The sequence below is a fragment of the Euprymna scolopes genome, chromosome 35 (genome assembly GCF_053919585.1).
Source record: "Euprymna scolopes isolate OS-2025 chromosome 35, ASM5391958v1, whole genome shotgun sequence".
NCBI classification, from domain to species: domain Eukaryota; kingdom Metazoa; phylum Mollusca; class Cephalopoda; order Sepiida; family Sepiolidae; genus Euprymna; species Euprymna scolopes.
Window position 1 is genome coordinate 71,212,484 of NC_136516.1, and position 144,179 is coordinate 71,356,662.

Sequence of the window (144,179 nt, forward strand, 5' to 3'; positions counted from 1 at the left end):
ACCCAAAAAATCAGGTAATTATCTAATCAATATAAAATTTTCACCGATTAATAATTAAAGAATGCACTTTATATGGGTGCAACGTTTTTTTTCATATTCGTTGTATAAATATATTTTTGGGGACTTCATGCATCCTCTCCTCATTTGTCCATTATTTAACTCTTTAAAGTCCAAGCGATCTACTAAGCACACACTCATTTTGTGGTAGGAGGGTGAACGAGTGTAGAAAAATAAAAAACAAAAAAAATTTCACAGGGTGCCTTTGATATTGAAATTAGAATGTTTAATTTTTTTCTATCTTTTGAAGTTGGAAATTCATTGCATATGTTATCAATAATTCAGAGGAGGATAATTTTTTTTTTTTTTTTTATTGTTTTTTTTACGAATAAAATAGGCATACTTTTAAATTTTTTTAAATTAAAAATGTTATTTTAGAAGGTGTAAACTTTTCATGTACCAGTACATAAAGAATGCTTTAAAGAATCGATGATAAAAAAAAAACAAAAAAAAACAGGGTGTGAAAATTATAAGTGCTTATTGTATCTACGTATTAGTTTTTTCAAGATACGGTAGCCCATTATGGTTTATTTACAAAACATTGTCATCTCCCTTTTTTGAAAATTAACTATATAACTATAAAGACATGGATTTCCGCAGATGATGGTTGAGACATTCCAACAAGTTGCATCCCCCCCCCAGAAGGCTACCAAAAACGGCCCTTTTAAATGTGGCTCAACAAAGGAAAAATGACTTAATCATGAAATTAAAAACTGACTAAAAGTGATATTAAAACTGAGAAATATAATGCTAAAAATTTATGTTTGATGTAAAAATAGAAAAAACAGTTTTTATTTACTTTTTTTTTTTTTTTTTTTTTTTTTTACACAGGAATCACAACATTATCAAGGCCAAGAGGCCACTCAATGATAAGGGTTAAAGAGTGTACAGTAGAAATTGGACAATATAGTAATCATTAGTAATGAAAATTCGGTAAATTTGATAACATATGGAACGGCTCATCAAGAACTTATTTACGTTAGACTTGAACACAACCATACTGTAGTCAGCTGGAAAGCAGGAAAACGGAAGACAATTCCACAGGCGTGCAGTTCTAAGAAAGAAACTTTGTTCATGGAATCTACGTTTAGGTTTAGGCACAGATAAAGAGTGGGGGGGGGATTATTGATAGTGTTTTCAGCTAGACGAGTGTTTCTTATGAAAGTTTGGCGAGGAGCAGGGGAACAGACTGAAGCTCAGTCGAACACTTTCCATGAAAGTAACGATACATCAGAGACAAACTTGCAACATCTCTTCTGTGAGATAGAGGTTCTATTAAAAGCTATAGAAAAGTATTATATTCTTCTGCTTTTAACAAAATAAACTTCAGAGTTTTATCTTTCTGGTAAAACCAAAAGTTGTTAAGAAATAACATTTTAATAAGCTTTAGAAAAAGCAGTTTTTGATCGATTGGCGGTCACTATTTACAGAAAACTTATGTTATTTTTTTTTTTTTCCTCTTCATTTCATTGGTGGTATTAACACGAGGGAGCAACAACTTGTAGAGAAAGGTACACATGCAATATTGTTGGTAGTTGCCATAAAGTTTCAATATACCATAGTCGTTACATGTCAACACTCAGGACCCACACGTTGTATGCAGACAGTCTCAAGGAAACAAAGACAAGGAATGAATTTGACTCACTTTCCTTTTTTTAATTAAAACATTTATTTTTAAGTACTTCAAGGCTATACTTCTTGTCTCTTGCTCAAAAGTCTTCTTGTACTCGAGTGTGTTTAACAAAACTCATCAATGTTGAACATGTGATACTCTGTCTTTGTCCAGCCATGTTTAAGGCACATAATTCCTTGCTGCTCGCAAGCCACATGCGTAACTGCTTCTGTTGCTGCCACATGCACGTCCGCGCTTTGTTACATATGCGTTGTGTTGTTAGATAGCGGGGTATCAAATTATCAATGAATAATGTATCGGACTGAAACGAAGACGTGGACATACCGACATGTTATTTTGAAGGGATAACAAATACTTGTACATGGGTGGGAGCGTTTCAAAGAACGAAAGGAGACAATGTTCCATTGAGGAAGAGTTAGACAAATGTTCTTTGGGGAAGAAGAAAAGGAGTGTATATGATCACAACAGTCTATATAATATATATCTATATAGATATTATATCTATATACATATAATATCTAATATAATATACATAGACAAAGTCTGTAAACATTTAAGAGTTAGAGAAACACTTAACATGACAGTAACAACTAGAACAAATTCACATTACCATTTCTTTGAAAGATGACACCACTCAAAGTTATATTTTAAATAACATTTATTCACACACCGTCAACATTTTGGAAATTACATTTTGACTTCACCTGCTTCCACAGTATCTTCTCCCAGACTTCAACTGCCCTTCTCGACTGACTTCCCCTTCTAATTAACGTCAGTTTATATATTAAACCCATTTCTTTGTGATCATGTCATTTGCATGTCCACAAAATGTCCTATCAGCTGACATCTGTATCACATATCTAGGTATTATTATTAATGCACATTCCTTTTCTGAAAATATTTGTTTTTATTCCTTCTTGTTATTGTTTATAGAATCTAGTCAAGTTAAATTCCTAAAACGTCATTTAACCATATTTGTTCTGGAATTCATTTTTCTCGAGAACAAATCTAATTCAACCTACACAATCTCAGATAATTTGGCAATACCCTGAGAGTGCTAATATGCAACAGTATGATTAGTGTGAATTTGTAATAGAAACTTTGTCACATCTTTGAAAACATTTCACAAATCTAATTTGAAAATTTAGAAAATCTGAATGCTATAGAATTTTTTTTTTTTTTTTTTTTTCTTTTTTTAAATGATGCTTTTTTGTCTGAAACTTGTTGGTAAAACAATTTGTTCATAGATTAATGCCCTCCTTTCATTGTGTTGGTGTTGACGAATCTGCGACTCATGTTTACAATTAAGTTATGAAATGTTTCTTATTTAAAATGCTTTAAATAATTATAAATAGTAAACTTTATGAAGCGTTAGCAAAGCCTGCGAGTTCGTATATAAAAGCAACAATAATCAAGCGTTTTCTTTAGACTTGCTAGAATTTATTGCCGTTTCTGCATTTGTGTTTCAAGCGAATTGATTTTGACAACCTACAACCAAACGGAATTAATAATTTCATGCGTTTAAAACTGACGGCTACATTTTATCCTATTCGTCTCATCACATGTTAAGTTTAACCACTTTTTTCTTCACTCGACTCCTCAGTATCATATTTGGTTAACGTGCCAACATGCATTAGAGACGGTTTATAGAAATTGCCATCCAAACGAACCTATCTCTAGCCAGATGTTTATTTATCCCTTTTTCTCACTTCTGCCCATGTTTTCCTTGCTCTCCCCTCCTGTGAACTGGACCTGCTACCCCAACTGTCTATCTTATTTTTTCTATTAATGAAATCTCTTATTCTTATTTTTTCTATCAATGAAATCTCTTATTCTGCACACATCTACATATCACTCTTCGGTACTTGTGCATTTAACGAACCAGATGTAACTCAGCATTTGCTCGGCTTTGTCCGGCGCATGACGTCAACAGCTCGGGTTTTGCTGCTGTCTGACAAAACATGGTCATCAGCCAATCAAAACGCTGCACGCTTAGTTTCAAGATGAGAATTTTGATATGGGCATTCGAGATGGCGGCAACTAGGAATCTCCAGCGCGAATGTGGGTTGCGGTCACGCCACACAATTGTGGACTGGAAAAATTTCCTGCGAGATATGTTGGGATTACTTTCTCAGGAATCCCCGGCAGATAGGAGGCCCAGGCCATACGGTCGAAATCGACGAGTCTGTCTTCTTCAACTGCCGGAAACACGTCGGCAGACGTCTAACATCAGTTTGGGTCTTCGATAGATACGCCGACCTCGACGAAAAGGAGGGTTTTTTTTGGTTAACGTACCAAATAGGAATGCCGAAACCCTCCTTCCGCTAATAAGAAAATACATTCTGCCGGGGACCACGGTCATGTCACACTGTTGGAGGGCTTACAGCAAAGTGGGAGAAGAGGGGTATCACTATTTAACGGTGAACCACCACAGCCTAAATTTTGTAGATCCCGTAACACAGGCAACAACGAATCATGTGGAGGAGCGAATGTGGAATGAAGCAAAGCAGCGCAATAAACGAGAATGCAGAATCAACAAGGAGACCTGAGAAAATATGTTCCTAGCAAAAAAAAAAAAAAAAAAAAAGTTTTGTTCCTTTCCTTTTTCTTATGATTTTTTTCTTTTGTACATAAATAGTTGAAAAAACAAAAAAAAAACAAAAAAAACAATTACTAACTTATTTGTTTAAAAAAACAAATTGATCCGACAAATATCATTTTTGTTGGTTATTTTACGTTGAAAAGAAAAAAAAACGTTTCATTAAGAAAAAATAATCACTAACTATTATTTGTTTACAAAAAATGTTTTATACGTATTTATTTTGCAAAAAGAAAACAATTTCAAACAATAATACTTATAATAATAAAAAGAACATAAATGAACGGTAGGTTTTGCTTTTTATTTTTAGATGTTTCTACATTTACAATTTCATTTTACAGTTATTTTGCAGCATTGTTTTTATTTTATCGGCAACTCAGTTTTATCTGGCTGTTGACGTCATGCGCCAGACAAAGCTAAGCAAATGCTGAGTTACGTCTGGTTCGTTAAAGTACCCACTCTTCTAATTTCATGCAAGAATAAAATTTCATTCGATTCAATCCTTCTGGAAAATACTTTGTCTGGGTCTTTTTTTCAAATGGCTGACATCTTTATAAAAAAAAAAAACAAAATCAGGATGTAACTATTTGTTGATACAGAGTTATTTCCCTTTGAAAACTAAAAAAAATAAAGTAAAAACAAATTCGAAGTAAATATGGTGATTGCCCAGAATTCCCCCATATCAAAAAATATAGAAGAAAAATCTGATTTTTGGAATAGGATCATATTCCAAAAATTACGTAAATTCATCAAATAGTTTTATTTTATGAAAAATAAAATTTTAAGCGATTAATTGGAAATCATAGTAATTACAAGGCTGATCTTAAGTTTGAATTATTGCGGAGTTATCTGCCCTTGTTTATTCAAAATGGTGATGCCAGACAATCTCTTTTGGCTTTCTCATAAAATTTGATTTTCTTAGTTAAAAATAAAACTACTTGATCAATTCATGTGATTTTTGGAATCTGACATTTTGTTTCTTCACGGTATGTACATACAGATGTTTTTAAAATATTTTTGTTTTTTTTAATATAAAAGGTGATTCTGGAGTAGAACCGTAAATACATTACTAGGTCATAGCAAATAAGCACAATCAGTTAATAAATTAATAAAATAAACAAACAATGAATAAAAATTTCTACAACTCTTATTTATTCATACAAATAACATTTGGAAACAAAAACAAAAAGAAAATAAAAATAAACATGGAGGAAAGAGCTCTTCAGTGTTTGGGAAACATTTTCAGCCATCAGTTTTGGATGTGACCACTTTACCAAAATCAGAATCTTGTTTTTTCTTTTTTTTTTTTTTACTGTTTTTTTTTTGTTTTTCTTTTTAAATCTAAATAAGAGAAATATTTGCATTGAAAAGTTAGCATGTTTTAATTAACCTGCACATGAATATCGACGTGTATACTTATGCAAATATACATCATCTCAGATGTGTGCGTGCCAGTTTGGAATGAAGGCTGCCTTGTATCTCAAGCCCAATCGTGCCAACAAGCAATGGAGGGAGGAGAATGATGGAAGGAAAGCCCGAACGGAAAAACAGAGATGTGATTGGATATGTTTGAATATAGAATGAAACAGTCTCAAAAGTAGACATATCATATTTAACAGGAACACATACACGCACACATTTTTATATTTGTCATAAAATTACATGCAAAATAGACAAAATCACAAAACCATGCCGTAAACTAATATTTCAATCCTTGATTTGAGTTGAAGTTCCATCATAAGCTTCATATCTTGTGCTGAAACTTCTAATCTAATGAAAGAATGAGATATTAAATTATGATATAGTGTTTTTTTTTAATGAGTTTTTAACATGAATTTATCTTATTTTGTGGTTTGTCTTTTTTTCATAACACACACATACACATATATATATATATAGGGTGAAAAAAAACAAGTGTTTTCAGACTTCAACTGTTATCAGCATTGTCTGGATAATAATGGTCATCAATTTGAACATTTGCAAACATGATTCTTCAATTCCATTTGTCTTCAGTATTTGAAGCTATTCTGCTTTTATTTATCTTCATTTGAAGTGCAAGTACATGTGTACGTTTTTTTTTTTTTTTTTTTTTAGACACCCTGTATATATATATATATATTGCAAACATTATTACAAATAACAATTCTTCAGCTTAATTGTATCTTTCATATTTTTGAATATTTCTTTTAAGATCAAAGATATAATTAAGCAGAGGAATTATTGTTAACAATGTTTGCTTAAATAAAATACTGGCTAAATACACATTATATATAATTTCAATTTAAACTATACATCAGTTTGATCTTTTCTTGATACCTTTGGTATGGAAGGTCATACTAAGGTATAGCTTGAATTGAAAAAAAAAAAAAAAATATGCTCCATGCACACGTAATTGAGCAATCTGGTTATTTTTCTTAAATAAGGCTAAATTACACATATACACACACATTATATATATATATATATATATATATATATATATATATATATATATATATATATATATATATATAGTAACAGTGTATACAACTGGCAGCTTTAAAAGCAAACAAGTAATAGCCTTATTATAGATGCCTGCTTTTGTAGTCAATTGGTTTAAAGCTCATGCTGTCTATGAGGCTAGTCCTTTTATGGACTCCAATTTTTTGCTGACGTTTATTTTGTGTGATTATTCAGCCAGTGGATCGTATACACAATTAATACAAATACGTTAACATTTTTTCATCTTTAACTGGTAGAAGATATTTATACTTTTAAAATGTTTCATTAAATACAAATTTATATTTTTGAGATGAGGTTTGATTAGTATTTTTTTAACTGTTTGGCCTACTGTTCTCACCTTGAGTTTGATTCTCACAATGTTTTGGTCAATGTAACCTATATACTCAGATATATCTTGTTGAACTAGAATTTGCACAGAATTTCAAACAGAACCCTTTATTTAATCCATGGGGGTAGCATGCTCTCATTCTATCAGCCATGACTGAGTAGATGTCCTAAGTAATTTGCACTTGTATTTTTGAGTGTCACCTGATTGAACCTTTAATCTCCAGTGCAGGTGACGCTCAAAAATACAATTACAAATTATTTAGGACATTTATCCAGTCATGAGCTACAGAATGAGAGCCTGCTACTCCCGTGGATTAAATAAAGGATTCCGTTGGAAATTCTGTGCAGATTTCCGAGTTCAATAAGATCCACCTGAAGGTCAGAGGTTACATCGATCAAAATATGAAGATGATTCAAGATGAGAACAATAATGCAAATAATCCAAACAACACTGTCAATTTTTAATCTGTGTGCATGTGTGTGTTAGTTTTTCAGGTTAAGTGTTCAGGTTGGCTATTACAAAATAATATCCTTATTGATGTTTAATAGAACAGAAGATCGTGATATCCAATTTGGAGTGAGAAAATGAAGAGAGAAAATTTACAATGCATTCTGGTTGTTGTATACAAACTCTAGAAAAAAAAAAGGCAAAGGTAAGAGAAAGAAAGAAAGGAAGGAAAGAAAGATAAAGTGATCCAGTTCATGAAATGGCTTTAAATACCAACACTGGTTTGTCTTCTGAGCTTAACCCATTGGCATGTGGGGAAATAGCCAGCGCTACCTCTGAAGCACCAGCTAAGATTTTTGAGGAGGGGTGGGGCCGATTTTATATATGTCATATTAAAACCGGCCTCATTTCAACTTCTTTCCCTTTTTAAGTCCTTTCTTAACTTTTGGTTTATCCTTGATACGACCTTGTTTTCTTTTGGTCTAAGGAAAGAAAAAGAAACAAAAAAATTAATGCAATAAATTATCATGCAAACATTAAACAATTACTCATTAATAATATTAAGTTATTAATATGCTTGTAACTTTTTATAATTTAAAAAATTTTTTTTATTACATTTTCATCTGCATGTCAGTACAGTTGGAGAAGCAGGGACCCGGAAGGGAATTCCAAAGTCTAGCTGTCCTGGGGAAGAAACTACTGGAGTAGAAGGCTCTCTTACATCTAGGGATCTCTACTGTGTAGGGGTGGGATTTAGCTGCTTGTCGGGGTATTTACGTCGAGGGGGCACAAGTGCTTGCAGTTCGTCAGAGCATTCACTGTTAAAGTACTTGTAGAACAGGCAGAGGGATGCAACGTTTCGTCGATGGGACAGAGGCTGAAGTTTAGATGACAGTTCAGGACCTATCAGATTGGCGACTCTTTTGAATCTTATCTAGGAACGAGAGACTAGTGGCAGATGCACCAGCCCAAATATGACAACAATACTCCATACATAGGCGAATGGTGGCCTTATAAAGGTACAGGATACTTTCGGGTGTTAGTAGCTTTCTAGCACAGTAGAGAGAAGCTACCTTCTTCGCAGCAGTCCTGGCAATACTCTCAATGTAATTGTTCCAACTCATGTTTAGGCCGAGGAGTTTAAAAGATGTACTTTCAGATAAAGAGTCATTGGCCACTGTTATTGGGGGTAGAGAAGGTTTCTTGTAATTATTGAAGGAAACCAGTTTAGTCTTGACAGTATTGAATGTGACCATCCATTTATGTCCCCATTACACTACAGATCGGAGGTCATCCTCTAGTGTTTCTGCCATTTCTTTAGATATGTGTTCATTTGTTTTCCTGTCGTGTCTGTTATAGAGCATGCTGTCGTCAGCATATATATATATATATATATATATATCTCCATATCACAAACAATTTTGTCAGGGAGGTAATTTATGAATATTAGGAATAACAGAGGTCCAAGGATAGACCCCTGAGGCACTCCCGCATTTATATCATATTGTTTAGATATACGACCGTCGAAGACAACCTGGATTTTTCTCTAATCTAAGGATTTAATTATGTTATGTATTCTTCCAGTGATACCATATGATCTGATTTTCCTGAGAAGACCTTCATGTCATACCCTGTCAAAAGCCTTAGATATATCTAGAGCTACCGCTCTACCCTCCGCCGCTTTGCCCAGTGACTGGTATATATGTTCTGAGATTACAGTTAGGATGTCTGCTGTGGAACTTCATTTGTATATAAATTATAACTAGAAGTAATCGACTATAAAACATTTTGGATAAGCACGGATTTCAAGTGGGTTCTAATAAGAGTGATTTTAAAAACCAAAACACTTTATGCAATTCTGAAATTTTGCGACGAGATGTGAATGCTTGTGTTATTTTGATTAATCAAACAATTATTCTCATCTTGGGTGTCATTAGCACAACATTTCGATAGCTGTACTCTGCGACCTTCTTCGAGTGTTGAATACGTTTCCTTTTCTCTACTAAGGAAAAGAGGGATTAGTTCTGCATAGCAAAAATTTGAACCGTGGGTTTTGAGGATGGGTCCGTAGATCATAAAAAAAGTTCAATCTTCAAGGGTCACCAAGGTATTTTGTTAAGGTTTTCTTAGGACTCAATTTTTCAGGATATCTATGCTAATCTATATATCTATAAAAGTGAACGTGTGTGTACATTTTGCTTCGCAATAACTTAATTTTCAGTCTACAGACTCGAAATTTTGATATACAGGGTACTGAGATTTGGGAAAATCTATGTGATCGGTTTTGGGCCAGAAAATTGGCTGTTAAGTGGTCAAAGTTCAACGATTTGATCTTTGAGAACTTTACCAAACTCCTCCGACAATTTTGGGTCTAAACATTTGAAATTTTAGATATAGGTTCCCTGGACATGGATCTAACTTAATAACTCGATTTGAGCCCAACAATAAATTTTAAGGGGTCATAATAGGGGTCAAAGTTAAAATTTTTTTTGCTCAGCATACACCTCCAAACACCAGGGCAACGCCGGGCACCCATGCTAGTTGTTAATATTAGTGAAAAACCATGGTTTCAATTGTTGCAATGCAAAACAACCCTCTTTTCCTTAGAAGAGAAAAGGAAACATGTATTCAACACCCGAAGAAGGTTGCAGGATACAGTGACCAAAACTAATAACACCCAAGAGAATAATTGTGCGATTAATTAAAATAATCTGAAACAAAACACTTCATGTTCTCAAAATACAATTTTGTTTGGAAATGAATATCTTTTCACACGCATTAATAAATAATAACAAGCAGCGCGTGCATGATCCACCTCTGGTGCTGCATGTGAGATGACACCACAAAAAAATGGTGAAGAAATGATGAATGTGAGTTAATGGTAAAGCAAGTGTATATGTTCAGGCATGCAAAGAATTTTTCCAGGGTCAGTGATACTGAATTTATATGAAAAACAATTGCCTTCACATTTTCACCAAGTTTCAGAAAAATCTAATGGATCGGGCCAAAATTATGGAGTGTCATTTTTGCAATTTTGGGGCATTTGTGATCCCCATTTTTAGCTCCTGGGAATGCTGAATCCCAATGAAAATGGACAAACGATGCAGTTTCACGCCTTAAGACATGTATATTTGAATTCAGCACCATTGAAAACCACTATAGAGACATACATATCAAGTTTTTTTAGTAATATGAAAAAACAGCTCTGAAAAGGCATGTTTTTTTTAGCCCTGAAACCTCCAGAGTTTTGCCAGGGTCACCCATACTGAATTTATATTAAGAACAATGGTCTCCACATTTTGGCCAAGTTTCAGGAAAATCTAATGATGGATCAAATGCTATGGGGTAAAAAGTGTCATTTTGGCTATTTTGGGGCATTTTTGACCTCATTGAGCCACTGGATACACTGTAAATGGAAATCGGTGCAGTTTCACGCCTTAGAACATGTATATTAGAGTTGACCACCATGAAAAACCACTAGTCAGGCATATCAAATTTTTGGTTGAGAAATATGAAAAAAGAGCCACTAAAAGGGGCGTTTTTAGCACTATAAGTTCCCGGGGACGCAAATCAGAATTTTGCCAGGGTCACTCATACTGGATTTATATGAGGAGCAATGGACTCCATATTTTGTCCAAGTTCCAGAAAAATCTGATGGATGGATCAATGGATGTTATGGGGCAGAACGTATCATTTTTGGCCATTTTTTACCTCTTTTAAAGCCCGTGGAGACGCAACGGGAATTTTTGCAAAAAAAAAAAAAAAAAAAAAAAAAATTTTTTACTGTGCACATCTATTTAATGAAATAGAATTTATGGCAAAATTTCAGGAAAAACTAATGGACAGTTATCTGGCAATCGTCTAGACTAACAGACACACAGAAGCCACTAAAAACATAGGTCCCTCTCTGATAAATCGGGGGACCAAGATACACAATATATTTTAAAAATTTGGAGCAAATGAAGTAATACAAATGTCAACATTATTAAACGGTCATTTTCATAACATTTTTTTTTTAAATCCTCCATTCCTTTGAAAGTTCATTACCACTCCACTATGAATTTAGAAAGCTGGAGAGACATTAATGTCAATCTTTTTCAGGGTATGAAATAAACTGTCTGATTCCTTTTGTTGTTATTATAAAAATAAGACTTCAATATGACAAATATTAAAAGTAAATTAAATTTTTTTTTACTCTTTATGTGTAAAAATTATAATTGTATGCTTTCTCTTTTTGTAGCAGCCATTTTAATTAACCTATCTGAAAAAATAAATAAAAAATATTCCAGCCAAATTAAAATTAATTTATTATCTCCATACATAATATTTTGATTGCAGAAATTCCCCTCTGGACCAAAGTACCGTAGGCTTGCAACAACAGATGCCACATACAAATTTATTATGTCTAGACTATTAGCCACTATCTTAGAATAATATTTTAGACACATTTAGTTGTTATAATAAAATCCTACATTTCACAATCGCAACCATCTTTAGGGGAAGTAGTTCCTATTTTTCTCTCTAAATATCAAGTGTTCCTATGCTATCCCCAGTCATCACCGTGAGGAATTCTACACTTTTAACATATATAGGGTTTCACTCTTCGTAAGTGGATCATAAATTCAGACATTACATAATCTTTCCTTTTTCAATTCAAAAATAATAAAGTCTCCCTAGACTAATTCCGCCCAATCTGATTGGCTGAACTGTGATCATTCCTATATTCCAGATTAACAGTATTCGCATGCTAAACGAATGCTAATGTACCATTCAAATATGGCGTTGCAATGATACCTACTCAGTAAATTGCTGCATTCATTTTCTTACATTTTTGCATTCCCCCCTCTCTCTCCCTATATCTCTTTGTGTATTTTCTTCCCAACTCTCTCACTTTTTACATTTCTTTTTATACTGAAGAAAAAAAAATTTCACAGTGATGCCGAAGAAAAAACAACAAACATTTATTTCATCTCTCTTGCTCTGTACATTTGTTCCAGTAATTATACTTTTTTCCAAACATAGTTACTTTTTTTTTTATATATACTGTGCAATCTATTATGATTGTCGTTGAATTAAAAATAAATGTTTCGGCAATATCATCAACTGGATTTTTGACATTGCGCACACATTAACGTTTTTTATGGGTAGTAGGTAAATTTGTACATTAGGCCTATTTCCACAATTTTCTTAAGAATGATGACTTTTAAAGGACTATGCTGACTAAGAAAATCTCATTCAAATTTTGCGGAGACAAGTACTTATAGAAATATAAAGACCTGTATTATGCACTATAATTCACTGGCTGTCAGGTTTGTATGCACGTGCGATAAACAAATCTACTTCTCTCCTACCGACACTGCCACCTCCCAATTTTTTTTTAGCATTTACGGGTGGGTATGCTGCCAATGGTTGAATTTGGGGGAATTATTTTTTCACCCCCCCCCCCATCCATTTATATATATAAAAACTTTCACAAGAAACGCTCATCTAGCTGAAAACTATCAATAATTTCCCCACTCTTTATCTGTGCGTAAACCTAATCGTAGATTCCATGAACAAAGTTTCTTTCTTAAAACTGCATGCCTGTGGGACTGTCTTCTGTTTGCCTGCTTTCCAGCTGACTACATTGTGGTTGTCTTCAAGTCCAACGTAAACAAGTTCCTGATGAGCCGTTTCAATTAAGTTAACAAATTTACTGAATTTCCATTTAATAATGATTACTATATTGTCCAATTGACTACTGTACACTCTTTAACCCTTATCCTCGAGTAGCCTCTGGGCCTTGATAAGTGATGCCTATGATAAAAAAAAAAAAAAAAAAAATTTAGGTAAGGGGGTCAAAGTTCAACGATTTGACCTTTGAGAACTCTACCAAACTCCTCCACCAATTTTGGGTCTAAACACTTGACATTTGAGATATAAATTCCTTGGACATGGATTTAACTTAACTTGATTTGAGCCCAAAACAATAAATGTTAAGATGTCATAATAGGGGTCAAAGTTTAAAAAAATTGACCGCTTTTTTTTTTTTTTTTTGCTCAACATACACCTTCAAACCCCTGGGCAACACTGGGCTGAAATGCTAGTATATATATATATATATATATATATATATATATATATATATATATAAGAGAATAATAGTCTACTTGAAACAGGAGAATGAAAAGATTAATATCCCAAATATTGTCTTCAATTTTTTTTTGTTTTTGTTTATTCTTCATACTCTTTCATCACTGCTATTAATTAACAAGTATTTTTTTTTTTTTACTCTTGTTCACCCCCTAACAATGCATATAGCCACTTGGATGTAAGGGCTACTATTTGGGACCACGCCCAGGAAAGATTAACAAGATGTTGATTTATGCTACATTTAAACTTCTGCATATCAGTACAATAAAGGAAGCAGGAAGGAATTCCAAAGTCTAGATATTTGAGGGAAGAAACATACATATGATCTAATATATATATATATATATATATATATATATATATATATACACACATACTAGAAGGTTGTCTAGCGTTGCCTGGTCATAAAATATGCTTAAATATGATATTTTAATGTATGCAATTCTCTATTCTATTTGTACCCAACATAGGAATAGTGCCCTCCTCCGGTGCGACCCAGTCATTAAATATGTTGAAAATATTTTAATTCATGCAGATTTCATTTTATAATTATTATTATAGAGCTAATCCTCCAATGATTATTATATTGTACCCAATGTATAGTAGTAATTTCAAAAGTTAAAAAAATGACTTGGAAAAAAACAAAGAAAAGATTTAATGCACTTACTGTCTTTGATATGTGTCTCTTCATAGTTTTCTTGATTGGTCGTCTAGCTTTAAGTTTTTGACGATTGTCAAGATCTTTTACTTTATAGATTCTCACTAACCAATGCTCTGTTGTATAAGCCTCTTCAAGGTGAGTCAAATCAAAATCCTTATTGCCTATCTCGACGCCTCGGGTGCGGTCATACCCAGGGGGATTTCGAAAATCAAGCTGTCAAAAATAAATAAAAATAAAGCATAAAAAATTTATCCATTAAAAACATCAATTTTTCTTTTTAATCGTTACAATTACATTATATAATTACATTATATCAAAGAAAATATAGTGAGAAATTTTGAAGAAAATGTAAAAATAATAAAAGGTTAGAAAGTTTATATGTACAAAAATATATTTTCAGGAAATTTTATTAAGTTTAAAACAAATTTTCCTTTGGATGTGCCAGATGACAAATACACCCAGCAATAGGTAAAAACTAGTAGGACCCATGGAAATTCTGTGGGGGATAAAAAATAAGCTTTAATTTTTTTTTTTATTAGGATGGATTTATTGCTGGTAACATGAGGCATCCTATTTGTTAAGGAATGTGACCAAGCTGAAATATTTTACATATAGGTAGCTGCACTATAGGGTTGCAGTATATACAAGAATGTAATTCAGAAACAGTTGTATTATAAGCAAAACACTATATACAAGAAAATATATTAAAGATCATGTGATCACAATATAAAAACACTAACACTAAAAAGTAAAGTTTTGAACTTTTTAAAGTTTTCAAATTTTACCATTTCATTTTTGGAAGAAATCAAAAGTGATGTTTAAAAATAAAAGAATCTAAGAATGATTCAGAATGATTAACTTCATACCAAATGGAACCAATTTTTTAATTTTGACGCAGACAATTCTAGAGACAACAGACAGATGAATAAAAAATGATTGAGTCAAAATTGTAATTTTTTTTTGTAAATAAAAATGAAAGAAAAAAAAAGTTCAAAAAGAGTTATCATTTTTTTTCTTTTAAAAGGCAATTGCTATATATATATATATATATATACACACACACACACACACACACACACACACCAATCTGCAGCTTTTCTAACATTAATGATTTAACCTTAAGCAAAATAAAAGCTTTCTGCCCATTTAAAATAATTAAGAGTTGGTCAAAAATTAGAAATTCTTAAAATATGTTAGCTTCATAAATTATCACATGTATGTAAATGTTCTGAACTGTTTGTCTACCAACAATGCACAGTTAGTCTAAAACGAATTTAGCAATCCCTACAATCAAATATGAGCAAAAATATTAGTTAAAAGATTTTTAAATCTTAAGCTTTTGAACAAGAATTACTTTTATCATAAATCATTAATAAAATTCATTTTTTTTCTTTTTTTTTTTTTGCAATCGAATGATATTTGATATAAATAAATTGCAGTTCATGCCCAACTTGTCCACTAAGTTTTAACCATGAATGTCCAACAGTCTTTTATAATCATTCAATATCTGCGGATATCATTGGACAAAAGCCTCCAGATTTTTACCTATGGGGTTATGTCAAAGATGATATTTACCAAAACAATCCCAGACTATTCCTGAATAAAAGAGGATCATCACAGTCAAACCTTAGGGCAGTAGAGAGAGAAAGAGAGGAGTGTATCAAATGTGTTGATAGTTTTGTGTGTATGCAAATAAGCTAGTTGTTGAACAGCGATAAAAAGATTGTTGGGCATCTATAACTGAAACTTGGTGCACAAGTCAGGCATAGATTGAATTTTATTTGTACCAAATATGGTTGGATTGCAGAAAGGATTGAATTTTGTTAACATTTCCATGAGTGAAAAATTTTGTAGCCACTGTGTATCTTTAAAATATTGACAGAAAGTTCTTAAAAATGCCTTTGAAAAACAAATTTCAAACTAAAATAGGTTTCCTTCTATGTGTACTGTGTTTCAATTTGTTCATTTCTATTTGTCTTATTAAAGAAAGAAAGAAAAAAACTTACCTGTAGTTGTCCAAATCTGTAATAAGATAGCTTATACATTAAACAATTGAGCAGAGTGGAGGAGCCAGCTGCATCCACCCGGTATTCCCCTTGAGGAGTGAAATAATCAGATTCCTGGAAGAAAAGAAAGGAAAAAACTTGTATAATATATTATTTAGATAAATAATTAAAATTAATTTTTGATGTACATACTCTTTGAAGTTTTTTAGCAGAATTATTCTCACATACCCTTCCTTGACCAGGGTGTTCACCTCTACCCATCCATATCATTCAATTTTCTTAATCTTTGTTTATATATCTATCCTACTCTATCTCTCCACCTATGTATGCATGTTTGTATGTCTGCCTAAAACTTTTGACAGAGACAACGGATTTTCATGAGATCAGTATCGTTTTGAAGCTCAACCCTTCGGACGACAAATATCGAAAAATTGGCTAAAAACATTAATTCCTTCACCCTCAACTGGACACTTTTCTACAAGGAGTGGGGGGGGGGCTCGCTTTTTTCATTGATATTTTCGAAAGTCATCCCCTCTTTTCGATTGACTAGCCTTAATTTAAACCTTCACCACAGTTTAGCAATGGATGCAACGACAAAGACGTAACGCTTTGTTTCACATTCTTTTCGTCCTTCGCGGTTCTTTTCCTCTTTCGCCTACTACCACTTTTTTTTTTTTTTTTTTTTTTGCTCAACACACACCTTCAAACACCCGGGCAATGCTGGGCACCCAGGCTAGTCCTAAATATAACACAAAACTGCATCCAGCAGTGAGGCTCCAATTTGGGGACGGTGGAGTTATCTCAGTTACCTTGACTCTCAGGTCCACTTTTTCCCAGAATGAAAGTACCTATCAGGACCCCAACTGTGGGTTAAATGCAAAATCAGGTTTGATTCGTTGTTTTGCTTTACAGCATTTTTAGGTTATTTTATGCCTAATCCAATCACTTTGGTAAAACGTTTCAACTTCTTTATATCTCCAAATATTTATTCATGGTGTTTGGTTCGATTTTTTTTTGTAAGAAAATTGTTTTTGTAAAAAGAAAGGAAAAAAAGAAACAATAAAATGAATGTTTGATGTATTTTTGGTGAGGAATCCAGTACCTTCAGACAACCTAATCTGGTAGCACTAGATACCCTAGCAGTTACCATTATTCCCAGGTCATAGTGATAATACCTAAGGGGAAACTTCACATTTCTCAATGCTCAAATGGTGCCTCACTGCTAGATGTCTTAAGTCAAACCCAGAACTTAAAAATCAGGGTATAATTAGGTGCATTGTCTCACAAAAATCAACTTTTTTCATAACAAATACTACATCATTCGTTCAAGATGTGGTGCATGTTAGAAAGGAAGCTGGATCAACCAAAATATTGTTGGTAAATGTTACAAGTACAAGGATCAATCTTTGCAAATCCATTGTTTAAAAAAATCTGCAAACGGTTTAATTATCACCATCATCAGTTTAATATCCATTTTACATGCAGGAATGTGTTAGACATGTTTTAGAAACCGACTTCTATACTAATTTATCTCTGAATAGGTATTTATTTATCCCTCTTTCTCTCAAAACCATCCTTATCACTTCCTCCCACATTTTCCTTGGTCTCTCCATGAGAAAATGACCATGCTACCTCAATTGTTCTAAATCTACAAAATCAGAAACTCATCAATTCTTTGAAAGTGGGCATACCATCAAAGTCTCCTGTTTGGCATACATCTATCTATACCAACCAAATTAAGCCTGTTTTTTAAGATTCACATTACACATCCATCATATTCTCATTCTCTCCATGCAACACATGCCTTCAACGTTCATTGACCCGGTTTTACTTCCATACATCATCACACTGTGTACACATATGCCTGATAAACTCTTCCCTTGGTTGACAGTGATACTACTCTACTGGTTAGTAATGACAAAAGTTCCCTGAACATACTCTGGCAATCACACCAACATCTAGCCTTCTTTGTACCCCAATGATATTACCAAGGCATTTGAACACCCTCAATAGCTTCATCATTCAATATACTTTCTTCACATCTGTTTACATGTCATCAAATTCTTAATATACACACCTTTCATTGTTCCAGAGATAAGCACTAAATTGTTAGCAGAATCATTCATAAAAAAAAAAAAATTCTGAAGATTTTTCTCATCTTTTTTGTGCATTTCTATCTTTATGATGAAAGCATCACCAAATCATTCAATCGAAATGTAAAAAGATTTTTTATGAATAAAAAGAATCTCTAAATTTGTTCCCTTAATATACTTTTCAAATCATTATTTTAACTTTTGAGAAATTCTTAAAAAACGCTGTTTGGCACTATTTCAAACCATCTTATTTCTGTATAAAACTACTTTTATTTTATTTATTTATTTTTTTTTTTTACACAAAAATGAAGACCATCTGTGATTTTCAAGACAATTTCACCATTTTCAAGATGGTGGACATGTCTTGTTTAAACTTAATGACATCAGATTTATTACTGATCCATTATAAAATTTTTAGGATTTTTTTAAAAATAGAAATTTCAAATCACTAAAATAGGGAAGCTACTTTTGATTAGGAGGACAAAAACCATAAATTATAAGATGCTACAACTGGATTTTATTAATCTGTCTGCTACATCAGAAAGATTAGACACAAGGTCAGGTGAGTGGGATTTGAAAAACCATTGTACTGGCTGACCAAAAAAATACCTGGGTAGCTCTGTTGTCATTCCCCAGAATGGATGCTTCAGGTGATTAGCAATAAACTAACTCCTTCTCAAAGGGCAAGAAAACAAAGCCTGGAAGAATGGAACTCTTAGAACTGCATCAGACTACATTTTAGACCTATCAAGAACAAGGCAACACCAGCATGGCATGCTTAAGACTGCCAGTTTGATTTTAGTATGAAAGGAGAGAGTAGTTAGATACATATGTTACAAACGTGTGTGTATACCATAGGCTGCTGACATTACGTAACATCCGACAGTTTCATTCAATCTTTTTACAATTATAACCATTGAAAAAAGTAAAAATTATATAGAAGATAGTTTCTATCAGTTACAAGTCCATAATCTTTTGAGATTATTTTATTTATTTTTTATTTTTATTTTACACAGAGGGACTCAAGAAAAAATCTCATGATCGTTTCAAATACAATACTTGGTATTTCGAAATGGTTATCCACTAATCAGGCTCAAAGTTGCTTAATTTTGATTTAACAAAAACCAGTATGCCAATGTGATTGCCATACTAAACTTTTTAGCCATTAAAAAGGGCAAAATTATAGCCTGTTAACTTAGAATAGATGCCCGGGTTAACATGAAGTTCGGTTTGTACACACCTGCTATACTAAGGATATAGAGCACTTTCATCAACACTTCCACAACATTTTCAAAAATAAAAGAACAGGATCACCCTAAAAAGTATGCGACAACCTCCCCACTAGGTATTTCATCAGAAGGGATATGAAGAGAAGCAGTTTTTGTTGCCCATGCACTGGACCCCCCCCCTCCAAAAAAAAAAATAAATAAATAAATAAATAAAGGGATCAAAAACAACATTTCTTTCAATCAAAAAAAAGAAATGAGTGCCCATGCGGCCGCAAACAAAAAAATAATAAAATTAGTAGGCAGGCTCAAACCTGAAACAGGAAAGGGAAAAAAGTTACTGGCAAATACTTTGCCTACAAGACCATGATTGCTTAAGACATGACGTTGAAAATAAGGTTTATAAATATAGTTTTAGTGAATTATGTGTATGTGATTTGTGAAAACAGACCCTCCCCTCTTCCAAAAAATGGTCCAGTTAGTCACCACATAATCTTTTTTTCTAATTTTCACATATTATGCATCCGAGGGATTGCTCTTTCAGATGGTACCAGTTTCGACCTAGTCTGATGCGGCTGACAAAAATTTGTAATAGACATACAAACACACATCTTTCTTTTTCGTCAAATTAATGGTTGAATATGGTTAAATTTATGCACATTTTGCATTAAATGCTGATCACTATTAATCCTTAACTGTGCATCAAACCGAAACCATAAAACTTAATTTGTTGCACCTTATCATAAAAGCCCATACAAAATTTAGCCAGATTAGCCCAACAATTTCAGAGAAACAATGTAATGGACAGCAGACAAGCAGACTAAAAGAAATATAACAAGCTGTGTGTGCATGGTCCACCTCTAGTGCTGCATGTGAGATGATGCCACAAAAAATAGTGAAGAAATGATGAATGCGAGAAGTGTGAAGCACTAACGTTGCCTTCACATTTTTGCCAAGTTTCAGAAAAATCTAATAGATGTGGCAAAAGTTATGGGGTAAAAAGTGTCATTTATTGCAATTTGGGAGCATTTGTGACCCCTTTTGAGCTTCCGGGAATGCCAAATCCCAGTGAAAATGGACAAACGGTGCAGTTTCAGGTCTTAAGACATATTTAAATTTAGCACCATGGAAAACCACTATATAGACATACATATCAAGTTTTTGAGTAATATGAAAAAAGAGCTCCAAAAAGGCATGTTGTTTTTTTTAGCCCTAAAAGTCCCAGAGGGATGCAAACCAGAATTTTGCCAGGTTCACCCATACTGAATTTATATTAAGAATAATGGCCTCCACATTTTGGCCAAGTTTCAAGAAAATCTAATGGATGGATCAAACGCTATGGGTCAAAAAATAATTTTTGGCCATTTTGGAGCATTTTCGGCCTCTTTTGAGCCCCTGGGGATGCCAGTTCCCAGTGTAACTGGATAACGGTGCAGTTTCAGGCCTTAAAACATGTATATTTGAGTTGACCACCGTGAAAAACCACTGTATAGTCAGACATATCAAGTTTTTGAGAAATATGAAAAAAAAAAAAAAAAAAGCCACAGAAAGGGGCATTTTTAATACTGAAAGTCTCCGGGGATGTGAACCAGCATTTTGCCAGGGTTACCCATACTGGGCTCCACATTTTGGCTAAGTTTCAGAAAAAGCTAATGGATGGATCAAAAGTTATGGGGAAAACGTGTCATTTTTGGCTTCTTTTGAGCCTCTGGGGGATGCAACGGAAATTTTTTTACAGTGCACATCTATTTAATGAAATACAATTTGTGGTAAAATTTCAGGAAAAACTTATGGACGATTATCTGGCAATCGTCTGGACTAACGGATACACGGAAGCCACTGAAATCATAGGTTCCTCTCTGATAAATCGGGGGCACCAATATAAACTATACAACAATAAAGTGTTTTAAAATAATGCCAAATAGGATTTATGTTTTTTAGAATATTCTAAACTTGAGAATCATGATTAAACAAATTAAAACTTGCTTTTTGGTGATTATCGGCTAAATTAATTGAATAAATCAAATTGAAAAGTTGTTTAAAAATAAAAATAAGTAGGGGGACAGGAATTAAAAAACAAAAGCAAAAAAAAAAAAAACAAAGAAAAAAAAAAAAAAAACAATTTTTACCCGAATATCTTTTGGATGTTCACCTTCAGCAATTCGTACCATCCATAAAAACTTGTTAATATCGTCACCAGAATAGCCAATCACGCCACCAAAAATGACCAATACATAATTAACATCAAGTGACCGCATGATGTCATATGCAGCACTCTCATTAGAGGACATTGCCTTACCAACCTGGGAAACAAAAAAAATTTATTTCAGTAATTTCAAATATCAAACTCACTCTTTCTCGGTTGAAAATTTTTTCACTATCAAAAGTTTAATTATCATAAATAAAGGCTGTACATAAAGTGTATGCTATATATACAAAAATTTTGTTAGAAAATAGAATTAAAAAAAAAAAAAAAAAAGCTCATTTTTTTTAATTTACAATATTTCATGCATTTTCTGAACTTACCAAAGCTATATGACTATTATTCCACGTATTGTTATCCACTAACGTTGTCCGATTCCCCATCCCTGCTATCTGATATCCATAATCCCACCATGACATCACACGAGCTTTATCGTGAGTATTCTGACGCAGCCAAAAGTAAGCTTCTCTGAAATCATCCAAGATTGTACGACTCCTAAAAGTGAACAAAGAAAAAAAAGAAATTGATTAAGTACACATACGGTTTTCTGTAGGTAATATTTCTTAAAAACAAACAGAACACAACTTTTAGTTCTTTAAAAAAAAAAAAAAAAAAAAAAAAATGACAAAGGGAGAGAAAAAAAATAAAAAGATGAGACAAAAAGATCCAGTAACAATGCTACACTTTCATTCCTGAAAAAAAAAAAAAAAAAAAAAAATTTGTACATATTTTGGTTATTCTCAGATCTTTCTTCAAAGATTGTTGGGTGCCTTTCATATCGAAGTTCCAAATTATAAAGTTTAGAATATGTACATGTTTATATATTTTATGTACTAAATTTATTATTAAACTAATTAACTAATCATTATGAATTTTGGAACATAGCTTCTAGGTGTGAGGCATCCTGATGTAAGCTATATTTAGTTTTATGCAAAGGGAGTAAAATGGAGGAAGTTCTTTGAACATTCAGATATGTCATTTTTGTGAAATTTTAAATATTAGACATAAATCTTAAGTCATATTCCTATGTGTTTGTGTTTATTTACAATTTGATTAATATATACAAAAAGATTGATTTCACAAATTAATTTACATACTGAAAACAAACTTTCACTTTTATTCCTATTAAAATTTCTATATATACCATTTATTCAAAGGAAATCCACATTGAAGAAGTTACGTAATTTACATAAAGAAAATCTATTGTAATAATACAATAATTACATAATTAAAGAAATTAGATTTGAATAATTATGTTATTAATGATTTCAGTAATAGAATTGTATCAATTGTTCTATTTAGGAATATTATTTGAAGTTGATTTTGTTTTTATTTTTAGTTATTTTATTAAAGCCAACATAAATAAAGCTTACTTCTGTTTCAAAACAGAAGTAAACTTTATCTAAAAGATTTATGAATGCATTTCAAACTTAATTTGGTAGAATGTGGCTCACAGTTGTTCACAGAGAGGCACATGTAAAAAGGAACACAGAAGCGTGTGTGTGTATATTAGGTTGACAAGAAAAGTTCTTGCAGTCTTTAACTTAAATTCAAATGAACATATCTCGGCTCAAACAAAAATTTATTGATCGAAATAAGCACCATCAAAATCAACACACTTTTGCCAACGCAAAGCAAGTGTATTTATACCAATAACATAAAAAAATCTGGCTTTCTGGTGGATACAAAGCCGCTGAAGGCGTTTTTGATATCATTTGGCTTTTTGAAGCATTTTACACACAAAGTCATTGAAATGCTTGAAAAATGGTAGTTGGTAGGTGAGAGGTCTGGAGAGTTTGGCGGATGAAGCAGAGTTTCGTAGCCCAATTCGTTCAACTCTTGCGGGGGCAATTTAGCAACATGTGATTGAGCATTATCGTGGAGGAGAATTGGACCTTTTCTGTTGACTCATGCTGGGTGTTGTTGTCCAAGTTTCTGATACTTTTCATCCATTTATTTATTTCATTTTCACCTCAAACAAGACAGTGCCCCTTTGATGTAGGGGGCTACTATTGGGAATATAAGTTGCAAGAATACTATGTAGGGAGTTGAGCAGCAACATGTTTATTCACATTACATTTTAACTTCTGCATGTCAGTACAGTTAGGAAAACAGGAACCCGGAAGAGAGTTCCAGAGTTTAGCAGTTCTGGGGAAGAAACTATTAGAGTAGAAGGCTTTCTTACATCTAGGGATCTCTACTGTGTAGGGGTGGGATTTTGGTGATTGTCGGGTTTGTTGGGGGTATTTACGTCGAGAGGGTACAAGAGCTTGTAGTTTGTTGTGGCATCCACCATTAAAATACTTGTAGAACAGGCAGAAGGATGCAACATTTCATCAGTGGGACAGATGGTGAAACTTGGATGACAGTTCATGACCTATCAGGTTAGCAACTCTTAAATACTGTTCAGCCCAAATGTGACAACAATACACCATACATGGGTGAATGGTGGTCTTGTAGAGGTACAGAGTACTTTCAGGCATAAGTAACTTTCTAGCACTGTAGAGAGAACCCACCTTCCTAGCAGCAGCCCTGGCAATGCTCTCGATGTATCTGTTCAAACTTATGTTCCCTGTGAACATTAAACAAAGGAGTTTGAAAGAAGTATTTTCAGGTAATGTATCTTTAGCCATAGCTATTGGTGGTTGAGAAGGTTTCTTGTAATTATTGAAGGAAACAAGCTTAGTCTTGGCAGCATTGAATGTGACCATCCATTTTTTGTCCCCATTCTACAACAGATTGGAGGTCTTCCTCTAGTGTTTCTGCCATTTCCTTAGATAGGTGTTGATTTGTTTTCCCCTCATGCCTGTTATAGAGCATAGTGCCATCAGCAAATATACCCATGTTAAGTATTTGTCCAGTGATATTGTACAATCCGATTTTCCTGAGAAGACCATGCCATACCCTGTCAAAAGCCTTAGATATATCACCAGAATTATTGTAAATTGATATCACAGAAGCAGTTTCCCAGCAGTCAGGAAAGCAAGATTTAAGGCATTTGTCTTAAAGTTTGAAGAGGACTGGAGCAATCTCAATGGAGCATTTTTTTTTTTTAAGGTAAGCCAGGATGAGATAGGGTCTACATGCTTTTAAGGTGTCTAAGTTTTTTATGATATCATGCACTTGAGAAAGGGTAATTTTCAAATCACCAAGTGTGGCTTCTGTCCGCAAAAGAAAGTCAGGAAGCGAGTGGCTTGCTGGGTTCAATGTGGAGTTTGAGGCAAACTGACTGGCAAGCATGTTAGCCTTCTCGGTTGCTGTGCACACCTCATGATTGTTAGATAGTGGGGAGAACTGCTGATTGCTCATTATTCAAAAAATGAATCGATGAGACTGGTTGCAGACCATCGAACGGTTAGTGTTACCATCTTTTGGTACAACTCTGGCTTAGAGAAATGTTGTGAAGCTTCATTGGCATCTAACCACCAAGTTGAGTGTCGCCGGTTGTTATAAAAAACTCACTTTTCATCGCAAGTCACAACCCGGTCGAGATGAATTGGCTTTGACTAAGGCTCTCCATTGATCGTTGTCAACATCCTATGGTTGACCACTATGCTCATCATCTTCAAGACTTGTCACCGCTATGAAATTTCTTAAACCACCATTGTGCTGTGCGTTCAATAGTGATTCCTGGCCCAAATGCTTTGTTGATATCGCAAGCCGTTTCAACAGCTTTTCAGTCAAAAGTAACTTATTGGTTATGGAAACATTGTATATATTATTTTTTTTATTTTAGTTTGTTGATTTTCTGCTAAATCCCCAAAATTATCAAACTTTTAAAATTATATTGCAAAGAAAAAGAAAAAAGTTGCATAGTTAAAAAAAAAAAAAAAATGGGGATGGGAGGGGGGCACAATAATTAAAGTAAAGATTCCCTGGCAATGCCAGGTAGGTTATCCAGTTAATAAATATTCCTCAAATTTCAGTTTTTTAATATTTTAAAGGGATTTTATAGGCCATAATATAGATACAGCCTTTCATTTGAAGGTTAAGCCTAAAATTCAAGTCATTTTCTGGAATCAAAAATATGTAACAACCTTGGCTCAAAATTGGAATAAGGATTCTAGACATAAGGTTTAAAAATCATATCTTGATAATACTCTATGAGAGGACATACAAGTGGTGCAAAACTGTTTAGGGAATTTATTTTACTTATTATGTGGAACAAGTATATTTAATGAAACTGGCTTACCCATCATGATTGTAGGATGCCAAAACTATACTGGGGCTTGAATAGGCACTACTTGTCACCCACGTACAATGGACGGCAAACAAAACCAACATCATCACGACGGCAATATTAATCGTACTCTTAATATTTGTGCCTAAACCTTGTTCTTTCGGTTTATCATTGACCTTTTTTGGTTTGCCAACCTGAAATGAAAATAGATAAAATTATTGGCAACAGTTTATAAGCAGATCAATCTGTGGAACATATTAACACTGGACTGTTTACCTTCAGGCTACAACAGCCATTTTCACATCCAATGTCATCTTGTTGTAAATTATCCTACAAGTAATCCAATGTCAACAAATACTTGTCATAAGTAATCACTCATTCATCTTCTAATATTCTTCAGAATTAAACTGACAATACATCAACAGTATTAATACTTATCAAGTGACAAGTAGCAGCTCATTAGTAAAGAAAGAAAAGACATTTCAATTAGTCATGTGATCTGTTTATATGGAGCAGTTAAATTCAAGGTTTGTCAACATTTCTGCTTTATTAGCCACCATCCTGGTTAGTACTGAGGCTAACCTGAACATGTTTTCATCCTCATTATCATCAAATAAATTGCAGAAACATTCAAAATCAACATAATTACCCATCATCTTAACGAGTAATTGGAAAAAGACAAACTCATCATACACCTAAATTATAATTTAGGCATATGAAAAGTTATTTCCGTTATGCAAAAATCTTCACTATTAGAAAATACTTTTTTTCACTTAAACTTGGAATATTTTTTGACACATCCAATTTCACCTCAATATTAAAAAATCATAATTGCACAAAAACATACACATACCTGTTTAAATAAAAAAAATAAAAAAGTTGTACACAAAAAATTACTGAAATTCATTCATTTGGTTTTTAAAAATAAAATTTCATCTGTAAACGATTTTTAGCTAGTATTATGACTGTGAATTATGTCTCTTAGCTGTTGATAAGCAGAAAATGGTTGACAAACCATTTTGCCATTAAATTTTTTTTTTTTAAATACTTGAATTTGCATAATTTTTGGCATACCGTCTTTTTAAAACCTAACATATAAGTACATAATAAAAAAATTCGTGTTATTCTATTTTTTTTTTTTTTTTTTTTTTTTTTTACAAGAAGTTTAATATTTTAAAGTAAAACTGGACAAGTACCTACTTATTTTTATTTTTTTGCCTCTCTGGCTTAGAGCTGATTGCAATGAGTAACAAAGCATCATAGCACACAAACTTCATGAACGCTTCACTATCAACTGATGCATAACTCGACAAGGAATAATACTCGTCTACACAATAAGTTTTCATAACACAGAATTAGAATCTTATTTAATACTAATCGGGATACATGACACTCTAATTTCCATAAGTAAATTATATTACAAAAAATATGAAGCAATCTGCATAATATTGTAATTAGAAACATTTAAATTTATTTCAGAACTAAATCAAAATAATCATGCTTCAGTAAGGTTTTTCCAAATACAGTGTAATAACATGCTAACTGATTGAACCACCAAATCAATTCTATCTTTCTCTCGAATGTTGGTTAAAACAACAATAGTGACATTATTTTTGTCTTAACCCGGTTCATTTTTTTTTTTTCATTGACCCTGTCAACTAAAAGCAATGAAAGAAAGCAAATCCGTCATTTTCACTGGTGAAGATAGAAAAATTATCGGTCTTGTCTAAATTAGTATCCAGTGATTTGGATTAGAACTTTCAACTGTGGAGTAAAGAAATCCCCCCCCCCCCTCTGTTTCTGAAATTTGGAGATGAGGATTGCTAATTTGTATTATTTGGATAAAAAAAAAAAAAAAAAAAAAAAATACATATGTAATAATAAGTACTAAAATTGTACATCTAAAAACAATAGGTTCAAGTCTCCCAAAATTCATACTAGAATAGTCCAGTGGCGTAATGGATGAAGTACTAGATAAAATTCAGTTGTAAGTGACATTCTTCTGGAGGTTGAAGGTTCAATCGCTACTGCGAGCAGTACGTAGAATACAATCGGAAATTATTTAAGGCTTCTACCTGGTCACAGTTGAAACAAAAGGATGCCACTCCAGTGAATTAAATAATGGATTCCGTTTGAAATTCTGTGCAGATTACAGAGTTCAGCAGGATATACCTGAAGATGGTTGAAGGTTAGTGGCCAAAACATCGATGAATAACACTCAAAATGATAATGGTAGTCCAAATAATTTAAATTCTCCATCTTCCTTTATTTATGACTAATAAAAAATTTAAAAAATATAAGCCAGGATAAAATATAAAAATTGTTGAAATAGAAAATTAAATTTGTTTTTAACAAACTATTATGACGAACAAACTTTTTATGTAGCTGGTAAAAAAGTTATTGATCACAAAGGTAAAGGGGGGGTATTTCATATCTAAGCAGATTCAAATTCTATAGTTTTATTATAAAGACAAAAGAAAAAAGGCAAGGAGAAAAAGAAAATAGAAAAAAAGAGTAAAAAAAACAAAAGTTTTGAAGATAAAGTTAAAATGGCTTACTTTATCATAAAGTCGGTCGTTTTTAGTTTCTTGAGCATCATCTTTTTGCTTGGATTTGGGATTGTCATCTTTGGAATATACTTCAAATGTCTTGGAGAATGCAATGGCTGCCAGCACACAAACGATTGGAGTAAGAGTGAGCATCAGACGGACCATCACACCAGCAAAATAACTGGCACTGATAGCATAGAGCACCGCTGGGGGGGAAAAAAAAAAATTCTTATATTATCTCATATTAGCAACACCTGAAAACATTTAAATAGCTTAAAATATGTCATTAATTGCATATATAGAAAAAGCTTGATTAGAATCTTTTAAAATTTTTAAATCCAATTAAAATAAGTTATGACTATTTTTGTGCCTTACACATTTAGATATTTTTCCCTCTTTAAGACCCTATGCATTTTTTCACATTTTTTACACTACATTTTCAGTAAAAATGCTGCATCTTTGTTAAAACAAGATTAAGCAATGAAATATAAGTATTTTTGTGCAAGAAATCAGATTATGCCACTGAAAATCTCAAGAAATTAAGTTTTTAAATCTACAGTAAATGCACATAAATATGCTGCAATTCCTTAAAAATGCCATGCATCCATTAAAGGAAAAGTTAGATAACAAAGTTGAATTGTAATGCATTTTATGTACAAGAAACCAAAATCTAAATCTACGACTATTTAAAAATGACTATATTGCAATATTTCTTTGGTATTATTTTAGATTAATGCCGTCTGTTACCTATCTCCCACCCCATCTGACCATCTCTCCAAAATATGATTCTATCTTTTTAGGCAATTACATGTGAACACCCTGAAAAACTTTAATGAAAGATTAACATTTTTTTTTTTTTCTAGAATTTAAGGTAAAATGATTCATTTTAGGCCGTGCAAGTAAACAAAAATTTTTTTTTAAACATTTTCTGTTGTTCAAAGCAAAACACTTTAATATTAAACAAATGTTCATCGTTAAAAACTAATGCAACAGATAAAAATGCACACAAGTTATACATTTTCTTGTCTTTTCAACAATATAAATATTTTTTAAAAGTTGACTAGAAATATGCGAGAAATTGCAAGTTGGACAAAGTTCATTATGCCAGACTGGTTGGGATTACTTTAATATTCTGATAACCGAATAGCTCTAATTAAACTAACTAAACATATAAAAACATTTTTTATATTCATACTTTCAATTTAAAAAAAAAAAAAAAAAAACCTTCAACAAAGAAAACATCGTGTTTACAATCATGCTATTGCTGCTGCTAATATTATGAAACAGTTTTGCAATGAAAGTAAAAAGAAAATTTTTTTTCCGAATATCATGATTTTAAATTGCTAGCTATCACAAGAGAAAACAGTATACAATTATACTTTCAATGGATAAAAATAGTAAAAAGATTGTTTTATTTACTAGTGGGTGTCCGAAGAAATTTTTTTCAAAATTTTCAATAGTCATGTTGAAGTCTTTTAACAAAAAAAGTATTTTGGACATCCCAAACTATTAAAAGTGACATCTCTTCTGGTTAGTTTCCAAATTTCATGAGAAAATTCTTAATACAAATACTGTATGAGCATTTACAAATTGGGGAAGGGGGGGAGGGGCAGAGGAAGCGTGTCTTTATCAAACCTTACAGAAAACACTGTCTTATGATGGTCACACTTTTATGAATTTATTTGCTTAAAACTCTAAAAATATGTTATTTATTAATTCATTTGAAACTATATTAATTTCCAGACAAAACAGTGGTATTTTGAGGACTTAAAAGTCCTTTTGTTTTTAAAATATGACGATTTTAGTAGAATTTCCTTGCAATCGGTGATTATCCAAACTGTTTTATCAGTTCATGTGTACTGCTATTTATATAATAGACAAAATTGTGAACATCGTGCATGTATCTATTTCTTGTATCCAATTAACTTTGATAATTGAACAATTATTTTTTTAAGAAACATTTATTGAAATCAAAAAATGCAATAGCGTGAAATAAAACAATTGTAAAATCACTCAATTTTATTAATTTTTTTAAACTTTGAAAATATCTTAATTGTATAAACAATAAAACTTTGACCTTTTTCCTCATGAAAATTATTTTTATGCTATAAGTTATGAATTTATTTCTCAGAAATATTACAATTTCTTCAGAGAAAACATTAAAATAAATACAAACGCACAGTTTTGAATTTCTCATAAAATATTCAATATCTGTATGAATCTGTTTTTGTCTGAAATTTTGCTCACACCTATAATAGTAGATTGGTATTTATGGTGCAAGGAAAAAAAAAAAAAAAGAATTAAGACTTACCAAAGACTCTTTCATCATTCACATTACGTATACAAAACCAAACACCAGCTGGAAAAGCGCAAACCAAAATGTGAAGGTCAAAGAAAAAAGAAACCCAAGTTGTAGGTTGATGTTCGGAGACAGAGGCAATTATAGGAATGTGGATTTTTGCATAACCAGTGTCCCATAAGGAATAGAAGCGGCCACTCCAGGGAGCAATGAAGCCTGAAAGAAAAAAACAAAACAAACAAAAAAAAAAACATTAAAAACGAAATTAACTTAGACTATTCTTACACTATACTAAGTTTAAATTTGAAGATCTTAAAAAACCAAGAAATTCTGTAAAATTTTTTATTAAATGAAAAATAATTTTTTTTAAATTGTTTTTATAAGACTTTTGGTGGCATCTATAACCCTAACCCCTCTCTTGTCCGTCACATCCGTCGCTAACCTGGTTCACGGGAGCATACTTGTGATGTACTTCTGGCTGTGTTCATCGCTCCCAGCCCGCAGGACCACAGATGCAACCCAGCAGGGTTACATTCTTACTTGTCTAGTGGTGAACCCCTCAAGCGTGACCAGACTCTCACCAGTCACTGGAAAATATATCTGCTGCCCAGGGCACGCAAAATATGCATGACCCTAAGTCCATGTGGCAACATTGTCGATTTTGGTTGTCACTCTAGCTTCGTGCTGGATCCAGTCAATCTCTTTCATCATCTGGTGTCAGGGCATACCTGAAATAAACTGCATCTTTATTCAGGCCAGCAATCGAGAAACAAAGAAAAACTCTGGTTCATTTTTGTATAAATCAAACAAAATAATTATTTATAAATCATTTTACACTTGTTTAAAGTCGAGTTCTTTGATCCGAGCTTCATGATGCAGGTTGTATAACTTAAGTTCGTCTAGTTAATTTCCCAGCTAAGAACAAGGGCTTTTCAACTTAGCTCTTGTGAGGGTTTTACAAAACCCTCATAAAAAAAGTTTAAAATTTTTAGAAACATCAAATAATGTTGTATAAATTTTTTATTAAATGAAAATATTTTTTCCTGAAACTTACAGTGGTATCCACTCCAATCATAGAACTATAATTAGAGTAGATGCCACTGTAAGTCTCAGAAAAAAAAAAAAATATACAGCATTACTTGGTTTTCTAAAAATTTCTAATTTAACCTTACAAAAAAACTTGTTCACTGTACTAAGTTTTGGACTAATCATATTTGGTTTAAGTTTTTTAATTACATGCTACATGTGTTATAACTAGGGCTATGACAATAGAATATTCTTTTCATTATTTCGACTCAAGTATATATCCGTTAATATCTTATAAGTTTTTAGATAGAGTTATGTGGTTCTTAGTTGATTAACTGTGTCGGATATATACTCTAGAGTCAAAACAATGCTAAGAATATTCTCTTGTGATAGCCCTAGTGATAACCCACTTCTGACCAGGTCTTTATCCCTGTTTCTCTCAAATCCATCCTTATCATTTCCTTTTGTTTTCCCTTGTCTTCCATTCCAAACTGACTTTGTGAACTCAATATTATTATACTGATGAGTAATTCAAATGGAATCAAGCTCAGATTAAAATCAGGACTGAAAAGTTATGAGAGTAAGAGGTAGAACGATTTTCATTCATTTAGGAGTGAGAGTTAATGAAAATTTGGTTCTTACCCAAAATTTCCCCTACATTAAAAACAAAATTAAAACAATCTGTATGATGTATGTAATCATGACAAAACGAGCATAGTGTATTCTAAAAAGCACAAATTCATCAAGTAGTTTTATTTTTATAAAGAAAATCAAATTTTATGACTAACCATCTTTTTTCTTTTGAAAACAATCTAAAAAACAAAGGAAGATAATTCAAACTTGCAAGATATGTTGTAATGCTTACAGATTCCCATTAATCGCTTAAAAATGATTTTCTTTATTAAAATAAAATCACTTTATCAATTTACGTGATTTTTTGGAACATAACTTCATTTTTCATGGGTACATACATCATACAGACTTTTTTTAAATTTTTGTTTTTAATATAAGGGGAATTCTGGACAATAACAAAAATGAAAAAAAAAAGAAAAAACTTGGGTTCCTAAATTGATACATAAAAAATGACCCAAAATAAAAAAAAGTTCAAAGACTTGATAAATGTATTCATGTTTAAAATTGAAATGTCATAAATAATATATAGTACAGGGTGACTAAAAAAAAAACGGGCCCCAACCCTAATTAGTTTCTTAGTGTTTTGTCTGAATGAAATGAAAGTTTGGTCATAACTAGGTTATTATATTCAAAACATCTCAGGGTCTTTGGCCTTTTTTCTCTGTTGACTGTAAAATGCTCAGAAAAACAATTGTATGTCCTGTTTTTTTTTTTGGGGGGGGGATCACCCTATAAATAAGTCACAGATAAAGATTTGACTGAAATATCTTTTAAAAACAACAGCCATGATTGGATTTGAACCCAAGAAAGGAGATTAAGGAGAGTAATAAGAGTAACATTTTGCAAACAGACCATTTTCTTAACAAGGTAATTAGAAAAAAAGAAATAAAGGAGTAAAATGATAAGCCTTCCTCACCTGCCCATGTTAACCCAACAACAGTACAAAAAACAATCCCAGCTGCACCGACAATAGAAATGATGAAAAAATAACGGAACTCTGCTTTAGTGAGGTGAGATTGAATATAACGCAAAGCAGCGTAGGCGTTGAGCAAGGCAAACACACCTGAAAGAAGAGAAGAGTAGAATAAATTCACAAGTTCTCACAATAGTTTCATGACACTTTAAATTAAATTTAACTCTTAACATGGTATTAAAAAAGAAAAACAGAAAAATGAAAGTATAAAGGCAATACTGGTTAATATATAAAGCAAGCTTTTTCTTTAATACTAATGTTACCATTTACCAAAGCTAAAAGCCACCCGAGGACAAGGGTTAAGGAGATTACTAGTTGGATGATGAATACTATAAAAAGTTGATTATAAAAAAAAACAAAAATGGAAATAACGAATGGAATGGCTAAACTTTTATTACTAAGTATGGTATGACAAATATTTGTGGACGTGAAACTTTAAGGTGTCCATGTTGTAATGTACAGAGAAACAGTTCAGTGGTGATGTGTTTCACGGATGGGGAGTTCTTAGAAACTGCTCATGTAAATTCAGTTGGGTTTTAAATAAAACAGGAAGCAAAGTTTGTTGCAGTGATAGTAAAAATAGTTACTTGATGTGAATGTTTTAGGGGGGGGGGGATGGATTGGATCTCAATTGAGTATTTTTCATGAAAATAATGTTATCAGATGTTAAGAAAATTATTTTAAACAAGAATAGCTTAAACTTTAGCACTTACGTTTTTGAAAATTTTGTAAGAAAAAGGAACTCTTAGCCAAGTAAAATCATTACACATATTTAAAGCAATTGTGCACACACTATATATATCTATAAAAGTGAAAGTGTCTGTCTGTCTGTGTACATTTCTCTATGCAATAACTGTAAATTTTCAGTCTACAGACTCAAAATTTGATATACAGGGTACTGACATTTGGGAAAATCTTTGTAATCCGTTTTTGGCCAGAAATTTGGCTGTTAAGGGGTGAAAGTTCAATGATTTAACCCTTGAGAACTCTACCAAACTTCTCTGCCAATTTTGGGTATAAACAATTGAAATTTTAGATATAGGTTCCTTGGACATGGATCTAACTGAATAACTTGATTTGAGCCCAAAACAATGAATGTTAAGGGGGTCATAATAGGGATCAAAGTTTTAAAAAATTTTACTTCTGCGGTCTCTACCAAATTACTCAGACAATTTCTGGTCTAAACATTTGAAATTTTACATAAAGGGTATTCAGAGATAGAGCAAGCTTTTTAATCGGTTAGGGTCGAAAATTTGAGCTACCAATATATAAATGTATGTATGTATGTTTGCATGTCTGCCTAAAACTTTCGACAGAGGCAACAAATTTTCACAAGATCAGAATCGTTTTGAAGCTCGACCCTTCAGACGACAAATACCGAAAAATTGGCTAAATAATTTCTTCACCTTCAACTGGGCACTTTTCTACAGGGAGGTGTCGCTTTTTTCGCCAATATTTTCGAAAGTTATCTCCTCTTTTTGATTGTCTAGCCTTAATTTTAAACTAGCAATACACATGAAAAAATTGAAATAGCTTGAAATATTTCAATATTGGTATGCATAGAAAGAGCTAAGAAAGAATCTTTTTAAATTTTTAAAATCTGATTAAAATTAAGGAAGTTATGGCTATTTTTGTGCCTCACACGTTTGGATATTTTTCCCTCTTTAAGACCATATGCGTTTCGTCACATTTTTTACACTACCTTTGCAGTAAAAATGTCATATCTTTGTTAAAACACAAAACTAAGAAATGAAATTTACCATATAAGTGTATTTTTGTACAAGGAATCAGAATATGCAACTGAAAATCTCCCAAAGTTTATGGTTTCCAAATAATCTGCAGTAAATGTGCATAAATATGCTGCAATTCCTTAAAAATGCCATGTATCCATAAACAGAAAAGAAGTTGGAGAACTCAAAGTTGAATTGTAATGTGCTTTATGTACAAAAAACTTAAATCTAAACATAAGACCATTTAAAAATGAATATATTGCAATATTTCTTTGGTATTATTGTAGATTAACACCTTCTGTTTAACCCCACTCAACTCCTTCTGACCACCCCTCCAAAATGTGATTCTACCTTTTTAGGAAATTATGTATAAAATGCCATGAAAAACTTTAATGAAAGATAAACAAATTATTTTAGAATTGAATGTAAAATAATTTCCTAATATAGGTCATTCTAGCATTTTAGGGCAGTTAACTGTTTTTTTTTTTTTTTTTTTTTTTTTTAAGATGATTATGTGTAGTTTTAAGAAGGGTTTCTATGCAATGAGAATATGGGGAGGGTTGCCATTCGGACTTTGAATTAATTGTAGGGGCTAAGGAAAATTATGTGTGAACATACTGAAAACTTGACAGAGACAAAGCTAACAAAAACAATATTAGAGGGGGGGGGAGCGGTTAGTTTCACAAAAATTTAATGTAAAATAATTCACCATTTCCTGGCCATTCTAGCATTTTAGGACAGTTAACCAATTTATTTTTATGTGTATTTTTCTTTAAGTAAGGATCTATTTTTGTTTGTTTATTTTAGATGCTTGTATGTGGCTTACAAAGGTATTTTATTTGGGGGGGGGCTTGCCACTCGAACTTAGTGTTATTGTTAGGGTTAAAGAGTGTTTTAGGAATACGAACCGTTACTTCATTTTTGTTTTGTTGTCCTAACTGCAAAATGCCGTTTCCATTTCAAATAAATATTTTACAGAAAGATATATATATATATATATATATATATATATATATATATACATATATATACATACATATATATGTGTGTGTGTATTCGACAGGTAAATAAGTCAGAAAATGTTATATTTAGTTTTAATTTAATAAGAAACTGCGTTGCGAAATTTCAAAGAAAATTCCATAAATTTGTTGATTTCTATTTTCGAGGTTGAAGGTGTTAATTCCATAGGCCGTTTATACTACGCTGGAGCAGGTTGTAAAAATATCTTTCGCTTAATAAGTAGAAAAAAAAAATAACGAAATAAAAAGCTTCCTAATGGTAGTTTGATGTGTTTTCTTTTAAAATTTCAAGAATATTGATATAGATTTTGAGGGTTTGTATTACTATACACATAGATTCGAAAAAGTTGTCAAAAAACAAATATATAACAAATAAATGTTATCAAAAGCAAGTTACTTTTCTACATAACTGGATAATTTTTTAGTGTTTTTATTTAATGTAACATGTTTATTCAGCTTGAAAACTGTGTTTACCGATGTTTTGGAAAATTTAAAATGGCGCCTGACTCTTGAAACGGTAAGTTTGTGGAAAAGAGTTAAAAATAAAAAAGTAGACAAAATACTGCTAGAAACTCGCTCAATATATGTTGCCGTGACATGTGACATAGGCTGACATAAATTCTGATAGTTTTTAACAGTATTTTGTATAGTTTTTTTTATTTTTAACTCCTTTTCTCAAACTTACCGTGTCAAAGAGAGTCGGGCCGGGCGCCATTTTCAATTTTCCAATACATCGGTAAACACTGTAGGTTTTTTGAGCTGAATAAACATGTTACATTAAATAAAAACACTAGAAAATTATCCAGTTAGGTAGAAAAGTAACTTATCTTTCCTTTGATAACATTTATTTGTTATATGTTTGTTTTTAACAATTTTTTCAAATCTATGTATAAACGAGATTTTGATACTTATTTTGATTTTGAAAAAAAAACATTTGTGGCTGTTCGCAGTAAAACATTGTTTTAATTCGCTGTTCAAAACTAATTTAAAGAATAAAAGTGCATGCAATCTACAAAAGTTTATTTTGTTTTTTTAACCATGTTTTTAAATTTGACGAGAAATGTGAGAAATTGCAACAGATTCAATGAATGTCCGCGTATTCAATCACCGCGAGCGGATATTTTGTCAACACGGTTTTTTAACAAATAAGAAATAATATTTTTATTATGTTTGAAACAACTTTAATAGTTTATTTTGGAAGTATATTCCATAAATAAAATAAAAAACCCACTTTAAAAACAGAAATTACGATTTTTTTATATTTTATTCGCAGTTTTGTCTTAGGGGTGTCAAATTTGCAATGGCGATTTTCCCAAAGATTCTGACACTGCTACCGATTCATAATGCCGAATTGGTTGGGATTGTTATTATACATTCTGAAAACCGAATAGTTCTAAACTAATGTTATTCTGATAACAAAATAGCTCTAATTAAACATATAAGAACATTTATATTCATATTTTCATGTTTTTCTTAATTCGTTCTTGAATAAAAATTAAAGAACGCGTGTTGTTTATACACTGTGCTGTGCTATGGCTGATTCTACAGGCTGGAGCTGCTGCTGCTTCTAGTAATACTAACTTCATTTGACCAAATTCGAGAAATAGAAACAATTTTTTTTTCGGGTAGGTCCTTTTAAATTATCAATTACCGCGGTCCTACTCAACATAAAATAATACTTTTAATTGATAAAGATAGTAAAAAGATTGATTTACTTACTACTGGGTGTCCGAAGAATTTTTTTTTCAAAATGTTCGATACTAGTCATATTAAAGTCTTATTTTTAACACAACAAAAAAAGAAATGGTCAAAAATATTTCGGAAACTTGACAGTTTTAAGATTAACACCTCTACTGATTGGTTCCCAAATTTCATGACGAAATTCTTTATACAATCACGGTACGGACCTTTAGAAAACAGGGGGGGGGGGGGTCATTACAAAACCTTACCGAAAACGCCATTTTATGACGTTCACATTTTTATCACTTTATTTGCTTAAAACTCTTAAAATATATAATGTACATTCATATTTATTAATTCATTTGAAAGTATATTCATTTCCGAACAAAACAGTAATTTGAAGTGCTTTGGTTTAAAAAATATGGCTATTTTAGTAGAACTACCTTGAAATCTGATTATCCAAAGCATTTTTTCGTCCGTGTGTATTACTATTTAAACCTACGTCACTTATGGTTTAGCAGTGGTCGTAACAGCAAAGATGTCGTTTTTTTTTCACATTTTTCTCCTTCGCAATACGGGTTCGAGCCAGCTTGCCTACTACCGCTTTTTTTTTTTTTTTTTTTTTTTTTTACTCAACACACACCAAACACCCGGGCAATACCGGGCTGAAATGCTACTATATATATATATATATATATATATACACACACAGATTCATAAAAGTTAACATAAGTGGCAAAATTTTATTTCATTTATTTATATTTTACTTTGCAAATTATATTGAAGGAATATATTTATTTCTAATACAGCTGTTTCATAAAATTTATGGTTACCACTGAAAAAAAAAAAAAATGGGTAGTAGGGATGAGGCAGAGATCCAACTGATATAGAATAAAATGGAGTAGGAGGAGGGTTTCAGATTAGATTTTTGAGTCAAGAAAAGGACTGATTAAAAATGTGACACTAACCTGCTGCAGCCATATGCTCACTTGTGCGAATGGGTTGGAAACCAACAAATGGAATTTGCATGGATAACAATAAACCCACTATGTAGAATGTACTGTAAGCTGAAAAAGGAGAAAATAGTAAAAAAAAAAATTATGGATAGGTTTTATTTTTAGTCGACTAAAATTTAAGGAAAAAGATATTTTATGCAAAATTTAAGAATTTTTTCCAAACTGGTTAGATTACTTTAGAAATTCAGAAATATATTTTAGATAAAAAAAATTTTGTAAAGTAATAACTGTTTTAGCAAAACAGTACCTATTCAAAACAAATTAAATGCAAGTTACTGCTTTACTAATATGGCAGGGGTGGATGATTAATTCCAATCATGCTTATATTAGCAATACCACACCACTTTTTTCTTTACCTCAAATAAACTCAAATCAAGCATTATCAAAAAGAGCATAAAAAACAAAAGAAATTAGTTTTTTTTTTAAATCGGTCCATTAGAACTGGAGTTATGACCATCAAAAATGCGTGGTTAACTGGACATTTTGTCTTAAGTCAGTCCTATTCAAATGCATACAAGTTTGTGACTGAAAATGGTAGGAAATTAGCACAATTTACAGACTAACCCATCTTTAAAAAAGCTGTATTTTCAGATCTTGAAAATTTGAACATATAATACTATGAAGGTTCAGATGGCTGTATTTACGACCATTTCACTTGGTAACTTGAATACTAATTAGCATATTTCAGTTTCATTTTAACAGCTTTAAGTAGAAACATAAAAACAGCTAAGAAAAACGGTAAGTACAGGTTTATCATCATATGAAGTATTATTCTGATGGACATTATCATTTGTCATTATAACATGAAAAATCCAAGACAGCAACCAGGAAATCCAAGATGGCCACCACAATTCAAAGAAATTAACAAAATATGACTTGTTACATATCAAATTAAAGGAAATTTTGTACAGATTAGAATTACGTTTTCAAGTACATTATACTAATTAGCATAATTAAGTTTCATTAACAACTTTAAATCGAAACATAACAGCTAAAAAATTACATTATCACATTTTTATTTTCTGAATATTGTGAAAACTAGTAAATTTTTTCATATTTTTTTTAATTGAACTACATGACATTTTTTTTTACAATTTTTGTATAAAAAAAAATACTAGGTAAAATAAATAAGATTTTTATGATTCACAATTTATATTTTTTTGCATCCTCATCTTATAATTACTTTTACTGTACTTTGTCCTCAGCATAATCTCGCTACCCCAATAATTGAAAATAATTCATCAAAAATTTATTTACAACATATGGAGGTTTTAAATATGCAAAAAATTACATAATGGCTACATACCAATATAGATTCTTCGAGAATAGCGCCTCATGAGCAATAAAACAAAAACGTGAAGAGGAATTAAGTTGATAATGAAGACATAGCCACCCCAGGCAGAAACCTAAAATAAATAAATAGAAAAAGAGGCAATATATATATATAAATATATATAATATATACATATGTGCGTGTGTGTGCATATCAGCAGGGATAAGAAATTGAAAAATTTTCTCTTTGTACACATACTTAGTCATGTTACTTTTGGGACCCCTTTTCTATCTTTTTGGACATGGTTTAATATCATAGAAAGTCATCTGCTGCTTGACGGATCTAGTTTTAGGGTTGTTTTTGGAACAACTACGAGCAAAAATCGAACGCCATTTTTTTTCTGATGCACTTAGTCCATGGAAACCCAAAGAGTATGAATATTACATTATATTTTTAGCCATAACCAACTTGAAATCATAGAAAATTTGATAATTAAGAATTTTAAGTACATCCCTGGTATATATGATGTTTTACCCAAATACAGATGGGAATATGACTGATTCTATACTGTTTTAATGCTAGGCAACTTGTCCTGAGGACATTGCTACCAAAATGTGGTCCTCCCAAACCTTAAATCTTTCTGCATGGCTGGTGGAGCTGTTTAGTCAAATAATTGCAGAAAGAATCCCAGTTGATGTCAGAGTTTAAATCTATAAGAATAAAGTCCCACTGAACGCAGCAACTACAAACCAATTTGACTTATTTTGAACGCAATGAAAATTTGTTAGATCATTGGACACAGAATAAAGGAGAATGTTATGAGGATACAAAATTTGAGTTCATTAAGTACAACACAACAGATGACAAACATGGTCCTTGACAGAAAAGAATGCCAAGGTTGATATCGCTGCATCTTGCCTTCCTTGATCTGGAAAAGTCCTTTAACTGCATGCCACATGTAATCTGATACATGCTGTAAGACCATAATATTTCCGCAAAATTATTTTGCCGAGTCAGACTACAACTCATCAAGGAGTCTGATGTGACCTGCCGCTGATATGTCTAAGAACTTCATCATCATGGTTGGAGTACACCAAGACTTGGCCCTTTCTGTGCTGCTCTGCATTCTTGTCATGTACAGCATCAAAGACCTGCACTAGCCCATGCCCTAGACACTCTTGTATGCAGATGATGTTCAGCTTGCCTCAAAGAGAAAATGCCATTTATAACATAAGTCCTGGAAAGATAAACTGGCGCAGTTAGATTTACGGCTGATCATCAGGAAGACTGAATATTTAATCATCGATAAACACAGACATGGTATCATCCAAGTCGACAGGCATGATCTTAAAATATCTGTTCGACAGTTAACAATGATAACATTCTCAAAGTTGTTGTGTGCATCACTGCGATGTGGCTCAACACCACCTCTGGTATTCTCTGTAACCACAAGATCAATGACCATCTACTGTCGAAGATATATTTTATATAACTTGGAGTGTTTACCAAGAACAAGGCAGAGCAAACATCTGCTATAATGGAAACTAAAATGCTCTGTTGGATGTCTTGAATTCTACTGCTGGATCACATCTGGAATGTTGATATTCAAAAGCAAAAGCACATCGATTGAGGGAATAGTGGCTCAGATGGTTTGGACACACATTAAGAGCCAACAAGGACGTTGTTGTAACACTTGCCTTGTTGGGAAGTGACCAAAACGAAGCCTGATAAAGAGTTGGGCAAACACCCTGCAGAAAGATGCCTGTAAATCCATCCTTCACCCAAGCCTGTGATCATGTCAAGTGAAGACAGTGTTGTGTCGATGACGCAGTTAACGAGATACTGGCTGGAATCAACTTGTGTTAAAGTGCAGAGAGGTTGAAAGGTTAAGACTGACAGGCTTCAAGCTTGTTGACTTCGATTCAGACGCATTGTACCTGCATGCTGGCAGGGGTCACGAGGCAGGCCAGTGCACTTAGAATGCAAATCGGTTAAAGGGATGTTACCACCCCATACATACACCTTAAAATAAATAGACAACGCACATGCATTTCGAGTCAGTTAATTGCAGTTAGTCAGAACGAGAGAATCTTGATTTAAGATGAGGGGGAAAAAAAAAGAAGAGATGGGAATCGATTCAACAATGCAGAGGCTTCCCAGGGAATGCAGAAAATCCAAAATAAAGACTTTCTCCAAACAATATCAAGTTGTGTTTTTGAAAGCATACATGAATTGTTACGAGGGGGCACCGACCAAAGAAGAAAAAGGTACACATCTTAAAATATCCATCCATATAACACACACACACATGACTAGGGCTATGATATAAAAACATATAAGATATCAACAGATATACACATGAGAGTCAAAACAATAAAAAGAATATGCTGTTGTCCTAGCCCTACTCATGGCTGTATACACAGTTTCTGAATTTATCTTAAAAGAATTTATAATAGAGCTCTTTAATCTAGTTAGGAATTTATTTTTTTTTTTTTTTACAAAAGATGACGTTTTAAAATATTTAGATGAAAAAAATCCTCATTCCTTCCTTTCACACATACATGCTAGGAATGTCATGATGTTCCTATTTATTTTCCTCCCCACGAGGAAAGAGTTAGACACAAAGTCAGTTTTTAATGTGGGGAAAATCTAGCTCCCAAAAAGGGGCACTCTGGATAGGAAAAAAAATAAAAATTGTCTCAGTTGTGATCTTGGCTTAAAGGCCAAGAAAAATAAATGTTATGCAGAAATATTTATATATATATATATATATATATATATACTAGCATGGGTGCCCAGCATTGCCCGGGTGTTTGGAGGTGTATGCTGAGGAAAAAACAAAACAAAAAAAAACAAAAAAAAAACGGTCAATTTTTTTTTTTTTTTAACTTTTTGACCCCTATTATGACCCCTTAAAATTTATTGTTTTGGGTTCAAATCAAGTTATTAAGTTAGATCCATGTCCAAGGGACCTATATCTAAAATTTCAAGTGTTTAGACCAAAATTGTCGGAGGAGTTTGGTAGAGTTCTCAAGGTCAAATAATTGAATTTTGACCCCTTAACAGCCAAATTTCTGGCAGAAACCCAATCACATAGATTTTCCCAAATGTCAGTACCCTGTATATCAAATTTCGAGTGTAGACTAAAAATTGACAGAGTTATTGCAAAGGAAAATGTACACAGACAGACAGACATGTTCACTTTTATAGATATATAGATATAACAAAGGTCTATATTCCAAATTTCAAGATGTTGACCATTTTAATGTTTACTTTTTAAGTTGAAATGCACAATTCTTGACAGCATCGTTTCGTAGTGCATAGCATTATATATGCTCTGTAGTTACACCAAGCTTCATAAATTAAAAGACTGGTATAGATAAAAGGTGAAATATAATTAAATAACAATATTTCTCCATAAACATACATATGTATATATGATGAGGATAATGGAAATAGTATTCCGACGAGATAGGGAGATAAAAAAGAAACGAACCAAGTTATGTGTTCATCAATGTTTCGTCTTTATTGTAAGACTTCTTCTGGATGAATGATTGTTTGGTTTTACAGAAATGCAATCTTTAAGGTCATTTCATGCTGAAAACTGTTTTAAGTTTTTCCAATGGAATTGATGTATAGATATTAGAGAAGTTAGAGTGATTTTCGTTATAACATTTATGTTTTTTTTTTCAAGAAAATAAAATACCAGTACAAAATTTGAAAACATTTTTGTTGTAATGAAATGTATGACCGTTTTATTTCAGAATGAAAAAAGTCATTGAACAAGATTTTCAATGAACATAAGAGATATAAGAAATAGCAATTCTCTGAATGCATTATTCTCTCATTCATTGCAGCATAATCATACTTTTGACTTCAAACAAGCAAAAATAGTTCAATTTATTTTAAATAAACCACGAGTTTTCTTGAATCAATGCTTATCGCAAATTCAAGCACAATTAAACAACGTGGAGGTTTCTATAATTTATCACCGTTAACTCCTATTAACAGAACATAATTTAATTTTAGACACAGGTTAGCTTTCTCACACCATAGAAAACACCATCTATAATACATATAATCAGTCAATAAATTACATAACAAAAATACACTCATTTCATTTCAGTTACACATCAATATTTAAATTATAATGGACACATTTATTCCAAAAAGAATATAAATTGCATCATATCTTTTTAGATATATTAACGGCTACATGACGTTAAAAAAAAAAAAAAACTGACTTTCTTTCATAACGCTATATCTTTTTTTAATTTCCACAACATTTTTTCGTTCTGAAATACAACAAAGTCATACATTTCATTACAACAAAAATATATTTTCAAATATTGTACTGGTATTTTAGTTTCTTAATTTTAATTATCTAGAAGTTTAACAATGAAGACAAAATGTTGAACACATAACTTGGTTTGTTCCTTTTTTATCTCCATTATATATATATATATATATATATATATATATACACACACACAAAGTGAAATTGTCTCTGCGTGCACATTACCCTACTAAACTACTGTTGATTTTCAGTCTACAGACTCGAAATTTGACATAATGGATATAGAGATTTGGGAAAATCTTTTTAATAGGTTTTCAGCCATAAATTTGGCTGTCAAGAGGTCAAAGTTCAACGATTTGACCATTGAAAACTCTACTAAACTCCACCAATTTTGGGTCTAAACACTTCAAATTTTAGATGTAGGTTACTTGGACATGGTTCTAACTTTTTAATTTGATTTGACCCTAAAACAAATGTTATGGGGATCAAAATTAGAGTCAAAGTTTTAAAAAATTTGATCTTTGCGGTCTCTACCAAATTACTCAGCCAATTTTAGGTCTAAACATTAGAAATTTTACATAAAGTGTATTCAGACATGCAGAAAGCTTTTTAATCAGTTTTTGAGCAAAAATTTGGCTGCGAAGAGGTCAAAGTTGAAAGCATTGACCTTTGCAGACTCTACCGAACTCCTCCACTAATTTTGGGTCTAAGCACTTGAAATTTTAGATGTAGGTAACCTGGACACGAGTCAAACTTTTTAATATATATACACACACACACATAAAGTTATGAACAGTACATAGGGCCCAAGCAAAGTCGGGCTGAACTGCTAGTATATATATATATATGTGAGAATACTTATTTTTTTATTAAGTGAGTGCTTAACATACATTAATATACCTGATGCAGACCTAAGTTTAGAGAAATTGATATAACCAAACGTTCTTACCATGTAAAAGTAAGAAAGTGCTGTACAGACACCCCAGAAAACGGTTCCAGTCTTCACAGCTTTTATCTGAAAAGAAAAAAAAAACATCTTTCATATTTATCCAATAAAAAAAAATGTAATTTTGAACATACAACTTTAAGTGTCATTAATAATAAGCCAAAATTACACAGCTTTAAAGTGAAAATATTCAAAACGTTATTTCTTTAAATAAAGATGAAGTAAAATCGAAACCTTTATTAACTTGTGTTAGTATTCATTCTAGTTAGGTTGAGCCAGCTTCTTGAAATAAATTCAGTCGAATGAGAGCTAACACAATACAGCAGTCCATTGCCAAGATTAAAACTAGTGACGGCTGGTCTTGATTCCACTAATGAATACAAAAGATATGTGTATCTTTAATCTGTTCTGTATTCAATTTCATCATTCTAGTCATATTTTGAGGTGATCACCACATTGGTTCTTGCAGCCCCAAAACAAGTTTGTCAGTATCCAATAACAAATTACATTGCTTTGCCTTCCAACTTGGCATTAAAGTACAAAAAAAAAAAAAAAAAACACACACACACACACACACACACACACACTGCTAACAATAGGATTCCTTCTGCTTGCAAAGCAGCCAATCCTCTTATCCTCTTTGAGAACTTCTAGAAAAGGTTGACCTCTTTAAATACTTCAAATCTATCATCACTGCAACAAACCAGGGGGAGGGGGATATATATGGCTGCAGTGGAAATGCCTGTCTTGCTTTTTGAACCTAGAATCACAATTTTGGTTCACAGTTGCAGACCTTTATAGACCAAGTCTTTAATTATGGTTTGTGCTGCATTCAGAGTTTGCCAGCAGCAGTTAGATAGTCCACGCATAGTGTTGAACCTCTCGCCTTCAGCAAACTCTTCTAGGCAGACATCTTCGCTCAGAGACAAACGTGTAACATTTTTCTATTAAAGTTTCTATCTACCTCTCTATTCGTCTCACCCCTCTTCTCAGTCCTTGTTAGCTAGACACACACACACATTCTTTTTAGGATAGATTCCACAAGAAACGAGTCAGCATTTTCCTCCCAAATTAGTACATAAAACAGACAAAAATGGTTGCAAATCTTGTCTTTCTCTCTCACTTCAAGTCCCTTAGTCTTTCTCTTTCAGGGGAGAGAGTATCAATCACTCATCTCTTGATATTGTGATACTTATGACAACGTGGCAAGTATTTCATATTTTGACAAGGCTGTCACCAGACTTCTTCAACTAGTTCTTAACTACAACTAAATAACCTTTACACTAAGAGGAAATTGAATATCATATATATTTACCCAGTTCCGATAATTTTAAGGTTTTCATCAGTACAAAAAAGGAAAAAAAAGAAAAAAAAAAAAAGAAAAAAAACTTAATTCAGAGAGGAATATTACAAAATTAGGTTCCAAATGTTTTTAGATAAAGAGTAATAATTGCATCATTTAGAATTCTATTCTTATATTAGTTGTTACAACAAATTTACAGGCTGATGGGATAACAATCTATGCAGATGCAATAAAAGTTCTACAGATTCCCGAGTTCAACAAGAAAGTTCCCAAATTCAAAAGATTCACCTGAAGGTCAGATTACATCCACAAAAACCATGTGAATGTAAGAACCAAGTTGAGAATATTAGTCAAAGTAAGCCATCTAATACAATTTACAAAACTTAGCAAAATTGTTGCAAGTCAGTGTGTAAAAAAATAAAAAAATAAATAAACACTTATAAAAATGAAAGAGGTATGTAGATTCAAGAGGAAGAAAGGGGTTTCTCTTAGTTTACCAAGTTTAAAAAAAAAAGACTGTTCTGGAAGTTGTTGAATAAGAAAGAAAAAACGTCTAGCAGCAAAAAGAAAGAAAAAACGTCTAGCAGCAAAAAGAAAGAAAAAACGTCTAGCAGCAAAAAGAAAGAAAAAACGTCTAGCAGCAAAAAGAAAGAAAAAACGTCTAGCAGCAAAAAGAAAGAAAAAACGTCTAGCAGCAAAAAGAAAGAAAAAACGTCTAGCAGCAAAAAGAAAGAAAAAACGTCTAGCAGCAAAAAGAAAGAAAAAACGTCTAGCAGCAAAAAGAAAGAAAAAACGTCTAGCAGCAAAAAGAAAGAAAAAACGTCTAGCAGCAAAAAGAAAGAAAAAACGTCTAGCAGCAAAAAGAAAGAAAAAACGTCTAGCAGCAAAAAGAAAGAAAAAACGTCTAGCAGCAAAAAGAAAGAAAAAACGTCTAGCAGCAAAAAGAAAGAAAAAACGTCTAGCAGCAAAAAGAAAGAAAAAACGTCTAGCAGCAAAAAGAAAGAAAAAACGTCTAGCAGCAAAAAGAAAGAAAAAACGTCTAGCAGCAAAAAGAAAGAAAAAACGTCTAGCAGCAAAAAGAAAGAAAAAACGTCTAGCAGCAAAAAGAAAGAAAAAACGTCTAGCAGCAAAAAGAAAGAAAAAACGTCTAGCAGCAAAAAGAAAGAAAAAACGTCTAGCAGCAAAAAGAAAGAAAAAACGTCTAGCAGCAAAAAGAAAGAAAAAACGTCTAGCAGCAAAAAGAAAGAAAAAACGTCTAGCAGCAAAAAGAAAGAAAAAACGTCTAGCAGCAAAAAGAAAGAAAAAACGTCTAGCAGCAAAAAGAAAGAAAAAACGTCTAGCAGCAAAAAGAAAGAAAAAACGTCTAGCAGCAAAAAGAAAGAAAAAACGTCTAGCAGCAAAAAGAAAGAAAAAACGTCTAGCAGCAAAAAGAAAGAAAAAACGTCTAGCAGCAAAAAGAAAGAAAAAACGTCTAGCAGCAAAAAGAAAGAAAAAACGTCTAGCAGCAAAAAGAAAGAAAAAACGTCTAGCAGCAAAAAGAAAGAAAAAACGTCTAGCAGCAAAAAGAAAGAAAAAACGTCTAGCAGCAAAAAGAAAGAAAAAACGTCTAGCAGCAAAAAGAAAGAAAAAACGTCTAGCAGCAAAAAGAAAGAAAAAACGTCTAGCAGCAAAAAGAAAGAAAAAACGTCTAGCAGCAAAAAGAAAGAAAAAACGTCTAGCAGCAAAAAGAAAGAAAAAACGTCTAGCAGCAAAAAGAAAGAAAAAACGTCTAGCAGCAAAAAGAAAGAAAAAACGTCTAGCAGCAAAAAGAAAGAAAAAACGTCTAGCAGCAAAAAGAAAGAAAAAACGTCTAGCAGCAAAAAGAAAGAAAAAACGTCTAGCAGCAAAAAGAAAGAAAAAACGTCTAGCAGCAAAAAGAAAGAAAAAACGTCTAGCAGCAAAAAGAAAGAAAAAACGTCTAGCAGCAAAAAGAAAGAAAAAACGTCTAGCAGCAAAAAGAAAGAAAAAACGTCTAGCAGCAAAAAGAAAGAAAAAACGTCTAGCAGCAAAAAGAAAGAAAAAACGTCTAGCAGCAAAAAGAAAGAAAAAACGTCTAGCAGCAAAAAGAAAGAAAAAACGTCTAGCAGCAAAAAGAAAGAAAAAACGTCTAGCAGCAAAAAGAAAGAAAAAACGTCTAGCAGCAAAAAGAAAGAAAAAACGTCTAGCAGCAAAAAGAAAGAAAAAACGTCTAGCAGCAAAAAGAAAGAAAAAACGTCTAGCAGCAAAAAGAAAGAAAAAACGTCTAGCAGCAAAAAGAAAGAAAAAACGTCTAGCAGCAAAAAGAAAGAAAAAACGTCTAGCAGCAAAAAGAAAGAAAAAACGTCTAGCAGCAAAAAGAAAGAAAAAACGTCTAGCAGCAAAAAGAAAGAAAAAACGTCTAGCAGCAAAAAGAAAGAAAAAACGTCTAGCAGCAAAAAGAAAGAAAAAACGTCTAGCAGCAAAAAGAAAGAAAAAACGTCTAGCAGCAAAAAGAAAGAAAAAACGTCTAGCAGCAAAAAGAAAGAAAAAACGTCTAGCAGCAAAAAGAAAGAAAAAACGTCTAGCAGCAAAAAGAAAGAAAAAACGTCTAGCAGCAAAAAGAAAGAAAAAACGTCTAGCAGCAAAAAGAAAGAAAAAACGTCTAGCAGCAAAAAGAAAGAAAAAACGTCTAGCAGCAAAAAGAAAGAAAAAACGTCTAGCAGCAAAAAGAAAGAAAAAACGTCTAGCAGCAAAAAGAAAGAAAAAACGTCTAGCAGCAAAAAGAAAGAAAAAACGTCTAGCAGCAAAAAGAAAGAAAAAACGTCTAGCAGCAAAAAGAAAGAAAAAACGTCTAGCAGCAAAAAGAAAGAAAAAACGTCTAGCAGCAAAAAGAAAGAAAAAACGTCTAGCAGCAAAAAGAAAGAAAAAACGTCTAGCAGCAAAAAGAAAGAAAAAACGTCTAGCAGCAAAAAGAAAGAAAAAACGTCTAGCAGCAAAAAGAAAGAAAAAACGTCTAGCAGCAAAAAGAAAGAAAAAACGTCTAGCAGCAAAAAGAAAGAAAAAACGTCTAGCAGCAAAAAGAAAGAAAAAACGTCTAGCAGCAAAAAGAAAGAAAAAACGTCTAGCAGCAAAAAGAAAGAAAAAACGTCTAGCAGCAAAAAGAAAGAAAAAACGTCTAGCAGCAAAAAGAAAGAAAAAACGTCTAGCAGCAAAAAGAAAGAAAAAACGTCTAGCAGCAAAAAGAAAGAAAAAACGTCTAGCAGCAAAAAGAAAGAAAAAACGTCTAGCAGCAAAAAGAAAGAAAAAACGTCTAGCAGCAAAAAGAAAGAAAAAACGTCTAGCAGCAAAAAGAAAGAAAAAACGTCTAGCAGCAAAAAGAAAGAAAAAACGTCTAGCAGCAAAAAGAAAGAAAAAACGTCTAGCAGCAAAAAGAAAGAAAAAACGTCTAGCAGCAAAAAGAAAGAAAAAACGTCTAGCAGCAAAAAGAAAGAAAAAACGTCTAGCAGCAAAAAGAAAAAAAATTTCTTACCCATGTGTAATAAGTGAACATCAAAGCAAATATAGCAATTCCTTCGTTGTCGTAACTTCCAGCAACTGATCTGCTTATATAACCAGGAACTAAGGAAAATAATTGGATTTTATTAGAACTCAAAAAACACAAAAATTAAGCAATCAAATTCATTATGTACAGATTTACTAATTTACCAAAATTTCTACAAAATTTTTTGAATTCTATAAATATAATTAAATATTTAAACATTTTTAAGTGTCAACATTTCTTAAGTAATGCATAATTATGCATATAAAAAAATAATGCATAATCATGCATATAAAAAAATAATGCATAATTATGCATATAAAAAAATAATGCATAATTATGCATATAAAAAAATAATGCATAATTATGCATATAAAAAAATAATGCATAATTATGCATATAAAAAAATAATGCATAATTATGCATATAAAAAAATAATGCATAATTATGCATATAAAAAAATAATGCATAATTATGCATATAAAAAAATAATGCATAATTATGCATATAAAAAAATAATGCATAATTATGCATATAAAAAAATAATGCATAATTATGCATATAAAAAAATAATGCATAATTATGCATATAAAAAATGCATAATTATGCATATAAAAAATGCATAATTATGCATATAAAAAATGCATAATTATGCATATAAAAAAATGCATAATTATGCATATAAAAAATGCATAATTATGCATATAAAAAATGCATAATTATGCATATAAAAAATGCATAATTATGCATATAAAAAAATAATGCATAATTATGCATATAAAAAAATAATGCATAATTATGCATATAAAAAAATAATGCATAATTATGCATATTAAAAAATGCATAATTATGCATATAAAAAAATAATGCATAATTATGCATATAAAAAAATAATGCATAATTATGCATATAAAAAGCAGAGATGTTTGTGTGTCCGTCTATACATCAACAGTCAATGATTAATCTCAAAGCAAAACAAATGGGATATTTTGATTCAGCAGATTACTACTGATGTTTAAGTGATTAAGTTTGTTTACTATTTATATTAATCAATGTTAATAAAATTAGACAACTTCACATGTGTCTGCATTCGTGTCGGCTTATTTTTGTTAGTTTTTTTTTCTTCTTTTTAAACTAGGCTATTTACTTTTAATTTTTAAACAGAATTTTTACAATTATTACATTGTTCTGCCTTTAAATCAACTGAACAAAATTGTTACAAACCAATAATTTAAAAATACTTTACACAAAAGGTCAATTTACTCAAACAATTTCAATGTTTTTGAATCACTGAATAAAAAGAAATCCTAAAATTTGAAGTTTCTTATTTTTATTCAATTTTAAACCTCCATAACTACTTGTTACTAACGTAGAACTATATGAAAATTGTGTGTGTGTATATATATATCTAAAAAAAGTCTAGCAACATATTAGTGTGTGTGTGTGTGTATATATATATATACAAGTGAGGTAGACAGTCACCCTATCGTGTCCGCTACTATGCCTTTTCTTTCTGGATGAGGTTTTAAGGAAAACTGCAAGGCAGCAGTAGGATTTAAAGTCAGAGTTCCCATCTCTTAGCCTTTTGTTGTGATAAAGCCCACAAGGCAGTGGTGTTTGATTTTGAGGTTAGTTCTCCTAGTCTTTGCCCAACCAAGGAGACCCACAAGACAGTGGGTAGAGGTTGGTAGTGCGCCAGGGTGTGTCCACACATCGGTGGGCCATAACATACTACCTCTAGGGTCCCCTACTACTCCTCCTCCAAGTTTAGTCTGAGGCCACAAGTCTTTGCGGGTTCACTCCACTGGACATGAGCATTGGCGGTTCAGAGGGTGTCTATCTGATGCGCAACAGATACACCTAAACTGCGCAAGCAAGTTAGGAGCCAAGGTGGAAAGTCCTATGGCGATGGAGTGAGGATAACAGTGGCAGGTGTGAGAGCTGGGAGCCACTAGTCCAACCTCTGCGCATAGGCGGTCATGTGTGATAGTCACAGGTGTACAAAGTGGACGACGATACACTGAGGCAGCTGCATGGATGACCAACCAGCCCTGTTCAGAGACAGCATTGCTTGCCCTGGAAGGGGACGCCTCTATAAAAGGCTAGGTAAACAAAGCTCATCCAAAGACCATCTGACTGTCACCCCACGGGCAGTGGATCTCCAATCCAGCGGTAACAACAGAAGAAATAACACTCAAGACTTCAACATCGTTACATGGAACGTCAGAACCATGCTTAGGTGACACATAGAAGAACACCACTGGAGCTCGAAAATACAAATATCGACATAGCTGGATTGCAGGAGACGAGACTCAGCAGGGAGGGCCAACTGAGAGAAGCAGGAAGAACCTATTCCTGGAAGGGCTGTCCTGTAGATCAACCTAAAAGAGCTGGAGTCGTCTTTTTTTTTTTTTTTTTTATCAAAAATAACCTAGCCAGTAGAATCACAGAGAGCCCCAGCGAAGTCTCTGAAAGAATAGTAACACTGCGAATCACCACATCCCATCATCAATGCCTACGCACCGACAATGACCTACCCAGATGAGGAAAAGGAGGCCTTTTACTCTCAGCTGAGAGACATCATAGTAAATGTCCCTGCAGCGGATAAGCTAGTTCTCCTCAGTGACTTCAATGCCAGAGTGGGCCATGACTACAATACATAGAGACCAGTTCTTGGAAAGTTTGCACAGAGAAATCCCAATTCAAATGGAGAACTGCTGCTCTGTTTGTGCACAGAGTTTGAATTAGTAATTATGAACACTTACTTCCAACATTCGAATAACCATTACTACTCCTGGGAACATCCCAGGTCAAAGAGACGCCATCTCCTAGACTATGTTATCACAAGGAAGGAAGGACCTCAAAGATGCCAAGAACACAAGAGGTATGTGAGGACCAGATTGCCAAACAGACCACTACCTAATCAAGACTACCTTCAAGTTCTCCATAAAACCTGCATACAGCAGGGCGACAACAAAGCGCAAGAAAAGGTTAGACACATCAAAGCTCAGAGTTAGAAAATGACAAGATAGACTACAATGTGCAATCAACTCCGCATTGGAAGAAATCACTGACGATTCTGATTCACCAGAACAAATGTGGGACTTGCTAAGCAGGCCTGCATTCTTCACTGCGGCAGAGGTACTTGGCTACACAAAAAATGGAATGCGGACTGGTTCAATAGGAATGACCAAGAAATTAGAGATGCAATAAATGAAAGAAACCGAGCATTAAAATAAAAGCTAAGCAACCCAACTAGAGGAAACCAGAAGAAGCTGGAACAAGTGAGGGCAGAAACAAGTGAGGGCTGAAACAAGTGAGGGCAGAAGTCCAGAAAAAACTAAGAGAAATGGAAAACACCTGGTGGCTGAAAAAAGGCTGAAGATACGCAAAAGCAAGCGGCGGAAAACAATTCTGCAGGTTTTTTCGGATCACTGAAGGAAGTGCATGGCCCTAGCGCCCAGTTGACTAACCCCTCTTATCAGAAGATGGAAATACTATACTGACCCAATCAAAACAGATAATTCAAAGTACTTCGGCACCCTACTGAATGTAGAATCCAATACGGATGAGGAGATCTTAAGCCACATAATAGTCTTCCTCCAACAGTTGGATCTGAATGGCACACCAACTCTTGGGGAAGTAAGAGAAGCAATTGATAAAACTAAAATTAACACATCTCCAGGAATTGATGGCATACCAACAGAAGTATACAAGTTCAGCGGAGAACAACTCATAAGAAAACTTCAACTAATAGCAAAATGCTGGCAACAAGAATTCAAAGATGTCATGATCATCCCAATCTACAAAAACAAAGGTGACCACAAAGACTGCATCAATTACCGAGGTATATCCTTGCTGACCATTGCTGGGAAAATAATGGCTAAAGTGGTGCAAGCTCGGCTAGCCAGACTGGTGGAAAGGGTCCTAACCGAATCACAGTGCAGATTCAGGCGTGAAAGATCTACAATAGATATGATCTTCGGCTTACGGCAGATTCAAGAAAAAGCCACTGAACAGTACCGGGAGCTCTACATAGTCTTTGTAGACTTCTGTAAAGCATTTGATACAGTTGACCGAAAAATGCTGTGGAAGGTCCTTAAAGCGTTTGGATGCCCCAATCACTTTGTGGAAATTATCAAACAATTTCACGAAGGAACAAAAGGGAGAGTCGTAGCAGAGAACCTAGAAAGCGAACTCTTGCCAGTAAACCACAGCACCAAACAAGGGTGCGTACTAGCCCCAACACTGTTCACCCTATTTCTGACAACCATCTTAATGCTGCTTCATCAAAGCACCGAAGAAGGTGTCTTCATCAAGACACATTCTGATGGGAAACTGTTCAACCTTGCAAGACTTAAGGCCAAGACCAAGACAAGGAAGGAGCTGATAACAGAACTACTATTCGCAGATAACACTGCTGATAGCTCACAATCAAGCTCAGATGCAAAGGATAGTTGATACCTTCTCTCAAACAGCCGGGGAGATAGGCCTACAAATCAACATAGGGAAGACAGAAGTGATGTATCAGCCCTCACCAGATAACGACCCGCAAGAGCCTATAACAACAATCAATGGCTAGGTGGTAAAAGTTGTTGAAAACTTCAAATATCTTGGAAGCACTAAGCACTGATAACCGTGCTGACAAAGAAATAAGCTACCGAATCCAAAGCACATGTACCTCCTTTGGCAAGCTAGAAAAGAGGCTCTGGATAAGGGCCGGTATCCGGCTAGACACGAAGTGCAGTCTACAAAACCATCGTCCTGCCAGACCTGCTGTACTTAGAGACCTACACTCTGTACAGAGAACACATAAGGAGATTGGAAACCGTCCAACAGAGACACCTGAGAAGGATCATGAAGATCAAATGGAGTGACTACATACCAAACATGGATGTTCCCAGGAGAGCAAACCTAGATAGCATGGAAGCTACTCTTGCTACGATGCAACCACAAGGGACCGCGCACATTTCCAGAATGGAAGATAACTGAATTCCAAAGATGATCTTCTATGGAGAACTGGAAAATGGAACCCGCAAGGTAGGTCAGAAGCTTCGCTACAAAGATGCAACAAAGCGGCACCTGAAGGCAATGAACATCAATGTCGAGAGTTGGGAGGAACAAGCCAAAGAAAGGAGTGGTTGGCTGAACAGTCTCCACAAAGGAAAGAAAGAAACAGAGAGAAAGATTGGAGAAGCCTTAGAGCTGAGACACTATAGACGGCACAACCCTGACACCCACATATGTAGTGCCTGTGACCGGGTGTTTCACACAGAAAGAGGACTACGCCAACACCGAAGAATTAAGCACTGAGGCCCCGACTAGTCAATGTCAAGACTGACGGACTGCATGATAATGATTATGATATATACACACAGAGAGTAGAACCCTGGGATACGGCTTTAAAAATTTATAACAAAACAGTACAGTATAGAATACACGTATATTATAAATAACACCATAACGCAGGGCAAATACTGTAACCAGGGGCCAGAAAAACATTGTATTTCACATCGTAACCTGAAAAACCCATATCCCGGGGTTCTACTGTGTGTGATTTGAATAAAGCAGAAAAAAGTATTGAAATCTGGAGATTATATATATTTTCGTGTTACCTAAAAAGATTCATGTTACCAAAAAGTGGCTTGAAATCAAAAATCCTTAAATGTTCTCTAACATCTAAAAAAGTATCTTAACCATGTTATAGAAATGTGAATGCCAGAGAGACCGTGTGATTAACTGATACCCAAATTTGAGACTTTTTTTTTTTTTTTACTATCAAATCAAAAATTTTTGCATCCCTACTCCCGCCCCAAATGAATGTTGTTTTGATTAGCTTTATTAATTTAAAATAAAGGCTTTTAATGTTTCAGAAAATTCAGATTTTAGTCTAATTAAAAACTCAAATGTATAACAAAACTATTCTGAACATTTTTAATTTTCTAAATTTCCAAAATTGCACATTTCTTCAAATGCCTCTAAAATTTGTTTGGAGATTCCAATCGAGCTGAAATTTTTCAAAAATTGTTCAACTCATAAATCGAAAGAAGTAGGCAGTCGTAAGGAAAGGCAAGAAGGATATTGCTATCCGTATTGATTGTACAACCTTTTCTTGCTTCCGGAGCAGAAGGTGCCCATGACATCTTGTCAAGGGCACCTTCTGCTCCGGAAGCAAAAACTCAACAAAATTGAGGACATACAGGCATGTACAGTAATGTTTTATGGTTGCAAGACTTAACTGTTGTGCAAAGATCTTCATGCACTGAAAATCTTTGACATGTACTGCCTATCATACATATCTACCTATCTGACCAAATCCGAAACCGCATCATCCATGCAAGATGTAACATCACTGGTATCCTTGAAACTCTTCTGAAATGGGAGACTTAATCTAAACACATTTTTCGACAAATCTATTCACACCTGCTCAGTGTAGAAGCAACAAAGTTGGTCAACCGAAGATATGAATTACAACAATCAAGGCAGACATGAAGCTGATAGCCGACTTCCTATGTTTTTGCATGCAATACACTGAGAACTCTGCTTTCTGATCAGCATGAATGGACAGCCATAGTGCAGGATACGGTGAACTCTTGAGCCCACTCAACTCACCCTAGGTGAAATATTGCTACAAGTTACAAAAACCTTGAAAGAACTGATCTGAAATGAATTGCAACAAATCCATTGCAAGAGTCACGAGAAAACTACCACCCTAGAAGGTATCTCACTCCCAATGCAATCCTCTACCTTTATAAAATACACCCTAAGATGAATACTGTTGTCACAAGGAAAAGCTGCTTAGAGCACCTTTCCTGCTCAGACAGAGTACAAACTGACTTTGAAATCTAGTGGATGATATCCTTTTCTGCTTCTTTTCTCATGGAAGAGAAGTTGCAAACCTATCTCTGCTCTATCATTATTTTCAACTCGGTTGAAATGAGGCAAACTTAACACACGTGAGTGACAGTTTTAGATAGCAATAATTAAAGAAAAGAATGAAGATATTGTCTTCAAACGTTTTGATTTAAAAGAAAAAAAAAAAGGCTTTGATCAGTCAGAAGTAGGTCTGTAGGTGGAGGTGTACAGTGAGGTAACACTTTTCTGCAGAAAAATATTTCAAACCACGTGGGAAGTGGGTGGAGAGAGTAAAAAAAAAAAATAAAAATAAAATAAAAATAAAAAAAAATAAATAAAAAAAATACTTACCTATCGCAATAAAACATGCAGCAAATAATCCGGCGCCTGCACTCCATACTTCTTTGGTGAAAAAGTAAGTAGCCAATGCAGTAAGACCACTGAAAATAAAAGTTAAAAACTTTCAGACATTAACACTAAAATACAATATCTATAAGTGCATCACATTTTCACATTTCTTGGTGAGAAAGTCGTCGGACTTGAATTACCAGATAGGAAAATTTATTTTAGAAATAGAAAAAAATAGTTTAAAAATAAGCATATTTGAACATAGCACAAAATAAATCACTAGACAACTAAATGCATGACTACAGATAAAACCAATGCAACTCTGATACTAATGATCAGTAAAGAAACTAGGTCACAGTTTGATGCATTTGACTGCTTAAGATATGTAATTTCTGTTATAAATGACTAATGAAGCAGATTTTGGATGGAGGACTTAATACAGGGTGGAACGATAAAATTGTCACCATAGAAAAGACGACAGGATTCCATTTCTGTGAGAGGAAAACCGGTTTTCTTTTTTTCTTGCAGACCATCTACTAATTGGCCAGTTGTGTACAAATCCCAAGAGCGATAGGAGCCTTCTATCATGTCTGAAAGTGACACACGTTCAACGAGCAAGATCGGAGATGTGCCACTGTACAACTCATACTCTCTACGAATCCAAATTATGATAACAGAACCATTGCCAGCACCCTCAAAATACATCGCTGGAATGCAACGAATAACAGGGACGTGTCCAGGATGATAAATATAAAGTTTCCAGCCAGAGTTAGAGCTTTTGGTTTGGTTTCAAGTGAGGGCCACATCATACCACCTCACATCTTTGAAGTCAGCACCAAAGTGTACCTGGATGTGCAGAAGAGTGTGGTGATCCCATGGTGTAATCAGGTGGCTGCAGGCTTCGCTTCAGAAGGAGTGCTATGACTTTGTACCCTTCTCTAACTAACTCCCCCCTCCTTCCCCCGACCTGAACCCACTGGACTACTTCGTTTGGTCATATGTCGAGAACATCACCAACAGGACCTCCCACTACACCAAAGCCAGCCTGATTGCCAGATATTTGCTAAGCTCCCGCTGACGTTTGTAGAAAAGGCATGCTCCTAGTTCCAGACATGTATTGAGGCGGTGATTGAGGTTGAAGGTGACTACATTAAATAGATGTCAGCTCTGCTACATGATCAAGTTACCTGAATTGATTTTTTTCGATAAGTTTTTAAATACAGCTGTAGTGTTGTTTTCTTTAGGGCGACACTTATTCCACCCTGTAGGATAGTTCTGCTTTCAAACTGTACATAAAATGATAAGCTGAGATTATCAGCACAGCCTGTAATGTTATACGGTGTTGTGCCAAATAGAGAAAAACAATTAAAAGTCCGTCTTTAAAAATAACGAGAATAATCTGAAATTAATGGAGGAGATTAGAACAAACAATTATTTTAAGATCAAACTCGCACTCATATTCTCTGTAATTGAATGCAAAACGTTAGGACTGCAAGAAGACACAAAAGATAAATAATCTATATGAACAATACATGTCCAGAGATAAACAACCAAAAAGATATGCCCGTGCGAGAAATGAAAGCAGGCCACATAAAAGGGTTCTGTTCAAAATTCTGTGCAGATTCGAGAGTTCAACAAAATACACCTTAAGGTCAGAGGTTGCATCAGCCAAACTGTAGTGCAAGATAGGAACAGTAGTCCGAATAATCCAAATAATTCAGAGAAAATTGTGTAATGATGTAGGTTCCCGAGTTTCTAGATGAAGGAGTCAGCAAACCAAAGTAGTGAGAAATAAGGTCTTTGAAACCATTAAGATATTTGATATATACGGAGAAAATGTTTGTTGCTGCTGAAATTTTACAGCAAGTCAACTATTTTATGGATCACTATTTATTTGAATCTCAACAAGGCTGATAAATTTTTAATGTGGGGGAAAAATCCAACATCCAAAAAGTACTTTACATTGGAATTAAAAAAAAAAAAAAAAAAAAAAAAAAAATCATCATTGCCTCAGTCTAGAAAGATTTCTCCTTCAATAACTGTGGCTTCCCTTATTTTATCCTTTAGTCATCACATATGCAATGTGTATGACAAAGGGGGATGATGGATTCCAACCCCGGAAACAGCCAACTACATAAGTTTTTGCGAGTTTTTAACCATGAAGTTTTTTTGTTTTTTTTACTTCAAGTGGCTTCATGCCTTGTCTCGAGTAATTTCCAAAAAAAAAAAAAAAAAAAAAAATGCAGTATCAAAACAGATACTATACTTTGATCGTAACCAAAAGGCCAAATGCATTGTTGGATCATTTCATGTTAAAATCATACATGTTCTTATATACGATTGATCAGCAGACCCATTTGAAGAATTTTTGTTATATACGGCACTTGGTCTTCCCAAATGATTTCCCATTTAGTACTTGCCAACCTCAATGTTGCTTAACTTTGATGATCTTAGAAACATTTGATGATAATTAGTATAAAACAAGATTGAACAGCTTCAAAGTCTATTATTACCAATTCTCCAGAAATAAAACGGAATTAAGTTGCAATGAGATTCTTTTAGAATTGGCTAGTGAATGTCGACACTTCTGTAACATGTAATCTTTCAATTTTGTTTTTATTTCTTTCAATCAAAAAGTGAACAAAACTCAACGAAAAAAGTTAATGCGGATGGAAGTGTCCATTTAATGACAGCTATTTTCTACTCAGCTTTTTCAGAAGGACAATTTATCATTAAGACAAGTAAACAGGAAAAAAAAAAAAAAAAAAAAACTTTTTTTTTTTTACCAAGTCAGCTCAGAGTGAACACTTTAAAGTCACATTAAGAAAAAAAAATTGTATTGCTTTATATCTGGACACAAATATTTGAGTTTTATCTCTCATATTACTTTGATTATTCGACTACTATTCTCATCTCAAGTTATTTTCAAAACGTTTCAGTCAATGTGACCTCTGGCCTACTTCAGGTGTATCTTGTAGAATTCGGAAACCTTTTTGTCGAACTTGTCAATCTGCCGAGAATTTCGAATAGAACCCTTTATTTAATCCAGGGGAGGATAGATTGCTCTCATTGACTAAGGACCAGCAGCATAGTGGATAAAGTACTTGGTAATTCAATTATATAAGTTATGCTATTCAGGAGATTAAAGGATACAATTTACTTAGGACTTATAATCAGTCATGACTGATGGAACAAGAGTATGCTACCTCTATGGATTGAATAAAAGGTTTCATTCGAAATTTCATGCAGATTACAAAGTTCAACAATCGTAGACCTGAAGAAGGTTGGAGGTTACATTAGGTCGAAATGTTGTGAAAGCATTAAGGATAGAAAAAGTAGTTCGAATAATCTGAATAATAGTTTTATCGATATCTTTATAAAAGTGAGGCGTGTTTACAAAAAAGGAAAAATTGTATAGTTCAAGAAAATCTATTTTGTATTTTTAAAGTTTGTGAAATTTGTTTTGCTACTATTTTCAAAAAAGAGTTTTTTTACAATTACAATTTAATCCCCTTGATTGAAATATTTGTAAAAAAAAAAAAAAAAAAATAGTTTCTGCGCCTGGTAATGATGTATGCGGTCAAAACTAAGTTGATTTTTAAATTTTTAAATAAATAGTTTATTTTAAAAAATTGTTTGATTTCTTAAACTTGCAAATAAAAAATTAGATTTGATTATTACATTTGTTTGATCATTGCTTGAATCTATTCATAAATGCAATGTAATCACCTTCCAAAAATATCAGCACAAAATGAAAAGTAGCAGGTTTATTGAAAGAGATTAGAAAAGTATATTTATTAACTGAAATGTATATTTTCTAGTTGAATTTGTAACTGTTTGTGTACAGCTTAGTATCCAGATCACTTGACAAATCATCACCAAACTTGGTCAAAATATCAAAATTGGTCTAACCCTTACCTAGATATCCAAAATTTTAAATAAAGTCATGAAGAAAAAGGTGAATGTCACACTATTCGTGATAACTGATTCATAGAGATTCCTAATTTGGCCCATATTGCAGCCAATGAAGTCCTACATTTCATATGACCATAAATGTAAAAAGTTCCATCATGATCAAAATTGACTGAATTTCAATTTGTTTTTTAAAATTTGATCTATGAATCAAATGCTCATTAAAAATACTATCAGCCATGCAAGATTTCAGCCCGGTTACAAACTTCAAGAATACTTTATACACCATTTCGTCAGGAACACAAGATTTTGGCTCATCCTTACATTGTCAGACAGACGTATACAGTCTCATAACCGACTTCTGTTTTCTAATGTAATTGATTATATTAAATGTCTATAAACCAAAACAAAATAAAAATGTTAAGAATCAACTATATTTTGTTGAATAGGTTAAAAAATAAAATAACATGGAAAAAAAAGAAAAAAACAACATTTTTTAAAATTTGGATCTTTTAAGATAAATGATTTAATTGCTGGTGGACAAATTAGAAAATTGCAACATAATTATTTCTTCTAAAAAAGGTTCCAACAAACTTCCAACAAGTGTAATCTTATAAATAAATAAAATAATAAAAAAAAAAGGCTTGTATATTATAGTGATGTCGACTCCTTGTGTATAATCAGAAATTATATTTTTAAAGTCTCTTTAAACCTGTAATGATTTTAGTATTAATAACAACTAAGGAATCAGATTAAATACCAAGAAAAAAATAAATCAAAACTACATAAAATGAATTCTTAACTAAAGAATTTATCACAGAACAGAATAAAGCCATTTTTCCTTGCCTTTCATAATAAACATGGTTCTCTGGTGTTAAAAAAAGTATGCAATATCTTTCTTTTAAAACTTATTTGTCTCTAACCCCATCTCTTATCTCCCATTTTTTCTACATTTCTCGCATTCTTTTAGCAATTTGGGGAAAAAAAAAAATTTTTTTTTCTATATTTTGTCCAAGACAATGATGTAAAAAACAAAAAAAAAAAGTTTTGTTGGTGTGTCTTCTCTAGCTTTTGACTTTTAGCCAGACAAACAGGAAACATTTTTTTATATAAAGATTAAATAATAAATGATGGTGGAAACACTCGTTTAAGAAGGTTGAAAAGAAAACGTGAACATTTCAGTACATGCCCTTTATTAAAAAAAAAAAAAAAAAAAAAAAAAAATCTACTTAACAACAACAAAAAAACAAAACAACATAGCATACAATTGGCTCATTCCATGTCAAATCAACAAGGGGTAAAACCATGTCTGACAGGGATTTTTTTCAAATTTGCTACACTTATAGATCTCCATGAAAGGAATTGAATGGTATCTGTTACACATCTCAAGGTCAAGGGGTTTCTGAGATATGACCTTGACCTTTTTACAAAAAGGTGAATTTTTATGGAGAGGTGACCAACTTTAAAAGATGATATCTCTGTTATTTAGGGGCCTACAAAGTTCATTCATATATCATTCTAAAGTACTTTGATTAGATCTACAATTTTATCTGGGGTATTTTTTTTAATACCTTTTAGCACTTTCTTGTCAGATTTGTCAATGCTGAAGAACTGGACAAAAATATCATGTTTTATGTGGGGGGGTTCACACAGTTAAAAACTATTCTTCATTTTATCTTTTAGTATCAGCAATAGAAAAGAGTAACATTCTTTTTGGAATGGCATATTAGGCCAAAAGTTTTCTGATTCTGATACCTCAAAAAGTTCCGATTTCCAAATTCTGATTAACTGTCCCAACACTAATTACATCATCTTTTTCCATAAAATATGTGTTGCATTAAAAACACAAAATGAAGAAAATTCAGTTTCATCAACATAAATTTTTTATATGGATTTTGTGACCATGGTCTTTGTGTATATATATTAATCAGCATTAAAATAGCTTTACAAAGATATCAAACATGACCATATTGTGAAATATCAAAATGTTTTTATATGAAGTAGCAGGTATTACATTGCGCCATTTTGAATTTAGCCCACTTCTTTAAAACACTTGTTGGAATGGTTCTAGTGGAAAACCCATCATAAAATTTGGAATATATACTGTCATTAGATAGACAAATTTTTTGTCAAAATCACAAAAAATTAAAATGACCTTTTTTTGAGATAATTCAGGTAAAAAGGTGAAGGTCAACTTTTTAATTTGACCTTGAAAAAAAAAAAAAATCCCCAGATAAAATTGTAGATCTATCCAAGTATTTAGAATGATATATGAATGAACTTTGTGGGTCCATAAATAACTGAGATATCATCTTTTAAAGTTGGTCACCTCGCCTTAAAAATTCACATTTTTGCAACAAGGTCAAGATCATATCTAAGAAACCCCTTGACCTTGAGATGTGTAACAGATGTCATTCAATTCCTTTCATGGAGATCTACAAGTGTAGCAAATTTGAAAAAAATCTGTGTCAGACATGGTGGTAAAAAAAATTTCTAAACTCTAATCAGTTTCAGAAAGAAAGTCTAAATAAGATGTTGAATGTGCACGTGGTGGGAATGAGGCAAGAAGTAATTTTATGTAGAAACCAAATTCATCTACTACTTATACCCTCTTCATTCAAAAATTTGTAAGTGTCATAAGAGAGAAAAGGAAGGCCAGGTAATACACAATGAAAAGAGGAAGAACAATAGAGAAAAAAACAGGAAAAGAGAAAGAACAAAAGCGAGAGAGGAAGAGAAATAATAAAAAAAATCAGCTGTAAGGCTCTACCATATGATAAAACTTTTCTCATAAAACAAAAAAAAACCCTGCTTTTTGGTAGAAATCTTAAGTGACCACTTCTAGATTTAATAAAAAAAAAAAAGAAAAACAAAAAGAAAAATAGAATTTTCCTATGTATCAGTTTTTGCTTACCTGAATACTGGTGCAAGGAACACACAGATATCTCTGATATGGACAGGGATGTTAAGTGTGTGAAGTACCCAATGGATTGATCCAGAGGTTACCATCAAGCCAGGATACACCTACATATTAAAAACAAATATATAAAAAAAATAACCAGATCATTTGAATAAAAAGAAAAACTCTAAAAATGTTTTTTTATTTGCAGATTTCTTTCTTTTTTTTTCTTTTTTTTTTTTTTTTTTTTTAACTAAAAAACGAGTATTTAATATAGAAAAGGATTTAGATGTTATATATAACACAGAATATTAATGACAGCTACGTGATCCGTAACCGGTTAAGTTAATGTTGGTATACTGTAAGTACATATAAATGTAGATGTTTAATGCGGTTAATTACAAAGACCTGAAAACTCCCTTTTCACTGGCTACTACAGAGATATTAGGAAAGGTGCCACCCCTTTTCCCATATGATCCCACTTACCCTTGATCTTCACCTTATAATGTAAAGGGTTTAGCAAGGCATTATCAAACACTTTTTTTTTCTTTTAATCTTTGATATTATCTAAGCAAGAATTGAACCACAGTCTCCCGACCCATTAACAAACATTCTAACCATTAATTTATTGGTAATTTGTAGAATCTGTATTAGATTTGAAATTGTGTTTCTGAATTTTGGAGATTAGGATTGATTATTCGTATTCTTCCGACTACTGTTCTCATCTCGAGTTATTTTTATGTTTCAATCTAACCTTCAGGTGTATCTTGTTGAACTCTGGAATCTTTCCGCCAAACTCTGGAATCTTAGTGAAATTTTGAATGGAATCCATAGTGTGGGGAAGAGGAAGGTTCTCATTTCTGAATAGGTAGAAGTCTTAAGGAATTCGCAATTGTATTTTGAGTGTTTCCACACTCAGGATTAAACTTTCAACTACGAGAAGAGTAACATACAATTGTTTTATCCACCATGCCATCGGTTGTAAAAAATAACATTCAAGATGAGAACAGAAATCTAAAGAATCCAAACGCAAGGTTTGAATTTGTATAACTATTGACAAAACATTATTTCACATATTTTTACATTAACATTTTGCTGCTTTTGATCTTGAATCCATCTATAAAATCCTAAGATTTATTGTTGAGTAGGTTTTAAGATAAAATGAAAATATATTGCCTGTACAGGGATTGAACTCTAAGCTTTCAGATTATGAGAGGTGTTTTAATACATCTCCCACCACCACTTTATCACATTTGTCATTCCTACGTAATACATTCAGTGAGCAAACAATTAAGCAAACATCAGTTTTAGTATTTTGTGTGTTTATCAAATACTAATGCACACACACATCTTTATTATATAAAAGAAACTTTGTGCATGCGTGTGCGTTCTCTATAGACGCCGCAACAGCTGGGCTGATTGTTATGAAATTTGACAAATGTACTTCACATATCTGGTAGTGTTCTTAGGTTTTGTATGGGAATATCTCCAACAAGTATCAATAATCCAAAAGATCTGATGAAAAAAAAAAAACGAACGATTTTGACCAAAGTTAATACTTTATACAGCCTAAGATAACAAGTGCATTTGAGAAGTTTTATTACCACACAAGCAGAAAGGTCCAGCATATAAAATCAACAGTAGTTTCTGGTGCGTTCAAAATGAATGTTTCTGTTTAAAGCACAATTGAACTATGATATTTGACTTCATATTAAACTTAAATTCAAGCCATTATCACCGCATAAGAAAGGCCAAGAATATAAAATCAATAGTCGGTTCTTTGATATGACAGGGGCGCATTCAAAATTTTATGACAAAAGTATGGTGTGAAAGATTTGTTGATCATCATTCAATCTCAGGCAATGTCGGGTCTCCCTACTAGTATAATACTTAAACTAGTAATTTGCTTAATGCTTGCACACCATTTCCATTAATAAAAATATTTATCTAGTCATTTCATATATATATATATATATATATATATATATATGAGCAAATAGTTAATAAAACATTTTAAAAAACACTTTGAAAAAGAGTTAAAAACATTTAATTTGAAAAGGAAACACTAAATAAGTGGATAGTCCTTAATCCGCGGAGTTTTGAAGAAATACTTTCCTTCTCATCATAGGGTAGGAATTAGTAAAATGCGGGATCGGATTTTGCTTGCAAAAGTATTTAATGAAACTGCAAGTCAAAGATCTTATTTGATAACAAAAAGTGAAGCAGAGGGAATAGGGTGGAAAAAAAAAAAAAAAAGAAAAAAAAAAAGAAAAAAAAAAGAAAAAAGAAAAGAAAAAAAAAAGGTGATTTCACGTGAATGGATAGTCTGGTGAAAGCTAAAGTATCCAAGCTCTATCTCCTATTTGGTTTTATCGAGCTTTTACATCTGGTTGAGATTACTTTATAAATATTGATTCTTTAATATTTATAATTTACTTTAGTTTTATCATCTTGGATCTTTTTGGTAAATTTAATTGTAATTTTTATTATATATATATATATATATATATATATATATATATATATATATCTTTAGGCATTCAATGGCTACACCCAGATTAAGCTCTCCTTTGGTGAGGAGGCAGGAAAATGCCTATTGTCAATAAAGTTATATTTAAATACCACTATAATACTTAGTTTTGTTCATAAATAGACACCCACTGTATGATACCATGTGTCAGTTTTAAAAAAATTGAAATTTGTACTTCTGAATTTATAATTCATGGCGTATGGTAAAGAGGTACATCAGATTTCCCCGCATCATCAGAAAGAGCACACAATTTTACATAAGATTGCCAAGTTTCATGAGAATAGCTTTAAAAATAAATGATGGCAAAATTACCAAATTTCTTGAAATATTGTGGTTCATAATTTAGTCCACCTTTTCTAAAGAAAAATGTTCACGGAAAAGCCTAAATTTTGGCACTTAAAATTCTCATAACTTTTGAACTACTGATGTTATTTGCATAATTCAAACGGTTTTAAGCATCTTTTACATAGCTCTTTTCATGCAGGTTGATAAAACAATTATCTAAAAAGAAAATAAACTTTTAATGCTACTTATTTGGACATAGGTCAAACATTTTAATTTAATCTGAGCACAAGACAATGAATGTTAAGGGGTCAAAATTGGGGTCAAAGTTTTGAAAAATTCGACCTCTGCGGTCTCTACCAACTTTTCGCTATGGTGGTTAAGGGAGCCTATTATATAGAAAGGTTTACCGTACATATTCACACTTTTTAATGTATACATATGCACATAAAGTTATGAACAGTACATAGGGCCCGAGCAAAGCCGGGCTGAACTACTAGTTGTTTATAAAAAAGAGAAAATGGAGTACACCATGCCATTCGTCGACTTTTAAACCATTTAATGGGTTTTTTTTTATGCTAAATTGCTTTTCCTTGAACTGTTTATAAATGAATGTGAGAAAGAGGAAATTTAATGCTGCTTTAATAATTAGTAAATATTTAGATATTTTTATATTTTATAATCAGTTGCTTTTTTTTTTTTTTATATATACAAGATTAAAAAAAAAATAAAGTAAATAAAATGTTTAAAGTTTAATTTGCTATGATATGCAGACAATAAATTAATGGTCATTTAGTTCTCTCCCACTGCAAGAGCTTTGACACTAGGATTGGAAAGTGGGATTGAGAATTCAACACTCCTAAGGAGGGACACTGACATGCAAAAAGTGCCTGGGCAGCCCCGTCAGCATTCCCTGGTGAGGGCACCCCAGCTGATTAGCAATAAACTAATCCCTTCTCAAAGAGAGAAGGCAAGGACTGGGAGGGTAGGCTGAACTCCCACCACAAAATCAACAGGGACCAGATCATTACAGCAATGATATAATCTCCCAACTGAAATACAATGAATAACGCTAATTTTCAATACTGAATTTGTGTACATTATTAGTGTTATTCTTTTTATATAAGTATGTAGGATGGCTAGGGTTTTATAAAGTAACTTTGGTTGCAGTAGGTGGCTAGTTGTTGATTAGGATTAGTAAATTTTTAGTTGTCTTCTAATAAATGGCAGTTTTCTCATGTGTATCCATCTAAAATTCAGTAACTATCAACGATACACCCACAGAGCACTCACATACACACATATACATATAAAAAGGTGACAATGCAGACATTTATGTGCAAGGGAGCAAACTATCATTTAGGTAAGTAAATTTGAATCCAACAGAGGCATTCCTATGCTGCTATTTCGCTTTAAAAAAAATAAATAAAATAAATAAATAAATAAATTTTTTAAAAAAGTGTATGAGGGTAGATTTATACCTACACAGAAATTTCTTACATGTCAACATAATTAAAGGAATAAACTGTAAAATAATCAACATCATGAAATTTGGAATAGGCTTTTGTCATTTATTAGTCATATGCTCTGTAATTACATTGAGCTTCATAAATTAAAGGATTGGTATAAATAAAGGGAGAAATATAACTGAAAAACATTTCCACAGAAAAATAAATTTTATTTTGTATAGGAATAAAAAAAATGTCTTCAAAAACCTTCTTGCAATAGTCATCAGTGTAATGAGGTGTGTGTACTCCTGTTCAGTAGGTAGAAGCAGAGAAAAATAGATAGAGCCAATGATAAAATTGAAGAAATCCAGTAAAACTAATAAGCTAAAGATGTAACTAGTGTGTACTTGTCCAAGTATCTGATTGCTCCTTAAATTTTCATACCTATGTGCAAGAGAAAACAAAGAAATATCAGACAGTTACCAAGACTTAAGTGGATAGAGAATGATAAAATGCCCTCTTAAGGGAAGAAAAAAAATTGGGAATTTGGAGGTTGTGTTTGCACTGTAATCTTAAGAGTGTCTTAAGAACATTTGGACAGAGAAAAACATTGTGAAGTTTAAGAAGGATTAAACAAAATGAAATGGATCAATTTTTTTTTTTAACAAAGGAGTCACCACTTATCAAGGCCCGAAGGGTTAATGAGTGTACAGTGGTTAAGGGGAACATGTAGTCATATTTAATAGTAGAAATTTGGTAAATTGGATTACTTAAGGGGATGGCTCATCAAGAATTTGTTGATGTTGGACTTGAAGACAACCAAATTGTAGTTAGTTGGAAAGCAGGAAAACAGGCGTGCAGTTCTAAGAAAGAAACTTTGTTCATGGAATCTAGGTTTAGGTACAGATAAAGAGTGGAGAAATTAATGATAGTGGTTTCAGCTAGATGTTTTTCGTGAAAGTCAGGACAGGGAGGACTATAGATTGGAGCTCAGATGAGCACTTGGCATAAAAATAACGATAAAGCAGAGAAAGGCTCACAACGTCTTTTCTGTGGGAAAGTTTGTAGGGAAGAGAAAAGGGCATTCCCCACTAGGCTACGGTTTATTTTGCACTTTATCAAGGCAGGATAAACTGACTCTGGCAGCTCCTGCCCAGATATGGCAACAGTACTCCATCCTTGGGCGTATTTGAAGAGAATAATGAAATACTAACAGAACCCGTAAAATTCCATGAAAACATCAACTCCGATATCAGCAAGAACATTCCCTCACATAAGCAAACAGTTAAAATGAGGTTGTCTGTCAATAGAATCATCAATGCAATATTAGTTTGAATCAGACCAGGAATCAAAAAATTAACGTTTTTGTAGACAAATATGGAGAACTGCTCGAGATATTACAAAAAAAAAAAAAGAATAATAAAATGAAACTACAGTGAAGCATTACTTTTTTTTTCCAGAGATTTTAATTTAACCTAAAATCAAAAAATAAAATAAAAATCAGTAATAATTATATCACTGTTTTCTTCATAATCTGATAAGTTGGCATGTAATAAGATTTGATAAAAACATGTCACCTGCCAACTTTTTGCAATTTTTTCATAGTAGCAAGAAAATGGGGGGGTCTATTTGCCATAAAAATTTAATGATGGAATGAATCAGTAAGTAGTGTGAATGGTTAAATTTGGTTAAAGAAATAAAAGGGTAGCCTAATTAGAAACCAGGGATCATAAATCAACATTATTTTCATTGAAGAAATTTATTTTTTTTTTTTCAGTGTTCAAAAAAATATTTAAAAATCATGCCAGAAAGATTCTCAAATTCATTTTTTATATACTAAAAGCAGCTACCAATGTGGAGGAATGATTATATTAAAGAACATGGAAGATTTACCATGAGGGTTAGATTGTGACACAAGGACGACCTTAATATGATAAGTGATAATACGGTTATTCATGGCCTATAACAAATTGTCTGCACACAATTAGACAATTTTTTTTTTAATGTGATCTAATCTAGTAAAGCAACTGACCCTGACAGCGTTCCAATTATAGTGCTAAAAAGCTTAAACCAGAACTAGTTATCATACTTACAAAGCTGTTTAAGCTTTGTCTTAAAGAGAAATGTTTCCCAACACCTTGGAAAAGCTCATCAGTATGCATTGTATTTAAAAATTAAGGCGATCGGTTATCTCCCTCTCAGTACAACCAACCAGTCTCCTCCGAGTCATAAGTTGCTGGAATTTGTGTTAAATAGAGAAGTAGTCAGCCATCTCAGCAAAAATAACCTCCTCAGTGACATGCAATATGGTTTCCGTTCTGCTAGATCTACAGCAGATATGCTCACAGTAATATCTCATAGGATTAGCAAATCTCTTGATAGAGATCTGTTTCTAGGGCCTCGACATATCAAAGGTCTTTGATAGGGTATGACAAAGATCTACTCTACAAGATCTCCAGCTACGGTATAGCAGGAAATGTCTTCTCAATTATTAAATCATTTCTCTTTGATAGGTTCATAAGAGTAGTGGTGGTTGATGGGCAGAAATCAGAAGTTCACAGTATTAGTGTTGGAGTCCCTCAAGGGTTCATCATGGACCCAACTCTGTTCTTGATCTTAGAAGAAATGACCAAGTCCATCATTTACCCCCCCCCATTTAGCTCCAAAATCCCCAAGGCCTTAACATATTTAAATTTGAGTTCAGCACCATGAAAACTGCTAAAATAGACATACACAGAAAATTTTGGACAAATATGGTAAAATGATAAAAATAAATAAATAAATAGAGGGCTTTTATTAGCCCTAAAAGAGCCCCTGGGGAACACCCAAGAGTTATTGCAAAGAATAGACAAACAAAACTATATAGAAATCAGTTAAAACTTTTCAGAAAGTTTTATAAAAATCCAAGGCATCAATTTTTTTTTTAATAAGCACAAAAGTGTCAATTTTAGCCTTTTTAAGGAAAATCCGTTGTTACATTTTTTTTTTTACTCGTATCATGTTCAATGTTTGTGTAAAATTTCAAAATATTCTAACCATAATTATTGATAGAAGTGTAAACAGACGAACAGATAAGGGTGAATTTACAGGTCCACCCTCCTTTTGTGACTGGGTGCAAAATAGGGTTTCCCAATCAATAACGAACAACACCATGTATTCTTGATAGTGTATATACAAGTTAAATATGGTTATTTATATGAAGTTAAATATGTGAATGTGTTTGTATATTTCTTTGTATCAAATTCACTTCTAAAGTAATTAACTGATTACAAACTTTCGAACAGACCTGTTAGGCATATGAATAGACAATGTGAGCTATATTTAGTTCAATTTATTTGTGTGCAAATGGGGCAAAGAGGGGGATGGAAACCTTTTGTGAAAATTCAGAGATTTCTAATTTTTGTGAAGTTTTAATATTAAACATTTACCAGGAAACTAGAGATATGGTCAGGGTTGGCTTTGAGAAACTAGTGCACACACCGATCTAAAAGCAATGCCCGAGCAGCCTTAAACGATTAACAATAAACTAACCTCTTCTTAGGGAGAAAGTAAAGCCTGGGAGGATGGACCTAAAACTGAACACAACCACACTTCAGATAAAAACAAAACCACTGTTAAAATGATTTACATCATAATTCTATTAGGCAATTCAGAAGCATAGGTGACTTTAAGTGCGACTGTGCCAGCGTTGGTGTGAAATTTTTTCGATTACCAAACCGAATTTACTGTTTTAGATTAAAATAAATAAGCAAATTGACATAAAAAAAATTTTTCAAAGTGAAACTTTTGAACAGGCTTTTATTTATTTATTTCAATATATTTTACAGATATATTTTAAACTAAAACAAGTCCAGTTTGGTAATTAGGTATTTGGGGTGTGTGTGTATATATATGTATATATATATATATATATATATGTGTGACCTCGTCTGTCTGTGTGAGGAACAGTCTACCAAACTCCTGTCAATTTTTAGTCTACATACTTGAAACTTGGTATATAGGGGATTTGGACTTGTGGAACAAATTCAATTTGGTTTTAAGCCAGTAAAAATAGCTAAGTGATAAATAAATAAATAATTGGAACTTGGTAGGTGTAAGTTAACTAAATGTGTTGTTTTTGCACACACGCAACTCTACGCATCTTTAACAACGTTATTTTTTGTAAGGTTTTTATATGCATATGAACTTAAATCACACGGTAACAATTAAGGCTAGAGAGCTAAATGTTTTGGTTTCCATTCTAGTTGATGCTGAAGTTTTTTTTTTACTTTTGAAATCACTTATATATTGCGTATAATAAATAGGAAACTTGCATAAATTAAAATATATTCAAGCAAATTCTATGACCAAGCAATGCTGTAGGTGGCCTGTTAGTTAATTGTTATTAAAATTCCAGTTTCTTTGAAGTGATTTAAAGAGGCTTTAAGAGGCATAACATGGGCACAACCTCTAATTTCAAAATTGAAGTATTTCAGATTTGCATTAATTTGATCCATAATTATTAGACAAAATAAAGTAGGATTCTTTGAATTTCAATTTCTTCGGAAGACTAAGTTTAGTCCTTAAATTTTAAACATTTTCTATAATCAAAATCATATAAAGGATTCTGATATAAACTGGGATAAGGATTGTAGATATCGTAAGGTGAAACTGGTGCAAAACTATTTTGTATAGCAAATTAATTTCATCCATCCTGGAGTGGGTATTCTTTTAATTGCATAATGTCGACATTAAAACTTTATTCAAACAAATTGTATTAAAAAACATGACTAACAAGGAGCATGTTGAAAACTGTATTAATAGTTATGTTTTTCACAAGTTTTTTTTCCGCATCAATGCTATGCAAAACGTGTTTAAATTGTTTTTTCTAGTTTAATGAATTATTTATATAGTTCTCAGTCCCTTGATGAGAACAATGGTCAAAATCAGCAACTACTTTCACACATAAATTTGTTTTAAGCGAAATGTACATTCCAGAAAACAACACTCTCTACATTGAGTAAGTAATGATTGTTCAGGCTATAGTATTAAACCTTTTAATGCTGCCTCTAAACCAAAACGGTATTTATTTTTCATGCATTCCTGTCAGATCGAAGAACCAAAAAATTGTTTGCATAAGAAAATAAAAAATATACTTACAGTCCCACCAACAATCCTGCCAAGTGGGTACCATGCTCGGTCATCAAACCAATTTAAGAAATTGTAAAAGCCATTATTAACCATATAATGAGTAGAACGGTAATTAAACCTGAAATTAACCAATTTGGAAAAGTTAGTAAACCATACAAGTTCAATGGATTTATACAGATTTTTTCTAGGATGATAAAAGAAAAATTCAGTGCAAGGCTGAAAAAGAAAATAAACATTGTATATAAATTTATATAAGTATAAATGACAACTGAAATGCAAGAAATTTGCTTCTCTGTAATAAAATAATGTTACTAATTCTCATCTATCTGTATTTTATCTCCTCCAGGAAGTTATAGGCAAGATCAGATGTAGTTTTGAAAGGCCAACCTACTGGTCTTTCAAAAAAAAAAAAAAAAAAAAAAAAAAAAAATCTAAGCAGTCCTGTCACTATTTCCCAGGAGGGGCGTCTCGGGTGATTAGCAATAAACTTAAAATCAAAAATGCAATGGCGTAACGTATGAAAAGAAACTTTTTTTTTTTTCAAATGTAAAAAAATTTAATGGAGTGAAATGGAAAAAAGTCAAATGACACAACAAGCCACAATATCTTTTTAACATACTGATCACATGCATCCAATTGTAAAGCTAATTTACATATTACTTGGCAAAAGAATCTCATTAATTCACTATTTTTATTATTTTTCAATGATTGTTATGATTTTAATATAAGAATTCTATCACTAATCTCCTTATATATAAAAGGCACTATGTGTGCGTTTGTTCTTTATGGACAGCCGAGACGATTTTTTTGTTTTTAATTTCATGCAAACGTACTCTATGTCTGACAGTGTTCTTAGACAAAGCCAGGACATGGACCTCACTAGTTATTTATAAATTTAAGAGTTAAAAATAAACAAAAATATTTGCCCAATTAAAAATACAAAAACTTCCGGACAGCATCGGATAGGCAAAGCTAGTTAGCAATAAAATTATGACCTGTCAAAGTTGGTTTCATTTTATTCGACCTCAGACAAATTATCATGAAGATTTAGACTTTAAACAAGTTAAAACTAATTTATATAATAGAATGATTGCAGACCCCCCCCCCCTGGACCAAAGTACACAAGGTTTGCACCAATAGATTTGTCTACACTATAAGCCACTATTTTATGTAACTTTTGAACACCATTTTAACACACATTTATTTGTTATAGTAAAATCCTACATTACATCCTAGGAGCATCATCATCAGTCGCAACCATCTATAGTGGAAATAGTTGCTATTTTTTCCTCTAAATAAAAAGTACTATCACTCCCAATCAACACTGGGAGGTATTCTGCATTTTGGACAGATATAGGGTTGCACCCTTATTACCTAGATCCTATACTTGTAGACATACCATAAGCTTTCCATTCCCCGATTTCAAAAAATGATTTCTCTCTTCACTTTCTTCCAAATCTCATTGGCTAAAAACTGACTATTCGTTAATTTCAGAATGTAAATCTTCCTACAAAAAAGGACGCTCCAGCGATTTACAAACATGGCTTCATTTTATACAAGAAGCAATCGTTATAAATACAATAGCCCAAATACAAACATTAACACATCAAAACATGTTTATATGCCAACATTGCTTTTATTTTTCCATTAAATATAATGTACATGTTAGCTACGCTACTGTGTTAATCTTGTGTTTACATACATCGTACACACTATTTTCTGACACATCGTCACATGCTGATAGTCATTATTTCTTCCATTTCTCAAAGCTAGATGAACCTTTTTTCTTTTCTTTTTTTTTAAGTACGCTTGACTACAATTCATTCTTTATATGCAAAATAAAAAAAAATAAAAGAACCGATTACGCGACTAATACAGTTGATACCTGAATTATATATGCTTTGGAAGCCTTTAAACTGTCTATTCCTGAATATTTGCAAAGTTTGTGTCTTTTTTTTTTACTGACATACTTTGATATTAAACTATATGTGAATTGATCATTTTTTTTCTATAAAACCTTTTTACTTATATTGTACTAAATGTGACTTTATCAATGTCTGATTTTTAAAAGCTTTTCCTTATACACTTTAACATTCAACACCCGCAACGAACAATGACAAAATCGGTATCATTTTCTTTCACCAGTAACTGAGCCATTCTTTGCCAGAAGGTGGTCAGTTTTTGTATTGACGTTTTTGCAAAGTCATTCACGCTTCACAATATGTATGCTTTAAAGGCGTTATTACGTGGCCCAGTTGACTAAAGAGTTTCCTCTTTTTCACTTCCTTTTCCTCTTAGCGTTACATGTTCAAGCCTGGCTACTGCGGCTAATCTTTTTTTTTTTGCGCTCGCACAGGTACTCGCTATTTCCATTTTTGTAGGGGGTTGCTTAATTTATTTAATTTTTTTTGGACTCGCATGGGTAATAACTAATATTAAATGTTATGTTTTTATTTTGAAATGCAAATAGGTCACTTAACTAATAGGTTTACATGGGTTCAAATTATATAGTGTTCTATTTATAATATAAACAAATTTCTGTACATATTGTTTAAAATATAATAATAATTGTTCATTATTTAAAGAAAACGTTCTGTTAAAACTCACTTTCTGAAATACTGTTTACATGGTAACGTACAAGTGACTACAGGAATTTAGTTCCTTTTAAATGATAGCGAGTTGGAGTATTTTGCCATCTAAACTCCAGTCCTGCCAACAAAAATACCATACCCTACTTGGCAGGGCCAACATACACAGCAACCACCAAATTTTTTGTTCCTACATAGTATTATTTTTTTTTTATTTACTTGCCTACCCATGAGGGCAGAGTTAGACACAAGGTCGGTTTATAATGTGAGGAGGGGGAACCAGCTCCCCAAAAAGAGGCACCGATTAGTAACAAAAATAAATGTATTGGTCATGAAGGATTTTTCCTCCACTAAACAATACCAAAAAAGTGAAGTGCAACATCAGAACAGATACTACACTTTGATCCTGGTCCGAAGGCCAAGCGCGTGGAAATCCTGACAGCGATTATCAAAGTAACATTTCGGGCAAATTTTTTGACAACCTTACCCCCACTCAAAAATGGGGGGTCTATTTCGAAAACTGTTCTTAACATGAGGAGGTTAGGGGTTGGGCAACAACAGCAAAAGCCAGAATTTAAATTTTTACCCCCTCGGGAGGGGAGGCGTGCTATTACCGGGCAACAGAGTCCTGCTAGTTTGAAATATGAAATATAGAAAATCAGGCATCTTGAAAAAAAAAAAAAAAGATAATACATATAGAATCAATAATAAACCAGACTTAATTGTGTTCCAAAGAATAGAGCAAAATATTATATCACTGGGCAACTTTGAGCGGCCATGCGAGTTTCATTGTAACTTTTTAAATTGGATTCATCTATTATGTAAAGTTATATACTTCCCTTTGGTCTATCTGTGATTGAGATAAACCCTGAAATTACTCAAGATACACTTACAAACCTTACATATTCTGATTCACAATATGCCCACAAGTATGTTATGGTTAAAAAAAATAAAAAATAAGATAAAAAAAATAAACTCAAATACTCATTCTCTTGGTGTTACCATGGATCAATTATTGCAGAGGATGGGTGTAGAAAAAGTTCATTTAAGCAGATAAGAGGAGAGAGAAGAGGAGGTCTTTTTCATGACAAACATAAAAACTATGGAAAAAATTAATATAGAGCCATAACTGCTTATTATCACACAAAACAAATATCTATTTGATACCAAAGCTATATAAAAACGTAATTCTATATTTTTTCCTTAAAACATGGCATTGATTTTTGCATAAATTATAATCTTTCTCTTGCTTTGAGCATTCTAGACAAAGTTTAGTAGCATTATATCTTGATTTTAATCTTTTTAAGGGGAATAAAAGGGGATTCAAAATTTTTTACTGAAAGGAGGGGGAAGACGACATTTATCAAGCCCCAAAGGACTTGAGAGGATAAGGGTTAACGAGTGCCAATGAGACAACACTGGAATGACCTATTCAGGAAATTCATTTGGCCCATGCTAGGATATGTATTCTTCTAGTAATATATATATAAAATAAAAGACTGGCTCTTTAAGACGAATATTTACAGCATTACATTTTGACCTACCCATTTTGTGGCCTTAAACATTCTTCCCAAGCAATTGGATTAGTTCATTTCAGCAAATAAAAATTTAAAAAAAAAAAAAAGGTCATCACAGCAGAAATCCCAGGAAGTTGGGGGGGGGGGAAAAAAAAAAAAAAAAAAAAAGTCTAAAAGAAATTAGTCGTATCCTCTAATATTAGCAACTATATTTGCCCCAGATAAATAGAAGATAAGTACAGTGGCACCAAAAAGAAATCCTGCATTTATCATTTTTTCAAAGCCCTCAAATTTAATACCCCTCCTTTCCAAAGGAGGTAATGACTGGGAAGACGGCATACAATGAAACCAAATCAGACCTAAGCATTTAACCCCTTGCAAAACAAACACTAAAATCAGAATGGGTCACAAATCCCCCAGCTGTTAAGAAAGGATCTGAAATAAAAGCTATGGCCAATTAGAACAATTATTAAAATAGAACCCCCCCCCAAAAAAAACCCCAAAAAAAACAACATATCTCAAGGAGATATTTTAACATTTATTTTGTGTATTTAAAATACATAAGAAAACTTTGGCAAACAAATGTTGATTGACTCAGCTTTAGTATAATAGACTGCACTTATAACTTCTGCAGATAAGAAAAGAGATTTAATAAGAAATAATCAGTCAGAAATCCATAACCAAATGTGAGGTTAAGAAAGCTAACATGACAGAACTTATGTTAGGGAGAGAAGATACACATTTCTTTTCTGGGATCAACCCGATTACATCAAAAATAAAAAAAAAAATAGAAATTGAAAAGACAAAAAATTAAACAGTTAAACTTAAATTTACTCTAAATCCGCATAAACTAAAGCGTTACCTTTTTCAAAATCAAACCCAGAATACAAAGCTATCCAAGATATCAGTAAATGATGCAAACTAGTCTATAATTTTCTCCTTTCCACTATGTTATTGTTATTTCATTAGTTCTTTCTGAAAATACTTATTCTGAATAACAAAGAGGATACTTTTTTCCATTGTTCATTAAAAAAAGAGAGGTCATAAAAAGATTTTTCAGAAGAGTGGTTTATGTTGAAAGCATTTCAAATTTTATCAAGACAAGCGGGGGGAGGGGGGGGCCTTTGCCCAGTCATAAAATATGACTAAATCTATTTCAATACAGATTATCACAGAGTCAATTCTCTATTGAATATTACATTGTACCCAATATACAGTAGTAGTAATTTCAAAAGTTACAAAAAATCTCAAGTGCCATCAGCTAGAATTGAAACCAAAACACGTAGCACTCCAGCTGTGTCTCCTACCAATGTAACTATAAAAAAGATAAATAAAAGTTTTACCAAACGACTTGAAGAAATGAATCAAATTTGAACATACACATACAGTTTGCATTTCAACTTGCCAATACATATCTGCACGGGTTATTCATCTATCCAAAATGGGTGCCCGGCGTTGCCCAGGTGTTTAGAGGTGCGTGTTGAGCAAAAAAAAAAAAAAAAAGGTGGTAGTAGGAAGGCAGGCTCGAACCCGTACCGCGAAGGAGGAAAAGAATAATAAAAAAAAAACGTGACATCTTTGCTGTTATGACCACCGTCAAATCAGAAGTGATGTAGGCTTAAATTAAGGCTAGACAATCGAAAAGAGGGGATGACTTTCGAAAATATCAGCGAAAAAAGCGACCCCTCCTCGTAGAAAAGTGCCCTGTTGAGGGTGAAAAAATTAATGTTTTCGGTATTTGTTGTCTGAAGGGCTGAGCTTCAAAACAATACTGATCTTGTGAAAATTTGTCGGCTGTCGAAAATTTTAGGCAGACATGCAAACATACATGCATACATTTATATATTAATAGCTCGACTTTTCGACCGAAACCGGTTAAAATGCTTGCCCTATCTCTATGTAAGATTTCAAATGTTTAGACCAGAAATTGTTTTTAGTAATTTGGTAGAGACTGCAGAGGTCAAATTTTTTTTTTTTTTTTTTTTAACTTTGATTCCTATTATGACCCCTTAAAATTTATTGTTTTGGGTTCAAATCAAGTTATTAAGTTAGATCCATGTCCAAGGAACCTATATCTAAAATTTCAAGTGTTTAGACCCAAAATTGGCAGAGGAGTTTGATAGAGTTATCAAAGGTCAAATCGTTGAACTTTGATCCCTTAACAGCCAAATTTCTGGCCGAAAACCCATTACAAAGATTTTCTCAAATCTCCATACTCTGTATATCAAATTTCGAGTCTGTAGACGGAAAATTAACAGTTATTTTGTCGGGAAATATACACAGATACTTTCAGATATATAGATAGATAAACCATCCTTGATGTATGATTACCATTCCCTGTTAATTTCAGTCTTATGTGACTAGTAGTTTAAGAGTTTAATGGTTAAATATTTTCACACAGACAGATACACACTCACGTTTTATTGATATAGATTGACAGTTTTAGAAGCTATTTACATTCAATATTAGAGATTAAAACATTACCTGAACAAAATCATAGTTTTATAGAAATTTGGTTTAATAATTTAATGACCAAATGAATGTAACTTAATTTAACTTTAAAAATCCTATTTAGCAAATTAAAAATACTTTAAAATTTTTTGAGACAAAAATGTACAAACCTATATAGGTATACCTAGTTATAAAACAAACGAAACTTTAATATTAGTTGAACAATTGTCAATTCTTTTTTGTTCAGTACATAATTACAGTAGAACCCAGGATACAGTGGCTGTAAGATACGTTTTTTTCAGGTTACGATGTGGAATACAATGTTTTTCCGGCTCCTGGTTATGGTATTTGCTCCACCTTATGGTGTTATTTATGTTATTTGATTATATACATGTGTATTATATATTGTACTGTATTTTGTACATAATTTTTAATGCCGTATCCAAGGGTTTTACGGTACTGCTATATATATGGAAAGATGGTGGGATCCTTCTACCGCTTCAGTAGATATCTCACTGCTGATGCAATTCTCTATATAGAAGCCAAGTACGTCCAAGGATGGAGTACTATCCTGCCTTGACAGAGTACAAAATACTTTGTAGCCTAGTGTGGGATGCCCTTTTCTCTTCCCTGCAACCTCTCTCCCACAGAAGGGACGTTGCAAGCCTGTTGTTTTATCGTTATTTCCATGGGAAGTACTCATCTGAGCTCAAATCTCTGATCCCCCCCTCGCAAATCTTTCACAAAAGACACCCGTCTAGCTGAAACCACTGTCAGTAATTTTTCCCACTCTTTATCTGTGCCTAAATCAAAACGTAGATTCCATGAACAAGGCTTTGTTCTTAGAAGTGCACACCTGTGGAACTCTTCCGTTTGCCTGTTTCCCACCTGACTACAACTTGGAGGTCTTCAAGTCCAACATGAACAAATTCCTGATGAACCGCCCCCTTAAGTAAGACACTTTATCAGATCGCCATTACTAGCGATTACTACGATATTATCCCATTGATGACTGTACATGCAATAACCCTTATCCCCGAGTAGCCTTCAGGCCTTGATAAGTGGTGACTTCTTTGTTAAAAAAAAAAATAAATAAATAAAATATCTTAAAAGTGATGTTATTTTATGAAACAGACCCCTGGCTAATGCTGTTTCAGAATATATCTTCATAGTGTGGACACTATGAAGATATATTCTGAAACTGCATTAGCCAGAATACTTGGACGAATATATTTCATTTTGATAAAAAAATGATAGTCAACTTTATAACTTGAATACAGAACTAGAACCTTCTTTCCCATCCTAACCATATAAATTGTGAAACTACATTATCTCCTGTAATTTGATAAGCTTGTCATTTTGATCAAAATGAGAACAAGAATATTGTTGCTGCTGGACATCCACAAGAGGAAAAAATATATTTTTTGTGTGGAGATAAAACTAGCCAGGACAATTTTCAAAAAGGTATCACAGAGTAAATTTAATCAAATTTATGTAAATAAATCTGAGAAAAAGTTTGTGTAGAATTGAGGATGTCAGCATAAAAATTATGCGAATCAATATTTATTCAAAATCTTGATGTAAAATTTCATGGCAACACCTTTCATTATTTTTATTATTGGAACCTTTTTATTATTTGGAAAAACTTTGCATCTTATGAAAGTCCTAAATTTTATGACATTGTTATACTTAAGGACATCATAAAAAAAAAGAAAAAAAAGAACAAAATTAAACTTAGCAACTTTTTTTTTTTTTTTTTTTTTCTTAATTCAAAATTGTTTCTCCATGGTTGGTCTATGTATAAGCCAAATTTCATTGCCATAGCAGAGATGGTTTAGAAGTCGCATCTCATCCCCTGGCTTACAGAATCCCAAAAGAGAGAGTCTAATAAGATTAAGGCAAATCGACTAACAAGGAATAGTACTAGAGTTCAAAATTTCAAAAATTCCATTATTGAACAGAAAGGAAATTAAGAAAATAGATACAAGCCAGGTAGATGCAGAACAAGATGTATTTCATTAATAAAAAACAGGATTTGGAACTCTCTAATGAAAGTGGAATAATCCAAATCCATTGTATTTTTACCGTTCTTTCTCCTATTGCTGTAATTAACCAAACTAATAAGCCGATTTTGAATGCTGTTGACACTGAAACACAAAAAGGTATTCACTTTTGATTTCAAATGACCACCACACAAAAATGATGCATACAAGTATTTCCGTTGTTTCACACCATACCATCCTTTTATTTAATTTAGAAACACAATATTAGAAAAGGGCCATGGAAAACTAAAAAATTTTTTTAATTTATCTTTATATATCTACCCCACTCCGTCTCTAGCTTATTTTGTTCCTGGTAAGTCAAAATGAATGAATACAACAACAAAAGATCTGTATTCTGCCCAAGCAATGCTGAAAAAATATATCAGCTTTATCAGCATGTCTTGTGTAGTTTCTAACTTTTACTTGGACACACAATGTTTTATTTTTCTTCATACATTTTTATCCTATACAATTTTATATGCTAACATCACAATAGTTCTTAAGAGTAAGGTTTTAATATTATTTATGTTTGAAAATCAAATAAGAGACATGTCATATTTAACACTAAAGTGTTAAGCCAAATAACGCAATTTTTTTTTTTTTAACTTTTATAAAATAAACGAATGGTTTTTCACGCTGGTTTTTTTTTTTTTTTTTTTTACCTTTATAAAATAAACAAAGTGTTGTTATTTGGCTGTTAAATGTAACACGTCTCTTATTTGATTTTCAAATTTCACTCAACGCCTTTAATGGATAAACCTACCCAGACTTTATTTATATTTTAATTTATATATTAGTGAAATAGTAACTTGATTGTATCTAAAGTTTTGTAATTGGGGATGTTCTTTTTTTAATTTCCGAAACATCTACATGATAAACAGCTGATGATTCCCATATCATTTAAACATTTAAATTAAGTTCTTTCTTTATATACACTGTTATATAGTTGAATGCCCTTTTATAATTGTTTTCTAGCAATAAGTTGGCTTACACAAGTACTAATTCCGTGATATGTTGAACCTAGTTAGTATATCTAGGAATTTAAGCGGAATCGTTTTATTTTATAAGATACTGAAAGCATATATATATATATATATATATATATATACGTATATTAAAAATTTACAAGTAAAAAAGCAAAAACACGAAAAAGCACATTTAAGTTAGTCTGTTAATATTACTTAACTATCAAAAGTGTATGGTTACTAGGGCTGTGACAACAGCATATTCGTTTCATTGTTTTGACTCTGGTGTATATAGCCGTTAATATACTATGTTTTTATATACGTGGTTCTCGGTTGATTAAGTGTGTCTGTGTCGGATATATACCTGAGAGTCAAAAGAATGAAAAGAATATTCTGTTGTCACGGCCCTTATGATCAAATTCAGTAAAAGCCAGACAGCAAATATGAGCTTATGTATTAAAAAAAAAAAAAAAAAAAAAAAAAAAAAAAAAATGGAATATGTGCCCCCCGCCTCCACTGTTGCTCTCCAAAATGCTTTTGAATACTAACCAACTGTTTGTCGCTTTTTCTACCGATTGACATGTGTATCATTTGTGTAATAAGACCACGACCAACTAACAGAAAATTAATGCGTAACAGTTTAAACAAGGATCGGCCACTAAGTGTAAAATATTTGACAAAGAAAAGACAAACAAAAAAATTAGGACTTTTAACCGCATGAATGAGTATAACTGTCCAGGCTAAATAGATGAGCATAGAAAAAAGTCTAGGATTTAAAGAATGACTTTGAAGCAACATGAATGCTGAAAGAAATTTGTAGTAGAGGCAATTGGTCTAATAAGAACAAAAATGAACAAGCTGTGCGTGCGTGGTCCCTGCATGTAAGATAACGCCACAAAAAAATAATGAATGTGAGAAGCTTTGGAGCTCCTAGGAATGCTGAATCCCAGTGAAAACGGACAAACGATGCAGTTTCACGCCTTAAGACATGTATATCTGAATTCAGCACCATGGAAAACTACTATATAGGTATACATATCAAGTTCTTGAGTAATATGAAAAAACGAGCTCCAAAAAGCATGTTTTTTTTTAGTCCTAAAAGTCCCAGAGCCCCTGGGGATGCTGAATCCCTGGGTAAATGGATAACGGTGCAGTTTTAGGCCCTAACACATGCATTTTGAGTGGACCAGCATGAAAAACCACTACATAGTCAGACATATCAAATTTTCGTTGAGAAATATGAAAAAAAGAGCCACAAAAAGAGGCATTTTTAGCACTCCAAGTCCCCGGGGTCACGAACCAGAATTTTGCCAGGGTCACCCATACTGGATTTATATTAAGAACAATGGGCTCGACATTTTGGCCAAGTTTCAAAAATATCTAATGGATGGATCAAAAGTTAGGAGACAAAATGTGTCATGTTTTATCTCTCTTGAGCCCCTGGAGGCACAACAGGAATTTTTGTAAAAATATTTTTTACTGTTCGCATCTATTTAATGAAATACAATCTGTGGCAAAATTTCAGGAAAAACTAATGGACGGTTATCTGACAATAGTCCGGACAAACGGATGCCACTGAAAACATAGGTCCCTCTCCGATAAATCAGGAAACCAATAAGCACCTAGACAAAATTCCTTAAGGATCAAGCTACAACAAAGTTAAAATAGTTGTAAAAGAGACATCAAAACAGCCTCCCACCCCATGCCAATGAAATTTTGTCTCTAATAAAACGTTTTTTGTAAATTTTTTTATTTTACATAGATTATATATTTAGTTAACAAACGTAGTGACAAGAATGACCGTATACACCCCCCTCCCCATTTTGATTAGCCTTGTGTCTAATTTTGTTTTTTAAACATTTTTTTCTCAGAAGAAATATAAATAAAAACAGCCCTCGAAAAGAAATGTAGCTCATAAAGAAATTATGTGTTAGCCCTAAAAGGGTCCCTTTATGATCCAATAACTACCAGAGTTAAAATAGGGGAGAATAAAAAGATTAAATAACAATGGAAGGGATAGCGTGATAGGAAACAGGGGCAAAGTAATAGACAATAGATTCAAGGTCAGATCAAAGTGTAGTATCTGTTTAGTCTGCGGAGACACTCCTCTCGGGCTTACCTTTTAATTTTAGAAGGAAGGGATGCTTTATGGTCTGAGGTATCTTCCTTCATTAGGGAGCGCCGCTGGAGTTCAATCTAGAGTGTTCCCTTTTTTGACACAATGGATTTTCCACCACATTGAAAACTTACCTTGTGTCTAACTTGTTCTTGTGAGCAGGCAAGTAAATAGAGAGACTATAGAGAGTTATTGTGTAATTCCTTATAGAACAGTAAAGTATGCGAGTGATTTTAGCTGAATTTTTACATAGCAACTTGTATCTCTACAAGAGATTTTGTCGATCTGCTGGTCACAATTTAAACATTCCCATTGAACGGATACATCTTAATACAGTCTCCTTTATTTTTACTTTTTTGAATGCAAAGTAAATCACTCACATTCTGTCTAGAGAAAGGTATGAATCCCCCCCCCATTTCCAAACTAACCTATATCTGGCCAGGTTTTTATTTATCCCTCAAATCCATCCTTATCATTTTATCCTATGTTTTCCTTGGCCTTCTCTTGTAAATTAGCTCTGCTATCCAAGGACTCATCCATTCTTTCAAGGTGACAAAACCAACAAAATCCGTTTTATATACATCTATACTGTCCAAATTTTTAGTGTACATAATACCCATCTTAGGAAGGGTTAATTCCACTTTTAACCAGAGATAGGAGGCTCCACTCAAAATAACCAGACACTTGCTATCATCTGATGATATTTACAAAATCGGGTATTGCTTAAAAGAACTAGTGAAACTATGAAAATTCCATGTTACTTTCTACATGAATTTGTATAATTTACTATTATTAATAATATTCCTTTTGAAATAAACATGTTAGGGTCAATATTATTAACAAGAAAGGACTTTTCTTCGATAAAATAAAAAAAATATATATATTTTTTTAAATAAAAGAAAACAATATTCTGTGTTTTTAGAGTAAACTAATTGTCAAAAAGTTACATTTTTAAATGCATTTATTTAAAATTGTATCAGGGATAAAGTTGGAATTGTTTATCATAGCAACGTCTGATCAACCACCAATCACCATCTTTGCTGATCAAACAATCTCTCTCCCTCATTTTTATTTTTTTAAATGCATGTGAAAACGTTTGTATGAATAGGAAATGCCTTAACATATTGGACTTACTTAGGAAGTCTTCCATCCTACAATACATGAAGTGATCCATCGCTTTTGGTCTGAAGTTAGATCTATGTACTCCCAGTTTCTTTCTGCTGAAAGTATTAGTGTATGTAGATAATGATAGTGAAGCTACCCAATATTTTGAGGATACTTTACTTTTTGTTGTGTAGATAACATTCTTAATAAAAGATAGCATCTACAAGCAGATTTTAAGATAATATGAGTCAAAAATATTTTTCCTTGTGCATATAAAAAAAAAAAAAAAAAAAAAAAAAAAAAAAATCAAGCATTTTTTTTAAAAAGTAAATCAAGATAAACATGTATGCATGCTTTTGTAACTGCTGTAGATGGTAACGTTTTATGCCAACTGATACTGGTGATCCAAAAGTGTCAACTACAGAGAGAATTATCAAGTTGGATAGAATAAGTAATCAATGAAATTGATTGGAATTTCAATTTATTTTGGCAAAGAACCAATAGTGATAATGTTTCAAAAGGACTGAATAATCAGAATCAAATAAGTCACACATGAGTGAACACCCACTGGTGCTGCATGTGAGATGACACCACAAAAAAATAGTGAAGAAATGATGAATGTGAGAAATGTGAAGGGCCAACATTGCCTTCACATTTTTGCCAAGTTTCAGAAAAATCTAATAAATGAGGCAAAAGTTATGGGGTAAAAAGTGTCATTTTGGGGGGAATTTTGGGGCATTTGTAACCCCTTTGGAGCTCCTGGAATGCCAAATCCCAGTGAAAATGAACAAACGATGCAGTTTCACACCTTAAGACATGTATATGTGAATTCAGCGCCATGGAAAACTACTATATAGACACACAAAGTTCTTGAGTAATATGAAAAAAAAAAAAAAAGGTTAAAAAAAGGCATGTTTTTTAGCCCTAAAAGTCCCAGAGGGATGCAAACCAGAATTTTGCCAGGTTTACCCATACTGAATTTATGTTAAGAACAATGGCCTCCACATTTTAGCCAAGTTTCAAAAAAATCTAATAGATGGATCACAAGTTATGGGGCAAAATGTGTCATTTTTGACCATTTTTGACCTCTTAAACCCCTGGGGGCACAACGGGAATTTTTGTAAGAAAATATTTTCACTGTGCACATCTATTTAATGAAATACAATTTGTGGCAAAATTTCAGGAAAAACTAATGGTCAGTTATCTGGCAATAGTCCAGACTAACGGATGCACGGACGTCACTGAAAACATAGGTCCCTCTCCAATAAATCGGGGGACCAATATCGCTTTGGCAGATTTTTGCTATTTAGGTTTAAATTTGAAAAATTCAAATGATTTAACTTTATATATCTATATATCTATAAAAGTGAAAGTGTGTGTGTGTGTGTGTGTGTGTGTATCTGTGTACATTTCCCTACACAATAACTGTCAATTTTCAGTCTACAGACTCGAAATTTGATATACAGGGTAGTGAAATTTGGGAAAAATCTTTGTAATCCGTTTTCAGCCAGAAATTTGTCTGTTAAGGGGTCAAAGTTCAACCATTTGACCTTTGAGAACTCTATCAAACTCCTCTGCCAATTTTGGGTCTAAACACTTGAAATTTTAGATATAAGTTCCTTGACTTAACTTGATTTGAGCCCAAAATAATAAATGTTAAGGTCATAATAGGGGTCAAAGTTAAAAAAATTTGACCTCTGCAGTCTCTACCAAATTACTAAAGACAATTTCTGGTGTAAACATTTGAAATCTTACATAAAGAGATAGGGCAAACTTTTTAATCAGTTTGGATTGAAAATTTGAGCTACCAATATATAAATGTATGTATGTATGTATGTTTGCATGTCTGCCTAAAACTTTCGACAGAGGCGACAAATTTTCACAAGATCAGTATTGCTTTGAAGCTCAACCCTTCAGATGACAAATACCGAAAAATTGGCTGAAACAATTTCTTCATCCTGAACTGGACACTTTTCTACAGGGAGGGGGTCGCTTTTTTCACCGATATTTTCGAAAGTCTTTTTGATTGTCTAGTCTTAATTTAAATCTACGTCACTTTCGGTTTGGCGGTCATCATAACAGCAAAGAGGTCACTTTTTTCTTGTTCTTTTCCTCCTTTGCAGTACAGGTTTGAGCCTGCCTTCCTACTACCAATTTTTTTTTTTTTTTTTTGCTCAACACACGCCTCCAAACACCCGGGCAACGCCGGGCACCCATGCTAGTTAGATAATGAAATCATTTTCGACAGTGCGCACCTATGCACTACAACTTATCATAATATAGTTTTGATAAATTTTGAGATGTATAAACCTTGCAGTATCTCAGCAGCCAGCAACTGATGCAGGAAGTTTATTCCATGCTTTAGTAATTCAGAGCATAAAAACAATCTTTCCGAAAATTATAGAAACTGTTCTATTTTCGAACTTGATAAGCATCTTTACATGTTAAAAACATGGGTAAAAAGGTGCTTCTTCAGATTGCTATTGGTAAGATGGTTATTAGTTTTCTAAGTGTTTATTTACCAAGTCAGTTGCTAGATGATGTCTGAGCGTAAATAAATCCAAGTTGAAGCAAGGCATTTAGAGTATGACAGGTGTCTTTGATAATTCACGATTTTTAGACTTGCACACACAAGTTTACTTTATATAATAGAAAAGCTATACCTAAACAAAGAATGGCTGACTGGTTTACAAAAAAACTGAAAAATAAGTTTTCTTGCATCAATATTGTAAGCAAATTATATTTTTAGATATTTATTTCTGCAGTAGTTAGGGGAAATAACTCATTTTGTAGAAGTTAAGAAATAAATCGATAAAACTATTTCTCTTTCAATGTTTAATAGTCAGTAAGCAAAGGAAAACATTCACTCTAAACGGTTTTAAGTTAGAAGTATTTTCTAGCCAGAATAAGTATTTTCAGCAAGAAACTGATGCAAAATAAAATAATAACATAATTAAAAGAAGAAACAACAAAAAGGTTGGTTTGAATCATGACCGACTTATGTTCTTGTTTTAAGGAATTGGAATAATGGAATCCTCCACTTCTGAAGAAAATGTTAAAAATATTCATAGCCAACAACATGTCTATTTGCAGAAAAAAAAGTTTAATATATTCATAGGTAAGAATTAAACGGCAGAGTCAAGCAGAAGGCCACAATTAGTATGCAGTAAATAGATAACTTGCAAATACATAATAGATTGACTTTATTATCCATATTAACTCATTTCATATGAATAAATTTGAACACTTTCATAAAATCAATAAAATCTCTTGTTGGATTTTCAGACATGAATAGCATTTAATTTTTCATTTTCAGCAATATACTTTACTAAAATTTACTTAAACAAATACATAGTCTGGTTCAAACAATCTATATTATCAAACACTGAAAAAAATCTACATTAGCAAGGGGAATAACTCCTATTTTCAATTGAAGAATAAAAAAAATGTTCTCACTAAAACTAAAATTTTATTTTCCTGTATAAAATTTACAAAATGTGCAAAAAACAAAAATTAAAATGCCTTCACTGCATTCCAGGCAATGCTGGTTTAGTACAGCTTAGTAACTAATATTTTACTCTATTGTTTCAAATGTTTTTTTTTGTTTTTTTTGTGCGCACACACACACACACACACACACAGATTTACTTCATGTTACAAAATATTAACAAAAATTGAATTATTTGGCCTGTTATTCTAATCTAGGTGTTTTAATTACCATAACCTCCGATTTTTTTAAGTGCATCTATTCAATCTGAGAAATATTCATGTCCATGTAGACCTGTTGCACAACAGTTAAAGGTGTTAATTAGCAATCAATTCTAAATTAGTCTTTTGGAGTCCTTAGCATAGATGATAACATTATAATTAGCACTTCTACCCATCATAGTAGCAATGTCACATCATTTTTTTTTCTTTAGATCGAATAAACTCAGATCAAGCATTATTGAAACAGCATAAAAAAAAAAAAAAAATATTTTTAGGTTTTTTTTTTTTTTTTTTTTTTTTTTTTTTTTTAAATCGGCCCATTATAACTGGAGTTATGGCCACTCAAAGTATCAAAAAAAAAATGTGTGGCTCACTGAACATTTTGCTTTAAGTCAAATGCATATAAGAAAATGGTAGGAAATTTGTACAATTTACAGACTAATCCATCTTTAAAAAGTTGCATCTTCAGATCTTTTTACGATATTATGAAATTTTGAATATATAATACCATGAAGGTTTAGTTGGCGTTATTTACGACCATCTCACGTGGGAATTTGCATACTAATTAGCATATTTCAGTTTCATCTTAACAGCTCTAAGTAGAAACATCATGAAAACAGCTAAGAAAAACGGTAAGTAAGGTTTTATCATCATAGAAAGTATTATTCGGAGGGACATTATTATTTGCCATTATAACATGAAAAATCCAAGATGGCGACTAGGAAATCCAAGATGGCCACCATGACATGCTTCAAAGAAATTAACAAACTATAACTTGTAGCATATCAAATTAAAGCAAATTTTGTACAGATCAGAATTGTTTTCAAGTACATTAAACTAATTATGGTGATTAAATTTCATTTTGATAGCTTCAAGTTACCAAGACAATTATCAGGCGAGTTTCTACCACTATTTTGTCTAACTTTTTATCTAAGTCATTATTGAGACTTCAAGAGACATCACGGCCATTTTTTCTTGTTCTTATGTAATGCTTGACACTACTTGTCAACAGAATAAACATTTACAACACCAAAAGTTTATCAAGGTAGAAGAGTAACTTTTATTTGGTAACATTTATTTGTTATTTGTTTTTTGTTTTTTTTTTTAACTTTTCATACCTCTGTGGATTGTAAAACAAACCCAATAAAAGTTATTCTTTTACTTAATTGGATAAGTGTTTTGTGGTTTAACTTCTTTAAAAGCATGGTTATTGTCGGTCATTCTTTTTCAAAGAAGTTATTTTGTAAAAATATTCTTTTCCTTTCCATAATTAAAACTTATGTTTTCTGAATAAAAATAAAATGAATAATTTATGTTCGTAAGTTAGTTTTGTTTACAGATTTTTTTTATACACGTCTCGCCACACAAAAATTCTCATGTTTATATGCGGTTATCACTAGTTCAATCAATTCGTGCATGGAAAGTTTTTATCCAATTCTTTTCAAATTTTCAGATAAAAGAAATTGATATATTCGCTATTAAACAGCATTTGAACACAGTTTCTATTTTTACTTATCTTTTACACAGCATCACCTTTGAAATATTCTAACTTTTGACTGGAAAGACATACAGGTGTTCAAATTCCGTAGCAAAGACAATTCTTTTCCCTGATAAGTTAAAACTACTAGAAACGTCGTTGATGGGTACAACTTCCGCCACGAGTATTTATGTGAACACACCCTAACCACTTATTTGCAAAAAGTGATCTATCGCCAGAGGGTTTGCTATGTTGACATGTTTCGTCACTAATAGTCAGATTTAAATAGCGATTTATTCGAATATACAAATCACAACAAAATATTAAAATATCATTTGAAAGTAAATTTTATTGTGAATCCAGTTATATAAGTTTTATTTTGATGGAGGTAGAGAAATGTACTTATTATAGATTTAGAAACTATGTCAAATTAAGTAGCAGTGTGTGCCTTGCTACACGTTATGGTGTCTGGTATTGATAATCATAGTTGACACAAGAACAATCTACCTGTGCAAATTAAAGAGTTGAAATCCAAATTCTGTACAGTTTAAAAAAAGATGAAGGTGCAGTTGAGAGAAAATTTTTTTACTCGAATTAAGATATTTATACACTCAAATGTTCACTCAAGGACTAGCAACCAGCAAATAAACATGCCCACCTAAGCACGTACTGCGAAGGAGGAAAAGAATGTGAAGGAAAGAAAAAAAACGTGACATCTTTGCTGTTGCGTCCACCGGCAAAAATGTGCCCCATAGACTATTTCTGTTGTTACACAAGTTCCGTGAACTTACAATTTTCAATACGTTTCATATCAGGGGCATAAGTTCCGTTATAGAAGCATTGATTTATGCATCAGAATGCTTGAAAGCCAAATTACAATGCAATATTATGAAAATAAACAAATTTTTACTTGTTTGAAATTTATAATTTAAATATATTTCGGAATCAAACTCCATCCTCAGGATTTGGTACATCTTTTTCTTTTTTCTTGCCATGTTGTAAAGTTGGAGAAAGAAAAGTCAGTAAAGATTCGTGCATGATCTCTCAGCGGTTGTATTTTGAAATGCCGGAACGGTGCGTTAGTTACTTCTATAATGGAAGTGACACCTCTTACATTAATCTCATGTAGTTCTGCTGAAAAACAACACACGGATCTTTACAAACTGACTTTTCTTTCTCCAACTTTACAACATGACAAAAAAAAAAAAAAAAAAAAAAAGAAAAATGTACAATATACTGATTATAAATTTCAAACAAGTAAAATATGTTTATTTTCATAATATTGCATTGTAATTTGGCTTTCAAGCGCACTTGATGTATATTTTATTTTATGTTTCATTTATTTATAGAATATTTAGCTGACAATTATTTTTACAAAAGAAATAAACTTTTCCTAACAATTTTTAAGCTTTATATATACACTAGCGGGGGTTACCTGGCGTTGCCCGGGTGTTTGGAGGTGTGTGTGGTTTTGGGTAAATCAAAACTCCAGGTGTTTGTGTCCCGGGGGATGGGGGGATGGGTTAAATTAAAAAAACATTTTGGGGTAAGTATGAAGGATCGAACCCGAACCCTTGAGGTGAAGTTGGAAATTAAAGTGTGAAAAAAAAAAAAAAAAAATGTGACGTAAAGCATTGTGCCACCACGAAATACTAATGGAAACCAGTTTGAATTTAATTATTTAGAATTGGCAGGTGCCCGTTTTAATGACTTAATGAGGTAACTGACTGCGGGGCAGTATTTTATTTGCTGCGGGAACGCTTTTTTTAATTTTTTTGTTTCCCCAAGATGTTGGGGGGAAACGAGCTCCCCATAAAAAGGGGATTGTCTAAATTGAATAGCAATTGTCTGATATAAAGAAAAACTCCACATTGATCAAATCTGATTGCTTTCAGACAGTATCGGCGATCCTGACTGGGAAGACCACCACCTGATTTAGTTCTGCTTTTATTATACGAAAAAGCCTAATCAATATGCGTCGAGCAAAAAATGTTGAATATTTATCTTTTCAAAGTCGAGCAAATTAAATAGACAGTCGGCCCTCGTTAACTTGTAGATATTATCATTTAGAAGTGATATAAAAAGTTTTAAGTTGTGAGGCGAGCGATCGGTTCTCAGAAAAAAATCCTTTCTTGGACATACACGAAAACGAAAACAAACATTTTCGCTTTTCTATTTATAGATTATTTCAAGAAAAATATTGCCATTAACAATTAAAAAATAAAAACAGTTGTGGGATTGCTATAACCTTTGTGAATTAAGATTATTCTTGGAGGTTGAGGGATGGAGGATTATCATCGGTAAAATCTTATCTGTTAGTGTTAAGAAAAAAGAAAAAAAAAAGAAAAAACTTGAATGCAATTCGGCTGAACTTCGGCGAATTTCATTTAAAAAACCTGACACTGCTAAAAATAAAAATACAAATCACACAAACTCTTAACCTTTGTTATAAATCTGATCCTCATTGGGTACCTCACATTTCTTACCTTGTTTAGAAAATAGTCTTTAAGAAAGTCTATTTAAAATAGTTTTTAAAAATCTGTTTTTTAGCTCAGATCGAATATATCAAAAAGGAACTTTAAAATGTTGCACTTACAACATATAAGCTTCCTTTCTATACAAAACCTTTATAAACTCAATATCAAGTTTTTCATAAAAAATATTTGCTGAAATTCAGGTAAGGTAACTATAAAGGTCAAATTATTTTAAGACATTTTTTTTTGTAAATATTGAATCAAATAAATTTGAACAGCCATTGTACTAATAATTTTGGATAAGTAAAAGCTACAATGGAAACGTGTGCATTTACCTGAAAACTGGTGCTGACAGGTCAATGGCTATTTTTAGTACAGCACATTTCACTTTGGAACTATACCAACTGGATATTGATAAAAATTACCTACAATGTATCTAACCAAAATTTGATTATATATATATATATATATATATATATATATATATAGAGAGAGAGAGAGAGAGAGAGAGAGAGAGAGAAAGCATCGCTTGCTAAAATCTATTTCGTTTGTTCGTATGGTTTTAAAACTTTGAAAGGATCATATTAACTCGTACTACCTGGCTATAAAATGTGTTGAACATAAAACTTGAGAAAGGTATGAACCCACCCCCATTTCCAAACTAACCTATATCTGACCAAATCTTTATCCCACAAATCCATCGTTATCATTTATCCTATGTTTTCTTTGGCCTTCTCTTGTAAATTAGCTCTGCTACCTAAGCACTCATCCATGCTTTCAAGGTCACCAAACCAACAAAGTCTCCTGTTTTATATACACATCTTTCTATACTGTTCAACCTTTTAGTATACATAATAACCATCTTAGGAAGGGTGAAATTAATTTCATAAACAGAAATTTAGCACCTCTTTCCTCGTATATGATAATAAACCTTATGTCTAGAATCATTATTCTAATTTTGATCAAAATCTATTACATGATTTGATTCTATAAAATGTCTTACATTTAAATGTTTAACCTGATGGAGTCTTAAGTAATTGAGATTCAAGGAATCATGCTTAACTGGTGTCTAACGATTATGGATCAAATTTAATACAAATTCAATTTATTTGGATTTTTAAACAAGAGGTTGTACTCATTAAATTAAACATAACTCACAGTTTAACTGATTAAAGATCTTATAACTATAATTTTATTTATACAAACATTACTAGTGCATACATGTTTCAGCTGTGATTTCTTTCAAAATACAGTGCTATCAAGCCAGCTGAAAAATGTATGCATATATGTAGCCAATGTTTGTATAAATAAAATTATATAATACAGTACTAATTTATGAACATCAAAGTTTTATTAACATTTAGGAAATCACAGCAGTACAATCTTTGAGAGAGAGATTCATTTAATGTGGCCTGCGTGAAAAAACTTTGTCCAACGATTATAAATATATAATGTTTGGAGGTGCATGTTGAGAAAAAAAAAAAAAAAAAAAAAGTCGTAGTAGGCAGGCAGGCAGGCTCGAACCTGTACTGCGAAGAAGGAAAGGAACATGAAAAAAAAAAAAGTGTGATGTCTTTGCCGTTGTGTCCATCGCCAAACCGGAAGTGACAAAGGTTTAAATTAAGGCTAATCAATTAAAAAGAGGGGATGACTTTCCAAAATATCGGCGAAAAAAGCGACCTCTCCTTGTAGAAAAGTGCCCAGTTGAGGGTGAAGAAATTAATGTTTTTAGCCAATTTTTTTTATATTTATTGTCTGAAGGGTTGAGCCGAAAGGGGGGGGGGGGAATCAAAATAAAGAATAAGCGAAGTAACAATCCTGTTTAAATATATATATATATATATATATATATATATAAAAACAATGTTAAAACTTCTTTAAAAAAAATCGTTGCCCAGGGTGTTTGTGTTGCTTAAAAAAAAAAAAAAAAAAAAAGTTTTGATAAGTAGTTAGGATCGAACCCAAAGCCTTGAGGCGAAGGTGGAAAATAAGGTGTGCAAAAAACCTGACACGTTACACGCTCGGCCAGCAATAACTGAACCACGTTTGAATTTATTTAAGTATTAAAAACAGAATTGACATGCCCACAATAAAAGTTAACTCCGCTTCTTTTTTACTTCATTAATGAGGTCAAATAGAAGTAGCGGAGTTAACTTTTACTGCGGGGCAGCTTTTCGGTTTGTTTACCCAACTTTGGCTGGTTGTTTCCCCAAGATGTTGGGGAGGGGGAAACCAGCTCCCCATAAAAAGGGGATTGTCCAAATTGAATAGCAATTGTCTGATATAAGGAGTTTGGCCCCACATTGATCAAAGCTGATTGCTTCTGGACGTTCCCCGGTGCGATTGCCGGGAACAGTACCTTAGCTTTGAATTAGTTTCGGTTTTATACAAAAAAGCTGAACGAACACAAGACGGGCTGAAATAGCAAGAATTTTGTAAAAAGCGAAGTAAATAAATCTAGACAACGCACATTTGCAAATCGTACATATTATGATCTAGGGGATACATAAACACTAAGTGATAGTAACACCCCCGGGAGGCGACTGTTTTAATGGTACTACTCACATATCTCTAGCTCTTTAATGGTTCATTATTTAGTAAATGACTTTTACAGTTACTTTTGATTTCACGTTTCAATTTAGTTTTTTTATTTCATTTATCATTTTCCAAGTTTTTTTTTGGTTTCAAATGTTTTTAATAATTTTTTAGCATTCATTTATTTCAATTTTATTACAACACAGCAAATATGTTTAGACATGTCTATTTTAAACTCCTCATAATTAAATTTGTCAGTCTATTTTTTATTTATCAAAAATCCCTCTACATTTTACACCCAAAAAATAAAACCTCAGACCAGACATTGTACATCCAAGAGATATGCAATTCCCTATGCACTTTAAGAGCGAGTCTTGGATTGATGATGCTAACTGATGGTTTCTACTGTACCGCCAGTGAACAGGGTTTGGTCTGCTTGAAAGTTTAGAACAACATTTATGCCTCTACAAATCTAACACCAGGTCCACATCAGCATTAAGTAGAAATGCTATGTATTCTGATAAAAAATGTAATTAATAGTTTGCCAATATAACTCCATTTGGACAAATAGAGCCAGTAAACTTCAAAGAAAATGCTATTAAAAAATAAAAAATTTTTAATGAAAAACATTTTTTTTTTTAACAAAATCTTAATGAAATATGACAATTATTGAAAATGTACTTGCAAGCAAAAACAAATTAATAACCAAGTCACTAAACTATATTTCAACTATTATTTTTATAGGAACTAAAATTATATCAAGATTACTGGCGATAGACTTGGGCACAACACAGAGAATGTTAGTGGACTCCTCAATCAAAATGATAATGCACCGATTCCAGTTTTCAAAATGCACTTCATTCGATTCAGTTAGGTGCATGCCTATGAGTTCCATAATCGCATTGATCTCAAGATCAAATAAGTTTTACTTGATCTTACCATTTACCAAAGGCAGTTCAGGGTCCTCATATCAGCAGTTAATACCCCCACCTATTTTTGCCTAGAAAAGTAGATACACAACTTTGCTTACCAGCAACTGTGTGCATCCAGAATCCGGTACAACCAACATTTTAATAGCAGGCAACTTTTTCACTTGTTGTAGTTGAATAAAACTTGTGCTGACATCTTCCTAAATTCTGGATTTCTCTAATCTCTCTAAAATTATCTGATCAGATATTAAATAAAATAAAAATAATGAATGAATTTAAATAGCAAAATCTTATTTAAAATCTAATTTGAGGATAAGATATAGCAGTTAAAAAAATAGAAAGGTTAAAAAAAAACAAAAAAAACTAAGCAACCCCAGGAAGATACAGCTAGTAGAAGTAAAAGAAAAAAAAAGTTCTACCTGAATTTAAATTTTATCGATTATATACTAAAGAGTAATATCACTATTTTTTTTTTTCTTTTTCCAAATTAAATACAGATTAGGGAAACAAAAAAACATGTTAATATAAAGCATGAACAGAAACAAAAACTGAACAAATGGACATTGTAATCTGATTAAAGCATTTAAATCTACAAAATGATAGCATTGTAGTCATTCATACAATGACAATAGATCCCATCAGACAGACAGGTTTTATTGATAAATAAAATTTTTTAAATGTCTTTTTTTTTTTTTCATTTTTCTTCCTTTGAAGATTGTAATGCTGGGTATGGGGCAGCCAAACCAGCTGCCAACATTGCCCCGCTTTTTATTGAAACCAACCGAGAGCTCTTTTTAGTATCCTCGCTGTTCCCTTAAGTGCAATTGTCTGAATCTCTTTTGCACTTGGTTCACCAGGAATATTAGTAAGGTAGGAGTTCAGGTTCTTTTTCATAAGCCCTGTAGCACCTATGATAACTGGTATGATTGATATCTCCCCTAAGATTCCAGTTTCTTTTCATATCGTACATGAGACCTTGGTATTTGGTCTGTTTCTCTCTTTCAGCTCTGTTCAGACCGCCATCATTAGGAACACTTAAAATAGATAACTTCATGTGTTTGTTTTTTATGTCAGCATAACTGATTCTCTAGAATAAATACCAATCTTCATAAATAAAACAGATGTGCGTCTGAATATATTTAACCGATAAACTCTTAAACTACTGGTCACATAAATAGTAATCATACACTAAGGATGGTTTATAACAAGTAAAATCTTTGTTTGGATGAATGAATAACGTGTACAGAAGTCGGCAAGTTGAAATGCAAAAAAGTCATTTCAATTAGTTTGTATATGCATAAAACTAATCATAGCTAAGAGTGGTTTAATTTTAAAAATGTCTGTCGGGTTACCTCAAATGGTAAGAAACGTAGCTGGAGCACAAAATGTTTTGGTTTCGATTCTAGTTGATGGTCATCAAGTCTTTTTTTTAACATTTGAAATCAGTACTATATACTAGGTCAATGTAATATTCAATATAAAATTGGTTCTGTAATAATAAATACAAAAGCTGCATGAATTAAAATAGATTTAAGCATTTTTTACGACTGGCAAGATAGGGTGCCTCCACACTAGTTTATCATATATATATATATATATATATATATATATTAAAACATAAAACTCAGATCAGTTTGCTTGTTTGTGATGATAAAACAGTCTATTCAGTTTGGGAGTTTCAGTTTCAAAAATTTGTCTGCTTACCTATTTCTTATAATAAAACAAAGAGGAAATTGTAAACAAAGAAAAAACAATGGTGGGTATTGTTTCCAAACGAATCATTAGGAATCTTATGTATATGTTTATATATTTTTATGGGCAGAATTCATATCTAAACTAATTAACCAATTATTATGCATTATTTGCATATTTATGTTTATACATTTGTATGCACACGATTCGTGCCTAAACTAATTATCCAATCTATGAATTTTGTGCATGTGTATATATTTGTATAGATATGATTCGCACCCAAACTAACAAGTTGATCATAATGAATTTCATGTACGTGTACATATATTTATATATGCATTTATCTTATACTAAAACCCTGAATTTGTTTGTCATGATGTCACCATCTCAAATTTTAATGTCATGACGTTATATTTAAAGGAGTCCAAAAATATCTGGCCAAAGAGGATATCGGTGAGGTGCGCAAGTTATTTACGGACATATTTCAATATCTAATACAGCAAATAGGGTGGGAGCTAGAAACTTGTTTTATTAGCACTCTGGCAGTTTCCTTTCTTTTATTTAGAGCTTTTCATAACACTGCAGGATTCCTGAGTTTCTCTATTTTTAAGTGTTTACTTAAAAACTATTGTCACATTCTTGGGGAAGGGGGTTAAGTAGTGCTCTGGAGGCCACTTTACTTTTATTTAGTGCTTTTAGTAGTGCTCCTATGGCCTCTTCAGTTTTACTTTTTTTTTTCAGTCCCTTTTCTTGGCATATCATTAAATAATCTATATAGTCCCGTTGATATTCTCTCATAGATGAGAATGCGTCAAGTCATAGGCAATAAACCCATCCCCTTTCCTTTTACAAAGAATAATGCTTAAGATGGCCTGTGGAGACAAAACAAACTACACTGAGATTCTAGCCTAGTCAGATAAAAATAAAACAGTGCAATGATAACTATTGAGTAGAGATTGGCCAAGCTTTAAATACAAAACTCTTATGTTGAGAATTAGGATAGCTGCATTTGCAAATTTACACATCAGGTTTTATAAAGGGAGGTAACTAAATATTCACTCTTAATTCACAGAAAATTCATATTATTCATAAATTTTCCAAATGTTTTTTTATGTCCTTGACTGAAAATTTTTTCTAGACTGAGGATATTTTTATTTTTGTTCCAATCCAGTGTACCCCTTTTGAGAGAACTGGATTTACCCACACTAAAAATTAATGTTGTATCTAGCTTTGTCCTCCTGAAGAGGCAAGCAAATAGAGGCATTCAAGCATTGTTATTTTCACAGCAAGTGCTTGTCTGAGCTCCAATCTATGCCCCCCCTCCTTCGCAAAACTTTCATAAGAAACACTTGTCTAACTGAAAACACTATCAATAATTTCCCCACTATCTGTGCCTAAACCTAAACGTAGATTCCATGAACAAAGCCTCTTTCTTAGAACTGCACACCTGTGGAACCGTCTTCCAATTGCCTGCTTTCCAGCTGACTACAATATGATCATCTTTAAGTCCAACGTAAACAAGTTCTTGAGCCGTTTCCGTTAAGTAATCCAATTTACCAAATTTCCACTGACCCTTACTTTCAAGTGGCCTCTGGGCCTTGATAAGTGGTGACTCCTATGTAAAAAAAAAATTATATATATATAGTTTGATTCAAAGATTTGGTTTAAGACTCCCACATTTATACCTGAAGACATATTTTTTTTTTTTTTGCAATTGTCCAGAATAGGGTACCATTTATCCTTTTAAATTTAAAAATAAGAGGATTAACTAGAAGCAGGCAATGAAAATGAATACCCACCCCCTCCCTGCAATTGGAAAAAAAAAAAAATTTTTTTAAATCAGATAATTAACAAAGTTCTCAGCATTTATTTATAAATAAATATAAAGTATTAATGTTATTAAATAATAAATGGAATATATATTTAAAGGTAGCTCTCTCAAATCTTAAATTGGAAATTTAAACAAGAAAACTTAAATGTCTTGAGAGTTTCAATTACTTTTAATCTATTTTTTTTAATGAAATAAATACTTTTTTGGTAATCATAGATCACGGCCACAGCCAAATGGATGAAAACAATACTGTATAGCCATTATAAATAATTTTATGTTGCTTTGCTAAATATTAATGAATGAGGAATCATTTTGAGTTAAAATATATTTAGTATAACATGTAACTGGAGAAAAAAAAACATTTGAAATGTATTAACATTATGCAAATAAGCAAATTCACACGACAAAATCAAATTCAGTCGACATCTTGTTTTGATTTCACTTATTTACATAAATGTTAACACATTTCAAACGTTTTTCTTATATTACATGCGTAATACTAAATAAATTGTAATTTTAAATGATTGCTCATTTATTAATATTTAACAAAAACAACATGCATTAAAAATGATTTTATTTAATACAGCATTTTTTTTTTCATCCATTCGGCTCTGATTTTTTTTCTTTTTTTTTTTTAAAGAATACTGAAAATTTCATCCATCAGATTTTTTCTCACCTATCAAAATTCACTTATTTTTTGCTTGTTAAAAATCCTTTCACTTTCATTGTCGATACTTATTTACTTTCCTTGTTAAAAATAAAATAGAAACTCCTGCTCCCCTGCTTATAAAAGCAGCCATAACATTTTTTTTTAAACTAAGAAAAGTTTGAAACGCTATCGAATCAAGTGAGAGAAAGAGAGAGGATGAGAAGGAGTAAAAACAAAAAGTAATAATACTTATCTGGTGACCTACGATTATTTATGTCTTCTTGCTTAACGGTTACAGACTGGTAAGATTAAATTGCTGTCAAAATAACATTTGTTTATGCAGAAAACAAACAAAAAAAAGGGAAGGTTCAAGTGTTTTTATTGTTTTTAAGAATCAACATTTTGGAAATAGATTCCCCTGTTCTATCTCAAAATAAAGAAGATAACAGAATGGTACATCCCCTGGAAATTCCACGGTTGGTTACCTACATCGTTCTCTTGTTAGTTAAATATACAAGGTGCCTTCAATAAGTTTCCTGACTTTTTTTGTACAGGCATTTAAAATTGTCATAGATTTTTGAAAATTCAGTATGTTATTGCTATACATGCTAATGTGATGACTAACCAATTTTTATGCTTTCATGTTCAAATGAACAGCTACAGCAGGAATTGGAATACACCCTACTAAAGCCCAATTGTCACAGCTAGTGAATTTCAAAAATGTAATCTGGACGTGAGGAGAATTTAGAATCATATGAAAATAATTGTTTTAAACTTGGAAAAAGATTCACAGAAACATGGAATGCTTCAGGTTGCTTATGGACCATCTTGCATGAATCGAATATCAGTTTTTGAGTGGTATAAGAGATTCAAGGAAGGCAAGGAGTCTGTGAGATGAGAGGTCTGGGAAGAGTAAGGAAGTGAGAACACCAGAGTTGATTGGCCAAATAAAGAATTTCATAGATAAGGACCGTTGCGTGTCTATAGAGACAATTGCACAGTTTGATGTCAGTGTGAGGTCTGTACATGTAATTATTCGCGACGAACTGAAGATGTGGAAGACTTAAGCAAACTTTGTCCCAAGGGTGCTCAGAGAAGATCAGATGATTTAACCAAGATGGGCATTAAAACAGTTCCTCGCCCTCCCTCTAGTCCAGATCTTGCTCTGTGATTTTTGGTTATTCCCTAAGCTCAAGGAAAACTTTAGAGGCTATAGTTATGAGACTATTGAGATGAAAGAAGCTGTGATGAGGATCATTGACACGTTTACACAAGAGGACTTCAATGGGACCTTCCAGTTGTTAGAATTGTACAAGTGTATTGCAGCCGTGGAAGATTACTTTGAAAGAAACTAGAGTTTCATTGTGTACTATTAATACATGCGCTCATATGAAAAAGTCTAGAAACTTATTGAAGGCACCTTGTACTTTCATTAAATAAAACAAACGTTCTAGTTTATTATAATAATTTAAGTCTTTACCACAAAAATAATTGCTAGTTAATTAAATAAAAGGTATCTCACTTTTAAGTAGACAATAAAATTATACATAGATATAATATCTTATTTGATTTTGAAGCAATCAAGTTTAAAATTCATAAAAGATTAATTTCTGGCAGTTAGCGACTACAGATAATTGCCAATCTAACAATCCAATTTTTAACAGGAGTGAACAGTGACAACATATTTTCAAACGTGAATAAATATGGTATAATTGCAGATTTTATTAAATAAAAAAATAAAAAAAAAAGTAATGCAATTTGATTTTTTTTTTAATTAATAAAAACGTTTTTAAGATTACAAAAAATATGACTTTAGCATAAACTGAAAGTTATTTACTAGTGTTACTCGGGACTTTTTACTTTTATTTCTTTTTTAAATAGGATTTTAAAAGTTATTGTTTGGTCATTAAATTATTCATTAAATCAAATTATTAACTTATAATTTTGTTACAGTAACCTATAAAATTGGATGCAAATAGCTGTCAAAACTTTCAATCTTAATGAAAAAAGATTTACTAATAATTTAAAAATCAGTTTAAATGTTTCTAAAATTTCTTTCAAATTTCAAAAATCAAAGAATTTTTTTTTTCAATAAAAGATTAAAATGGCTGACTTTTGAAAACTAGTACAGCATTTTAAAAGCTTCCAAATTCATTTCAAATAATCAGGTACGTGCAAAATTAATGTCGATGCTCAAAATTTATAAGCATTTTGACACTTCCCTTTACTTAAAAATGCATAAAAAGTTAGAAATTAACCAATTTTAATTAAATTTTCAGTATTTATCAAATAATGATCACAGAATATAATGAACCTATTAATTTTTATTTGAATCTTAGTGGAAATATATTTTGCTTAAACAAAAAACACCTTTAAAGTTATGGTTTTTAGTAAAAAAAAAAAAAAAAAAAAATTCCTTTTTAGGAAAATAAAGCATTGTAAATTGTAACAATTAAAATTAATTTTTTTACAGGAACATTACGAAAAAAAAAAGACCCTAAAATTCTTATAAATAAATTCAATAACTATGAAAAATTAATTTCTTAAACTACCGATATCATCATTGAACTAAGCATTGTTTAATATTTTTACAAAAAATTATAATTACAAAAAATATTTCTACATTTTTCTTTAAAATTACATGTTTTTCATAATTTTTATGTAAGATTTTAATATTTTCCTTGCTTGCATGAATGTGAAACTTTCAGCATAGCATAATTTTTGTATAATTTTGAAAAATAAATATTTGTTTAAATTTAAAAGCAAAAACATAGAAAAATAATTAAATGAAAAAAATGGTAAAAAATGATACAAACGTACACGATAAGAATGTACGGATGCACAGCTGGGGGAGGGGGGGCAGCACCCCCTACCTCCTTTAAACTACCTGACGTCATTTTCAGGAAGCCTTTCAACTGTCGGACATTTGGGCTTCCATATAAATACATGTTCACTAAACTTGTTTGTTGCGATTCGTGATTCTTGCTTTTGGGGGCTAATAAAGCTATTTTTTATACAAACAAGGTGTTATTTATTCAATTCAATATCTTAGGACTTTACTAATTATCTTTGAAATAGATACAGAAAACCAATATTTATCTGTCAAAGGATTTTTACAATAAATTTATTTAACTTCAAAATTTAACTGAATTAGCTCGCTGTGAAAACATTTTTCATGTGTACAAATATTTTTCTTTTTGTAATTAACTTTAGTCTTTAATCTTTCAAAAACAATCAAAAGTAGCCAGAAACCTACAAAAGAATTAGGATAAACCGGCTGTCAAAACTATGTTTCTCCTATCTTTTTACCAACATTTTTGGCCGTACCTATATAGATGTAAGATTCTAATATTTTCCTTGCTTGCATGAATGTGAAACTTTCGGCATAACAATTCTTATATAATCTTGAAAAATAATTTTTTTTTTCTTAATTTAAAAGCAGAAACATAGAAAAATAAATTTTAAAAAATGGGAAAAATGATACAAACGTTCACGATAGGAATGCATGCATGCACGGCTGAGGGGGGGGGGGGAGAAACCCAGCACCCCCTACCTCCCTTTAACTACCTGACATCATTTTTAGACAGCCTTTCGACTGTCAGATTTTCGGTTTCCGTATAATCCATCCTTAAAGACTGTTTTGTTGACATTCTGTGAAGTGAGAATCTCTCACTTCTGGGAGCTAATTTAGCTATTTTTTGTACAAACAAGGTGTCCTTTGTTTTTTTATTATTAATTCAATATCTTAGGATTTTACTAATTATCATTGACAGACTCAGAAAACTAATATTTATCTTTCAAAGGGTTTTACAATTAATTTATTTAACTTCAATATTTAGCTGAATTAGTTTTTTATAACTTTTTTTTTTTTTTCACGTGTACAAATATTTTTTTTTTCCTTTTAGAAATTATCTTTCAAATACAACCAAAAAGTAGTCGGAAACCTACATACTGAAAAATTATGATAAATCGGCTTTCAAAACTATGTCCCCCTATCTTTATTGCACCATTTTTTGCTCCTACCTAAACATAATCGATTACCGGTAATTTTTGAAAACAATTACATAGAAGCTAGTAATATACGAGAAGTTTTATAATTTTAAAAATTTGAAAACCATAATAAACACGACTTATAATGCCAATAATTAACAGACGCTCGGGGGAATGCGAGTACTTACGTAGTCCCGAGTATCGACGGAAAATCTCTGGTTAGTCTCTGAAATGATCGAAGAAGTTTGATGTGAAAGCCACGTTTATTTTTAATTGTTTTTTTTTTTATTTTATTTTTTATCCTTTGTATTCTTAGTAGCGTGTCTTTTCCTTTTGTACTTATGCAGTTATGCACTTATGCTACCGTGTTAAAATTATGCCGTTATTATTTAAAAAGCCATTCTTAACATGGGGTAACTTTTGTACAATTTAATCAAAAAAGATATCGTAAAACTAGAATTTAACTTGAAAATACCATTTTAAAAGATAGCAAGTTAACATAAGTGCAAGCACTTTTTTTTTTTTTTTTTTTTAATACATTTGGGGCATGTCGTCAAAAATACCATTTTTGTTAAATACTGTTATTTTTCAATTGGTGCATCATCAATCCAATTTTAAAAAATTGGATTAAATTTAATAAAACTTTTAAATTAGTCCCAAACTGCCCATATTGGTTCGATAAAATCCAGTAACGTGTTACAACAGGTTTAATAAACAAAATTAAACGCGGGCTCTGAAACTGAAAGCGAAAAAAAAAAAAAACAGGAGGGAAAAAAACAGATTTAATCACATTGCATTTTGTTTTTTTTTTAATTGTTGCTTTTAATTTATTTTTATAATTGTTTTCTAGTATCTTTTATTTGTTTTCAGTTACGCGAACATTTTATTTTTGTAAATTACAATGCAACATGAACAAATCAGTAAGAAGTTTTTTAAGGTTTTCTTCAGGAACCCGGGTTTCATTTTGTATGATTACTTTCCGGTTGCTATAACTTATCGGATTTTTTACCAAGCAATATTGGCAACCATGGGGACCGATCGATCTATGTAATGACCAATTTTAATGATAGGTAAATAATATTTCAATTGTGATTTTTTTTCTAGAAATTTAATATTTATTATTTAACATTTTGGATGGGACGATTTAAGTTTTTTAAAAAATAATTTAAAATAGTTTAAAAAAAAAATAAATAAATAATGTAAAAATCAACCCCCCCTTTTTTTTAATCTGTTAAAGAAGTGGGTGATTTTTTTTAACAACTAAATTATAGATTACATTTAGTAGTCGAATTAAGTGTAACACTGAGATTTATTATATCGATTTATCAGTATACATTTTTTGTACTTACGTAGTGCTGAAATAACGTTATAATTCAGAAACCCATTCTTAACATAGGGAATGGTTTTAACTATTTTGTACTTTCATCTAATAATTTAAGGTAAATTTTTACCTGATTTCCACCTTGACATTTTCCTTTAAAATGGCTTCTATATGTTTCCGGTATGCTGAAAACGAATATCGCATTTAAATTTTCCGCAAATAAGTAGTTTTCCGGATATTAAGCAATGTCATTCTTTATGTTATTGCTGGTGGTCATCATGATACGCGCATGCTTGCGCTTAGTTTCTCGAGGTTGCGTTTACACGATCGAGCGCTCGCTCGTGCGTACCAAAGATGGCCACCAGCCACCACCGCCACCAGTAATAACATAAGAAATGACATTGCTTAATCGTTGGAAAACTACTTATTTGCGAAAAATTTAAATGTGATATTCGTTTTCAGCATACCCGAAAACCAATAGCAGCCATTTTAAAGGAAAACGTTAAGGTGAAACCAGGTAAAAATTTACCCAATTTAATCAACACGATACCTTAAAAATTGAATTTAACTTGAAAATCATATCTAAAAAGTAGCATGGTTCGTATTCTGTACAAGTACCCATTTTATTTTTAAGTTCAATAAATAAAAAGAAAGCACATCTTCAATGGTTGTGTATTAGCGTCAAATTTCTTGAAAAACAAAAAAAAAAAAAAAAAAAAAAAATCTTATTTATATTCGATTTGTAATTCTAAAATCACATTGGAATTTGAAATGTAACTAAGTATGGCAATATTTATTGGTAAACAGTGACAAATCATTAAAAGAAATAGAATCGTAAAATTAATCCAAAACTATTATTGTATCTATTAATTTGAGAGTTATTTGCGTTAAAAAATAGAAAATTTAACTAAGCATGTTAAATTAACGCAATAAATGTCGATTCTGAGCAAACTCATAAACAGCCGGTAAGAAGGTGCCTCCTGCCTTACTTCCTGTGACTAAACAAGATGGTTGTTCGAGTTACTTTGCTCAGAAACGATATTTACAACAATTTAACTACTTACATCTTCAACACTAATACAGTTTAACACCCACAAGCAAATTGCTGATGCAGAGGAATAGGAGACTCGAAAACTGTATCAGATATTAAAAAATCCCATTATGAAAATGAGTAATGGTAATTATTTTTTGCATAAAATGTTATTGTTTTGGATTTGTTTATAGTAAGTTACTACTTGGGTTTGTATTACTGTACACACAGATTCGAAAAAGTTGTCAAAAAACAAATATAGAACAAATAAATGTTATCAAAGGCAAGATAAGTTACTTTTCTACCTAACTGGATATATTTTTTGTGTTTTTATTCAGTGTAACATGTTAATTCAGCTCGAAAAACATGCAGTGTTTACCGATGTATTGGAAAATTCAAAATGGCAGCCGACTCTCTCTCGGAGAGGGTATGTTTGGGAAAAGGTATTATAAATAATAAACTAGACAAAATACTGTTAGAAATTCGCTCAGTATATGTTACCGTGACATAAGTTGACATGTATTCGGTTTAACAGTATTTTGTCTAGTTTATTATTTATAATACCTTTTCCCAAACATACCCTCTCCGAGAGAGAGTCGGCTGCCATTTTGAATTTTCCAATACATCGGTAAACTCTGCATGTTTTTCGAGCTGAATAAACATGTTACACTGAATAAAAACACAAAAAATATATCCAGTTTGGTAGAAAAGTAACTTATCTTGCCTTTGATAACATTTATTTGTTCTATATTTGTTTTTTGACAACTTTTTCGAATCTATGTGTACAGTAATACAAACCCAACTTTTCAGTACTAGTGCAGACTGCACTTATTGATCCGTGCTGAAATAATAACGTGATTTAAAAAGCCATTCTTAGCACGGTGAGGGCATTTTGTACCTATTCTATACTTTAACCTTACAATTGAATAAAACAAACATTTAATTAAACTTGGTAACACGATTTAAAAATTAGCTCGGATCAGTACGTGCACTCACTAGTACCAACTTTTCTAAGAAAAGTAACTTATCTTGCCTTTGATAACATTTATTTGTTATATATTCGTTTTTTTTAACAACTTTTTTGAATCCATGTGTATAGTAAAACAAACCCAATATTTATTGATCTTTTTTTCTTTTTTTGAAGAAAAATAAAATTGGTGCTTGTGCACGCACTTATTGGACCGCGCTATTTTGAAATAGTATTTTCAAATTAAATTAAAGTTTTACGATCTTTTTTCATTAAATTGTTAGGCGAAAGTTAAAAATAGTTACAAAACACCCTATGGCTTTCTAGATAACATTATTTCAGCACGGTTCAATAAGTGCACCTGCACCACAACACCACTGCACCAACTGTTATTTGACACCGTTTGCTGTGGACTTCGTGTCGCCTATTTTTTCTGCATCACCATGAATTGTTGTCATTTTAGGGGAGCTCCGTCCATGCAACGTTACTAAAAGCCCCCCCCCCTCCATGTTAAGAATGGCTTTTAAAATTTGTTTCGGAATGTTAAACTGCATAAGTGCCATATCGAAGATATATCTTGTATGAATTTATTAACGCAAATATGTCACAAAGGAGTACGTGAACTAACTTGTTTTTGACTAATTTCACAACTATTTCCTTGACCACAATTATTTATGTCACTAATAAAGTTTACCACAATATTTAGGATTTATATCGATTTGTTTTTAAAGAACGTATTTTTACTTATATTCTTAACCAACTTTAAAATATACATCGTTCTTACCTGTATACGTAATTTTAGGGTTAAGTGTTCTTTTTTTCTTTTCGTTTGTTTTTGCTAATCGACGTTATATAAATATTTAAATAAAGAATTGCTTTATTAAATCTTAAAAATATAAAATCGCGCAGAATGACAGTTTTTGGAAAGAGAAATATCACTGTAATTTTTAAAACTACAAATCGAATAATTGTATAGAATGGATGTCGGTATTTTGATAGAATTACTCCCGCGTGCAAGCCGGTTCTTTTACTCTATATATATTTTTCAAAACGAAAGGTTAGGGTTTAAGATCAAGGCACCAGAAAATAAACAAAAATATAAAAAGCCACCACAAAAATACGGGATTAAAGACAAGGGGCGGGGGGGGGGGCTATAAAATTACCTGAACGGGTTTTAGAGAATTTGGGACGCTGAAAACGTACAAACCTTTTCATAAGGTTATATCTAGCTTAAGTTTTTCTTTTTTTTTAAATTTTCTATTTTAATAATTAGATAACTATTAAAACAATCAAAAGTAAAATTAGTTTGTTAACAGAATGTTATTTTTATAACAATCGGCATTTTAATTGAAAGGGAAATTACGAAAGATTTGCTTTTAGTTGGAAAATCAGCCAATCGAGATAAATCTATACGAAAAATATTACTTTTTAATTTATTATTGAACAAAATATAATTTGAAAATTTACTCGAATTATTATTGAAAAATAAAAGGAGGGTGGAAATTAACGTCATATTTTTTGTAACAAAATTCCGAAAAGGAAGTCATTTTTATAAACATTTTCCTTTTTTTTTTGTTTTTTAAGTTTGCATTTTTTTTTTAGTCTTATTTTGTTTATTATTTTGTACAAGTATTGTATATTTATTCATGAGGGAGGGAAGCAAATAACAAATTATTTTTTCTCTTTTTTTTAACTACGAGAAAAAAAAAAAAGTCATGCCGCCCCATGTCAGCTTTTTCTACGGCGAGCGATACTTACCAAGGATCAAATTCATGAATGATACTTTCAAAACGAATAACAGAAAATAATCTGGAGCTGAAACCTGCCAGCCAAGCAAGTGTTAAGATGAAAAATGTCAATAGACTTTTCCATCCTCCAGGATTCCAAATCGCAGTGCGGATATCTGTTTTCACCGCACCGGTATCCGCCATGTTGTTCACACTGTAGTAACAGGGAAGTAACAAAACGGAGTAGAAATACGATATAATTTCGAACTACGGATGCATAAAAGTACCTAAATATACTTAAAGTATCCAAGTTGTTTTACCATAAAACATATTTGATCTATATTTTTATAGTATAAAACTTATTTATATTATATATAAACGCTTAAAATGTATATAATTGTAAAATAATACTGAGGTAAATTGGATTTTTATGTTATGCAATTAAGATTACATTGATATTCCATAATTGGACTGATATAGCATTTTAGATAATCGTTAGCAAACTCTGATTTTGAGCTTTACGCCACGTCCGGGAATTTAACCAATCGCCGTCGACCAGGTGTAGAGAGCCGCCAACGATAACAAATTGCCAACAGCTAACGTGGGTTCGATTTCTACTGAAATCAGAAAGTCGGCTAATTAATTAATTATATATATTTTAATAAAAACAATATTAAAAAATGAGAACTATAAAATACTGATAAATTTGATTACCGAACAATAGAAATATAATGCAGTTAAATAAATAAAATTATTATTTTTAGTAAACGCGGGAAAAAATAAACATTGCGGCTTTTAAAAAAATATATTTTTTATTTTTTATTTTATTCTTTATTCTTTCAATTGTCTTTTACTCTCAACGCTCGCGCAAAGAAAAGCTTCAACATAACAAGTGATGACGGACACTTTTTAAAAAAATTATCGTCTTTTTGTTTTGTTTTGTTTTGTTTTGTTTTGTTTTTGCATTTATAAGCAACGAATGCACATTTTCTGATGTTGTTTGTCCTCTATCTTACAAACAACATTTAACTTAAAAAGAAAACAAACTTTGTTTTATTTTATACGAATGTTTTTGCATTATTTTCAGTTTTTAAAAAGAAAAGAAAAACAACGCACTGGCCGTTCATTCGGGCTAAGAACAAAGTTTCAGAATTTTTTTTTTTTTTTTTAATGGACTTATGTAATTTAAAAAAAAAAATTAACAATTTTAAAATGTTATTGAATTTCGTTTTAAAATAATGACCAGACGATTTTTTTGGTCATTTTTTTTTTTTTATTGCTTTCGTGTCATCATTCTATTGGTTGATTTGAGTCACGTGATGTCAACAAACACGCAGACGACAATTTAGGAGATTTGGCCGGCGTTTTTCGGGCGATATTTTGGCGTTGAAACAATCAACAGCTTAACTTTCACCACCGTGGATACATTTTTCTTCTATTATAAGAATTGTGTTTATGTTTAATTATTATTCTCCTTTGTGATAACAAGAATGTCAAGAAGAAATTTAAATACATGTTATTTTAACATATTTTCAAAAGATAGAGAAGTTGAAAAACGATTGATCTCTTAGATAAGTAAATATAATAATTAAGTTATATTTTGGGCTAAAGACAAATTTGGAAAGACGAGTTTATTTCTTGAAAAAAAAAAGTCTTTGAATTAAAAAAAAAAAAAAAAGAAATGTTGATAGAGTGTCAATGTTTTTTGGTAAATATGAAGAATTACTCTACCCTCGAAAATCCTTTTAAAATTACCATTCTGATAGGTTTTCGGGATCGATGAAAACGAAAATAACGTTTAAAATTACGGCAAACGAGTAGTTTCCAGGATATGAAGAAATGTTAGCATTTAAAAAGTCGGTGATCACTTTTCTATATTAATTTAACGTAAAATGAGCACCCATTTTGTGGCCACGATTTTTCCGAGGGGGGGGGGGTTCTTTCCACTCTCGGAAAATCCTTTAAAATTACCACTAACTTTTAAAATTCCAAGAAACAAGTTGTTTCCAAGATATGAAGAAATGCACTCAGTTTATGATCACCTTTTTTTGGGGGGGGGGGGCTGCCGATTTGTTTTTCGTTCTTTTTTTGGCGAGGGATATTCAATTATAGAACTTGTATTGTTTTTTAACAGGTGCTTATGCAGTTTAATTAACTGTTTTGAGCAGAAGAACTGTTTAATATTTTACAAAAATTCTGTTGTCGCGGCCGTCACAACACCACACGGCCCTCCACCGCCTCCCACCAAATGTCAACAGAATTTTTATAAAATATTAAACAGTTCTTCTGCTCGGTTAATGTCGGCGCGTTACTTACGTTAAAACGGTTAATTAAACTGCATAAGCACCTGTTAAAAAACTATACAAGTTCTATAATTGAATATCCCCCTTCAAAACAAAAAGAACGAAAAACAAACAGCCAGTCTCCCCCCCCCCCCAAAAAAAAGGGGTGACCATAAAGTGAGTGCATTTCTTCATATCTTGGAAACAACTTGTTTCTTGGAATTTTAAAGGATTTTCCGAGGGTGGAAAGAAAATCCCCCCGTCGGAAAAATCGTGGCCACAAAATGGGTGCTCATTTTACGTTAAATTAATATAGAAAAGTGATCACCAACTTTTTAAATGCTAACATTTCTTCATATCTTGGAAACTACTCGTTTGCCGTAATTTTAAACGTTATAAATAATTAAATTAAAAAATGGTACAAATTGTACAAACATTCACGATAGGAATATATGGGTGCACGGCTGGGGGAGAGAGTAAACTAGCACTCCCTACCTCCCACTAACTATCTGACGTCATTTTCAGACAGCCATTTAACTTTCTGGCCTTTTGGGCTTTCGTAGAACACAGTTTTAGGCGACTTCATTTGTTTTTGTTAGTGTGAAGTCAGAATCTCCTGCTTTTGAGGGCAAATTAAGTTATTTTTGTATCAGCAAGGTGTTTTTTTTTTAATTCAACATCTTAATACTTTACTAATTATTTTTGAAATCGACCCAGAAAACTAATATTTATCTTTCAAGGGATGAATTTATTTAACATTATTTAATATTTTTCATTCTAACTTTTTTTTTCACGTGTACAAATATTTTTTTCCTTTTGGAAATTAACTTTAGGCTTTAATCTTTCAAATACAATCAAAAAGTAGTCAGAAACCTACAAAAAAATCATGACAAACCGGCTTTCAAAACTATGTTCCTCTATTTTTTCCCCGACATTATTGCCTGTACCTAGAAAAAGTGGTAGTCGGTAGATGAGAGGTTTGGAGAGTATGGCAGATGAAGCAGAGTTTCGTAGCCAAATTTGTTCAACTTCTATAGAGTCGGTTTAGCAATGTGCGGTCGGATATTGTCGTGGAGAAAAATTGGGCCTTTTTTGTTAACTAATGTTGGGTGTTGTTGTCAAAGTTTCTGGTGCATTTCATCAATTTGTTGACACTTCTTCTCTGTCGTAATGGTTTCGCCTGCATTAAAAAAAAACTGTAATGGATGAGACCAGTTGCAAACGACCAAACAGTCAGCATCTCCTTCTTTTGGTGCAACTCTGGCTTCAGAAAATGTCGTAGAGCTTCGTCAGCATCTAAACACTGAGCTGAGCATCGCCAGTTGTTGTAAAGAACCCACTTTTCATCGCAAGAAACAGGTCATTCTTGTTGCATAAAAGAAGGGAAAATTACACTTCACAATTGCGTTTTTTTTTAGTTGTCGTTTAATTCGTAAGGCACCCATTTATCAAGTTCTTTTGTCTTTCTAATCTCTCTCATGTGGTTGGAAATCGTTGTATACGTTACGTCTAATTCAGAAGCAAGTTCTCAAACAGTTGTGCATGGATTGGCTTTGACTAAAGCTCTAAATTAATCGTTATCAATATCCGACGGCAGACCACTATGCTCATCATCTTTAAGACTCTCATCATCGCTATGAAATTTCTTAAACCACCATTGTGCTCTGCGTTCAATAGTTGTTCCTGGCCCAAATGTTTCATTGATATCATGAGCTGTTTCAGCCTAGCTTAAATTGAAATAAGAAAATTGTGCAAATTTGAGTTTTTTCTATCTTGTATTCAACGTTCTGAAAAGAAGACATAATTGTTTTAAAACGATTGTAATTTAAACGATTAGATAGAGCAAAAAGCCCTCTTTAAAATTATATGTAAAGTAAAGGCATTATAACCAAAACTTATTTGAAAATATATCATTTAAAATCCAAATTAAAAATTCTGCAAGAACCTTCTTGTCAACCTTATATTTTTCTTGGAAGAATTCGAGAATTAGAAAAAGAATTTGTGACGAAAAGTCATTTAAAGTTAGATTTGGAAAAATCCCAAATAATAACTAGTTTATTCAAAGAAAAATATTGTGACAATGTTACTATTTAACGAAGGTTATATTTAAAGAAAAAAGAATCCCAAATATATTCCATATTTATTGAAAATATCGGTAAATATTCTGAATATTTTGTATTAGTCAGAGTGGCTAATTATTTAAAAATGTTGTCGAATTAAAATTCGTTTATCTAAACGATAAATGAAAAAAATTTTTTTATATATGTCTACATACTTTTAATTTAACGTCTACAACCAGGAAATTATTATTTTTTTACTAAAGAAAAAGAGAAATCATTTTAAAATATTTATATTGTATTATCTGGTTAGCATATAAATGTTTTAATTTCAGAGTATGAAGTAATATTTTATTATTATTATTCATATTATTATTGAGAGAAAAAAAAAAGAAGAACAGAGAAGAAACACATGAAACACAGATTTGCTCAAGATTCGAAATAACTTTTTCAATTAAGAACTGTTTTCTTGAATTTGTCCTCAGTTGTGCAAGATTTCCTAAAAAAAATGAACTGTTTTATTGAAAATTTGCCCCCATTAATGCAAGATTTCCTAACAGAAAAAATTTCTTTAAAAAAATACTTATCGTCTGCTGATGAGAACTTTTGAACAAATGCTATAAAAAAAAACAACCACAGGAGAATTTTTTATCTTCAAAAATTATGTTATCGTAAAGTTTCAACTGTGCGTATTACGTTACTTTATTTCTTTTTTCAAATGATATATGGACAAGTATGCATTGTCAATCTTTTTTGTTATTTTTAAATAAATTTCCAGTTCTTTGATGTACAAACTATTTTATCATTTATTTTATATTTAAATTATTACAGAGAAAAGAGCTGTAGCGACCACTACATATGGCCAGAACAAATTCACAGCAGGAACATTTTCATAGCAATCATCGTTTTCAACACTTACGTGTATCAGAATGCACAAAGACATAATGTCTTGATCAAGCCACTCGCACGCACAAAATTAAGGAACTATGTTAAGTTTCCCCGCTTAGAGATACAGTAAACTTGCTGGAAAGTTCGAGAACATCACTATATCAAGATTTAACCACCAAAATTCAAATAGTCCAGGATGTGGTTCTACAAGTAACCATCACTGCTGCCCATGGTCATCATATACACCAGACTCCATCTATTTAGACGTAAAACAGATTCGCCAAGAATACTACAAAATCAAATCAGTTTAATTAGTTTTTCTGTTATTTTCCACAAGACTAGATGTCAGAATAACTCTGCCATTGGGAGCTGTTAAAATTCCCCGTCTTGAATTTTTGCACCATGCACATGCACCTTAATCCTCATCGTGGAAAATTACCATACTGAATAGGAATTTAATTCTCCCTTTTTAAACAATGTTATTTCAAACTACTGTTTTTTTATGTGATGAACACATCTACAATTTTGCCCTCATGCTTATGAACTATTCATTTTTCTCTCAGAAAATAATCACATTTATTTCAAGCCACGTGTGACACTCTGGACACAGAAAAATCAGTAATTTTAAACTCCATGCTATTCTCATGAAAGCCTCATTTAGCTAGGCCTGCATAATGAACGCTCCACACACGAAAACACTTACGTTGGAAAGATTTGAACTAATATTCCTAGCATGTTTGGAGGTGTGTGTTAAAAAAAAAAGTGGTAGTAGGCAGGCAGGCTCGAACCTGTACCCTGAAGGAGGAAAAGAATGTGGAAAAAAAGCATAATCTTTGCCATTGCATCCATTGCCAAACTGGAAGTGGCGAATTAAGGTTAGTCAATTGAAAAGAGGGGACGACTTTCGAAAATATCGGCGAAAAAAGCGACCCCTTCCTTGTAGAAAAGTGCCCAGTTGAGGGTAAAGGAATTAATGTTTTTAGCCAATTTTTCGATATTTGTTGTCTGAAGGGTTGAGGCTTCAAAACAATACCAATCTCGTGAAAATCCATCGCCTCTGTCGAAAGTTTTAAGCAGACATACAAACATAATACATACATACATACATACATACATACATACATTTAAATAGATAGTAGGACTAGAAGTAGTATTTTAATTTTGACTATGACAAACTTGGTATCTTAATGATTACTCATGCTACATGTAGTGCAATCTGGCTAGTAATTCTGAAGTCAATAAGTCTTTACTGATAGTAGTAGTAGTAGTAGTAGTAGTAGTAGTAGTAAAGTGACCAACAGTTTTAACCTTGTGTGCCAATTTTTTTTTCAACTTTTAATTTAGATGAGCTACATAAACTTGTGCATCCTTTAAATATACTAATATGAACATATTTGGGATTTATAAATGTAGGTCAACTCGTCATCTGTACACATTTAATGAAATTATTCTGTACTTTTCAGGATTGATAGAAAATAGAATTAATGAGATTTTCTCCAGAATGCATGGTTCAGTGATGAAGCCCATTTCTATCTATCAGACCATATTAACAGGGAGGTGATGGTGGCTAAGTGGTTAACGACACAGATTGAACACCTGAGTGTGCAAGTGTCGTATGCGGTTTGTTCCACAGAAACACTTTCACTCAGGGATGTTGGAAACGTTCACGTGGTCACTCCTATAAATACCTGATGTCTTTCTAGAAATAATTCTAATTAGAAAGATACCAGAGAAACGAATACCAACAAAATCATCTGATTCATACGAAATAAGTATAGTGGTCAGCGTCATGTGAATGCTGACCTTTATTATTTTAAGTAATAGAATACAACACATCAAATTCTGGTAAATAAGTATGATCAGTACAAACTAGAGACAACACAAAGGAAGAAATGTATTACCAAGGAAATTATTAATGGTTACGGAGTGCTATGCTGAACAACAACAAGCAAAAGCCACATCAACAGCAAGGACCCTATGTTCTGATGTAACGAAGAGCAAGCTGAAAAAGGTTGAACAGGCTTTTTAGTGCAGACAGGATCAAGGGGTCAAACCAAATCAAACTGGTTGATTCTGGCTTAAAACTGGAACAACCATGACAAGGACGAGCGTTGAGTGCATAATGACGTGTCAGTGACGTAGGAACCTATATCTTTCCTCTACTCGTAAAATATATAGAAATGCACATGGGGCATTTGTAGTGAGTTTGAGTTAGAATTCAGTTTGAGTTTAGAGTTGACTCAGTTATTTTAAGAGACTTCTCAAGGAAGCAGCGAGAGGTAGCGATGTATGGCAGATGAATCTGAAAGAACAAAGGAGAGAACTCCAAATAATTAAAACTTGCAAAATTTTAAAAAAGCATTCTTAACATAGAGAGGTATAGCATTGAAAAACCTTAATTTCACTAAAACAAATTTTTTATAGAAATAAAATTATTTAAACGATTTTGGTTTTTAGTGTACTATATTTTCTTTTCATCATGAGTACATACACCATGCGAATTTTTCTTTAGTTTTGTTTTTTTCATAGAGGAGCAATTCTGTTCTCATAAAAAATGTTCTTATAAAAATATGTCAGGAAACACTTGTTTTTCTAGTTATTTACCATTAAAACAAATGCTGATCGACATTTTTTTATTGTAAATATTAACATATATAATGTGTGTCATAGTGCAGTTCAATGTATGTATGATAGATAAACATTATTCCTATGACAAGATCACAGATAAAATAAGCCTGGGTCTGGTGTTACCACATACATAAACAAAACAATACAAAAAATGACACCAAGCAAATATAAAAACCATGGGGCTCATAAGAAAGATCTGAGCATTATAATCAGTAGGAGATCTTTTGATAGCCAACATCAGGAACTCGGTTGATAATTTGTGAATATTGGTCCTTATTTCAGGTGATAGAATACAACAGATTAAATGCAGGTAAATAAATATGAACAGCACAATCTAAAGACTACATTGAGGAAGAAATGGATCATAAATGCAATTAGACTATTAATAGAGTGCTACTGTAAAAGCAACCCTTACACAAAATAATCCCAAAGGTATGCCTCCAGTTTCCCAAATACCTTGTATATATAATTTTACCAAATAAAAAACTTCTAAAAATATGTAATTATCAATTACATACACAGGGCATACCTCAAAATAATTTCTAATATATTTTGTTTTACAAAAATTGGATCAAGACACCTAAGAGCAAAAGTGTAAAAATACTAAAATCATGCGACCTGATTTCAAATACGTCCACCTGAGAAAATCATCATTATGCATCCAAAATCAAATTCATGGCTTATCAAAGAATAGTTCCTCCTTCCAGTCAGTAAAACAGACAGTCGTTCAAAACAAAAATACCAGAGATGCCAAACTGTTGTTCAAAACTATGGCTGCTGCTGCTGCTGCTATTTATATCAACCAAAACAGCAGAAGCTCTTTCCAACACTGATACCTAAACGCTATAACTTGTCTTAAACAATTTTTATCTCTTTTCAAAATACAACGAAATTACTCTGATTGAAACAGACATGTTATTAAAAAACTCAATGAGACTTACAAACTTTCATGTAACAGTAATAAATAAATTGTTTACTGTTTTAAGGTGGTGGTGGTGGTGATAATGGTTTCACCTTGATTCTTGTTTAAATGGATTCTGGTTTGGATGAGATAAACCCGATGACCACGTCTTTAGATACATAAGGATCCGCGATAGCAATTAAAGTGTACTATGGGTTGGGATTGACAAAAATGGCTGTTGTGAATGAAACTAATAAAACATCTTTAGGAAATCAGTTCGATAAAAGTTATTTCATCTAGAAAATAATAATTATTTTCTAAGGAAAGAACATTTTATTCAATAGTTATCTCCCTTGCTTCTCTTTTGAGCAGAATTATGTCCCTTTCATATTGCAGACCAGCTGACATTTTAGATTCGGATGTCTTACAATTAATTATATTTTAATTATAAGAAATTCTTCAGTTGCAAATATTGTCATGTCGGTGAAGTGGCAATAATAAATAAAACAACACGGTGGTAAATTCAAAAGAGTGTGCATTTACAAAAGTGTAGAATAGTATGTTATAGAAAGACTGCGTCCGAGACTGCATCAAGACTTTGTCATAATCTTCTGTAAAGTGAAAGACAATCGTATGTGTGCATGTTTGAATGTCTATCAGAAATCAGAAACGACAAATCATATACCCACAAGGTTGGTGTAAATGTGGGAGTTTTTGTTTCGGCTGGTATAGCTTTTAATGTGAATTTTTGCTTCTCGCTGCCATAAGGAAGAGGCAAGAGGAACTTTCGGCCTGAACACTGTCTGGCATGAAATTGGTCTTTTCAAATCGACTGGCATGCGAGACTGACGTTGTCCTTATGGGTCACTAGCAAGGCAAAAATAGGTACGTATGTGAGTTCTTTAAATTTATCTGATTCAAATAATTACTGATATTACACTTTTATGGAGTGTTTCTTTTATTTTGGAAATATTTATGAGTGCATTTGCTTTGTATCAGTTTTCGTATTGAAGAATGTTTGCTTGTTTTACACTGAGCACATGCACTAAAATAAAATCATACTTCTTCACCAGTTAAACTCATGTCCTTTGATTTTATTACCCCAGTTGCTGCTGTTACAGTTATTATTTTTTTGGATCAGGATTGCCTTTAACCATACATTAGTTCCATGGGATGTTTTGTCACCCCAATTTTTCTTAAGTGCTCATAATTCCTAGTTGGCAACTTATTTCTTTTTCTCCCTCACAGTACTCTCCTGACTCAATAAGGTTATGGCACATACGATATGGTGCAGTTGTGTCTCAGTTTTCCTTGGAGGTATACATCGCTTTGTTTTTTCTGGGGTGTCCAGTCACCCCATCTGACTAACGTAGGTATGATTTTTTGATTTATATATTTTTGTATTTTTTTCCAGTGGGAATGAAAATTTGTAGATATAAGCGCATATTATGTATCATTAAGCTACTCTGTAATATTTAATATGGAATTAATGTGTTTTGGTATTTTCTTTATCATATATATCATAGGATTATCATTTTATTTACAATTTATTACTCTCCCAGTCTTGTAACTATGAGCTGAGCTAATGTAATGTCTTAATTTTTCCTTAGTTTTATCATTTATTTTAGTGTATTGTTTTATATTAATATCAATGAGATACAAGTGATTGAAACAGTTTAATATGGTCTGTAGAAATATCCTGAACCAACAGGATAATTATATTTTACAGAATAATAACACTATCAACATTTTTGTATTGGGGTGTATCCAGGTGACTAATGCATACTGATGAACAGTACCTAAAATTAAGAAAAAAATTATTCATTCTTTGACCCTAAACTAGTGCATATATGGGGACATGTTGTCAAACTACTATCTAACCCTAGTTTGCATGCAGTGCACACACAGACACACTGCACAACACTTTCATTTTGAGACATATACGTTTATCACCCCTTATTTCCAACAGTTGCATGTTTCAGCCCATAGGTAGTAATATCGATTGCCCCCCCCCCTCTCTCTCTCTTTTACACCTTGGAACACCAAACTGAACACGGACATGTTAAAAACACACTCCTCCTGACTTTATTGTAAGCATGTCTTGTACTAGTTGCCCATAATAAATTCACATGGTTTGTAAGTTACGCATTGAGTGAGCATTGTTCTTGTTGTAAATGTTGTAAACTGTAAATGTCAATTTTTTCCATGTGATAGGCAACATTCAACGACTCCACTATATATATTTCGTCAAGAAAGTGGATCGTTTTTCTAACTAAATTATGTACTAACTAAAGAGAAATAACTGAGTTTTTAACCAAGGAGTTAATTCCCTTACACTGTCTCATTCCTCGAGGAATCTATGAAAACTAGTTGTATGTATGTGTGTATGTGTATGTCCAGAAAGAGAAATGGCTGGATACATAAGAAAGATGAAGGTGAGGAGAGGGAGAGAGAAAATGGAGAAAAGGGAAGAGAGAAAGAGAAGAGATAGAAGTTTTAATGGAAATATGTGACACTTTTGCTCCAAGCAATGCTGGGTAAACCTGCTAGTCTCCTTTATGGACGAGCCCATTCACAGAATAGGGTAGATCACCATCATACCATAACAAACATACAGGAACAAAACATTTGTTTATTTACAGATTAGCAAACGATTGAAAAATATTTTGTGGGAGAGAATTGTTCATGACTATGTTTGGAAAGTTCAATGCCCTCAACATGTTCAAAGTGAGAAGCAGACACCAGTGTTAGAATATATATGAGTTTGATTAAAGTTTCATTGTGTGCGTTTCTTTCTTTTTATTTATTTTTTTGTTGGTTGAGGGGATGAAATGGTAGAAAGCGAGGAACTATAGTTGTTACAGGATTTTCAGTGTTATAAATCATGTTTCTTGGGTGCGCCCACTGCCTTTGTTAGGCTCTTGTTATTATTGCTATTGTTTTTGTCATCTTTTGGAAGTATTGGCATGTATCTGTCAGCCAGAAAATTCTCCTTTTTTTGATTATTAAGAGACTGTATATATTGAAATCAACTTTCTCTCAATGATTTCAAGGCACACAATAGCGACCGTAATAGAGGTCAGTGTACCCAATGATACAGGGCTCAACAGAGTTGAGAGGGAAAAGATAACAAAGTATCAAGGACTTATGTATGATATGAAACGAAATTGGAAATTAAAAGACGTTTCAATTATACCAGTCATCATAGGAGCAACTGGGCTTATGAAAAAGAACTTTAAAAAGTACATAGCAAGCATACCCGGTGAACCAAGTGCAAGTGAAATACAAACGATTGCACTGAAAGGGACGGCTAGAATCCTGAAAAGATCTCTTGGTTGGACTCACTAAAATAGGAGTAAATGTCAGACATCTGGTTGGATGTCCCATCCCCTAGAAGAAAAAGTTTAAGAAAAATGAAAAAAAAAAAAAGAATCCTTCTCATTGGTTCACAATTCTTAAGTTCACACTTACATGTGAGTTATTAATAGGAAAGATTTAGTAGTAAAAATCCATGTTCTTTTTCAATGGTAATATATATATATATATATATATATATATATATATATATATATATATATATATATATATATATATATATATATATATATATATATTAGGAGAACACATCTATAACATTGCCAAGCGTCATCTTCTGAACATTATATATATATATATATATATATATATATATATATATATATATATATATAAATACATACATACATACATATATACATATATATATATATATATATATATATATATATATATATATATATATATATATATACATATCACCATTGAAAAAGAACACACAGATTTTTGTTACTAAATCTTTCCAGTTAATAACAAAATGACACAAATATATATATATTCTGAAGAAGTCATATTACACCGAAATTATAAATAATCTTAAATGAATAAATGTTCGTTCGTTTTCCAAAATCTTTGTGTTGTAATTTGGCTTTAAACGTATAACATACATATATTATTTTATAAAAAAAAATTACTTTCCAATCGATTTCATCGAATTTCATATTTAATTTGATGAACAGTTTTCATTTTGATTAATATGATCTTAGAACTGGGAGGAGTTAACCATCTTACAGTTTGAAGTACTTTTCTTCCTGTCACCAATAAGGAAACATTAAAGAAATCTAATTAAAGTTAACATATTAAATTTCACTTTTCCAAATCTCTCTCTGGTGCTACCAGATCAGGCAGTCTGAAGATACTAGCTTTTTGGTCTAAAATGCACCAAAAATTAATGTTATTGTTTTGTTTTATCTTTTCCTTTGCAAAACTTAAACATGTTCTGCAAAGTTAAAAACAAAAACAGCAACCAAACACTATGAATAAAAATTTAAAGATATAAAGAACTTGAAGTATAAAATCTTTTTCTAAAATTACTGTATTCAGCATCTAAAAAAAAAACCCAAAGAATTTTGATATGCCATAAGACAAACAACCAAACCAAACTCCATGAATAAATATTTGAAATATTAAGAACCGTATATTTTGAAGTGTATTTTTTTTTTTTCAAAATTACTGGAGTCAGCATTAAAAAGGGTTAAACAAAACAACCAAACCAAACGTAAAACAAACCTAACCAAACCAAACCAAACTAAACCAAAGATCTCTGTGGTTCACCTGGACCACATTGAGAAACACTGATCTGTGCAATTGTTTTTGTTTTGTTTTGTTTTGTTTTTAGTATTGGATTTTTATTTCTATCATTAACATGTTGGATTCTGATATTTTGCTTATTTTATTTATTTTCCTTTTGTTTGTTTAACGAGAATCGGATTTGCTCCCCCTACCCGCAATCAAGAATTAAAAAAATATTCAAAGACTTCTACACACTTCTTCAAAAAATGTTGCTTTTATTATTTCCATTCAAAAATGTCAATTATTAAAAAAGATTAACAGAATTCTTCTATATGATTCTATATGATTGACTGGTGTTGCCCGGGTGTTTGGAGATGTGTGTTGAGAAAAAAAAAAAACTGGTAGTAGGCAGGCAGTCTCAAACCCATAGCACGAAGGAGGAAAAGAACATGAAAAAAATAATGTGATGTGTTTGGTGTTGCGTCTATCGCCAAACCAGAAGTGACGTGGGTTTAAATTAAGGCTAGATAATCGAAAAGAGGGGATGACTTTCGAAAATATCAGCGAAAAAATCGACCCCCCCCCTCCTGTAGAAAAGTGCCCAGTTGAGGTTGAAGGAATTAATGTTTTTGGCCAATTTTTTTATGTTTGTTGTCCAAAGGGTCGAACTTCAAAATGATACCAATCTTCTGAAAATTCATCGCCTGGTCACAAGTTTTAGGCATACATACATACATACATACATACATACATACATACATACGTATATTTAAACAGACAGGTGAGATTTATATTATAGATTATTGTATTCCAATTATGATCATTTTTATTAGACGAAAAGAGATAGAAGTTTTATTTATGCTCAAGATTATTTTCTATTTTTTCTTTTTAGTTTCTTAAACAGACCAAATCAGACTAATCTGGTATTTTAGTTATAACAAAAAAAAAAAAAAAAAAAAAAAAACAATTGTAAACATCGTCATAAAACGATATCTCTAACTATTTCAACCTAGTCTGTAAACTGCTGTAACTTGAGTTGTAGGGTTAATAGGAAAAATAATCGAGAAAAAAATCAGAGCAAGTCCAAAACTCTCCGATGAAAAAGAAAAACATGCCAAAAATAAAAAAAAATCTTTATAGTGTATATACGAATGACGGAAAGAAAATACCATGTGCAAAAAAATCACATAAATTGAGCAAGTAGTTTTATTTTAAAGAATCCAATCAAATTTTATGATTAAATGAAAATGACATTCTCTCGACACCATTTTGCAGGACAGGGGAGACAATTCCAAATTATTCCCACTTTTTAATTTTAGAAAAACCATTCTTAACATGGGGGAGAGGGTGACATTGAAAAATCTCAAATTCACTAAAACATGATTTTCTTTATGAAAATAAAAATTACTTGATCAATTTACGTGATTTTTGGTGTATGATATTTTCTTTCTGTTACTTTTGTTTTTTCTTAGGAGGAGGGGAGAGTTATGAATTAGCATGCAAAAACTCCAACAAGTATCAAGTTTTAGAATGGAACGTTTTTCCTACCCACATGGTCTTACGGTAAGAGTTTTTGTTAATGGTCCAGGAGACGAGGGTTCAATCTTCAGTCAAATCATACCAAAGGAAAAAATTGATGCTACCTTGTAAATACTCAGCATTATAAGGTGTTGAGAAGTTGAATAATCCTAGGAAAGGAGTTGCGCCCTCCCCTACATCTCAGTGTAGTAGCTAATGAAAAAGGAGCCTTTGGGTTGCTTTTGACTATGGTCAACTACTTTAGTTTTTAAGTAAGCAGTACAAGGTTAATAGAGTAGTTCAGCAATCTAGGTTGAGCTAGCAAGTCTCATGAGATCTTATTTGTTCTTGATTCTTTTATAAGAAAAACAGACGAGTCTATATCCCTTGTTTAGGGACTGTATGACACAAATTCAAATGAGTTTTATATCCATTGATTTCTAACTGTTCCAATCCATAATTCGTGTATTCATCTTTTGCGGACTATTATCCTCATTTTCATAGTTGATGCTGTTTCATCATGTTTCGGCCAACTCATCCTCTAGCTTTCTTCAGGTGATGGATAGGAATGCTGCCCGTAGTGCAGTGGATAGAGGCGTTGAGTCTCTACAGTTCCAGATGAGCATTATTTGAATCCTACCCAAAGCAGGTCAGAGGATCAGTTAGCCAAAAAAGTGGTGAGACAACAACAACTATGGAAAACAGTACTTACTGGTGATACAGTTACAAGACTCATCATCCCTATCCCATCCCGGTTAACCACCTGAAGAAGGCCAGAGGATGAGTTAGCCGAAACAACAACAACTATGAAAATGAGGATAACAGTCTGCAAAAAACCTCATCTCAAAGGATTGGGACAGAGTAACTTGCTTATTTGGAATATTAATTAAAACACAAGTAATGCAGGTATACATGTAATTCTTTGGACTGCAACTAGGACTATATTTACTTTTTATTTTTTTACCAGTTTTAAAGATGATATCCGTAAGATGGCGTCCATTCTTCTCTATACACTGAGTTAATCGAACTCTGAAGTTTCGGTCAACTCTTTCCAGCATATCGATGGGCATGTTGGCGACAGCTTGATGAATGTTGTTTTTCAGGTGAGTCAAGATATTAAGACGCTTGTTGTAAACAACTGATTTCAGATATCCCCATAAAAAATAGTCACATGGTGATAAATCAGGGGGCCGTGTTGGCCAATGCAGATCACCTCTCAAGGAGATGAGATGGCTTGCGAAGTTCGTCCACGCTATGATGCTCACTGGAGTTCCTGAAAAATCAAAGAGTTAATAATGCAGATTAAGAACCAAACTTTAAGCCTTACCCTCTCAAATAAGTCTATCTTTACCATCCTTCGAGCAACCATCGCTTTAAGGTGCCAAATTTAAATAAGCAAGTTGCTCTGCAACTCCCTGTGTATAATGTTCCAATCCAGTGTTTAAACTGTTGTAAGACGAGTTAACTGAAAAATAATAAGGAAAACTCAAATAAGAATTCATACCAAATCAGATCGGTAGAATCTCTGCCATTTTTTAAGGATGGCTTGTATGATGTCGTTCTGAGGTATGGTCCTATGCCGTTCTAGGAAGTCCACCATCCAAGGCTTTACCTTCTCATCGTTTTGTTTAGCCATAGTGCTATTCCTTTATGGCATTGATTTCAAATCCCACTTACATGTCCTGGGGCAATTAATCTTATAGTTCATACTAGCAGGGAAACCTGATTGAGTGAAGACCAACTATTACACCCCCCCTCCTTACTTTTATTGTCATTGAAATCAGTGAAATAGCCCATTTTTCAATCAGATCAACTGATTGTTTGCTCTAGTTGGGGACCCACCGAGGTGTACCAAGGAGGAAGTTTCACATGTTTCTCCACAGTGACTTAGTCCACAATATATTTTAGTCTACATTCCCTTGTAAAGAACCTACTGTTGATTTTATAAAATTATTTTTTTATAATGACTTGAATAAAAATTAAAAATGCAAAAGTCAAGTATCATGGTTCAATTGTGCTGTAAACAGAAACATTCATTTTGAATATGCTCCTATCTTATCAAAGAACCTACTGTTGATTTTATACAGTGAGCCTTTCTGCTTGTATGGTGATAAAACTTCTCAAATGAACTTGTGATGTTAGGCTGTATCAGGTGTTAACTTTGGTCAAAATCGTATTCCTCTTTTTGATGGGATTCTTTTGATCATCGATTTTTATACTTATCTGAGGCATTCCAATACAAACCTATTTAAGAACACTCCGAGACACATCAAGTACATTTGTGCGAAATTTCAAAAAAATAAATTAACCTAGCCTCTTCGGAGTCAAAAGAGAACAAATTCACGCACACACACACACACACACACACACACACACACACACACACACACACACACACACAGTGCCTTCTTTTATATATAAGTAGAGATAGAGATAGAAATTTAGAAGAAAAAAAATTACTCGAATTATTTCTCTGCAATGATAATCTATATATTAATACCATAGTAACTTTAACGTATGTATGTATGTATGTATGTATGTATGTATGTTGCAGTTTCCAGATTATAAATTATTCGATGGGGAGATCCTATTCATTAAAAAGGAGGATAGAAGGCGATAATATACTACGAACATTAAATTAGTATATAGATACGCTAATTTAAGGTTTGTAGCATGTTATCACCTTCTATCCTCCTTTTTAATAAATAGGATCTCCCGATCACCAAAGGCGCAATTAAAAAAAAGTTACTTTTAAATGATGTTGCTTTTAAGCTGCTTGGTCTTCTGGCTAGGATCCAAAGTTCTGTCTAAAGATGGTATAAGGATATTGTGGGATTTCCATTCGCACTGGACGTCCATTCAATGGAAATATATCACACACTCCTATAAGAATATTCGAGATAAATCGTAATAACCAGATATATTTTGACACTACATTAAACAGATTACTTAGATAAATACTTTTACAGTTTTAACAAAAGGGCTACAATAATATCGCAGAGTCTGCATTCACACTGAATGTCTACAGAATGCCCTGCAGCAATATGAAAGATGCAACTGTGGAATTTCCATGGGTCCCGCTAGTAGTTTATTGATTATTTTTGGTGTGTGAATATGATATATGTATAGCAAAACATAAGTGAACCTACTATAGTCTGATGCATGTGTGACAGTGGTATGTAAGCGTGAAAGTTACTAGAGTATTGCCAAGGCTGCTGCAAAGAAGGTGGGCTCTCTCTACCATGCTAGAACGCTACTTATGCCTGAAAGTATCCTGTACCTCTATAAGGCCACCATATATGGAGTACTGTTGTCACATTTGGGCTGGTGCATCTGCTACTAGTCTCTCACTCCTGGACATGGTTCAACAGAGAGTCACTAACCTGATAGGTCCTGAACTGTCATCTAAGCTTCAGCCTCTGTCCCATCGACAAAATGTTGCATCACTCTACCTGTTCTACAAGCATTTTAATGGTGGATGCTCTGACGAATTACAAGCACTTGTACCCCCTCGACGTAAATACCCCCGACAGACCCAACAACCAGCAAAATCCCACCCCTTCACAGAGATCTCTAGGTGTAAGAAAGCCTTCTACTCTAATAGTTTCTTCCCCAGGACTTTGGAACTCGCTTCCGGGATTCTGCTTTCCCAACTGTACTAACATGCAGAAGTTCAAGTGTAATGTGAACAAACATCTTGCTGCTCATCTCCCTTCATAATATCCCTGCAACTTATGTCCCCGATAGTAACCCCCTACTTCAAAGTGGCACTGTGCCTTGTTTGGGGTGAAAATTGAATAATAAACATTTTTTTTTAAAGTAGTCAGGACGATTAAACATCAAGTATGATCAAAAAGGAAGATGTTCCTTGAAGAGATTTGAATAGGTTGTGGAGGTGGAGGGAATGTCTTACTGATTTCTGGATTTTGTAGCATTTTATATTCTTGGTGAAATCTCAAGTATAAAGCATAGAAAAGAAACTTTACTAAACGATAGATACAAGGTGAAAAGCAAGTCCCATAAGACCTCATTTATTTTGTTCGTCTTATAGGAAAAACGGACACTCCCATTCTCCTTTTTTTTCGTTCTTATTACTTTGGAGTTACCACTTATCAAGGCCTGAAGGCCACTCGAGGATAAGGATTAATGAATGCAAGGTGGTAGTGTAGTAATCGTTAATGGTGTAGATTTGGTAGAATTTGATTATTTATGGGGACAGCTCAACAAGAACTTGTTTACATTGGATTTGAAGGCTACCATGTTGTATTCAACTGGGAAGCAGGCCAGCGGAACAGTGTTCCACAAGCAGGCAGTTCTGGAAAAAAAGCTTTGTTCATTGAATCTCCGTTTAGATTTAGGTACAGTTAGAAAGTGGGGGAAATCGCATATAGTTGTAGCTCGAGTGTTTTTTGTAAAAGTGTTTTTTGCATATAGTTGTAGTCAAGTGTTTTTTGTTAAAGTTTGGCAAGGAGAACTATAGATTGGAGTTCAGTCGAGCACTTGCAATGAGAATAACGATAGAGCAAAGACTGGCTCATAACATCTCTTCTGTGAGAAAGGGGCTAAGTGAAGAGAAAAGGGCATTGCCTACTAGGTTTCAATACCAGTTTTGCACTCTATCAAGGCTGGATAGGTTACGTCGAGCAGTTCCTGCCCAGATGTGGCAACAGTACTTCATTTTAGGGTGTACCTGGCTCTTACACAGATAGAGAATTGCATCAGCAGTGAGATACCTATCAGAGCGGTAGAGTGATTCAACCATTTTCCCAGTAATTTTGGCAACAGATTTGATGTATGTGTTCCATTTCAGATCAAGACTGAAAGTCACTCCCAGCAGCTTGTCAAGACATGGAGATTCCCTAAGATGAAAGCCATTTATTTCAAGTGGGGCATGATGGGATCAAAACGATTCTGAGGAAAGGAGAGAAGCTTGGTTTTCAATGCATTAAAATTAATCAGCAATTTTCTTCTCCATTGCACCACGTTCTCAAGATCAGAAAAGAGAGAATCAGAAAGGTCTTGGTCATTGCTAGCCTTTGAAGTGTTGCCATAGATTGTGGTGTTGTCTCCATAAATGTCTACGAATGATCTATTCATAAGGACGGCTCAGAGAAGAACTGGTAATACTTGGTATGTTATCAGCTCTGTGCTGGCTATGCTGGCTTCCTCTGGAGGAGGAAGTTTACAGAGAATATGAAATTCACAAGTAATCCCCAGCCGCATGTACACCCCAATCATAGAAAGATGAAATATAGTGCCTAGCATTCCCAAATAGTTACCCATCTGGTACTAACCAGGCTCCACATCACTTTGATGATCTAACGAGGATCGATGTGTCAATGCAATTATGTCATATCTATATTTAGACACTGTATGACGCAAATCCATGGCTCTTTAGCTCAGATCAAAGTCTACAGGCTGGAACGATAAAATTGTCACCCTAGAAAAGACAACATGATTCCATTTCTGTTTGATGAAAACCAGTTTCTTTTGTTGTTGCAGACCATCTACTAGTTGGCCAGTTATGTACAAATCCAAAGAGCGATAGGAGCCTTCTATTATGTCTGAAGGTAACGCAATGATCAATGTTTAGAGATGCGCCACTGTACTACTCATGCTCTCTACCGATTCAAGTTATGACAACAGGATGATTGTCAGCACCTTCAAAATGCAAATCTGGACGGTTCAATGCTTGAGGGCACAGCTCAATGAAGTTTCTGGCCACGGTTATGGTCTTTGGTGTGGTTTCAAGTGAGGGCCATATCATGCCACCTTACATCTCCGAAGTCGGCTTGAAAGTCAGCACCAAAATGTACCTGGATATGCTGAAGAGTGTATTGATCCTCTGGTGCAATCAGGTAGCTGCTAGCAGATCTTGGGTGTGGCAGCAGGATTTGGCACCAGTCCACAAGTAGAAAGAGACCTAGGCATGACTTCAGAAGGATTGCTACGACTTTGTACCCTTCTGCTGGACTACTTCGTTTGGTCATACATCGAGAATATCACCAATATGACCTTTCACAAAACCAAAGCGCCCCTGATCGTGCCATCCACAAATAGTCGCCGAGCTCCCAATGGCACTTGTGGAAAAAACATGCTTCCAGTTTCAGACCTGTATCGAGGCGGTGATAGAGGCTTAAGGTGCCTACATTGAATAGATGTCAACTCTACTACATAATCAAGTTAGCTGAATTGATTTTTTCAATAAAAGTTTTAAAATAAAGCTGAAATATTGTTTTTTTAGGGTGTCAAATTTATCCTTCCGCCCTGTAGTGTCTGTTCTGATGCATTTCATCTTTTCTGTGCAGTCGAGGAAAAATCCTTAGGCAATTTTAATTTTGGTCTCATTCCAGAGTACCAATTTGGGGAGTCCTGGATATTCCCCACATTAAAAACTGATCTCATGTAACTCTTCCCTCGCGGGGAGACAAATTCGGACGAGTTTGGTATCCATTGATTAGGTTATAATCTCTGATCCTGGTGCTTTTTTTTCCTTCAAGCAATAAGAAAAAAATGGTGAAAGGAAAAACTTGTCTAAACTCGTGATAAAGAGATTTATAAAAAAAAAAAAAAAAAAAAAAAAAAAAGCAATTGTTTTGGGGGAGCAGGAATATTTTTTTATTTATTTTTTATTTTTTGTGGGGAGAGGGGTTATTGTTCTCGGCTGCATTGTATAAGTGTAATAGCCAATCATTCATCTCCCATTCTAAACCTCCAAGATGATAATAAAAACTCCATCTGTGGTCACTTAGTTGCCAGGGCAACAAGAGCAGCATCCACGAGACATTCTATTTTAACAAGGAAGAAAATCGTTTGTTATATAAATGAACCTTTTCTTTGAAACCATGTTATTTTTAATTGGATATGCTATATAAAGCAAAGTATATTATTATTGGATCACAATACTAGAAAGAAACGTGACCCACTGGATTATCCATTGAGTTTAGGTTAGATTAGTCGTATTAGTTGGATTCTTCAGACTACTCTTCTCATTTTGTGTGTTATTCATACAACATTGTTTTTTTTTTTTAATTTTACAAGGTAGTCACCACTTATCAAGACCGAAGGCCACCCGAGGATAAGAATTAATAAATTTAAGGTGATAGTTTCATAATCATTGATGTGTAGATTAGATAGAATTATTCTAACAACTTTTCGACTAATGTAACCTCTGACCTTCTTCAGGTGCATCTTGTCAAACTCGGAAATGTTTATGTCAAACTCGTGAATCAAACACTTTATTTAATTTGTTCCGTTAGCCATGACCAAGTAGAAGTCTTGAGTAATTTGTAATTGTATTCTTATTATCGCCCACACTGTAGATTGAACCTTTAACCTCCAGAAGAGTGTCACTTAGAACTGATTATTATTCAGCACTTACAGCCACAGGGGTGAGCGATGCAACATAAATTAAAAAAAAAAAGGATCTAGTTTGAAATTCTGTACAAATTTCTGTGTTCAACCTGAAGAAGGGCAGATGTTGCATCGGCCGGAACGCTGTAAGAATAACTCAAGATGAGAATAGTAGTCCGAATAATTCAAATAATACAGATAATCAACCCTTATCTAAAAAAATTCAGAAACCTCGTCAGGTTCTCCTACTTGAATAGTGTTGTATGCATTGACCAGCTGTTCCAGTCAACATGGCATTTTTTTTTTTTCATTTTAATTAATGTTCTTAAATGGCAGATTACATTTGTCGGCTTCTTCATTATTGATCACTAATATCGATTTGTTCCCCAAATGCCAATCCTTCAAACCCTTTAACGAGAATCTTGAAGATTTGTCTATGTTATTTTTTTTTTATTTATGGCTTCATTTGACACTGGACCCTTATTTTCAGAACCAATCAAGAGTATATTTATTTATTTATTTATATTTTTTGCAGACTGTTATATCTTCATATATTTTTATTTTCATATATATTTTTTCATATATTTTTTTTTTTCATATATATTTTTGCAGACTGTTATCTTCATAGTTGTTGTTTCAACACATTTCGGTCAACTATTCCTCTGGCCTTCTTCATATGGTTAACCACAAGATAGGAATGCTGAGTCTTGTAACTGTATCTTCAGTAATTACTGCCTTTCAACTGATACACTTCCAAGACTCAGCATTCCTATCCCGTTGCGGGTAACCACCTAAAGAAGGCCAGAGGATGAGTTGGCCAAAACGTGGTGAAACAACAACAAATATGAAGATGAGGATAACAATCCGCGAAAAAAATCAATAAATTATGAAGCTCCGTCTCCAAGGATTCCAAAAAATAAAATGATATATAACAATCAAGCATCAGGTGATAATTCTCTCTTTCAAACTGTAAACTATTTGTCAAATATAACATAATTATTGGTAATTAGCAGAAATTCCACAGTTGTTTTCTTCATCTGCTGGTATAACAGGAAGGGACGCATGTGTTTCAAGAGAAAATTTTTGTGGTCAGTTCCAGCAACGTGGGTCAATAGTTGGCTCTGCCGTCATGTGGCTAAGAAAGATTAAGAGTCTAGTGACCACTCCTTTTTATAATTTCTTGCTAAATATCATACTCGCCTGAGAGAAGGCTTCTGATTGAGCAGTGGAGTTAAATGCTTGCACCAATCATTGTCCAGCATGAATTCAAAATATCACAAGCTGTGACTTGTCGCTGCTGCTGTTGCTGCTGCTGTTGCTGCTGCTGCTGCTTAACATTATTTATTTATTTTGCATAAACTAGATAATTATTGTTGGCATTTGTTTCTCTGATATCTTTTTAGTTAGAATTCTTTCTAGAAAGATATCGGGTACTTTACGGGAGAGATCATGTGAAAGTTGCCAACATCCTTAAATGAAAGTGTATCTGTAGAAATTTATATTAGAGATTAACTGTATATTTATTTGTGATGGGACAATTAATCAGAATCGGGAATCGGAAAAATCAGAACTTTTGGGCATATTGGAATCAGTATCAGAATCGGACAAATTTGAGCCTAATTTCTGATTCCAAAACCGATTCTTTTAATATTTTGTTTCTTTAAACTTAATACCCCATTGCTAGTACTAATGATAAAAGGATAAATATTTATTGATTTTAAATTACCAATAAAACTAAAATTTATAGATCAGAAGAATAAATTTCAATAAAAATGGCACAGGAAAAAAATGGCCCAATAAAAATAGCACAGGTAAAAATGATACGAATTTATAGAGAGGAAAAAATGTCACAAGTAAAAATTTTTACAATGAGTTTATTAAAATCTTGGATACAATGCATAGAATGGCAACAATTAAAAAGTTTGTCAAATAAAAAGAAAATTACATTTACATTTATAAGTAGATGCTAAGCCCCCCCCCCACAAAAAAAAGAAACCATATCTTTGTAAATGAATTTAGAATCGGAATCGGTAACTGTATCAGAATCTGAAACTGAGAACAGAATCTGTAATTGTAAGCATTAAAACCATCCCATCACTAGTATTTATATTCATATGTAAAATGTTGATGTTAATTAAATTATAAGTACAGTAGATGTGTGTCTCTGTATATGTGTTTTCTCGCAACTACGTAACTTACACATTTAATCATGTTTTCTTTTTATTTACTATTAACCAATTATTTGTTGAAATCAAAAATGCGTTAGCTGAAAATAAAACATATTCTTTTTTTAAATCCTATTTTTTTTCAATCATCTAATTATGAAATTAAACCCATTAGAATACATTTTGGTTTATTCGTAAATATTCCTCAGCCATTTTGTTTATTATTAATAAAAAACAAAACAAAACAGAATGAATTATTTTGCGAATCTTTGAAATTTGAAAGGAATTTGGAAGTATTCAAACTGTTTTTGGCTTTAAAATTATTCGCAAATTCTCCGAGTTTTGGACTTTTTTATGAACCAAGCAATGCTTTAGTAAATTATTCTTTGCATAATGTTTCACTGCTGCTGAAATAGGTTCTGATGGAATCACCAGACTTCCAGACAATGGCCAATGTAGCAGGAGACATTATAGCAAATTCATATCATTTTGATTCATCGGACTACTCTTCTCATCTTGAGTGTGATTTTCACAACATTTCGGGCGATATAAACCTCCGACCTTCTTGAGGTGTAGCTTGTCAAACTCGAGAATGTGTAGCAGCCGACCCTCGCTACAATCACTGGCAGGAGCTAATTTTCACAATTCAAGATTTGAAATCCATTTCCTCCTGGCTTGTCCAATCACAAGCAAGCTCTCAGTCATGTGACCGAGTACATAAAAGGCAACATCGAAAAAACTCTCTCTCTCTCTCTCACTCACTCACTGGCTCCAGCTACAAGCTAACAATGGCTCTTTTCAAACTCCCATTTGTTTCCACGTGCGGTACCCAAACGAACATTCTTTATCATGCTAAAGAACATACACTGACACACACCCGCGAAAATACATTAATACACTGAAGACTTTGCCCTTTCTTTCTCCTTTAAACAACTTCCTTGTCCTGGCGACTACTAAACACATGTGGACTGAGCTGTTCTCTCCTCAACAAGCCGGCAATATATTAAATCTATCTTTACACAAGAACACTTCAACCTACTAACCCGTTTCTCTCTTATACACACTACTAACGAAGATAACAAATAAAGTTTGTTTATTAATACAGAATGAAACTCCATTGCGGTGTCTCATTTCTATAAATGTTTCTGTCGAGCTCGGAAATTTGGACGCAATTTCGAGTGGAACCCTTTATTTACTTCACGGGAGTAACGTGCTCTTGTTATGTCAGCTATTACTGGATAGAGGTCCTAAACAATTCGCAATTGTATTTTTCGGTCGCTCACACTGAGGAATTTTTGGCCGTCCACACTGAAGATTCTTTTGTCGACTGTAGCAGAATCTGCAAACCCATTAGATTCATTGTGACGGTTTTACTTAAAGTGATTTATTTTTAATTATTTAAATTTTTGCATGATGAAAACTAATATTTTCTACCAATTTATTAACTGTCGTCTCTTATTCACATGGCGTGTCATCTTTTATTGGATACGTTTTGATGGAGTTATTCGTCGGAGTCTCCTGATCAATGAACCAGGCAATGTTGCAGTAAATTATTATTTTTTTTTTTTTTTTACACAGTGATCACCACTTATCAAGGCCCGGAAGCCACTCAGGGATAAGGGTTATTGCAAGTACAGTACATTAGTGTGGAGATCTGATGAAGTGTTTACTTAAGGGGGCGGTTCATTAGGAATTTGTTAACATTGGACTTGAAGAAATTCAAGTTGTAGTCCGGTGGGAAGCAGGCAGACGGAACAGAGTTCCACAGGCATGCAGTTCTAAGAAAGAAGCTTTGTTCATGGAATCCACGTTTTGATTTAAACACAGATATAGAGTGGGGGAAATTTTTCACAGTGGATTCAGCTAGACGGGTGTTTTTCGTGAAAGATTGGCGAGGGGGGACCAGAGATTGGAGTTCAGACGAGCACCTGCCATGGAAATAACGATAAAACAAGGATAGGCTCGCAACGTCTCTTCTGTGGGAGAGAGGTTGTAGGGTAGAGAAAAGGGCATCTCCCACTAAGCCACGAAGTCTATTTTGTACTCTGTCAAGGCGGAATAGGCTGTTTTTAGCAGCTCCTGCCCAGATATGGCAACAGCATTGTTTGCATAGTGTGTCGTTACTATTAACATTTACAGATCCCGCATTTGCACATAGTTCTATTTTTTTTTTGTATTTTATTTATTTATTTATTTATTTATTTTTTTGCCGCTACAACATGTGTGTTTTCTCATTGTGATGGTAACAATTGTAATTTTAGATGATTGTCAAGATCGACTTTTTTTTAATATTTCGTTTTAAGCAAAAACAATATTACGTACTTAATTGTTATGTCGAAAACAGAAATATATGTACTTGTTTCGTTTAAGCAAGACATTAAAAAATGAAAATATCGAAAAAAAAAAAAAAAAAGTTATATTGTACGTACCCGTTATGGAATTAAGTTCTCCGAAAAAAAAAAATTCACTTAATTTGATCAAGTAGTGGAAAAACAATTTGTTATGACACCGAGCAAAAGGTAGCCATATTTCGATTTTTAGACCACAAGGAAGGAAGAAAAACTATTATTTAAAATGGGGAGAGGGGTGTCGGCGCTTTAGACTGTGTTATCTCCCCGTGGCGCCCCCTTTCTTCCTCGTGGTTTAAACATTCAAACAGGGCTACCTTCAACTGTCATAAAAAATTGTCTTTTCGCTGTAAAAAAAAAAAAAAATAAAAAAAAAAATACTTGATCAAATTATGTGATTTTTTTTTTTTTCGGTGAACTTCATTCCATAACGGGTATGTACAATAAAATTGTTTTTCAATATTTTCATTTTTTTTTAATTTGATTAAATTGTACAAATACCAAAACATATTAAAAAAATTACGAAAATTTATCGAATATAAGGCTATTATAGTTAAAAGCAATTTTTACGGAGAATTGGGTAAAATTGTATTTTTTTAGATGCTATAAAGAAGACGGTGAAAAGTTAATGCATGGGGACATAACTAGGAACGCAAATTTTGGATTACATTTTGATGGCGACCAAAATTTTAGCCTTATAACGATAGATATTTTTTAACCAAAAATACAATAGTAGTTGTTCTACTCGGTGAAATTTCGTAATGTTTGGATATATTACTATTTTCGACATGACAATTAAGTATATAATATTGTTTTTGCTTAAAATGACATATTAAAAAATAGATCTGTTGACTCTATCTTAACAAACACCTAGGTTTTTTTTTTTTTTTTTTTAACTTATTTCCGAGCTATTATTTATTGTATCCTTTGTGCATTGCGTATCTTCTTAGCCGTCATTTTCATCCCCCCTCCCCCCGTCACTTTCTTAATAAAATTAATTTATATGTTACTAAACAGTTTTCCTTTCTCTTCTAACGCATGCGTGTTATCAATAATAATAGCCATGAATAATGCTTACCACGTGTGTAGCAAATAAGCATTCCAAAAACGTGGACAGCTAAAATGATGAGGTTCGTTCATTTCTGTCATAAACCGTTTCTAGTTAATTAACAATCAAGAAAGTGATAAAGTAAGCCGTCATATGCGAACATTAATTCAAAAGAAAATTGTCAGATTGCCTGGAACAGCTGGCCATTGCATACATTGCTTGTGAATTAGAACACTGATTAGGCCGTTTATCTGCTTCGGCCTCTCTCTGATTCACCTGTTTTGGATTATTTAATGCTGAGATATTATATATATATAGTACAAACGATATATTTAATACATAAAATAAAGTCAGTTCCTTTCCCTATTCATATGCTAGACAGCTTTTTGCTACAAAAACCTGGGTACTTATGCAAAGAACAACCTGTTTTCCTATGAAAATACCTCAACTTTTTTTTTTTGTTTTTTTTTACACGGTGGTCACCACTTATCAAGGCCCGGAAGCCACTCAGGGATAAGGGTTATTACAAGTACAGTACGTTAGTGTGGAGATTTGATGAAGTGTTTACTTAAGGGGGCGGTTCATTAGGAATTTGCTAACGTTGGACTTGAAGACATCCAAGTTGTAGTCAGGTGGGAAGCAGGCAGATGGAACAGAGTTCCACAGGCGTGCAGTTTTAAGAAAGTATTCTAGCAGCTTATGTGAACTGCCGAAATATGCTGAGCGCTGATGAAATTTAAAATGTTAGAAACAAGCATCACGTTAGAAAACATTTATCATATAGTCATTGCAATGAAGAACAAGTGAAGAATGCATAATCCCCCGTGAATGCACAACGAACGAGGCATACAAAAAAATTACCAAGTTCAGCATTTGCCCTCCCCTTCATTTAGCTCCAAAAGTCCCCAGGGACGTCAAACTCTGGTGAAAATAGGCAAACTGTGCAGTTTTAGGCCTTAACATATGTAAATTGGAGTTCTTCACCATGAAAAAAAAAAAAAAAAAAGAAATGACTAAGTCCATCATTTACCCCCCCCCCCATTTAGCCTCAAAAGTCCCCAAGGTCTTAACATATTTAAATTTGAGTTCAGCACCATGCAAAACTGCTAAATAGACATACACAGAAAATTTTGGACAAATATAGTAAAATAGTCCCAAAAATGGAGTGTTTTTATTAGCCCTAAAAGAGTCCCTGGGGCACAGGCAAGAGTTATCATAAAGTATAGACAAACAAAATGATATAGAAATCAATTAGTTACAACTTTTCATAAAGTTTTATAACAATCCAAGGCCTCATTTTTTTCCCCCCCGGAAAATCCGTTCTGTTACTTTTTTACTCATATCATGTTTAATGTTTGTACAAAATTTTTAAAAATTCCAAGGCGTAGTTATTGAGAAAAGTGCAGACAGATGAAGAGACGAAGAGATGAGCAGACAAGAGTGAATTTACAGGTCCACCCTCATTTTGTCGGGGGACCAAAAATAGAAATACAGTAAAAACAAATCAATATCCGATAAGTTTCATGAATAACTTTTAACATTTTTTTTGTAAAATAATGTAATGAGAAGATTTTTGTTTCTTTTGTTTTTTGTTTTCCTAAGAAATTTTTTTTTGGGGGGGGGGGGCTTACGAAAAAATTATTTTTTATGACAAAATGTTTTCCTTTTACTGTTAAAATTATGGAGTAGACTGTTTTTTTAAGATTTGTAGGGGGGTTCCTAAAGAAGTACTCTTTGCAAATGTCTTGTAGAAAATGTTTCCCATTGGCCACAGTGTGTTCCAAAATGATGATACATTTTCGCTGTAAATTTTAAACAATTACAATGGCATGGGACCATACATATTTCCGATTAATTTCCATTCCTGGCAAAATAAAAAATAAATTATTAAAAATAAATCACTTTAAGTAAAGCCGTCACGGCTTTACTTAAAGTGATTTATTTTTAATGATTAAAATTTTTGCATAATGAAAACTATTATTTTCTTCCAATTTATCAACTACCGTCTGCTGCCTTAATTGATCGTTTCACCATATTCCGACAGTTTACATGAGCTGCAGAAATATACCGATGCAACATTCATGGAAAAAACCGCATCATTCTCTGTATAAGTACTAAAATCTGTTTCATCCAATTTTCTACAGCACACGTGGGTCCATGTTATTTTATTTATTTATTTACTGATAAATTACCTCTTATCAATGCCAAAAGCTACTTAAGAATTAGGGTTAATGAAATCACTATGGTGACTGGAAAAAAATGGTTGGGTCATTCTATCACTCCAGAGAGTATCTTATGTCTGATGCAATCCTCTTTCAGTATAAGAGTCATATACGGCCTTAGATGAAGTATTGTTGCCACATTTAGGTTTGTGCCTCTCAGAGCATCCTTTCCTGTCTTGACAAAGAACAAAACCGACTTGAGAATCTAGTGGGGCATGTCCTCTTCTCTTCTTTTCTCTTTTCTACAGCCACTTTTTCATAGAAAAGATGTTGATAGTCTTTCTCTGCTCTATCGTTATTTCCATGATAGGTGTCTGAAAAAATTCCCATACCTATGTATAATTTATTTATTTATTTATATTCAATTTTCACCCTAAACAAGACACAATGTCACTTTGAAGTAGGGGGCTACTATCTGGGGACATAAGTTGTGGGTAATTTATATCGTAAAAGTTAGCAGGGAATATTATGAAGGGAGATGAGCAACAAGATGTCTGTTAATATTACACTTGAACTTCTGCATGTCAGTACAGTTGGGAAGGGAGTTCCAAAGTCTAGCACTTCTGAGGAGGAAACTATTGGAGTAAAAGGCTTTCTTACACCTAGGGATTTCTACTGTGTAGGGGTGGGATTTAGCTTCTTGTCAGGTTTGTCGGAGGTATTTACGTCGTCGAGGGGGTACAAGTGTTTGAAGTTTGTTAGAGCATTCACCATTAAAATACTTGTAGAACAGGCAGAGAGATGCAACATTTTGTCGATGTGACAGAGGTTGAAGCTTAGATGACAGTTTATGACCTATCAGGTTGGCGACTCTCTTTTGAACCCTGTCCAGGAGTGAGAGACTAGTAGCAGATTACCAGCCCAGATGTGACAACAGTACTCCATACATGGGTGAATGGTAATTTTATAGAGGTACAGGATATTTTCAGGCGTAAGTAGTTTTCTAGCACGGTAGAGAGAGAGCCCACTTTCTTTGCAGCAGCCTTGGCAATGCTCTCAATGTATCTGTTCCAACTCATGTCCCCTGTGAACATTAGGCTGAGGAGTTTAAAAGAAGTGCTTTCAGGTAATGTGTTTTTGGCCATTGCTATTGGTGGTAGAGAAGGTTTCTTGCAATTATTGAAGGAAACAAGTTTAGTCTTGGCAGCATTGAATGTGATCATCATTTTGTCTCCATTCCACTACAGATTGGAGGTCATCCTCTAGTGTTTCTGTCATTTCCTTAGATATGTGTTCATTTGTTTTCCCCTCGTGCCTGTTATAGAGCGTGGTGTCATCAGCAAATATACCCATCTCAGAGACAATTTTATCAGGGAGGTCATTTATGAATATTAGGAATAATACAGGTCCAAGGATAGATCCCTGAGGTACACCTGCATTTATATCATATTGTTTAGATGTACGACCGTCGAGGACAACCTGGATTCTTCTCTTTTTTTTTTTTTTTTTTTTTTTTTACATAGGCATCACCACATTATCAAGGCCAAGAGGCCACTCAAGGATAAGGGTTAAAGAGTGTACAGCAGAAATTGGACAATATAGTAATCATTAGTAATGAAAATTTGATAACTTATATGGAACGACTCATCAAGAACTTATTTACGTTAGACTTGAAGACAACCATATTGTAGTCAGCCGGAAAGCAGGAAAACGGAAGACAATTCCACAGGCGTGCAGTTCTAAGAAAAAAGCTTTGTTTATGGAATCTACGTTTAGGTTTAGGCACAGATAAAGAGTGGGGGAATTATTGATAGTGTTTACAGCTAGACGAGTGTTTCTTGTGAAAGTTTGGCGAGGGGGGACCATAGATTGAAGCCCAGTCGAACACTTTCCATGAAAATAACGATACATAAGAGACAGACTCGCAACATCTCTTCTGTGAGATAGAGGTTGCAAGGAAGAGAAAAGGACATCTCCTACGAGGCTACAAAGTCTATTTTGAACTCTATCAAGGCAGGACAAGTCCTTTCTAGCAGCTCCTGCCCAGATGTGGCAACAGTATTCCATCCTTGGACGTACCTGGCTCTTGTATAGATAGAGAATTGCATCAGCAGTGAGATATTTACCGGATCGATAAAAAGATCCCACCATTTTTCCAGCGGCCTTGGCAACATCTTCTATCATTATATGTAATCAGTTTTTTAAAATAGTCAACCATATAGGAGCCTATTTGTGACCAGACACACACACACATTCAGCTTTATATTATAGATATTTAATATAATTTTATTCTTGACTTCCCATATACAGGATATTACAATTTTTAAGAAATGGCAGATGACCTCCGATCTGTAATGGTGACGAAAATGGATGATCACATTCAATGCTGCCAAGACTAAGCTTGTTTCCTTCAATAATTACAAGAAACCTCAACTCTTAATTCTTAACCTAAAAACAGTGAATCAAGTAGGATAACCATTGCATCAGCATGCCACGATATTTAAAAAGTGTTTTCAAACTACAGATTCTTAACGTAAGTCATCTGTAATGTGAAATTAAACAAAAAAATGTTTGTGGAAATGTCGTATCGGTTAATTCCGTAGTGTGTTTCACTCAATAGGAACCATAGAACGAAAAGGCACGGTAAAATTCCATTCCAGTTTTTTTAAGCAACTACAAAGTAAAGCAAACGCAAACCGGTATTCCGTCGTAAAGCGTAACTTTATTTTAAGATGAGGTTTTTCATTTATTGAGATTGTCGGGCTGACTTCCTCATCTTGGTTGTTATAGTCACAACGTTTCGGCCGTTTTGCACTCTGGCCTTCATCAGGTGTTTTGTATCGAACTGGGGAACCGTTTGTTAGGAGTCTCGAACCCAACCCTTTATTATTATTACGGGGGTACCATGTTCGGACTCCAGCTAGGCTCTGGACATTCAAAACAGAGAATCAGCAACTATGTTGGTTAAATAATAATAAAAAAATGTTTTGGTAGGTGAGTATAAGAATCGAACCCGTACCCTTGAGTTGGAAATTAATGTGTGAAAAAAAAAAAACGTGCGACGTGTTACAATTGGGCCACCGCGACATACAGCGTAGACGTGTTTGAATTTATTTATTTAACTATAAAAACAGGCGTGCGCAATAAAAGTTAACTCTGCTGCTTCCATTTGACCTAATTAAGAAGGTCAAATAGAAGTCACGCAGTTGTTTACCCAAATTTGACTTTCTTTTTTTTTCCCCAACAGATGTTGGGGAGAGGGAAACCAGCTCCCAATTGTCCAGATTAAATAGGAATTGTCTGATGTACAACATTGATCAAAGATGATTGCTTCTGGACATTTCCCGGCGCAATGCCG

At 32.7% G+C, this 144,179-nt stretch overlaps 1 protein-coding gene across 1 annotated transcript; it reads right to left on the reverse strand.

Moving 5' to 3' along the window:
* Nucleotides 1-6,312: 6,312 nt before the first annotated feature.
* Nucleotides 6,313-111,093, reverse strand: LOC145259915 (dolichyl-diphosphooligosaccharide--protein glycosyltransferase subunit STT3B-like). The gene is made up of 17 exons (XM_080117866.1): nt 110,895-111,093; nt 73,760-73,868; nt 64,376-64,485; nt 57,553-57,641; nt 50,338-50,426; nt 45,512-45,577; nt 40,299-40,398; nt 38,945-39,043; nt 33,491-33,637; nt 30,928-31,131; nt 28,626-28,822; nt 26,080-26,261; nt 22,211-22,382; nt 21,814-21,987; nt 16,366-16,479; nt 14,366-14,572; nt 6,313-8,048 (listed from the first exon to the last, which is right to left on the reverse strand). Exons 1-17 carry the CDS (start codon nt 111,065-111,067, stop codon nt 7,971-7,973), a joined length of 2,310 nt encoding a protein of 769 aa, XP_079973992.1. The 5' UTR covers nt 111,068-111,093; the 3' UTR covers nt 6,313-7,970.
* Between the last annotated feature and the right edge of the window lie 33,086 nt (nt 111,094-144,179).

What these genes read in the sequence shown, in the direction of transcription:
- LOC145259915 (XM_080117866.1), bottom strand. Translation starts at nt 111,067, where the DNA reads ATGGCGGATACCGGTGCGGTGAAAACAGATATCCGCACTGCGATTTGG. An exon ending in TGCATGTTTTATTGCGATAG is followed by an intron (nt 50,427 to 57,552) that starts GTAAGTATTTTT and finishes TATTTTCCTTAG; the next exon opens with TTCCTGGTTATATAAGCAGA. An exon ending in AACATCCAAAAGATATTCGG is followed by an intron (nt 16,480 to 21,813) that starts GTAAAAATTGTT and finishes CTTTTCTTCCAG; the next exon opens with GAATCTGATTATTTCACTCC.